This window comes from Staurois parvus, unplaced genomic scaffold (assembly GCF_062004578.1).
Source record: "Staurois parvus isolate SC_StPar_1 unplaced genomic scaffold, SC_StPar_1.0 ptg000078l, whole genome shotgun sequence".
Classification (NCBI taxonomy): Eukaryota; Metazoa; Chordata; class Amphibia; order Anura; family Ranidae; genus Staurois; species Staurois parvus.
The window spans coordinates 3,758,101-3,902,279 of record NW_028317874.1 but is presented as its reverse complement, the minus strand read 5'-3'; the positions used below and the strand labels follow the sequence as shown (position 1 = coordinate 3,902,279).

Below are 144,179 nucleotides of genomic sequence, written 5' to 3'. Positions count from 1 at the left end.
ACCGTCCTCAAAGTAAAAGTTGCCTTCCAGTTAGGGGTACCATTTTACATGAAAGACTTATTTCGCCTAGTATGAGGTTTGTCATTTTCATCCCCGACAGTATGTCATGGGTGCACATTTTGAGCTATTCTCCAGTCTTGTGGGGATGTCTCTAGCCTTTTAAGTACCATCAAGGGGCAGAACTCAGTCTTAGCCATTTTGTTTCAAAGACCTATAACGCCCCACTTCTTGGTGATAGCTTTTGTACAGGGTGTCACATGGGTTGTTCCATCTTTATTGGCTTGTCTATTTTGCACACTTCTCCTTTTGAGCCTCTCTGAGACTACCTTGTCACTTGCAATTACAGCTTGCAGGGTGTTAGGATTAGCTGTGCTATAATGCAAGGAAACTTTGATGGTCCTTAACAAGGATAAGGTGGTATTGAGGCCCTTTTTTACCTAAGGTGTTGGTTTTATTTTTGTTTGTGTTTTTTTTGTTTTTTATTCCTTCTGGATCAGTTTATTGTGTTGTCCCAATCCTAAGGAGAAGTGCATTCATTCTTCATTCTGAAGTTTACAGTTTTGACAGTCTGAGTCTCTGTTCTACCTGAGGATCCACCTTTCCTAGTTAATACTCATTCCAGCGGGACTGTCACTACTGCCTGAGCTATTAAGCATCAAGCTCCTGTGCAAATTTTGTAAGGCTGCTACCTGCTCTTCTCTTCATAAGTTTACTAACTTCTTCTAGATGTTCTCACTTCTGCGAATGCCAGTTTTTGCAAAAGGTAGGCGGCTTTGCATTAGGGTTCTCCCCTATTCTGCTCTGGGTGTGCAGGCCTTAGTGTTGAGTTATCCACCCCTCATGGTCAGTGTACTGTGATGTAAAATTTCTTACCTGTAAAATTCTTTTCTTGAAGTACATCACAGGACAAAAGGGATCCCTCCCTCTTTGTATCTTCATAGCTGGCAGCATAACCCAAGTAACCCTGAATATGAAGTACCCTGTAATGTGATCCAAGAAAAGGATTTTAAAAGGGTGTACTTGACTTTGTGGGTGGAAAAAAATGTTTTTTCGTTTTAGGTCAGGATAGGTAAAAAATTCACTACATCTCACTAGCATTGGACATGAGTTAATTTTAGTGCCCTAACAATGCAGCCTAGGATTGCATATGCAGTGTGTTTTAAGCTGATCTCCGGGTAAATTAAAAAAAATTCAGTTTATTAAATTGTACAGAAGCCTAGTATAACAACTCTTTACCCAGCTTAACTGAATTTTGCGTTAGTGTTTTAGGAAGTTTGACATTTTTCTTCAGCTTTGAGTTTGGAAAAAGTCTAACAACGTTTTGCTTGCTTTTTCTGGAGGAGTGTCCAATCAAGATTATTGTTTTACATAGATTGTAGCCTGGAATGTGTCTGAGTGCTGGGCTCTAAATATGACTTTCCAGACATTGGGTTTGATTTATTAAAACTTGAGTGCAAAATCTGGTGCATCTGTGCATGATAGCCAGTCAGCTTCTAACTTCAGCTTGCTCAATTGAGCTTTGACAAAAAAACATGGAACCTGATTGGTTTCTATGCAAAGCTGCACCAGATTATGTACTCTCCAGTTTTAGTAAATCAACCCAATTGTGGTCTGCTATGTTAGCCATGAAGCATTTTTCAGGTTCAGAGCAATGTTATTGACTCAGTGCTTGCCCTGTCTCTGAAAACACATTCTGTTGAGTAGGCCAATCAAATTGAGCGTTGAGAGCTAGCTTGCTGAATGTGTTTAAAGGTTCCTACTCTTGCTAGTTTTACTGTGAGAAGATTAGTGCCAAAATTACTTGTGAGCTAATATGATGAAAATCAAAAAATGTGTAATCTACTACCAAAAATAAATTATATATATATAAAAATAATTAATATATGTGAAAAACAGGTTTGCTAGCACCCTACACCAACTCATTAATAGTGTTATTAATTCTAAATATTCAAACCATATTGCAGTGCTCCCTTACTAAATAAATGATGTACTAAAAATTATAAATTAGTGTACCAAAAAGTATTTTTGAATTTATAAATCCTACACTTGTGATTACAAATCCACAAATGCTCTATATGATTAACCTAAATATAAACAAGTATATTAGTGACTTAAAAAAATCATCCAATCCCATAACCAAAAAACGATATCACATCAACCAGTGTCCAAAATAATATTTAAATAGTTCTTCAATGTTAATATAAGGATCTGTTCCAACACATAAGACGGCTTCAGGATAATATTTCCTCTATTATGCCCTCACCTCATTATTTGCCTACTTAATATAGGCTGAAAATAGCTGTTTGTCCTATAAGAACAGATGAAAAGACTGCTACTCCTGAAATCCTTCCCAGATGGTTCCACACTGCAATTTTGCTGATTTTCCACCTGATATCTCTCCAGTGTGTAAACCACACACTGGAGAGATATCAGGTGGTATAAAGATGAATGGATGGATGGATTTACCCTTCTCACCTCCAGGGGTCTATTCCACCTTGTATCCCCTCCAAGTCTCCACATACATGATACCAAAAGAAAAGCAGAAGGTAGTGCTTTATCCTTTAAACACCTTTTAACATAGCCAGTAATCCCACTCACATGTTTCACAAATAAAAAGCGCCTTATCAAATTTTGTATGTGCCCAGCACAAATCTCGTACTCGCCGTGACAAGCCGATTAAGCGTGATGACGTCAGAGCCCCTCCCCTATGCGTTACGCCACCAATCACGTGGCTTCATCAGGGGGGAAAAGAGTAGGCCGTCCATGTACACGGTGACCTTGTTTTGGGCTGCCTACATCCATACATATGTCTTAATAAGGGTTCAAGGGTTAGGATGAAAAAGAATCCTGAAAGGGGACAGCCCTGATGGGTATCATTGGCTAGTGTGGAGTCCAAGGATAGGGTCTCATTGGCCCTAAATGCCTTGACTAAGTCATAAAGAGAGTAGACCAACTTTAATATGTTGTCTGCGATAGCCACATATTTGTTTTAGCTCTAAGAGTTTGTTTCAGAAATCTTCAGCTAACCCTCTTGAATACATTTGAGGCATCTGTGGAGCTGGAGTTACAGTAATGAATGAGGTTGATGGCCTTTGAGGTATTATCCTTTGCTTCCCGTCAAGGAACAAAGCTGATTTGATCTCTGTGTATTACTTGCGTCAAAACTGGGAGTAACTGCAGTGCTAGGATTGTTGCTAAAAGTTTCAAATCGGTATTGTGCAGTGAGATTGGCCTGTAACTGGCACACAGTGACGGATCCTTATCTGCTTTGGTGATCATGGTAATGTGGACAGGGGAGGTGTCCTTCAGTAAGGGATGGCCCTGAGGTATTGAATTGAATGCCTTCACAAAATGTGGGGCTACAAATTAAGATTTATAATAAAGAAGTGTGAAGCCATTTGGGCCTGGTGTCTTCCCTTGAAGCATAAACATCAGGGCTAAAGAGAATTCCTAAACCATAATTGGGTTATTGATCACCTCTCATTCTCTACCAGTCTGTGAAGCAAGGCTTTCTGAAGATAATGACAAAAAGTCCTTATTGTCTGGGGGTAAGTGGACAGGAAATCTGAGGGATTGTATATGGATGAATAAAAGATTTTAAAATTGTCCATGGTTTCCAAGAGCTTTGTGAGCCTATGACCTGAAGGAGTGACTATTTAAGTATTAAAGACTTGTGCTTGGAGATCATGGAAGGAATGCACCAGCAGCCTACGTTATTTGTTGCCAAATACATAAAGGGTGCCTGTTAAAGACTTTGGTCAAAATCAGTCAGTTGACCCATTCACAAAGAACCTGTAACTTGGCCACTAGCCTAATCGATCAAGATTTTTTTTTTATGTTGAGCCTCTAGAGAACAGATTTGTGCGATCATGGAGGAATGAGCCCCTCATTAAACACATTAAAGCCATTTATTAGCAAATAGTTGTTTGGCTCCTTTTTAAATAACAGAAATCACCCAAATGGCCATGATCAAAAGTTTACATACCCTGGAATGTTTGGCCTTGGTACAAACACACAAGGGTTAAAATGCCAATTAGAGGTTAATGTCCCACATCTGTGGCTTTTTAAATTGCAATTAGTGTCAGTGTATAAATAGTCAATGAGTTTGTTAGCTCTTACGTGGAAGCACTAACTAGGGTAGATACTGAGCCACGGGGATCAGAAAAGAACTGTCAAAAGGTCTGCATAACAAGGTTATGGAACTTTACAAAGATGGAAAAACACATAAAAAGATGTCCAAAGCCTTGAATATGCCAATTAGTACTGCTAAATCACCTATTAAGAAGTGGAAAGTTCTGGGATCTCTTGATGCCAAGGTCAGGTAGACCAAGAAAGATTGCAGCCACAACAGACACTCTTTTTGCAGAGTAGCCTGTATTTTCTTGTGGTTACCTATGGGTTTCCCTTTGTACCCCGAACAATTCTTCTGGTAGTTGTGGCTGCAATCTTTCTTTGTCTACCTGACCTTGGCTTGGTATCAAGAGATCCCTGAACTTTCCACTGCTTAATAGGTGATTTAACAGTACTGATTGGCATATTCAAGGCTTTTGGACATATTATTTTTATGTCCTTTACCATCTTTATAAAGTTCCATTACCTTGTTACGCAGGACTTTTGACAGTTCTTTTCTAATTCCCATGGCTCAGTATCTAGCCTAGTTAGTGCTTCCACGTAAGAGCTAACAAACTCATTGACTATTTATACACTGACACTAATTGCAATTTAAAAAGCCATAGATATGGGACATTAACCTCCTTATTGGCATTTTAACCCGTGTGTCACCTTGTGTGTCTGTACCAAGGTCAAACATTCCAGGGTATGTAAACTTTTGATCATGGCCATTTGGGTGATTTCTGTCATTTAAAAAGGAGCCAAACAACTATTTGCTAATTGCTTCATATGATCACTATCCTTCAATAAAAGAGCATTTTTTGGCATGATCAGTTATATTTTCAATTTTCACAATTTCTGCCAAGGTATGCAAACGTTTGAGTATGTATGTGTGTGTGTAGGTGTGTGTATGTGTGTGTATATATATATATGTACATATATATTATGTGATTTTGTGCACCCTTGCTGCCCTGTAGCAGTACTTCTGCTATAGGGCAAACGGGAAGCGGTTAAGGAGTGAGCTGCCATACCCTTAACAACCATGGAGGGAATCCCTCTGACAACAGATGAGTCATGGCTGTTCAGGATGCGGCAGCCGCTGCTCTTTAAAAACCAGCTATTCACAATGAATTAAATATGTACCAAACCAATTTGAAAATCCAACTGAAAAGAATTCATTCTTTTTTTTTTTTTCTTCATTCTAACTTTTTTTCTGATTTGTTTTATTAGTCTCTATGTCCCTTCAGAAATTTAGATACATCCAAATCTTCTATAACAAAATTTTCATCTGAAAAACATATCAAAATGAAATTAATCGCATATGTCTAGTAAATCTAGGCAAAGCTAGTTAATTCAGCAAAGACATGTAAAGGTACACCATCCAGCTTGTGCTTGTGAACAGAATATAGGTGAGCATAACAACAGGTATTGCAGCAATTGACAACTTGCATAAAACAATGGCTACAGTTGTTGGGAGCGGGCATCTAGGTCTTCTGTCCTGGCAGAGGTGCTGAAGATTTGTTGCAAGAGCATCTACCTCAGATTTAAGAACTTCTTTCATCTCTGATGCCCAGACACTTAGATCGACTTTTGTGGGGAGAGGAGCTCTGGTGCCATTGTGAAGGGAAGCTCCATACTGTTTTGTCTCCTCCGTGTGTTGTGGAGGGGACTGAGGCAGTCACACTGGTGTACAACTTGGGGATGGGGAGCATCTATGTGCTGGCAGAGGGGCAACAGAGCTCCTTGGAGCTGAGGAGGTGGCGTCTTTGCACTGTTCAGTTTTAGCAGCCACTTTGGCTGGTGCCATGCCGCAGGTAGGGGTGGGAGGTGCATGTCGGGACAAAAAGATTGCAATTTAATTCTGCAGGTCTTGACAGATGAGGGATCTGGTGGAAGTTCTGGGTTTTCGCTGTGCTGTCATAAGCTAGTACCTTGGACACACCGGCAGAAATGGCGAAGAGCCGCTTGGGCTGCACGTAGTCTAGCTCAGCAGCTTTTGCTTTCCTCCATAGTCAGGACACATTTCCCCCCAAGGTATTCCTTTATGCAGAATGGAAGTATCCTAACAGGTCCTGGACCCGGCTTGAGAGTGTGTTTGGAACGGTTTCCCTCTGAGAGAGACTTTAAAGAGTGGTCTATACCAACTGTTGAACACCAGTGCCACACTTTAACAGGAAAACCAGTAGAGGACATGTTTACCTTCAAGGATTCTACTGATCAGCAATTGAAATCCCTTCTTAAATCCCAATTCTCTTTGGTGGGGAATTCTTCTTGGTTATTAGATAATTTGCCCCTTTTAGGCATTTAGTTGCAAATTTGCATCCGTTCAGATTAATCCCTTGCCTCTGGCACTCTCATCAGCTGCTCCCTCCTTGTTTCCCTGTGCTACTGCTCAGTAGTGTGCCTTTCACTGTCCCCATGGATTCCACTCACCCCCGGACCCCTTGCTCTAGTCCCTGTGCCAGCTTGGCCTCTGGAGCTGTGCTTTATTAGAATCACTTTTACCCAGAAGAATTACCTTTCCTTGGGGCATGTAAGGCTCTCTGTGTTAACTAGGGTACCACCTCTCCAGAGGGACTCGCTGACCTATTGGGCCATTTTGGACCAGCTTTGACCGACCTTCACCTGGATAGGCAATTCACTTTTTGGTATCATCCACGTTCACCTAATACTTCTGAGTGCATTGATCCTCTTTTGTTCTAGTGTCTTTTCCTGGAATCCCCCTGTTGTAGTACAAACCTTGTTAGACATTACAAATTCTAGTGAACAACATCACCCTGAAGGAATCTGGCCTCCTTAGTCCTCGGCCTTGAAAACTATCTCACCTGTAGGCAAGGGTAATCCCCATAGTTCCTTGCAGATGCGCCAATGTTGGGGGACCCTCCTCTTGCAGGCACCTCCATTACTTCTCTTCTTGGTCTGCTTCAACAATTTTCTCAGCGTTTGCAGGGCAGTTTAACATATCTGCTTCTATGGACCAGATAGTCCCTGGTGTGACTACTCAGCCTTTCTATCATGTGGCCTATCAAGGGGAATTCTATCATTATGAGACTCTCTATTGCTGGAGATGTCTTTTACAATAAGTGGTTCCCTATATATCAGGGGTATGAAACTCAATTTCGCTGCATCAGCATTATGGTTGCCCTCAAAAGGCCAATTATATCTGTCAGACTAGATGTCGAGAGAACCCCACCCCCCTTACATCCGATGTCAACAGCCCTCCCATCAGCATCAGAAGTCAAGAGTCCCCTACTCTCCCTTACATCACTGTGTACCCCTTACCTTGTGCTGCTACCAAGAAGAAGCTGGGGGCGGAGCTGTGAAGCAAAAAGTACAGGGTCTGGAGGAGGCTCAGAGGAGGATTGGCGTCAGCTGCCAGAGTCTGCCGAATGTTGAGACCAGGAAGGTGGAGACAAGTGGTGCTGCTACTGCACAGAGAGGAACAGGATCGGTAGGAGGAGTTTTGTCTTCTGCCAACTGCTAAGACAAGGTGGGGTGGAGATGAGGGAGGTGCTGCAGGACCACATAAAATTGCCTGGCTGGCCAGATTCAGCCCTTGGACCTTAAATTGAAAATTGTGCTATACATTGCAGGATCCTGCCTCAGAAAGGTGGTCTGGTATAGACACCACTGAAATGCTACTGTGTCTTTACCATCAAGAAGAAATGTGAGTCCTTCCTGCAACAGGAGAAGTAGTCTGCTTTCCGCGCTAGATGATACCATGAGACTCATTTTTGCATGCACTGTTGTCTTTCAAAGAAATCTCCTGGATAACCATTTTCTTGCAAGCTCAAGAGTCACCTCTTGTCCTTACAAGGTTTTATGTTCTAATGGATATAGTGTTTCCCTGACTATGATTTCTTAGGTTAGTTTTCTGACCAGACCATCTCTGAACACAGAGCTCTTGTCCCCTGATCTTAGGGATTCAAGGGTATAAGACTTAGGGTCTTCACATTTGGTCTTTCTACCCAGAACCTGTTTTGTGCTAGGTTCCTCCTTAGGACCTGTTCCTTTGTAGAGCTTAGACCTGTTCCTTGTTGACCTCATCATGTTGTTGATCATTTCTGACATTGTGCATGTCGCTTCTGGCTTCTTTGCAGCTAGGGGAGATCAAAAAACACACCTGGGCTGGTCCTTCTTGTGACGAAATGCAGCGCCCGACCCCTGCCCTTCTCACTAACTCGTGACAAAGGACCAGCCGATCTTGCAATGTGCTGTCACTTGCGTAACAATGCCACTCTCAGCTGCGCCCTGCACAAATATTTTCCAGTTTGCGGGACCACAATCTATGTGCCAGCAGCCTGAGAGCGATTGGCACTGGGTTAGGTTAATTACTTAATTAGCCCTTCACACTGCCACCCACTGCCTTTTTACAGAGAAGGAGGAAACTCACAAATCCTAGCAATAACACTATGTTTTTAGCATAAGCATCTGCAACATACACACTGTCACCATAGAGGGTTATTACATACAGTAGCACTCTTCACGATACAGGGATTCTTTAGTTTGCATTAAAAGCTTTAGAGACAGTTTCAACACTTTTCAAAATAGGGTTTATTACTAGAAAGGTCAAAATGGTACAATTAAAATATTTACAGAAAAACATGTTACACAGCTATAAAGAAAACAATGATGCAACAGAGAAATAAAAGAAACTAGTTAAGAAGGCAGAATACTTGCAATGTCCTTGGTTTTAGCAGAGTCCAGTTGTCCAAGCAAAAAGGTTGCCTTGGCTCTCAAGTCCGTTAAGATGTTTCTTGATTGATGTTAACCGAGAGCTGCCCTTCACCGGGCCTGTCAGTCCTTTTCTAGGATATTAAAGGGGTGTCGCCTGAGAACAACTGCCCAATCATCCAGTTTGGGGATGGGTTCTAGGAGGTCACCAATTTAATGACCAAGTCGCAGCTACAATTTCAAACTAATATTAATAACCTCCAATATGTTCAGGTGGTATTCTAGCAACTGGCAGATTAATATTCAGAATTACATTTCAAACCCAGGGATACCAAACACAGCGTACCTTTGTCACCCAGGAGGGAAGAGACTGCTTTCTCCTCTCTCCTATGTGCTAACATAGTCATATATGACCTTGTTTGGCTCGGCATGAAATGATCTCTCCAAATATAGACCTAATATTAATATGCCCAGTTCCTGTTGAATTTTATGAATTGTGACATGTGGAATAGACATTTTATGGCATGTTCTGCATTCCTAGAGCCCTAATGGCCTAACAGGTCATGTGTGATGGCTGACTGAGTTATTGTTTTACGATAGCGCAGAGGAAAGTGTCTTTGCCATGTAGACATCCTGCCAAGCCTAATTAGCGGTTTACAGCTCTGGAGCTGGCCTCTATTTGTGTTTTATTTAAGATAAGAGGCTCTTTTGAAGTTTTCTTACAACTTACAGCTACAAATTCCATTTTCAAGAGGAGGGAGGAGGGGAGAAAGGTGATTGTTCATAAGAAACAAAATGGCTGAGACTTTAACAAGATGGCTGTCACATACAGCTTCCATGTCTCTATTGTGCATAATCCTTACACTTCTCCCCTTAATCCAACAACACCCACCAGGCAGGTCCTGGACCTGTAGTTGGGACAGTAAAGCCTTGCATGCATTGCACAGGGGTAGTCACGTGCAGGGGTGGGGTCTAATTCTGGGATCACAGAAATGATCAGGTGGCTGCACAGTTGCCCAATCGCTTTCATCAGTCAATTTATGGAGGGTATGTGTAAAATTCCTCCAACTTCTGGCCATCAGCTAAGGTGATATCTGCCTCCTTAAGCTTAAAACAAATTACCCTACATGTGGCAACATAACGTGAAGGCAAATTTCAGATCAGACTAGATGATGTGAATTTATAGTGCATGACGTTTTGCAATGTAATTAAGATTACAGAAGTTTTTGGTTTTCTTTACAATTACAATGTTCTATTTATTTGCTACTTTTGAGATGTTTAGAACTTTCTATTTTAAAATGAATTTAATGTTTCACTGCTTAAAACGTCAGTAGGTGTCCGCCTGTTCCAGGATCTTTTACCTTCTCACAAGTGATACGTTTCAAGCTAACAGCAAGCGACAGTGTTGCCAAGCAGTGTGACGTCATAACCTAGATATCACTTCTGTGTCCCCTGGATGTATCGCTTCTTACCGCTATCTCTTTTCCCAGGAGAGTAAGAGCAAAAGGAAAACCTGCTTGATAGCTGATTTTCTGTGATACCCACTGCACAAAGGTACAGTAAAAACAATACTTTCTGTAACCCATACAACAATAGAGATCTGTTACACTTCTGCAAGGACAGACCGTTATATGCTTTGTATACCTGAGAGCATCATCACACAATAGTATCAGCTCCTCTTTAAAGGATAAGTTCACTTTTGTTCACCTTTTTTTCTTTTTTTTTCCCCTTAATTCCAGCTCCCCTATGTACCAATATAGCATTAATGTACTTTTGCATAAATTCAAAAGCTTTCCATTTTTTCTACACACCTTTATGTCAGTGTCCAGATAGCTGTATAAAAAAGGTTCTCCATTACGTCTGCCTTCTTTCCTGCAGAGACTTTAGGTCATGACACAGGAAGGAATTGACCAGCTGACCTCATTAGCATACACCCTGCATCATCTACCCTTCTACCTGCCACCCACTTCCAGGTGCATGACTATTAACTGAAATGCAATCAATCAGTGATCATTGTTCTCACTAAATAAACAGGCATCGATTTAAGGGAAAAAAGCTGCCCAAACCTGCCTGGCCCTATGTGAAAAGTAATCACCCCCTAAACAACAAGTGCAATCAATCGTTTGCGATAACTAGCAATGAATCTTTTACATCGCCATGAACGGAACTCTGAATAAATGATGCTGACGTGGGCAGAGCCCCGCATGACCATGTTGTTTTCAAATTGTGAAAGCCGATGTTGGGAGAAGAACCCCCACCCACTTCATAGGGAGGGGGGAGAGAGAGGAGGCAGGAGCTGGCATATTACAGGTTCCACCCTAAATATGGGTGGAACATGTAATACATACCTCTCAACTCTTTGAGATGGGAATGAGGGACATCGATTAGCAAATGTATGTAGACATAGGCCACATCCCCTGTCATGCCCCCTTAAAGGACAATTAGACAAAAATACGATTAGTTAAACCTACAAGTGCCTTTTTTTTTTTTCTTTTAACCACTACTATTCCTTTATACTGGCTTATGGAGTTTACAAATGCAACAATTTGGAAATTAGATGAAAGGTTTAGCACCATGAAACCCTTTTTGAAAGATAAATAGTGCATTTTATGTACAACTATATAGCTCAGACCAACATGAGGGACAAATGAGGAGGACAGAGGAACTTTGTTCCAAATAAGGGACAGTTTCTTGAAATCAGGGACAGTTGGGAGGTATGTATAATATGTTCCAAAGGTGAACTTAGCCTTTAACACCTGGGAATCTCCGATATGCAGGACCTAACTATAGGTACCTGGAATAAGATAACTAATTTCTAAAGTTTAAAATTGCTAATTGGTATTTACCTACCTAAAACATTATATATCTCATGTGTATACACTAGGAAACAAAGTGATGGTGGCAAAATTCTTGGTTTATTACAAAAAAAATCCCATCATTACCATGCTACCTAATACTTTAATTCTAAAGAGCTGAGCAGTCTAGTACACATGCTAATTCCCTCTCATCTATTCAAGCTCCAAGTTAACAATGAGGGTATATCTGTTTTATCCCTGGTGCCCCAGTACGACATGAACTAAATTAATTATTTGTATAGGACATCATACACAATCAGAAACACATCTGTTGACTTTGGTAAGTATGCAGGTATCCTCTTACCTGAATCTGTTGACACCCAACAACCAGTAAAAACACAAGAATGGACATGCAAAAAGCACAGCCTACCTTTTTGTTTTTGGCAGATGAAAGTTTAAAGAGATTGATCAAGTAGGCATAAATACAGTATAGACCATACAGCAATTGTATAGGCAAGCAACATTCAAAGGGTGATCAGTAATGCTGATTTTAATATTAATACTGGTGATTAGCACTGACAATTTAAAATGCGCAGTCCAGACTTTTTTTTTTTAACTCCCAGGTATGCACATCTAAGTCCCAATACTCAATCAGCTGGAAATTTGTGTGTCCCGGTGGATAAACTTTTGCTCTGCATGCTTATGCCATATAGTGGAATGCTGGAAAGATTCAAAGAGGAATTCTCTTGACTGAAGGGTTATTCCTACAAGTGAGAACAGAATGTTTTGGATCCTGAGAGGCAGACAAATGGCAAATTTATTTTTTGATGTCAACTCAGCGCCAGGTTGAATTATCTGGGGTAACAGGCCTGTTGTGACCAGCACATCAACACCTTCCAAATCCAGTAAGGTTAGGCCCAGCAGGTAGATACGGTGGCTATCCACAGTTCTAAAGAAGGCCCAATAAAACAATGATTCCAATTCCAAAAGAATTGTAACATTTCAAATTTGCATCTAAAGTTTAGATTTCAGCTTCCCTTTATATTCAATCGGCAGCTTCAAGGCTGGTAGGCATAAACCATCAGGTATCTCTCCAGATGATTGTTTTTACTTCAATATCTGCTGGCATAGAGAACAATCTCCTCTCTGAACTCAGATTACAATCTGATTGTACAATCTCCTTTTAGATGTACCAACAACTATGAAATACAAATGCCTCTCTAACTATATGGACTCTTTTAACCGATATTAAGCTACAGAAAAATAGCATTCCCAGTCAATGTTCACCCAGTTTTTTTTTTTTTTTCTTCTGTGCTTTTACTTATCATAAATTCTCCTTAGAAGTACTGGTCACATGACTGTCCCAGGTCTACTGTACTTTTCTCTGGTATTGGCCATAGGTGGGAAGTAATGACCTCTCAGGAACTGCATGTCCTTATAGGAATCTATGCTATGTGTTGGCTGTGTTGTGTTGGCACCATCAGTGTCATTACATTACCCCAGTAGTTGTTAGAACTACAAGGAAGGAAGGGAATTCATGACAGCCAGGCTGCACAGGAAGTGTACAGCAGCCCATTCATGCAAAATGGTGTCTTGGGAAGAAGAAACATTAGGCAAACAAGATGTAAAGGAGAGAAGCTACTCTCCATATCTTAAGGTAAGTTTGAAAAAAATGGGGTTCTATTTTAAGTTTTGGTGGATCTAAAGGAGTTTGTTCAAAAAGTCTACAATCATATTGTAGCCTTAAGATGGCTGTTCTTTTTTTTTTTCTTTTTTTTTTTCACTGATTTAGAGCACAGAGGGGTATAATTGAAAGTTTTCCCCTCGTCTCCTGGTCCGGCAACAATTGTAAAGTTTTGGATTTTCTGACCTGTTGACAATGGCATTGTATTGTAAAATTCAGGCTTTAGATATGCTTTAATGATGCCAGAGACAGTGCTCACAGGCTTTGATGAGCACATCTTTCAAATACCATATTTTACATTTGCCTTAAACTCAGGATGTCTGCACATTGTAGATACAGAGGTTTTCTCAGTGACTTTATGTAGTAAGAACATAAAAGTGTAACTATCTAAATTTAAAACAAAAAAAAGTTATGGCTGGAATGGAGTAAGATTAGAACCCTTTCAGATTTTACTGCTATCCAGGACTTCGTTACAAGGATATCAACCTTGGGGTCATGTGGTTGATGGCTTTACCAGCCATAAAGTGGGGAAAAAATCTACAAAAATGTTTATATTTGTTTAGGTTTGTGCACTTGTAGAAATTCTTGGATTTAAATCAAATGTGTTTCTCTATAGAATACCTACACAAGACTACAGAAATGAATACATGTATTTGTATATTTTAACTTTCAATAGGAGAGATTAGTGGGATCAAAGACAGATTTTGGATTGTCTCTGTGCCATGAAGATGTTACTCCTGTGTGCATGCACAGGAGTGACGTCATTGCGGCCCGGCCGACCAAGCAGCTGAAGAGTCAGAACCCAGAAGGAAAACAGGAAGATGATGGCAGCAACCAAGACTAATGGTGCTGGAAGAGATCACTAGCCAGGCAAGTCTGCCATAATGTGTTAATATACTTTGCATACTAGCACATTGTTTTAAAAAAAAAATCTCCTGGGGCCCAAATGCAAAATAACCCAAACATTTTTGTGGAGGTTAAATTCCACTTTTAATCTGAAGTCTTGGATAAGAAGATAATGTCTAAATACAAGAAACATGTGCTTGAATCTTGGTGTGCTTTGTGTATTTCTTCCAGATCCATTAATCCAGTGTGAAAGTGAATGCAGGAGCTTCCTGTAATAGACCGGTCACTGCTACCCTCACTGCTTGAGTAGGATGACTGGTCTTGTCTCCACCCCCATCTTGTAGCGGGAGGGGCCTCCTGAGTCTCTTTAACAGCTCTGATCTCTGCACAGTCTATGCACATTACCATGATGATTTCATCAATACGTTTACATGGTAATTACTTCATTTTGCAAAGGTATTTGGTGTTCACAAAGGGGATTTATATATTTTGTGGACATTGAAGAATACTGTATATCATACAGAGTTTTTGTTTGCCTTGATTTCAGCTTTAATAAAGCTGCTGATTGAAAAACAAGTGCTTTTTGTATATTTAATATTTTAAAAAAGTACATATTTTGTTGAAAATAAATCTTGGCAAATGTGAAAGAATGTAACAATTCCTTTTTCTGCCAATTGCTGAAATATGTACTTTTTTTTTTGTAATGCAGTTGCTGATTATTAATTTTGTTCTTAAAGTGTTATTAAATGTCCTTTTATAGTGTAGCACAGCAAGGGGCGAGAAGACTGTGGTGGTTTGTGTCATAAATAACTGTGACAATAGATGTTAAGGCTGGCTTTATGATGCAGAAGGGTGGTCTTTATCCCAGAATAGGCACACAAGAGGAAAGGTTGGGACTGTTTCTTTCCAGTCTGGGAAGACAGAAGGTTTGCATAGTTGATCAGCATGAACACGATAACTCACAGCAGGTCAGTGATGATTTGTGCTGCATTCTTATATCATTAGAGATCATGGTTATCCCTATTTGTAAGGACATGCGTGTGGACTGATTATAAATCTTACTAGGATTTGGAAACCTGTGGCTCTTAAGGCATCCTGAAATCTATAGGTTTACAAACTGAAATGTATTAATGTGGTGTGAATGTGTCATACTATGCTAAATAGAAACATTCTGGCAGTTTCTGGAATACAAATACCAGCAAAAGGTAACCTAAGGAGACTAACAACACACAAAGCAAAATCCAGTGTACTGGGAAAGTTTAACATTTCCCCCTTTTGTTCTTTGCTTATGATATAATCTATAATAAATCTTATTTACTATATTATAATAGATATAATATTAGACAATGTTGTAGTTCAGATCCTATGGAAAATGTACCTGACAAACAGCAAACACTGTTTTTGTTCACATATGACAAGAAACATTTGCATCTTCTTTTAATCCACAGCCAAACAAGTCTTTACAAGTGAATGACACAAATTAGCCTTGATAGTTATACATCTTCATAACCCTGAATAAATCAAATAGTTTCCTGGACTTTTTTTTATATTTTAACATTAAATTGATGCAGTTGCCTAACAATTTTGTATATTTTTACACAACCATTTCCTGTGTAGGTAGTTTTGACATTTTAGACACATTTGGCTGGGGAGATAAGCTTCGATTTGTATTGGTATGTAAACTTACATTTTACCCAAAGGTACAGTGCCTTGAAAAAGTATTCATAACCTTTGAAATTGTCCACTTTTTTGTCATGTTACAGCCAAAAACGTAAATGTATTTTATTGGGATTTTATGTGATAGACCAATGCAAAGTGGCACATAATTGTGAAGTGGAAGGAAAATGATAAATGGTTTTCAAAATTATTTACAAATATCTGAAAAATTTGGCAGCATTTGTATTTGGCCCCCTTTTCTCTGGTACCCCTAACTAAAATCTAGTGGAACCAATTGCCTTCAAAAGTCACCTAATTAGTAAATAGAGTTCACCTGTGTATAATTTATTCTCAGTATAAATAGAGCTGTTCTGTGAAGCCCTCAGAGGTTTGTTGGAGAACATTGGTAAACAAACAGCATCATGAAGGCCAAGAAACACACCAGACATGTCAGGGATGAAGTTTCAGAGTTTACAGCAGAGTTAGGTTAGAAAAAAAATCCCAAGCTTTGACATCTCATGGAGCACTGTTCAATCCATCATCCTAAAATGGAAAGAGCATGGCACAACTGCAAATCTACCACAAAATAGCTATCCACCTAAACTGAGAGGCAAGGAGAGCATCCAAGAGGCCCATGGTAACTCTGGAGGAGCTGCAGAGATCCACAGCTCGGGTGGGAGAATCTGTCCACAGGACAACTATTAGTCATGCACTCCACAAAACTGGTCTTTATGAAAGATGGTAAGAATAAAGCCATTGTTGAAAGAAAGCCATAAGAAGTCCCTCTTGCAGTTTGTGAGAAGCCATGTGGGGGACACGGCAAACATGTGGAAGAAGGTGCCCTGGTCAGATGAGACCAAAAAACTTTTTGGCCTAAAAGCAAAATGCTATGTGTGGTGGAAAACTAACACTGCACATCACTCTGAACATACTATCTCACTGTGAAATATGGTGTTGGAAGCATCATGTTGTGGGGATGCTTTTCTTCATCAGGGACAGGGAAGCTGGTCAGAGTTGATGGGAAGATGGATAGAGCCATATACAGGGCAATCTTAGAAAACCTGTTGGTTTGCAAAAGACTTGAGACTGGGGTGGAGGTTCACCTTCCAGCAGGATGACTCTAAACATACAGCCAGAACTACAATGGAATGGTTTAGATCAGGGGTGTCAAACTGGCGGCCCTCCAGCTGTTGCAAAACTACAAGTTCCATCATGCCTCTACCTTCGGGAGTCATGCTTGTAACTGTCAATCTTGCAATACGTCAAGGGACTTGTAATTTGGCAACAGCTGGAGGGCTGCCAGTTTGACACCTGTGGTTTAGATCAAAGCATATTCATGTGTTAAAATGGGCCAGTCAAAGTCCAGACCTAAATCCAATTGAGAATCTGTGGCAAGACTTGAAAATTGCTGTTCACAGACACGCTCCATCCAATCTGACAGAGCTTGAGCTAATTTGCAAATAAGAATGTGGTTCTACAAAGTATTGATTTCGGGGGGCTGAATACAAATGCACGCCACACTTTTCAGATATTTATTTGTAACAAATTTTGAAAGCCATTTATCATTTTACTTCTACACAATTATGTGCAACTTTGTGTTGGTCTATCACATAAAATCCCATTAAAATACATATACATTTTTGGCTGTAACATGACAAAATGTGGAAAATTTCAAGGAGTATGAATTCTTTCAAGGTACTGTACTATATCTTATTACAAGAAAAAATATGCTGAGAATATTACATAGACTTTGGTTTCTAAATCGGGGTTCCACGGAACCCTAGGGTGCTGCGAGAGGTCCCCAAGGGTTCCATTGAGATCTGTCCATCAATCTCAGGCAGCTGACAGGCAGATTGCATTCTCACTTCTGACAATCTTCTATAATTTTCCCTGCGTGCAGAGCAGCACAGGGATACAAAAGTGTCTGCACTGTTCCTAGCTGGCCTCACCTCCTTCCTGTCCATCCCAGGTGCTTGTAAGTGAATAGCATGCCAGAATCAGAACTATCACAGCCGCTTCCCTGCATCACTCTACACTTCACAGCAGCAGTTTCATTCTCATGCAATATGCCCTGCTAACCCCATATAATGTGCCCTCCTGCCCCCCCCCTTCTTCCCGTACTCAGCACTGCTAACCCCCTCTACTCTGTCCTTCTGACCCCTATTATGTGCCATGCTGATTTCTTGTGTTCTGCCTAGAGATGTAAAATTTCCAGAAATTTTGAAGCCATGTGAAAAAATGTTTTTTTTCCCGGTTTTTTTCTCCCAAAAAACAATATTTTTGAGAAAAAAAAAAAAAAATCAATGTGGAGTACTTATACAAATTTGAAAGTAATTTTGTTACACTGGGAACATGAAATGCAGTGTATATAAAAGCAATATGTTTGAAATAAAAGTACAGCTTATTCAGTAAATAAACTTGATTTTTTAAGTTGTATTTTAATGTCTTTAGGGTACCTCTGGCATGCCTGGATGTGTTTTGTCATCCTTGTAGCATTTGGAAAATAATGTATCTTCTGCTAATATTTGCAAATTACAACTTTGCCCTCAGCAGAAATTGCACTGGAAATATTTCCAAGCTCTTGATGTTGGTCTCACCATTTTGCTGAGAAAAGGAAAAGAAAAAATAATTTATTGCGCAGACTTTTTGTAAATACACTGCTCAAAATAACTAAAGGAACACTTTGAAAACACATCAGTTCTCAATGGGGAAAAATACAATGCTAGATATCTATACTGATATAGACTGGGTAATGTGTTAGGAACATAAGTATGGGCCATCGTTTGATGCAAACTAAAGTTATCAACCTACAGAGGACTGAAATCAAACAAGAGAAATATGTATTTCTGCCACTAGTGTGCACTTCAGGGGAAAGGCTCCAGTTTAGTTTGCTTCTGGTCTCCATCTTATACCTCCTACAGTTGGGTGATTGTTGGGATACAGTAGATGACAGTTTCTGTCCTCTCAGGTCTTAATTGACAGGTAAGAGGGTACATTTGCCTGACAAATTAGTTTATCCTGATAACCGTTAAATTACTCCTATTAATGTTCTCCACCATCACAGCATATTACTCAAAAAAAATTAAAGGAACACTTTTTAATCAGAGCATAGTATCAAGTCAATTAAACTCCAGGGATAGTGATCTGGTCAGTTAAGTAGCAGAGAGAGTTGTTAATCAGTTTCAGCTGCTTTGGTGTTAATAAAATTAACAACAGGTGCATTAGATGGACAACAATGAGATGACTCCCAAAGAACAGTTATTTTACAGGTGGAGGCCACTGACATTTTTTTCCCCTACTCATCTTTTCTGACTGTTTGACCCTATCCAAATGCAAAACTAAGGAAAGTGTCACTACTGGTAGCATGAGGTGATACCTGGACCCTACCGAGTTTGCACAGACAGTCCATCTCCCACAGGATGGCACATCAATACGTGCCATTGCCAGAAGGTTTGCTGTGTCTCCCAGCACAGTCTCAAGAGCATGGAGGAGATTCCAGGAGGCAGGCAGTTACTATAGAAGAGCTGGACAGGACCGTAGAAGGTCCTTAACCCATCAGCAGGACTGATGTCTGCTCCTTTGTGCAAGGAGGAACAGCCCTACAAAATGACCTCCAGCAGGCCACTGGTGTGAATTTCTCTGACCAAACAATCAGAAACAGACTTCATGAGGGTGGCCTGAGGGCCCAACATCCTCTAGTGGGCCCTGTGCTCACTGCCTGGCACCTTAGAGTGTGATTTGCATTTGCCACTGAACACCAGAATTGGCAGGTCCACCACTGGCACCCTGTGCTTTTCACAGATGAGAGCAGGTTCACCCTGAGCACATGTGACAGACGTGAAAGGGTCTGGAGAAGCCGTGGAGAACGTTATGCTGCCTGCAACATCGTTCAGCATAACCATTTAGGTGGTGGGTCAGCGATGATCTGGGGAGGCATATCCATGGAGGGACGCACAGACCTCTACAGGATAGACAATGGCACGCTGATGGCCATGAAATCCTTGGACCCTTTGTCAGACCCTATGCTGATGCAGTGGGTCTTGGGTTCCTCCTGGTTCCTCCGACAGTGCCTGGCCTTATGTGGCGACAGTATGCACACAATTTCTGGAGGATAAAGGAATTGATACCATTGAATGGCCCCCACTATCGTCTGACCTAAATCCAATAGAACACCTCTGGAATATCCGGTTTCGGTCCATCCAACGTCGCCAGGTTGTACCTCAGACTGTCCAGGAGCTCAGTGATGCCCTGGTCCAGATCTGAAAGGAAATACCCCAGGACACCATCCGCCTTCTCATTAGGTGCATACCCTGATGTTGTCAGGCATGCATACAAGCACATGGGGCCATGCAAACTACTGAGTACCATTTTGAGTTGCTGCAATGAAATTTCAGCAAATGGACTAGCTGGCTGCATAATTTTTTTTCACTTTGATTTTCAGGGTGCCTTTGAAGGGTGTTCTCTGTTTGATAATTTTCATTTCCATCAAACAATGGGGCATCCTTATGTTCCTAACACATTACCCAGTCCATATCAGTATAAATATCCAGCATGATATTTTTCCCCATTGAGATCTGATGTGTTTTCAAAGTGTTCCTTTAATTTTTTTGAACTGTGTGTGTAATAAATTAATTAATTAATAAATAAGTGTGTGTTGTATATCTATACACACTCATACATATATACAGTCTATGTACGTATATACAGTATCTCAAAAGTGAGTACACCCCTCACATTTTTGTAAATATTTTATTATCTTTTCATGTGACAACACTGAAGAAATGACACTTTGCTACAATGTAAAGTAGTGAGTGTACAGTTTGTATAACAGTGTAAATTTGCTATCCCCTCAAAATAACTCAACACACAGCCAATAATGTCTAAACCACTGGCAACAAAAGTGAGTACACCCCTAAGTGAAAATGTCCAAATTGGGCCCAATTAGCCATTTTCCCTCCCTGGTGTCATGTGATTCGTTAGTGTTACAAGGTCTCAGGTGTGAAGGGGAGCAGGTGTGTTAAATTTGGTGTTATCGCTCTCACTCTCTCATACTGGTCACTGGAAGTTCAACATGGCACCTCATGGCAAAGAACTCTCTGAGGATCTGAAAAATTGTTGCTCTACAAAAAGATGGCCTAGGCTATAAGAAGATTGCCAAGACCCTGAAACTGAGCTGCAGCACGGTGGCCAAGACCATGCAGCGGTTTAACAGGACAGGTTCCACTTAGAATAGGCCTCGCCATAGTCGAACAAAGAAGTTGAGTGCACGTGTTCAGCATCATAATCCAGAGGTTGTCTTTGGGAAATAGACGTATGAGTGCTGCCAGCATTGCTGCAGAGGTTGAAGTGGTGGGGGGGGGGGGTCAGCCTGTCAGTGCTCAGACCATAAGCCGCGCACTGCATCAAATTGGTCTGCATGGCTGTCATCCCAGAAGGAAGCCTCTTCTAAAGATGATGCACAAGAAAGTCTGCAGTTTGCTGAAGACAAGCAAACTAAGGACATGGATTACTGGAACCATGTCCTGTGGTCTAATCAGACCAAGATAAACTTATTTGGTTCAGATGGTGTCAAGCGGTGGCAACCAGGTGAGGAGTACAAAGACAAGTGTGTCTTGCCTACAGTCAAGCATGGTGGTGGGAGTGTCATAATATGGGGCTTCATGAGTGCTGCTGGCACTGGGGAGCTACAGTTCATTTAGGGAACCAGAAATGCAAGCATGAACTGTGACATACTGAAGCATAGCCTGATCCCTCGCTTCGGAGACTGGCCGCAGGGCAGTATTCCAACATAACGACCCCAAACACACCTGCAAGACGACCACTGCCTTGCTAAAGAAGCTGAGGGTAAAGGTGATGGACTGGCCAAGCATGTCTCCAGACCTAAACCCTATTGAGCATCTGTGGGGTATCCTCAAACGGAAGGTAGAGGAGGGCAAGGTCTCTAACATCCACCAGCTCTGTAATGTCGTCATGGAGGAGTGGAAGAGGACTCCAGTGGCAACCTGTGAAGCTCTGGTGAACTCCATGCCTAAGAGGGTTAAGGCAGTGCTGAAAAATAATGCTGGCCACACAAAATATTGACACTTTGGGCCCAATTTGGACATTTTCACTTAGTAGTGCACTCACTTTTGTTGCCAGTGGTTTAGAGATTAATGGCTGTGTGCAGGGGGGGACTGACCATTTGGAAACTCGGGCACTGCCCGAGGGCCTGGGGGCAGTAGGGGGCCCCATGAGAAGCCCCTGGTACCTCTTTCATAGGCTTTTTTGAGTTTGGGCAAGGACACAGGGGCCCCATGATCCCCTATTGCCCGGGGGCCCCATGAGTTGTCAGTCCGCCCCTGGCTGTGTGTTGAGTTATTTTGAGGTGACAGCAAATGTACACTGGTGTGAACAAATCAACTGTGGGAGCAATAATTAGAAAATGGAAGACATACAAGACCACTGATAATCTCCCTCGATCTGGGGCTCCACGCAAGATCTCACCCCGTTGGGTCAAAATGATCGCAAGAACAGTGAGCAAAAATCCCAGGACCACACGGGGGGACCTAGTGAATGATCAGCAGAGAGCTGGGACCAACGTAACAAAGGCTGCCATCAGTAACACACTACGCCGCCAGGGACTCAGATCCTGCAGTGCCAGACATGTCCCCCTGCTTAAGCCAGTACATGTCCGTGCCCATCTGAAGTTTGCTAGAGAGCATTTGGATGATCCAGAAGAGGATTGGGAGAATGTCGTATGGTCAGATGAAACCAAAATAGAACTGTTTGGTAGAAACACAACTCGTCGTGTTTGGAGGAGAGAGCATGCTGAGTTGCATCCAAAGAACACCATACCTACTGTGAAGCATGGGGGTAGCAACATCATGCTTTGGGGCTGTTTCTCTGCAAAGGGACCAGGACGACTGATCCATGTACAGGACAGAATGAATGGGGCCATGTATCGTGAGATTTTGAGTGCAAACCTCCTTCCATCAGCAAGGGCATTGAAGATGAAACATGACTGGGTCTTCCAACATGACAATGATCCCAAACATACCGCCCGGGCAACGAAGGAGTGGCTTCGTAAGAAGCATTTCAAGGTCCTGTAGTGGCCTAGCCAGTCTCCAGATCTCAACCCCATAGAAAACCTTTGGAGGGAGTTGAAAGTCCGTGTTGCCCAGTGACAGCCCCAAAACATCACTGCTCTAGAGGAGATCTGCATGGAGGAATGGGCCAACATATCAGCAACAGTGTGTGCCAACCTTGTGAAGACTTACAGGAAACGTTTGACCTCTGTCATTGCCAACAAAGGATATATAACAAAGTATTGAGATGAACTTTTGATATTGACCAAATACTTATTTTCCACCATAATTTGCAAATAAATTCTTTCCAAATCAGCCAATGTGATTGTCTGGCATCATAGGTAGACCTCAACTATGAGAGACAAAATTAGAAAAAAAAATCCAATTACAGGCCTCTCTCATCTTTTTAAGTGGGAGAACTTGCACAATTGGTGGCTGACTAAATACTTTTTTGCCCCACTGTATGTGTGTATATATATATATATATATACATACATACATATACACACATATACATACACACAGGCAAACGTATTGGGACACCCCTCCAAATCATTGGATTCAGGTGTTCTAATCACCTCCATGGCCACAGGTGTATAAAATCAAGCACCTAGGCATGCAGACTGCATCTACAAACATTTGTGAAAGAATGGGTTGCTCTCAGGAGCTCGGTGAATTCAAGCGTGGTACAGTGCTAGGTTGTCACCTGTGGAATAAGTCCATCTGTGAAATTTCCTTGCTACTAAATATTCCACGGTCAACTGTTAGTGGTATTGTAACAAAGTGGAAGCAACTGGGAACTACAGCAACTCAGCCATGAAAAAATGACAGAGCGGAGTTAGCGCATGCTGAAGCGCACAGTGTACAGAAGTCGCTAAATGTTTGCAGAGTCAATAGCTAAAGACGACCTCCTAACTTCATGTGGCCTTCAGATTAGCACAACAGTGCATAGAGAGCTTCATGGAATGAGTTTCCATGGCCAAGCAGCTGCATCCAAGCCTTACATCACCAAGTGCAATGCAAAGCTTTGGATGCAGTGGTGTAAAGCATGCTGCCACTGGGCTCTAGAGCAGTGGAGACGTGTTCTCTGGAGTGACAAATCATGCTTCTCTGGCAACCCAATGGACACGTCTGGGTTTGACGGTTGTCAGGAGAATGGTACTTTCCTGACTGCATGTTTGCAAGTGTAAATTTGGTGGAGGGGGGATTATGCTGTGGGGTTTGTTTTCCAGGGGTTGGGCTTGGCCTCTAAGTTCCAATGAAGGGAACTCTTCAGGTGTCAGAATACCAAGACATTTTGGACAAATTCATGCTCCCAACTTTGTGGGAACAGTTTGGGGATGGCCCTTCCTGTTCCAATATGACTGCGCACCAGTGCACAAAGCAAGGTCCATAAAGACATGGATGAACGAGTTTGGGGTGGAGGAACTTGACTGGCCTGCACAGAGTCCTGACCTCAACCCAATAGAACCCCTTTGGAATGAATTAGAGCAGAGATTGTGAGCCAGGCCTTCTCGTCCGACATCTGTGCCTGACCTCACAAATGTGCTTCACAAAAAATGGTCAAACATTCTCTTAGACACTCCTAAACCTTGTGGACAGCCTTCCCAAAAGAGTTATAGCTGGAAAGTGTGGGCCAACTCAATATTGAACCCTACGGACTAAGACTGAGATGCTTTTAAAGTTAATGTGCATGTAAAGGCAGGCATCCCAATACTTTTGGCGTGTGTGTGTGCATGCGTGCGTGTGTTGTAACGGGGTTAGCTCGGCAGCGGGTGTGTGTGACCCCCTGGATGGGTGCACAACACAAAAAGACAGGCACAGCACAACAATAGTGGAGGTGAAAACAAACAGGTGCAATTTATTTACAATATTTACAGAAAAAATTGTAAACCAAAAAGAAACATCAAAATAAATCCTGGCCAACTTGGCTACTCACTGCAACAACAGCTTTCCTTAGCTACCCACTAGGTACAGCCTGCTGCTATACCTAGTTGCTAGTACTTGGAGGCTAGCCACACAGGCTTTGGTCTCTCTGCACACAGAAAACAGGTCAGCTCCCCAGACAGTTCAGGCACAGATCTGGTTCCAGGGTGGAGCAACTCCCTAAGCACTCTGGGAAGTTTTATACAGGTGTTAATGAGCCCACTACCTTCAGCTGGGCTCATTACCTCAGTGCTGAAGGACTCAGCACTTCCCTCTAGTGGTACAAATCCCCATAAAGCCTGAACCTCGGACAAATATATCGTCCATCCAGGACGCAACCAGGTGATTTCACCTGCCTACTGTCACAATATATATATATATATATATATATATATATATACAGTCAGGTCCATAAATATTGGGACATCGACACAATTCTAACATTTTTGGCTCTATACACCACCACAATGGATTTGAAATGAAACGAACAAGATGTGCTTTAACTGCAGACTGTCAGCTTTAATTTGAGGGTATTTACATCCAAATCAGGTGAACGATGTAGGAAATACAACAGTTTGCATATGTGCCTCCCACTTGTTAAGGGACCAAAAGTAATGGGACAATTGGCTTCCCAGCTGTCCCATGGCCAGGTGCGTGTTATTCCCTCATTATCCCAATTACAATGAGCAGATAAAAGGTCCAGAGTTCATTTCAAGTGTGCTATTTGCATTTGGAATCTGTTGCTGTCAACTCTCAAGATGAGATCCAAAGAGCTGTCACTATCAGCGAAGCAAGCCATCATTAGGCTGAAAAAAAAAAACAAACCCATCAGAGAGATAGAAAAAACATTAGGCGTGGCCAAAACAACTGTTTGGAACATTCTTAAAAAGAAAGAACGCACCGGTGAGCTCAGCAACACCAAAAGACCCGGAAGACGGCGGAAAACAACTGTGGTGGATGACCGAAGAATTCTTTCCCTGGTGAAGAAAACACCCTTCACAACAGTTGGCCAGATCAAGAACACTCTCCAGGAGGTAGGTGTATGTGTGTCAAAGTCAACAATCAAAAGAAGACTTCACCAGAGTGAATTCAGAGGGTTCACCACAAGATGTAAACCATTGGTGAGCCTCAAAAACAGGAAGGCCAGATTGGAGTTTGCCAAACGACATCTAAAAAAGCCTTCACAGTTCTGGAACAACATCCTATGGATAGATGAGACCAAGATCAACTTGTACCAGAGTGATGGGAAGAGAAGAGTATGGAGAAGGAAAGGAACTGCTCATGATCCTAAGCATACCACCTCATCAGTGAAGCATGTTGGTGGTAGTGTCATGGCGTGGGCATGTATGGCTGCCAATGGAACTGGTTCTCTTGTATTTATTGATGATGTGACTGCTGACAAAAGCAGCAGGATGAATTTTGAAGTGTTTCGGGCAATATTATCTGCTCATATTCAGCCAAATGCTTCAAAACTCATTGGACGCTGCTTCACAGTGCAGATGGACAATGACCCAAAGCATACTGCAAAAGCAACCAAAGAGTTTTTTAAGGGAAAGAAGTGGAATGTTATGCAATGGCCAAGTCAGTCACCTGACCTGAATCCGATTGAGCATGCATTTCACTTGCTGAAGACAAAACTGAAGGGAAAATGCCCCAAGAACAAGCAGGAACTGAAGACAGTTGCAGTAGAGGCCTGGCAGAGCATCACCAGGGATGAAACCCAGCGTATGGTGATGTCTATGCGTTCCAGACTTCAGGCTGTAATTGACTGCAAAGGATTTGCAACCAAGTATTAAAAAGTGAAAGTTTGATTTATGATTATTATTCTGTCCCATTACTTTTGGTCCCTTAACAAGTGGGAGGCACATATGCAAACTGTTGTAATTCCTACACCGTTCACCTGATTTGGATGTAAATACCCTCAAATTAAAGCTGACAGTCTGCAGTTAAAGCACATCTTGTTCGTTTAATTTCAAATCCATTGTGGTGGTGTATAGAGCCAAAAATGTTAGAATTGTGTTGATGTCCCAATATTTATGGACCTGACTGTATATATATGTGTGTATGTATGTACATACACACACATATACACAGTACTTAATAGTTAATCAAGTTAGGTTAATTATAACTTTTTTATTCTGATCCCTATGCCCACTGCTATACAACCTTACTTAGTTTATAAAGTGCATTCCACATCAGTGCACTAAGGTAAGTATGATAAGTTTCTAATAAAAATATTAGTGTGGAAGCTGGGAGCACTATATAATCATCTTTCTTCTGAGTTTCCATTGCCCTGCTCTGGAGTGTCATGGAACTGGATTGTGAAGTATCTGGAGGATGGAGTGAAGATCGATGCTGTGGCTTATAAGAACCCCACTTAAAGGTGAAGGCACATATGACCTAATATATGTAAGGTTTATGGTAAAGGTGAGAGCAAAAGCTATAAAACACCGGGGATAAGTGAAAAAGGCTTGAAATAAGGAGTGTGAAGTTGTATACACATTGGATATCTTTACACACTGTGGTACATGTGGACAAATTGAATGCATGTGGACAGTACAGCTTTGTTTGTTTGTTTTTTTATAAGAAAGTGTGGAGCAAGATATTGATTTAATTTGGAAAAAAGTATGGCTCACGTTCAACTTGGCACACATGGACAATATCACAAAGAAAAATCAGAAAAATTCCTCATATTGCCAAAAAATTCAAAAAGTGTTCATAATGAGTAAAGGCCAACCACATAAGATGTGATCTCTTCCACCACAGGATGTCACCTGATATAAAAACACACACACACCTCTTAACGACTTTGATGGACAATTATATTATAAATAGTCAAAGTGCACTCATGGTTATCCTCCAATCCCGATCCACCAGAGAAAGTATGCCGGCATCCATGTGAAGAAGACCCATGGTAAAGTACATATTAAAAGGTGCAATCTGTTTATTTAAATGTAAAAGAAAAAAGAGGTGCTACCACTCCATGTAAAATCCAAACACAGATAGAAAAGTTAACAGGCTGATCGCTTCACAGAAAACGCTGATAGTGATGGGTGTGAAATGCATGATGACATCATGTACGCACCTCTTTTTTCTTTTATATTTAAAAAAAAAACGGCTTGAGCCTTTTAATATGTACTTCACAATGGGAGTGTTATATTTTTGATCCCACAGTTTCTTCACATGGATACTGTCTCTGGTGGATTGGGATTGAAGGATAACCATGAGCGCACTCTGACCATTTAGAATATAATGGTCCATCAAAGTCAATAAGAGGCATCTGTGTGTTTTTATATCTTGTGGAGGACACCCTGTGGTGGAAGAGATCGCATCTTGTGTGGCTGGCCTTTCTCACCAAAGGATTACTCATTATGGACACTTTTTGAATTTTATGGCAATATAAGGAATTTATCAGTTTTTTTTTGTATGCACAGGACAGTTTATGATTGATCTCTATTCACCATTTGGGGTTATGATTATATAAAGTTAATTACTTCGGTGTCATTTATGATTGGACACTTTTAACCACTTATTTTTGTGGGTTGTGTATACACACCTGTATTTATTTGTTTCGTTATATGATTTCCTATAGCCTTCCATAAGGCTATTTTAGCGCTGCTGTTTTTTGGTTTTGTTGCCGTTTCAATTGGTATCACAGTTGTTTCAGTGGCTGCGTGAGTAGTGCAAATATTAGTTTGACCTAGCACACATATTATTTCTTTATTTACAATTTGTGTTAAGAAAAGAATTGCAGTTGCACTTTTTTGGGGGGGTGAATGTACTTGGGTACACTTGGTTGATTTTGGATGTCTTTATTTGAGGCCTGTTGGCTTGATGAAATATTGCCCTCTCCTCATGTTTATTGCTTTAGGACTTCCCTAATATGAGGATGCCAAGTGTCCTGGGATGTATGATCAATAAAATGGGATTTTTGATTTACCTGTAAAATCCTTTTTATGGAGTACATTACAGGACACAGGGATCCCTCTCCTCTTCTATACTTTTCATTGCTTGCCACAAAACTGAAGCTATGCCTAGTAGGGAGAGGTTATGTCTGGGTAGGGATTGCCTGTCTTTTATTTTACCAGTGTCCAATCACCTGAAAAGGGGCAGCATAACCCCGTTGTAATGAATACGAAGATGCCCTATGTCCTGTGGTGTATTCCAAGAAAAAGATTTTACAGATAAACCAAATATCCCATGATTATTGGGTGTCCTAACACAATTGGAAACAAGGTAACAGATTTAGAAGTATCAGGGCAGATGCTAGCAACAACACTGATAAAATGTATTACTTAAGTGGATATATGTCTTTTATTTCCAGGCCAGATTATATAACTTTGCATAATAAGCATACAGGGATAATCAACAACTGATGCAAACTACAGAGAACAAAGGAATTAACAAAATCATGGAGGGAAAAAGATGCACAGATATGCAGTATCTACTATATTAAACCAGGAAAGGTAAGTGTCATTGTTTAGGATATTACTAATACTACTATTAATGCCATCATCATTTTACAAGTATATGGAAAGACCTATATTGATTTAAAAACTGTGTAGATATTATGAATATATTATAATATTGTATAAATCACACCCCCAAATGAAATTTGAAAATTTGAACGTATTGAACTAAAAACAGGTGGAACATGTAATATGTTCCAAAGGTGAACATATCCTTTAAGGAGGAATGGGCTGCCTTCAGGTGTTACCTACCCTTGTTTTATCCATTTCTATATATGCTCCAGTATACCGTCATAGACTAGAGTTAGGACTGCACTATAAAGAAGTCCTGCACGAGGCAGCATGGCTTCCACATATATTTGCAAATGTCGTTCAACTATAACTTCTGTTTTTAATGCAAATTGTTAAACTTTTTTTTTTTCTGGCTAGCTGGTAAGTCTGCTGGAAGCTACATTTTGTTTTGTTTGCGCTGTGCAAAGCCCTCCCCGTGTACACCTTACTCTAAAAAGCTACAAGGGCGTTTAAGTCAAACTGAGACTTTTGCGTTTATATAATAAAAGAACAAATTTCAAGGAGCGGAAATTGCATTTATTTTTTGGCATACTCCCCTGCTACATTTATTCACTTATCCCCACGTTTAATGCCTGGAAAGCTTCAGCATAGAAAGATTTGTCAGTATGCCTGAACCATCATAGAACAGCCTGCTTCATTTCGTTATGATTGTGTTCAGTGTCCCGTCGTTGGTGTCAGGGGGAGGAACAGTGCCCCATTCTTGGTATTGGAGGAATAGTACCTAATTGTTTATATCAGTCGGAGGTATTGTTCCCCATCATTGGTGTCAGTGGAAGGAAAAATGCCTCATAGTTTGTGCCAGTGAATGAAATGGTACCTTCTTGCTGGAGTCAGTGGGAGGAATAATACCCCTAGGGCCAGATAGAGGCAGGCAAAGGGCCGCATTTGGCCCATGGGCCACAGTTTGGAGACCACTGAATTAGACAATTAGATAAATGAGGGCCATAATGGCAAAAGGGAGCAAAGTCATAGAATAGAACAGCATATCTATCGGCCAGTTTTATCACTCTCTAGCATGGCTAGCTGGATTAAAAGGTCTTTCTATTTCATAATATAATACAAATCACAATTATGTCTCATCATGTAAAGTAATCAGTTTGCAGTTTTAAGAATACAGTGCTGACCCCATGCCCTATGGGTTAATAGACATTATTTCCCTTTTGCAGCTTATTAGACCAAGCCCAATAGGTTGGAACAGAATCAGACAGTTCAGTCTGCAAATATTTACAGGGAGCAAAAAGTACAATGAAAGGAAGCAGTGCCTTTCCTGATCCTGTGAAATCTGTGCAGTAAAACAAGAACTTTTCCAGTCTTAATCACAACATGGACAACATGGCATGATGTAATCATCATACTGTAGGTAGCTGTGTCTTTAACAACATTTCTATATGCCTAACCAATATTAATTTCTTATTAAAAGTACAGTATAGTGCATTATCTGTGAGTTCTTCTTGTAATGTTCACCTTAAATGGAATGTATAGTCCTTTTTACTTACTTTTTAGATCTACATGTAAAGAGATTAATGTGGCTAAAATAGTGGTACCAATTATGGCTTGTTCAGCCCGTCTGTTGAGCTGCACTGATCTGCATAGAATGACACAAGCTCACTGCTTTTTCCTTACACCATTTTCCTTACACCGTAACGATGCCTTGAGGTTGTGTTGTGTGCTGCAAAAAAAAGATTCCGGAAGTGTGCATAGAGCTGTGCAAGCATGGTTCACTGTATGCTCACAAAAAAACATTGCTAGTAGGCGTCTAAGACTTTTTGGGGCAGAGACATACAGGGGCTGATTTACCAAAGGCAGATTAGGTTGTTTATTTTGCAAGGGAATTTTCTTTCAGCGTAGTGAATGTAGTGCAAATTCAATTTGCAAAGCAAGCCCCATCATGTGCAAGGTTTTTTTTTTATTTTATTCTTTCTTGCATTTAATTGGTTGATGGAAAGATGCAGAACTTTACCTCATGCATTAAGCTCAGAAAAAAAAATTGCTTGCAAAAAAAACAAAAAAAAAAAAACAGCATATTTGCATTTAGCTAACCAACTCCACAAAATTTCGTCTGCAATAAAAACCTGCCTGCCAGCAATGTTTTGTACACCTGAGTTTTGTTTCACTTTAAAGGAATAGCAGAACCTTACCATCCTTTTTTGAATGCACAGGTCCAATGTTCTTGTATCATGGAATCATGGAATGTCATCATGATTAGTTTCACACAAGTGTGTTTTTTTTTTTTTTTTTTTTTAATCTGTCTTTAGATGGATGCCCAACACTCTGCCTTGCCGGTCACCATTCACTTGCTTGTCAGTAAAGGTGATTTTGCGATATTCCACCAGGCAATTGACCGACTACTGCAAAGCCTTTATGTAGATACTCCTCTCTTCTTGGTTTCAGAACAAGGTGCTCCAGTACCAAGATATGAGTATCGGAAGAGGAAATTTGAATTTCCAGGGATTTCGGTGACACTTTTCCTCCGTGAAGACCTTAATGAAGAAAGGATCTCTCTACTGAAAAGCTTTTTCCAGCTGCCACCATGGGATCATGTCAACACAGAGCTTAACCTAGGACAATCCTGTTCATTCAGTCAAAATGGCAATTTTTACTGTCTGGATGTGCATACGCCAGTTTGGGGAATAAGGCGTGTACACTATGGAACAGAGATCCTGAGAGTAACCCTGTACTGTAGTTGTGATAACTATGAGGATGCAGTCCGGCTTTATGAAACAATTCTGGGTGTGGAGGCAACCAGCCATAAGTTTGGATTCTGCTTTTTTGTTTTACGTTCTACCAAACACATATCCATACAACTGTCACTAAAGCAGCTGCCCCCTGGGGTATCTGTGCAAGTGAAAGATGCATGTGCTCTGCAGTTTACCATACATGCAATAGGACAACTCGTTCCTTTGTTGCCTTACCCCTGTGTGCCAATTAGTGACACCCGATGGCAAACCCAAGATTATGATGGCAACAGAATCTTACTTTTGGTAATTAGTTCTACCCCAGCTTTATAAACCTATATATACATTCCATTTATCTTGTGTACCCCCCTTCCCCCCAACCCAACAACTTACTACCTGGATAAATCAAAGTAGAGCCTAAGGGCTCGTTCACACTAGGCTGTTTTGCCAACGCTTGCCAAACGCCCCTATAGCGTTTGGCAAGCGTTGGTCCGGTGTTTGCGGAGCGTTTTTAACGCTCGGCAAACGCTCCGCAAACGCCGCATGCGCGGTTTAGCGGCGGTTTCTAGGCGTTTGCTGAGCGTTAATAACGCCCCACAAACGCCTATAATGCATTTGAGTGGTGTTACCGCTCCGCAAACGCCCCGCAACCGCGTCGCAACCGCACCACAAACGCCGGCCGGGCGTTTGCGGAGCGGCACCATAGACGAGAATAGGAGGCTTCAAAGCCTCCTGACTCGACCAGAGGCGTCCGTTTTGCCGCGACGCAACGCAACGCGACGCAAACGCTCCTGTTAGAACAGCACCATGTGCTGTAATGTGCAGAGTTGGCAGAGGCGTTTGGGAAGCGGTAAAAACGCTTCCCAAACGCCTCTCTGCCGCCTGCACACAAGGCTAGTGTGAACGTAGCCTAAGAGAGCACCTATTGAATGGGTTTCCAGTTTCTGTAATTGTGAGCAGTCTCCTTCTGAAGTTATTGACATCCTAGGATTCATGGGAATAGCACAGGCCAGTGCTTGTTGCTTTGACTGCAGACAAATCCAAGCTGTGGAGCTGGGGACAGTGATCTTGTAGTTGGTGAATCTTATTGATAGGCCTTTTTCATGATGATGCTCCTTTTTTGGTTCTAGAAAGCAGTAGAGGAGCCAGATGGGGAAGATCTTGCATTTAAGAAATGTAGACAAGAAGTGTTAGACAGTTTGCATGCTTTATAGCAGAGTGTCTTGATATGTGCTTGGGTGATGCACAGCTTACTAAGCCATGTGCATCTGTGTTGTAATGGTGAAAAAAAGGCAGTATTAGCTGCTTGCCCTATAGTAGAAGTACTGCTACAGGGTGGTAGGGCTGCGCAAAATCACGTGTATATATACACACATTATTTGCATTTCTGGGTAGCGGCACACGCCCCCCTACTCACGCCGCTATTGGTGGTTAGGGATGTCAATCACAGAGTCATGGCCGGCACTTGGCGAGCGTCGTGTAAAGCTGACAAGGGAGAGACTTGTGTGTACACAACACAAGCCTCTCCCCTGTCAGCATGGACATGTGGTTTTGTATCTCGCTGCACAGCAGAAAGCTACAAAATAGCATACCTCCCTTTAAAAAAAAACAAAAAAAAAAAACACATAGTAAACAGTTAATCCTTTGATCACCCAAAAGTTAATCCCTTCCTGCCCTGTGTCATTAGTACAGTGTCAGTGCCTGATGCCCGCTGCAGTCCCCGTATAAGTCGCTGATCACCGCCATATCTAGTATAAAAAAATACAAATTTCCAGTATATACATAACGCCATTTATAGATGCTATAACCTTCATGTAAACCAATTAATTTACACATATTGGGACTTTTTTTTTAGCAAATACATATAGCAGAATACATTTTTACCTAAATTTATGATGAAATTTGTGATGTAAAATTTAAATTTATGATGTAAATTTATCATGACAATTTTTTTATTGGATAGGATTTATAGCAAAAAGTCAAAAATATTGTTTGTATTTTTTCAAAATTGTCGGTCTTCTTTGTTTATAGCACAAAAAAAATGCAGAGGTGATCAAATACCACCAAAAGAAATCTCTATTTGTGGGGAAAAGGGGCATAACTTTTATTTGGGTGCAGCATTGGATGATTGTCAGTTAAAGTAACGCAGCACTGTATCAAAACAATGGCCTGGTCAGGAAGGGGGGTAAATCTTCTGGACAGCAAGTGTTTAAAGCCCAAACCAAAAATGGAATATATTGCAGCTTACCAATCATTAGATGTGGTGGTTGCATTAGTTTTTTTAGGCTTTTTTTTTTTTTGTAAAGTAGCCAAGGGGCACCTTTGGACAGCAGCATTGTTAATCTGGGGGAGGGAAGTGTTAGATGTATTTACACATTTAAATACACTAACAAACTGAAGTCCAGCTAACACTTAAGAGTTACAGAAACAGGTTTTTTTCTTTTCAGGTAAAGATTTTACATAAATAAAAGTTGACCATTGTAATCTCCCGTCAGTAGTAAATAGTTTGTCACTTCTAACTGCTACATCTGCAGGTCAGCTTGTTCTGTTGAAAAGCAAAGACTTAGTGACTGGATCACCAGGTTAAAATAAAGGAAAGAAAGTCCATAAAGTAGATGAATGAAGTCATCACATCTAAGAACTGGTAGACTGCAGTATAATAAATGTTTGCTTTTGGGCTTAATACTGCTTCAAGGTCCCCTTCAGACCTTTTGGGTCTGTCCTGGTGCATTAGCTCACGCCAGTTATCCTGCATTACATTGGGCATTCAATTTAGAATGGAATGAATTTCCCATGATCCTCGCAGAAGCTTCTCCGTGTGGGTGGCTTTATGGACATGATAGTGGGCAATGTTTTGTCCAGCTTGATGGAGGTAAATATACTGTATGTCCTATGGTATGCTGCTGGAGTTGTCTGATATGAAGTGTTGCAAGTGTCGCTGGTATCTGACACTTCCTGATGTGTCAGATACCTGCGGCTTCCTCCCACTGACCCCTATATCCATTAGTGATGTAGGGAATGCTGTGTTGTGATATAGGAGCTGGTGGAAGGAACCATAGTAAGTGGCAGGGGAGAAGATATCACCTGTGTATACAAGTAAAGAGCAGGAACAGCAGCAGCTGGATCAGCAAAACTGTGAAATGTAAGACATGGCCTGCCACAAAGGTAAGTATACATCATCCTTTTTTAAAGGTTTTTTTTGTAGTAAAATAGAACATCTTAACAAATAGGAAAATTAATGAAAAAAGATAGCTTTGAAAGGCAAAAATAATACTTCCATGGCCTGGCACTGGTGAATGGGCTACCTGAAAAACTACACACTGGTAGAATCTTCACCTTCTAATATCTCTCCAATGCCCACTGTGGCTCCGCCTGCTGACCACTGCGTTACTAGTGTGCCCCTTAGAGCTGCAAGGACACACAATAGATATACACGAAGCATTCAGTAAGTAGATTGGTTGGAGGCCTTTTATTTCAAAATATAGATTTTTTACAGAAGATTTGTCTTAAGGAAAATAAGTGGGAGGCTGTTAATGACCTTTCAACCCCTTCCTGCCCAGCCCCAGGGTCCCTTTAATGGGGTATTTATGCCTGGGGGGCAGGAAGGATTGTCCAATCACTGCTGTGATTGACTGTCGCAATGGTCACATGATCAAAAGCTGAGCCTGACGACTCCTGAACATTATTTTGGACCAAGAGCTGTCTGACAGGTGGGTTACTTTGCTGGGAGCACACAGTGAGCAAGACCTCTGCACAGAAAAGTCTGCTGCCCATGGATGCATGTGTGCAACATACAGGCATTAAAGTCCACGCTCTTTGCTGCCGTTTATATGCATTATATGGGTGAAAAGGGGATAAAGAAGTTGGTTGTCTGGCTGTTAATTTATTTCTCAAGCTTCAGTATTTGGAACAAAAATGCAGAAAGTGAATTCATAATCCCTAAACAGCATATACTCCCCATACTGAAGCCAAAAGCTTAGTATGACAAACAAGAAACTACAGGTTTTAAGAAGGAGATGCACATGGGATACCTGGGCATTTACCTAACGAGAGCCTTCATTTAATGTTATCGCCCTTATTGAGTAGCTACTAAAAAAAAAAAAAAAAAAAAATTGATATGAAGTCCAAAGTGCAATACATGTTAGTGCGCAATTAGATTTCAGTTTGTCAATTCATGGTTGTATATAAGTAATGTGATTATTGTAGAACTGTATTTCACATAATTTTTTATAAATAGGTCGCTGATAGCAACTGGGTGGCACCAGCTGATGGAACACTTGCTTTTCGACCCCAATCAATTCCTTTCACTGCTCATTCGTTGTCATTGCCTAAACCAACCAAAGGCACACAAGAAGAGAAGCAAACTGGGCTTGCAAAAGTGAAATACTTAAAATCTTGCACAGCCCTCGATCAAAAAGAAACTTGCCGCATATTCAATAGGGGCTGTAGATCTTGTCTACGACCAGATGAGACTGAGACAAATGTAGATACTGGAAACACAGTTCAGAATGTGAGACATCAGACATTCTCAATTTACAGACCATCCAGGGATTCACCGAATATTCCAGTTTGTGAACACAAACTCTGCTTTGCTGCAGGTTTCAAACATGCTAAATATTTAGCCTCAGTAGAAGGGGACTCTAAATTCCCTCCGGCTGTCACACAGAACAATGGAGTTTACATCAGCAACAAGATACTTCACTCGAGGAGATCTCATGGATGCCATAGCAATGGCAAGCAGCTTAGAGAGGAATTTTTTATTTGATATTAGCTAGCTGTGTTATCCATCTTACGCTGCAGAAGTGAAAGCCTTTAACAACAGAAATATTTACTTTTGAACATTTTGTTAAAAGGATTAGTAAGTACACATGTTAATGGAAAAAATTGCTTTAAATGGTCCATTAAAAGGTTGTGTATGTCTTTTATTGCGTTTAATGCATTCAAATGTATTGTAGGTTTATTAGCTAAGGCAATGCAAGGGGGTATGATGATGGTCACCATACAGGAACCCATAGGAACCATATACATGTACAGTATTACTAAATTATTTGTTCGATAATCTCAACATTTTATGAGAATAATGTTTGAATGGAGGTGAATATATCTCTTAATCATACAATACAGGACACAAGCTTTGTATTCAAAGACCTTGTGTTATAGGTTTGCACCTTCAGGTGATTAGACACGGGCAAGGCCTTGCTGGGCATCCCACTTTGTGGGGTTTATTTACTAAAGCTGCAGAGTGCAAAATCAGGCTCACTTCTGTACAGAAACCAAATTAGCTTCCAGGTTTTATTGCCAAAGCTTCATTGAATAAGCCGAGTTTAGAAGCTGATTGGTTTCTATGCAGAAGTGAGCCTGATCTCTAGTTTTAATAAATCAACCCCTGCGAGTCCTCAGTAGTATCACAAGGTGATGGACCTCCTATTCTTCATGGAGAAATCACTAAACCCAATTTATTATTTTTCTTCCAATTTTTCAATCAACTCTGCACTGTCTTCGTATCACACGTACATCATCAGAAGGGATAAGGGCTCTTATCCCTTCTGATGATGTACGTGTGATACGAAACGCGCAGCAAGGAGGAGCCCCTGTTAGCCGTGACATCAAGCCGCCGGATCAAGGAGGTCCGGCGGCCACCCACCTATACCAGCTGGTCAGTGTGTATTTCATTATATCCTTTGTGCACAAGGATTGATTTTATTACGATACTCATGTAAAGTGTTTTTGTTCTAATCTTCTAATCTTCAATAAATTAATTCAATATTTGACCTAAATACTACACTATGGGTACTCCTTTCTGCTCTATATCGAGCACTTAACTCCCCAGGACCACAAGGTGATTATCCCAGGGCCCAGAGTCCTATTCAGCTGATCCCGTTTGGAGCAAGGTCTACTGTTGTGGACCCCCAGATGCAGCACCCTCATCACGGAGTCATCCATTCCGAGCTTCTTTCCATCCACAGCTGGAGGGACCTTTGGTGTATATGACACAAATGCGCAATTAAATTGTGCCTCTGGTGAGTGTGCAATTTACTCATTTTTTGCACAACGCCGGACTATATCTATCACGGGGATCTTATCAAGCTATTCTCAATTCATCCGTGGCTTTTTCACCACTAGATATTCACTGGACTATCATTTCATTCTATTGTGCATTTATACTGTGCATTTATATAGTGAAGTGAAGGTGTGTGTTATACGCCATTACTGCATTTTTTGCATTTTTTTTGTTGGGAATTTTATACACATTTCATGTGGTCTATACAATTTGATGAATTCTAAAAAACTTTGCACAATTTGTTCTATATATATATTGGTGCAGTTATATATATAGTTTTTAGCGCTGCACTATTTACGTTTAAGTTCTTTATCTGTCAAAACCGTCTGGCTTAGATTAAAAATGCCATTATTGTTCAGGTTCTCATTTCTTTGGGTCTGTAAGTCCTCTTTCCCCCTCGTTTTCCTCTACTCTTATATTTCTTATTCGCTATTGGCTTCCTCCTAAAAAATGTGTATCTGGATCAGTGCAGCACTGATAAAAACTTGGGGGTTGTACCTGAACCTGTATGCATGGTGGGTAATGCTGCTTAGAGCACTGGATCCTGTGTTAGGAGCTTACCTTTGCACTTTATGCAATGCTTGTAGTTAGCTACTGGATCCTATACAGGATACAGGTCCAGAACCGTGTTCCATCACTATGGAACCCAAACTCTGAAGACCCCTTTAGAGGTATGCCCACTGTGACTGGTCAAGTATGGACCCTATAGAGGGACTAGTGGCATAAGCAAGGTAAGACAAGGTTTCCCTGTTTACTAGACTGCCCCATTGCAAGTATAAAGCATAATACTTCTGTTACTTGCATTATATTTATATGTATACTCCTAATATTAGTTTCTAGAGAACAATCCATCTGGAAACTGGGAATGTGTTTAAAACGTATTCCACTTACACAGTGTAAACTTTTCAAACTTGGTGCCAAAGCTCCACCATTCGGAGCTTAGTCTCTGGTGGATGACCAGGTGTTACATCACACAAGTCACACAGTGTAAAACCACTTCTGGCTAGAGCCTTTATAAGGTGCTCATGCACCTCCTTCCACCCTTTTGCCATAAGGACTTCAATACAGGGTGGTCTACACCAGGTTGCTGTGTACTCCCTCACAGACATATATACTCCTATTTCTGCACCACATATCATTGAGTACAGTGGAATACCCTCATGGATGGCAATTGCAGAAAACAGGTGCAACAGAACTGCAGCAAAAGCCCCTGCTAACATACACAGAGTATAGATGCTTCCCTTGTACCAGAGCAACACCCTATTTTAACATCTGTCTGTCTGAATCTAGCTCTGTATCAGCCTACCTGACTAAGGCAGATTTTTCTACAACTATGGCACATTTTCTTGAAAAATGAAAGACTTTAATACAGCCATTGTTGTCCAGAACTCAAAAGTTTAAAGCTAGACATTCTTTCACCCAGGGCAAAGACTCAGATCCCACCCACCCCTTCCCGTAGAGGATGGTGTCTGTTTGTTTTTTAATGTATTGCAATTTTAACACACACACACTGTACAGGAGAAATATTTGGAGATCCCTAGTGCATAGGGTGATCAAAGGGACCCCACTCCCATCCAGGAATACTGACCCCCCTCCAGCAGAAGACCCCCAGCTAGGAGGACTGCAGAGGGTACCCCTATCCAGGAATACAGAAAGTTCCTCTCTCTCCCCCTCCAGATAAAAAAGACCTTCAAGCTAGGAGAACTGCAGGGTTGATAAATGAGACCACATCCAGGAGTAAAGGAATTCCCCTCCATCCCCAGTCAGATAAAGAAGACCCCTAGCTAGGAGGACTGAAGAATGGTGATAAAAGGGGACCCCCGTCCAGGAATACAGGACCTCCTCTCCCCTCCAGTTAAATATGACCCCAGCTAGAAAGACTACAGGGGGGTGATTAGAGAGGACCCCCCATCCAAGAACTTCAATCCCTCATCCCTCCAGTTAAAGAAGATCTCCCCAGAGGAATATAAGAGGGTGATAGGAGAGGGCCCCCATCCAGCCAATGGCTGCAGGTGCTGATCAGTGTGTTCTGGCAGGGTTTTTTTTCCTTTGTCAGAACACAATAGCTCAGTGGGAAGATCGCTGTACTAACATTGCATAATTAGTACAACGAGCGCTTCGTTGTTTTTTGTTCAGCTCACTGGATTGAAAGAAAAAACAACTGCATATGTGTACCAGACTTTAGGTACAAATGTCTAGTACCTCTTCCAGCCTGTAACTGGTCAGGAAAAGGAGATGCAACACACTGAAAAGCTCTTCTATGTCAGTCTGCTTTCTCTTCCTATCAACATGTCCCTTTTTAGCACATCAGCACTGCAACACAACTGATTTGCTCTTTGTACTGCTTCTCCCTCTTCCAGTCTTATTGTACAGGAACTGCAAGAGGCTGGCTTCTATTAAAATTCAGGTAATTACATATAAAAATATGTTTAATTATGTATTTTATTTATTACAGGTACTTATATAGCGCCATCAATTTACGCAGCGCTTTACATATATATTGTACATTTACATCACTCCCTAACCCTCAAGGGGTGTACAATCTAAAGTCCCTAACTTACATTCATACATACACATACTAGGGTGAGTTTAGACAGGATCCAATTAATCAACCAGCATGTCTTTGGAGTGTGGGAGGAAAATGGAGTACCTGGAGGAAACCCACGCAGGCACAGGGAGAACATGCAAACTCCAAGCAAGTGGTGCCATGGTTGGGATTTGAACCAGCGACCCCAGTGCTGTCAGGCAGAAGTGCTAACCATTTAGCCACTGTACTGCCCATGAATACAGCCAGTGGTGGAGCAGGGGAGGGGAAAGAGCCCATGACAATGGCTGGTAAAGCCTGGAGCATTGATGTAACCCATAGGCTTATTATGGCCCATTGCTGATGCTCCTTCCTCTCCCCTGTAGCCACCGCTGGACGTTCCCTGAACTCCATATATGTGTAATTGTTATTTTTAGTGACTATAGATGGCCATAGAAGGCTTGAATTTTGTAGGCCTAAATTCAAGCTGTGGTACACTGTCAGCACCACCTGGCTTGTCAAGTCAATTTCAAAATTGATTGAGCCATGTGCAAAGTCAGCAGATGAATTGTGACTGTACCTTGTCAAATGCAGTCCATGTTTGGGTGTTCAGGCTACTGAAATACAAATCTGCCAGTGGAGATTCCTTCATCCATCCCTCCTACCTCCACTCCTAACTCAAACGCATTGACTCCTGCTGTTTTCCTCCTGGGTAAATGCATCTCTCCTACCTCCACTCCTAACTCAAAATCGCTTTCACTCCTGTTATATTCAGAACAAATGGTGTATTTATATTTGTGTGTATGTTGAGCAGTCCTCACCTCCAGTTGCACCCAGTTTACGACTGTAGCCTGGTTCCTAAGAGACATCCCCCATTATTCATGTGAGCCTTATCAGCTTCTAATTGGGGTGGAGTTGAATGCTCATTTGAGCATCTCCCTATAAATTTAGATCAGCTCATGGGGGGAGATCTCTGATGGGGGGCACAGTCTCTGATGGAGTGCGGCTTCGAAAGAGTGCGAAGCAGTTGAACTTAAGCAGCAGAGATACACAACAGCAAGAAACTCTACTGCATGCTGGACAGACTGCAAGCAAACACCCTGGGAAACATCTCTTACATGCCTGAGTCCCACTCTGTGTACCTTTATATAATACACTCCTCTTCATATTACTATCCTCTGTTCCCAAATCTCATTTCTTTACCCCTCTGCTCCACCCCAAAACTTGCACATCTCCCCCTCATTGCTATCATCTCCCTACTACTGCTCTCATCACCCCCCAAAATGCCTCTTCTACTCCTCCTTCTCATTTTCCTCTCCTCCATTCCCAAAATCCATTCACTATATCCCTCTGCTCCTCCTAAACATTTGTATATTGTGTCCTCACTGCTTCCTTCGCCCCTCTATGGCACCCACCACCTCCTCCTATTATTCCACTCTCCCACTGACCCGAACACCTCCACTAGGAGTTCCTCACGCTCCTGCACATCCCGCTCCCATGCCACCTTTCTCACCCTTCTCCTCCTCCTAGCCGCGGGAGACATCTCCCCGAATCCTGGCCCTCCACCACCTCCCTTACCCGCACAACACCCTCCCGCCTCCATGTCCTCCCGCAACCTAGTATCTGTCCCCCTGCTCCCTAAAATCTCCCCCCCGTTTTCATGTGCACTCCTGAACGCCCGATCGGTGTGCAACAAGCTTATCGCCATCCACAACCTCTTTGTTTCCCGCTCCCTCAACCTCCTGGCGATCACGGAAACCTGGATCCAGCCCACTGACTCTACCTCCCCTGCTGCACTCTCCTATGGAGGTCTCACCTGGACCCACTCACCCAGACCTAACGGTCGTAAAGGTGGTGGGGTTGGTCTGCTCCTGTCACCGCAGAGCACCTTCCGAGTCCTCCCACACCCCCCCTCCCTATCCTTCTCCTCCTTCGAGGCCCACTGCGTCCGACTATTCTCCCCAACCCCCCTGAAGATTGCTGTGATATACCGGCCTCCTGGATCCATACCCCGCTTCCTGGATGACTTCTCCTCCTGGCTACCCTTCTTCCTCTCCTCTGAGCTACCCACCATCATTCTTGGGGATTTCAACATCCCTGTCAACCTTGACAACCCGGACACAGCCCGTCTCCTCCACTTAACCTCCTCCTTTGCACTTGCACAGTGCATACAATCCACCACCCACTCCGACGGGAATATCCTTGATCTTATCTTCTCCAACCGCTGCGCTCCCCACAACCTCATTATCACCACCTTCCCTCTCTCTGACCACAACCTGATCACCTTCTCTATCTCCTCGTCCTCCAATGCCTACCCCTCCAAATGTCACACTACTACCAGCCGTAACCTCCGCAACCTTAACCCTGCCCCCCTCCACTCTGCAGCTGATCAACTCCACAACTGCATCCTCCCCCTGTCCTGCCCCGACTTGGCTATGACTGCCTACAACAACGCGCTGTCAGCAGCCCTTGACTCACTAGCGCCTTTAACCACACGCAACATCAGACTCCGACCGCTCCAGCCCTGGCAGACTGATCACACCAAGACCCTCAAACGACGCAGTCGTGCCCTGGAGCGACTATGGCGCAAAACAAAATCCCAACAAGCTTTCACCTGCTACAAATCTGCCTTCCGCACCTACACCTCCTCCCTCCACGCAGCCAAACAAGCCTACTTCCTGACCCTCATCAAGGCCCTCTCCTCCAATCCTCGCCGACTCTTCTCCACCTTCAACTCTCTACTCTCTCCACCCCCACCTCCACCCAGCACCTCACTCACCGCCCTTGAGATTGCCAATCACTTCAAAAACAAGATTGACACAATTCGCAAGGACATTGCCGCAACTCACACGCCCTCTCAACCCGTCCCCTCTCACACAGCTACCCCCTCATCCCCCCTCCCCCTCGACATTACCCGCAGGGACTTCGTCACTGCTCAAACTCCCTCCAACCCCGTTCCCCCTCACTCAGCTACCCCCTCATCACCCCTCTCCCACAGCCCCACCACTGCTCTGACCTCCACTCCCACCCCACCCTACATTCCTCATACTGAAGCTCCCCCAACACTCCACACCTTTGACCTTACTACCATCGAGGAAGTCTCCAAGATCCTCTCTGATGCCCGCCTCACCACCTGCCCCCTCGACCCTATACCCTCACAATTCCTACGACCTCCCTCCCCCTCCATCCTACGCTCCCTCACCCACATCTTTAATCTCTCCCTCTCCTCCGGCACTTTCCCCTCCCCACTGAAGCATGCACACATCACCCCCATACTTAAAAAGCCCTCCCTGGACCCCAATGACCCGAACAACCTCAAACCCATCTCCCTGCTCCCACTTACATCTAAACTCCTCGAGCGCCTCGTCTACACCCGCCTATGCTCTCACCTCAACAACAACAACCTCCTCGATCCCCTACAGTCTGGCTTCCGTCCCCTACACTCCACCGAAACCGCCTTACTCAAACTCTCCAACGACTTTCTAACCGCCAAAGCTAATGGCCACTATTCAGTGCTCCTACTCCTTGACCTCTCTGCGGCCTTCGACACAGTTGACCACCCCCTCCTCCTCAAAATACTACACTCCCTCGGCCTCAGAGATTCTGCTCTCTCCTGGCTCTCATCCTACCCGTCACAACGCTCTTTCAGCGTTACCTATAATGCTACCACCTCCCCCTCACTCCCCCTCTCTGTTGGGGTCCCTCAAGGCTCTGTCCTTGGGCCCCTTCTCTTCTCCATCTACACCTCCTCCCTTGGCCAACTCATACACTCTCACGGCTTCAACTACCACCTCTATGCCGACGACACACAAATCTATCTCTCAACCCCCCACCTCACCCCCTCGGTCTCTGCCCAAATCACACACCTACTGAGCGACATATCAGATTGGATGTCGCTCCACTTCCTTAAACTGAATCTCTCCAAAACCGAGCTCCTTGTCTTCTCCCCAGCCCGAACCCCACCCCCCATTGACTTCTACATCACATCCAACAACGCCAATATCAAACCCGCTCTGCAGGCCAGAGTACTTGGTGTCATTCTGGACTCCAACCTATCCTTCCAGCCCCAAGTCAAATCTTTAACAAACTCGTGCAGACTCCACCTCCGCAACATCGCCAAAATCCGCACGTTCCTAACCCCAGAAACCACTAAAGAGCTCATCCACTCCCTCATCATATCACGACTCGACTACTGCAACTCCCTCCTCACTGGCCTGCCTCGCCGCTGGCTATCCCCGCTTCAGTCCATCCTGAATACGGCTGCCAGACTCATTCACCTTTCCAACAGCTCCATTTCCGCCACCCCCCTCTGCCAATCCCTCCACTGGCTTCCGATTGCGCAACGGATCAAATTTAAAATCCTAACACTGACGTACAAAGCTGTCCACCATACTGCCCCGAACTACATCACTGACCTAATATCCAAGTACCGCCCAACACGCACACTCCGCTCCTCATAAGACCTCCTTCTCTCTAGTTCCCTGGTCTCCTCCTCCCATGCCTGCCTCCAGGACTTCTCCAGGGTGTCACCCATCCTCTGGAACTCCCTTCCCCAACCCATCAGATTATCACCTACTCTCCTCTCCTTTAGGCATACCCTGAAAACCCATCTCTTCAGGGAAGCCTACCTCACCCCCTGCTAACTTGCCGACCTCCTCCACTCTTCCTACCACTCCATCCCCCACAGCTATCTCCTCCTGTACCACTATCCTGTCCCTTCTAGATTGTAAGCTCGAAAGAGCAGGGCCCTCGATCCCCTCATGTTTTGCATTGTATTGGTATTGTTCTGTCACATGTTCTGTCCCCCTTTGTAATGTACAGCGCTGAGTGAACTATTGGCGCTTTATAAATACTGTATTATAATAATAATAATAATAATCCACATTGTTTAGCATGGATGGGGTAATCCGTTGATCTCTTGTTCAGCCCTTGGTCTGAACAAGAGAAAATCAAGCTGTGCATGATCAACATTAGTTATGAAGCCATTGGATCAGAAGGACCTCCCAACTTTATGGGATGAGAAAGAGGAATACCTATTAGCAAAAATGATGTAGGTAAAGCACATGCTCTGGCCATATAGTGTTTCCACCTCATCCCTTTAAAACCGAACACATTAATTACACAGGTTCTGTGGCTGATTAAGGTGGTAATTAAAATCCCTTAGTGCCTTTTTTGCGTTAAATTACCCTCAGAACCTGTGTAATTAATAAGTGTTTGCTTTTAAAGGGATGAGGTGGCAACACTACCGCACCCACCCCCATTATACAGAGAAAAAACAATTGATTAAACTCACAAGTGCTTTTTTTTATCCACTACTATTCCTTTATACAGGTTTTTGAAATTTGCAAATGCAACTGTTTAGAAACTGGATGAAAGGTTTAACCCTTTAAAATACTTTTTGATAGATAAATAGTGAATTTTATACATAGGTATACGTATCAGAGAACAATGAGGGACATGGGAAAAGGAGGGAGGGACTTTGTTCCAAAAGAGGGACAGTCCCTCCAAATCAGAGACAGTTGGGAGCTATGATAGATAATGATCACCTGCGCTTAGGACACACCAATCAATAGTACACACTCAATATTAAACAAAAACTGAGCAGCTGCTCCTATAAAAAGGTACGACCTTATTATTATTATTATACAGTATTTATAAAGCGCCAATAGTTCGCTCAGCACTGTACATTACAAAGGGGGACAGAACATGTGACAGAACAATACCAATACAATGCAAAACATGAGTGGATTGAGGGCCCTGCTCTTTGGAGCTTACAATCTAGGAGGGAGGAGATAGTGGCACAGGAGGAGATAGCTGTGGGGGATGGAGTGGTAGGAAGAGTGGAGGAGGTCGGCCAAGTTAGCAGGGGGTGGGGTAGGCTTCCCTGAAGATATGGGTTTTCAAGGTGCGCCTAAAGGAGAGGAGAGTAGGTGATAATCTGATGGGTTGGGGCAGGGAGTTCCAGAGGATGGGTGACACCCTGGAGAAGTCCTGGAGGTGGGCATGGGAGGAGGAGACCAGGGAACTAGAGAGAAGTAGGTCTTGTGAGGAGCGGAGTGTGCATTATAATGTCATTATGTCAACATAATACACAAAATAGCAAGAGTGCTGCCTCAATGTATGTTATATTACATGAGAAACATGCTATAATAATGAACACATAACAATAAACAGTGAAATAAAGTCCTAAATGTGAAATCAAGTGAACAAAAATCCCTTTCACATCCAGAAGGTGATAAATGCTCTGTGCTCCCCGCCTGTGTGCCCCCCTCACTCACCAACTTTAATGGACTCTTATGGTGAAATAAGAGTCTCACGCTTTTGGTGGGGCATAGGAAGTCATGCTGGAGCTTGTAGTCCTCCTAATTAAATGTTGCTTGTGATTCCCAGTGATTCAAATGTAGAGTCAATAGATATATACATGTAAGGAACTTTGTGGAATACTAGCAACCTACTATTGTACACATGGAGATTCATGCCTATTGTATCTGGAAATGTGAGTGCAATACCAGTGTGTTTGCTTTTACGAATAAACGGAATTACTCTATTTTGGATGCCTCTCTCCATTCCTCACATGTATATATCTATCGGCTCTACATTTGAATCACTGGGATGACCAGCAACATTTAATCAGGAGGACTACAAGCTCCAGCATGACTTCCTATGCCCCACCAAAAGTGTGAAAGACTCTTATTTCACCATAAGAATCCATTAAAGTTGGTGAGTGAGGAGGCACACAGGCGGGGAGCACAGAGCACTTATCACCTTTTGGATGTGAAAGGGATTTTTGTTCACTTGATTTCACATTTAGGATTTTATTTCACTATTTATTGTTATGTGTTTATTATTGAAGCATGCTTTTCATGTCATATAACATACATTGAGGCAGCACTCCTGCTATTTTGTGTATTATGTTAGGAGCTATGGTGTCAGTGTTCTGTATTGTGTCCGATAAGTTCCTAAACAGGCAGCCCAGACTGCTAGGAGAACTGAAACCTAGCAGATGGAAGGAAAGTCAGCTGATAAAAGGTCATGTGACCAGCCTTTGAACACCACTGAGGACAATGGCTCGTGCACAGCTGCTTGTCTTGCTGTGTTTGGGGGTGTCTCTTTGCAGCAGTTTTACTAATGGAAGGTTTAGCAGAAGACCCTCTGAAGTCCCAGTGACGGTGCAGGATCACTGGTTTGAGCAGAGGTTGGATCACTTCAATGGAGCTGACACCAGAATCTGGAAACAGGCAAGTCTGTGAAGAGTAGACAAGTATTCTTGCCGAGTAACAGCTACTAAAGCTGATTTGGATAAACCAGGATTCTGATTTGTTCCCTTTCTTTTGAAATTGGTCCTACACAAGCTTGCAGTGATTTTGTTTGTTCTCATTTAATATTAATCAGGCAAACAGGAAAGGGAGTAAAGTGTGATACCTAGGGCAGTCAGATGGATCCTTTTATTTCAGTTTGGCTGCAGTAAAGTGAAATCTGAAGGCTCAACATCTGCGTTGGTATGTGTTTTAATGTAGTGTTAGCAACACGACATGTCTGATGCATGTTTTCAATGTGTTTTTTTTTTTTTTCTTATGTAGAGTGAATAGGGTTAACAGCCATTGATCAAGATTTCTTAATACCTGCACCAATGCATCAAAATGAATGCCATTTGATGCTCTACTATTGACCACCATGCTCCTCCTAATACACTAAGACGCAAAGAAAAACGGACATGGCATATTTTTTAGCACACTGCAGCAATGGGATTGGCACTCACTTTTTTTTTAATATGGGAAAGTTAGGCACATACATTTTCACGTATTGTAACCCCTGTGTTAGAATGGAACAGTGTAAATGGTCCCTTAGGGCAGATTTACATGTATGCATTGTGGGAACGCACATGTTACTGCAAAATACTTTAAATGCATTGAGCAATGCGTAAATTGATAGAGCTATATAAGTACCTGTAACAAATAAATGTATTCTGGTGCCATTCATTTTAAATAGCATCCCAACATACTAAAGCGATGCATATATGTTACAACGTGCCGCAACAAACCAGAGTGCATTGTGCTGCGTTGCAGCAAACATTTTGTGTTGCCCACATTTTGGGACGCTTTGGTGTGTCGGAAAACGATTGATTTAATTGAGCTGCCATGTTAAAAGCATGACATAATGCACATTAATTCACTGCATGAGTTTATATAGGTCCTTAATATTTGTTATGGATTATTGTACTTTTTTTATTATCTGTCTAAATGAGCCCAACATGTTTGTGCTTTGACCGGGGAAGAAAAAAACTGCAAACATTCGTTCAGCTAGAAGAAACATAGAATAGAAGAGAGACGGATGAAAAAAGACCAAGTAGTCCATCGAGTCTGCCTCCTTTGTTTAAATTAAATTACGTATTTATTTTAACTTTTTAAAACTTTTTTACTGTTGGCTGACTTACTACTTCTGCTGAAAGTTTATTTCAAGCATCAACTACTCCTATTGAAAATCCTGCCACCCTGAACGATATTCACCCCCTTGATATATTTAATTGGTTCAATTATGTTTCTCCTTTCCCTGCTTGCCTCCAGACTGTATAAATTAAAAGATAAATTCACCTTAAAAAAAGTAAATGCATATTTTTTTTGCAGGAGATATATATTTTTATTATTATTATTTATTTTTTCTTTAACAGGAGCCTGGAATGTAGGCTCTTGCACACTGTCTGTGTATATGTCTGCTTGTACAAGCCGGCAGCTACACAATGACCAAAAGAATCAATTAACTACCTAGAAAGCTCAACAGCGCCCTGGGAGATTATTGAAAAGTACAAACCATCAGCGGCAAAGGCCATGGATACTTGTAGCTCATTCATTCACAGAACTCTGTGCATGAATAAAGTGGCCATGAGGGTTGAGCCCTGCACAGCTGTGGTCTTTTCAAATAGTTACAGCGGGCGCGGGGAGAAGATCCCAGGCCTGCTGCCCCCAGGAGAGGGGAGCGGCTGCAGGAGCGGAAACATGTTACATGTTCCACCCTAAAAACAGGTGGAACATGCAACATGTTCCCAAAGGTGAACTTATCCTTTTAAGATAACCTATTGTCATGTAAAATACACAGCAATATTTGTCTGTAAAAATAAATGCTGCTCCTGTTAACAGAGCACTAAGTATAGCTAAAAAAACTAAAAAAAAACAGCAACCCATCAGAAATCCTTTTCAGTGATCTCACTTTGAAACATTAAAATGTGATTGCTGTGAGTAACGTTGGACACAATTGAATTTTAAGATCATTTCTGTCATCTCCAAAACCAATGGATGAATACAACCTATACCCAACAGTCTCTATCAATATTGTCACTGTCTTGACAGTCCAGTGTAAAAGAATTATACCCATTTGGGGCTACACTAAAGAGGCAAGAATCAAAGACTTCTAGGTCAGAAGCTAGTGAGAAAAGGGAAGGAAGTGTCAGATAGCATGACAGCATGTGTGCCACTTGCTGTTGTTGAACAAGCTATTTTAGACACGTTGGTAGATGCTGTCTGCAGAGAGAATAGAAGGATATCTCCTCATCCTCCCAATCTTTGGGAGTCCTCTACGTGTGTATAGCAGCCTTGTACATTCTGCACATTAGGACTGTCAGCAGCATCCTTTACAAGGCAAGTGTCCCTTCCACAGTTGCTGGAGTGTAATGGAAAAATGTTCCCAAATTACCCCCATGCCCAACATCTTATAACCAGCTTGGCAAAACTAACATTGCAGCTGGCAAGAATGCAAGATAGGGCAAGCTATTGGAGGTGGTAGTAGTGCCATGTGTCTTGTCCAGTAGTAACAGCGCTGTCATCTGTACCCTTTATTCCTCACTGGCCTCTACCTCCTTTTCCACATCCTTCCCCCTCTACATCTAGTCCTCCCAGTCTTCCACCTTGTTCTCCCTATAGTATTTCTCCCTCCCATTCCCCCTTCACCTCCTCCCTCTACTCTTTCTACCCTTCCTCCTCCACTGCTATTATTTATTATGTTATTTATTACAGGTACTTATATAGTGCCATCAATTTACGCAGCGCTTTACATATATATTGTACATTCACATCAATCCTTAACCCTCAAGGAGCGTAAATTCAAAAGTCCCTAACTCACATTCATACATACACATACTAGGACCAATTTAGACAGGAGCCAATTAACCTACCAGCATGTCTTTGGAGTGTGGGAGGAAGCTGGAGTACCGGGAGGAAACCCACACAGTCACAGGGAGAACATGCAAACTCCAGGCAGGTGGTGCTGCGGTTGGGATTCGAACCAATGACCCTAGTGCTGCCAGGTGGAAGTGCTAACCATTTAGCCACTGTGCTGCCCTATAAGGCAGGGATTAGTGACACAATATCTTGTGTTCTTACTGGAGCCAGCCAGAGATGGTTCAATTCCCGCTGAACTGGCTAAAAATCGAACCATGTATGGGCAGGCTGAATGTACCTAAGTTGATCAATCAGCCTGACAGAATTTATATGTGATTATCTCTAGCAGCTGTTCTAGCCGCTAGCAATAATCCCGGTCTTCTCCTGGTGTGGAGGGATTCCCCTGTCAACACTGTCTGTGTTAATGGGGGGTTCCAGCACATTTCTTGAAGTAGGGTCCACTTTGAAAAGCCTATTTTTATTCTAATAGCCTTCACAAAAATAACAGATGGTGATACAGATATAAAGGTCCTTGTTTACACACTTTGCGATATAGGGTGACAAAGCTCTGCCTCGACTATCACAATTTCATGGCTATAATATTATTTATCACTGTGCTGATGCACATTGTCCAAGTATAATCCAATGACTTCAACTTTTTAAAAAAAAAATGTGAAAAGAGAATAACTGCAGCCAGCAAAAATTGGGAAATATGCCTGCTGAAAAAACACATGCAGTCTGTGTGGCTCTTCACCTAATATAATGGAAGGTGTCCACTGCACACATACAGTAGCACAGACCTAGTTATTTGGTACTGTGAATGTGAGATAATAACAATAGGACAGAGATGTGTCTGTCACTAGGATTCAGATCAAGAAGTTATGGCCAGCTACAGGTAAATGGCCAGAACACATGAACAATTACCGCCCCCTTCTATTACTTTCTCTTCTTCTAGTCTAGATAAAATACAATATTGCTGCTCCTGTATGTGGACGTGTTGCATTAGCTCCTCTTTTTTTCATCTCCTTGCTTCTGGAGTTGCTCATCCAGCCTCTCAGAGACAGGAAGTGCTAATTCATAATTATACATAAAATTGTAATATTGGCAGCTTTCAGTAGAGGACAGCAGATGCCTACACCCGTAGCAATGTAATACATGTGGACAGGATACAAAGAGGCTGTAGGAGATGTAACAAAGGATGAAAAAAGGTAAAAGCTCTTCCCACCCCCAAATTCTCCAAGATATGCTGCATTTTGCTACCTTTATGACATTCAGTAAGGGTTGACAATTACTTTAAAGGAGACGTATGGGGATAATAAAGAATACAAACATACATACTCACCTCAGCGTCACAGCAGTTTGATGACGTAGCTGTCCAACGTCGGCTCGAAAACTGAGAACTAAGCGATACGTCTTCGGTGGACAAGGCGTTCCCTAGAACGGCACCGTGTATAATCATTCAGTCAGGGGGTGTAGGCTGTTCATGCGTTAATAGGTGATAGGTATTGGTGGTTTTGAAATGACTCCAACAAGCCCATGTTTTCCTGAATCTCTCGGTATGTTCTTTTGCATGTATTGAGCGCCAGTGGACTGGGATACATTGTTTTGCCGCGTTTACCATGTGCATGGCGAGTGATTTACAGTATGTCCTAAATGGAAATGTGGAGTGGTGGAGCAAGAATTGTGCGGGGGGAGAGGTCTAGGGAGTACGTAGTTACTTGCGTGATTATGGATTGGATTTTCCCCCAGAAAGGCTTTAGCAATGGGCAGTCCCACCAGATATGCAAGAGTGCACTGATGACATCTCCAACACGAATTTGAAATGCTGTGTGCACCGACACCGACCACCCGTGTCCTGAACTGTGCCCGCTGCACGCACCAACCACCCGTGTCCTGAACTGTGCCCACGGCGCGCACCGACCACCCGTGTCCTGAACTGTCCCCGCGGCGCGCACCGACCACCCGTGTTCTGAACTGTCCCCGCGGCGCGCACCGACCACCCGTGTTCTGAACTGTCCCCGCGGCTCGCACCGACCACCCGTGTTCTGAACTGTCCCCGCGGCGCGCACCGACCACCCGTGCTGAGGCCAGACTCCACAGCTAGAGTCCCGTTGAGTCCCCGAGACCCCTGCCCAGGGGTAGATTGCCGCCTGTTGCCCGAGGTCCCTGCCCAGTGGTAGGTTGCCGCCTGTTGCTTGAGACCCCTGCCCAGGGGTAGATTGCCGCCTGTTGCCCGAGGCCCCTGCCCAGGGGTAGATTGCCTGCCTGTTGCCCGACACCCCTGCTCAAGTAGGTTGCCCGAGTCTCCAATCCGCTGTCCAGTCACGGAGGGAGCTCGGCTGAGGCCCCAAGCCTAGGGGGGAGATTGCCTGCCTGTCGCCAAAGACCCCCCCGTGCCTGGAATCATCCCTGGTTTGCGCACACATCACCCTCCCTGCCATTTCCCCATTGAGTGTCTGTCCTTTTGTTGCTTCAATAAAGCTTTGTGTGTTCTCCATCTTCTCTGTGTGCTCTGTCCTGCCTGCGCTTCTGTTACACTCCCCCCACTGACACCAACGATGGGGCACTATTCCTCCCCCCCACTGACACCAACGATGGGGCACTATTCCTCCCCCCCACTGACACCAACGATGGGGCACTATTCCTCCCCCCCACTGACACCAACGATGGGGCACTATTCCTCCCCCCCACTGACCCCAACGATGGGGCACTATTCCTCCCCCCCACTGACCCCAACGATGGGGCACTATTCCTCCCCCCCACTGACCCCAACGATGGGGCACTATTCCTCCCCCCCACTGACCCCAACGATGGGGCACTATTCCTCCCCCCCACTGACCCCAACGATGGGGCACTATTCCTCCCCCCCACTGACCCCAACGATGGGGCACTATTCCTCCCCCCCACTGACACCAACGATGGGGCACTATTCCTCCCCCCCACTGACACCAACGATGGGGCACTATTCCTCCCCCCCACTGACACCAACGATGGGGCACTATTCCTCCCCCCCACTGACACCAACGATGGGGCACTATTCCTCCCCCCCACTGACACCAACGATGGGGCACTATTCCTCCCCCCCACTGACACCAACGATGGGGCACTATTCCTCCCCCCCACTGACACCAACGATGGGGCACTATTCCTCCCCCCCACTGACACCAACGATGGGGCACTATTCCTCCCCCCCACTGACACCAACGATGGGGCACTATTCCTCCCCCCCACTGACACCAACGATGGGGCACTATTCCTCCCCCCCACTGACACCAACGATGGGGCACTATTCCTCCCCCCCACTGACACCAACGATGGGGCACTATTCCTCCCCCCCACTGACACCAACGATGGGGCACTATTCCTCCCCCCCACTGACACCAACGATGGGGCACTATTCCTCCCCCCCACTGACACCAACGATGGGGCACTATTCCTCCCCCCCACTGACACCAACGATGGGGCACTATTCCTCCCCCCCACTGACACCAACGATGGGGCACTATTCCTCCCCCCACTGACACCAACGATGGGGCACGTTTCTTCCCACTGACACCAATGATGGGGCACTATTTCACTCCATAAGACACTCTTGGGGGGAAAATGTCTGTGCATCTTATGGAGCGGCCAGCCCAGTATTCCCGCCGCCATCTCTGGTCATCTCCTGTACTGTGTCCGCATTTGTTCATAGGTGTTAAGTAGGTGAATGCTAGATCCTCTGTAAGGTGTTTTTTGGTTTGTTTGATTTTTTTTTTTTTCATTATTATATTGTGGCCTGTGTTGCTGTTGCAGGTTTTCACTTCTTGTCCAGTAAAATGTTGTCCCTAGTACAGACAATAAGGGGAAATCTCCTTAATAGAGCCCCAGATAGCAGTAAAACCTGATATAATTTTTGCCCATTCCATCCAAAACTTAAAAAAAAAAAACTTTTGAATATAGATACACTTTTTTTAAGACAATGGGGTTCATATCATTCACCACTGATATACGGCTGCATAAAGTCACCAACGATATAATAAAATGGCTTGATCCATGGCCTTTGATATTCTGGGAATGCTCTTCTCCCTAAAACAATCCATAGATTATACTATTTTCTGTCGGAGACAGCAGTAGTGGTAGCAAAAGAGAAGGCCTATGCCTACACTTCTGCTAGCTCCCTCTTCAGATTGGACTGGCCAAGCTGCACTCCACCTTCCTTGACTCCCAAGCACTCTCTCTTTAGCTCTGGCCCACCATCACTGACTGTTTTCTGCTTTGACTGTGAGTTTACGGGTGGGCATTCAACCCAGCCAGACTGTTGTGACCATTTACAAGTCCCTCAATACATTGCTTTTTGTTAATCCTGGTCTTGGTGTCATTACTGCCGCCTCACCATGTTGCACCTACCCCACAAGGGCTATTGTGTTCTCCCTGTGGGGAGCCTTCCCAGCCAGCAGAACACAACGATTCCTGCTGGTGGCTATAAATGCCAGCAGTGATCTCATGAAAAAAATCCGACCTGCCAGATGTATCGATTTCAGTACAACCAGCCTGCCCAGAGATGGATTGAAACCTGTGTGGTCCCTGCTGACCCAGCTGAGATTTGATCCATCTATAGCTGGCTTTAGAAGCCAATGTAGTTTCCCTCAGCTTTAGACTAAATGTGGTTGATATCATTCTCCTGCCGCAATTTGAACAAAAGCTTTGTGCACGTTATTGATAAGTGAGGCAGTACTATCCAGAGCAACAGGGGTAGCTCTGTCTGTGGACTGCAGGAGAGCTATAATTAGTTGTAAATTGATTAATGTACCTATATCAGCATGCCACTGTTATTTCAGATGTGGGCTGGTGTATTCTTTAATTGCTTTTTGTATAAAGATTTTTTTAAACCTGTCTGCAAGCTTCAGTTACAGATTATATGATTCTAAAGGCTTTCACTCTGGGAAACCGACTTTTGACAACTAACAACTCTTGAATGTCTATCTGCTTATAGCTTTTGAATGTCCATTTTAATGATTGTACACACCTGGTCCATTTGCTGTAGCCCCTGTGTGGCCAATTCCTTTATATCTTTTTGAAAATTAATAAAAAGAATTGAACATACAAAATCTTAAATCAATATTCTGGCTACATTTATTGGAGATATACAGTGCCTTGTAAAAGTATTCATACCCCTTGAAACTTTCCACATTTTGTCATGTTACAACCAAAAACATAAATGTATTTTATTGGAATTTTATGTGATAGACCAACACAAAGTGGCACATAATTGTGAAGTGAAAGGAAAATGATAAATGGTTTTCAATTTTTTTTTTACAAATATCTGAAAAGTGTGGCGTGCATTTGTATTCAGCCCCCTTTACTCTGATACCCCTAACTACAATCTAGTGGAACCAATTGCCTTCAGAAGTCACCTAATTACTAAATAGAATCCACCTGTGTGTAATTTAATCTCACTATAAATACAGCTGTTCTGTGAAACCCTCAGAAGTTTTTTTTAGAGACCTCTAGTAAACAAACCGCATCATGAAGACCAAGGAACACACCAGACAGGTCAGGGGATAAAGTTGTGTAGAAGTTTAAAGCAGGGTTAGGTTATATAAAAATATCCCAAGCTTTGAACATCTCAGCACTGTTCAATCTATCATCCGAAAATGGAAAGAGTATGGTGCACCTGCAAACCTACCAAGACATGGCCGTCCACCTAAATTGACTGGCCGGGCAAGGAGAGAATTAAGCGAGAAGCCATGTGGGGGACACAGCAAACATGTGGAAGAAGGTGCTCTGGTCAGCTGTGACCAAAATTGAACTTTTTGGCCTAAAAGCAAAACACTATGTGTGGCGGCAAACTAACACTGCACATCACCCTGAACACATAATCTCCACTGTGAAACATGGTGGTGGCAGCATCATGTTGTGGGGATGCTTTTTCTTCAGTAGGGACAGGGAAGCTGGTCAGAGTTGATGCGAAGATGGATGGAGCCAAATACAGGGCAATCTTAGAAGAAACCCTTTTAATGTCTGCAAAAGACTTGAGACTGGGGCAGAGGTTCACCAACAGGACAACAACCCTAAACATACAGCCAGAGCTACAATAGAATGGTTTAGATCAAAGCATATTTATGTGTTAAAATGGCCCAGTCAAAGTCCAGACCTAAATCCAACTGATAATCTGCGGCAAGACATGAAAATTGCCATTCACAGCAAAGTTTGAAATGATTTATCATTTTCCTTCCAATTATATTTTTTCCACAATGATGTGCCACTTTCTGTTGGTCTATCACATAAAATCCAAATAAAATACGCTTATGTTTTTGATTGTAAACATGACAAAATGTGGAAAATTTCAGAGGCTATGAATATTTATTCAAAGCACTGTATACTAAAACTGAAGCCCAGAATCTGGAGCAGCTGTACATAGTAACCAACCAACTTCTAACTTCAACTTATTCATTTTAACTTTGAAAATGAAAACTAGAAGCAGATTGGTTACCATGCATAGCTGTTGCAGATTCTGTCCCAGTCTTAATAAATTCCCCCCATTGTATAGTGTGCTTACGTGTAAAGGGTGTTCTGATGAAAAATGTTAAACCTGCTGCCATTTTTCTTCCTAGAGATATTATGTGAATGACTCTTTCACTAGTGACGATGGCCCCGTTTTCTTGATGATTGGAGGTGAAGGAACTGCCAATCCAGCTTGGATGACTCAAGGAACATGGATGACATATGCCGAGAAAATGCGAGCCCTTTGTTTTTTGCTGGAGCACAGATTTTATGGAAAAAGTCACCCCACAGAGTAAGAATTGCATACAACGCCAACTATATTTACAGTCTGTAGACCCCGGTCACACTGGATGCGAATTGGCATGTAATTTGCATGCCATGCGACTTGCAAATTGCAGCCTATTGCCCACATTTAGAGCGGTCATATCGGTGCAGTTCGGACTTGGTCGGATCTGCACTGATTTCTAAAGTAGTGCATGGACTACTTTTGGTGTGATTTGCATAGACATCTGTATCATATGTCTTGCAAATCGTACCTGAAATCGGCATGTCATCCGACTTTGAAATCATGCGACTTCACTGTAAGTCGCACGATTTGAAAGTATGGTTTGATGGAACCGGGGTGTTATAATCAGAAAGTCAGCCAGTAAATATTGCCTTGTCACTGCCATCCTGTTTCTCTGTATCCCTGACCGTGGGTGGGTTTTGCCTGTCATTCATGTGCTGGGTACTAGAAATGTTATCTATATTACAGCAACAACACATTAATCTTGTATTGATTTTCCCTGTTGGATTGTAACATACCTCTTCCTTCCATGCATGCTCCCAATGCAGTTAGTGCCATTATCCCATGTACACAGGCCACAGAAGTGAGATACCTAGCCACTAAGGCAGGCCATTGACAAGTAAAAAAAACAGACTGTTCTGTTGAATGAAAAACAATGTTGTTCGTTTTTTCATATGATTGTGTCATTGTTTCAAAATTCGCCCTGCTAAAACAACAGTTTTTTTTCTTCATCTGCAGAAGATGGCATAAGGTGTCAATTCATTTTCATTATAATGCAAGCACATTTTGGATATTCCCCTCTGCATCCAAACACATTTGTTCGTTCATGTTGCCTGCTCTTCATACATGGTTACTGTTGAGTATGAAAGAACTTTCTTGACCGTGAACATTCTTTCCTTCCGGGTTATACTTTCCTAGCTCGTGCATTTAATTTAAATTTACCCCATCAGCAATTAGAAATTCATGAATTTAAAAACTCAATCCAACATGTTCAATGTCACTTTTTGGTTGCATCACAAAAATCGCGTGTCGCAGTGGACACACTAGTGATGCGAAAACCGAATAATCTGTCTATTGACAAGAATTTTTGTTTGGTTTTCTATTTGCCTATGGCCTGCCTAACATAATTAGGCAAAGATCGTGTGTAGTGGCACATGTTGTTAAGAATGAATTCCCAAGACTTGTAATGGAAAAGCATCAGCTTATGGTATGTGAGTACAAGGCAAATTAATACTACATATAGTATTCCCCTTAAAAAAGTAGGCTTTTGTTTTGAGGGGTGACATTTTGGGGATTTTTGTTTTTTGTTTGCAGCACTCTCCTGTTTTGTTCAAAAGACAAAAAGTAAAAAAAAAGGTGCAAGAACAGTGTGCACCTAAACCACCTCATATCATATCCCTTACATTCACCAGGTAGGCCTGTTATCCCTGTTCAAAACTGTCCTGCTGCTGGCCAACCATACACTGCTGTATTGTCTGCACTGCAGTATCTTAATTCTTGTAAAACCTTAGCCTGTGACTTTTTTTTTTTTCTCTAGTACATTTTGTCCTATTCTCCCACTTTAACCACCTCCCCCCCCCCCCCCCATATAAGTAACTGATGGACAGGCGATGATTCTCTCATTCTGGGACATATGACATCCTTCTGCTCTAACCGCACATGCGCACCCCGGGGGTGTGCGTGGCGATTGGTGGTGCGCCCTATCCCTGGGACACAGTGGATCAACAATCAGCAGCAAGAGCCGATGACGTTGGCTCGGTCATGTGATCAGCTGTGTCCAATCACAGCTGATCGCATGTAAATAAGGAAATGCCGGTTATTGGCATTCCTCTCCTCACAAACTGTCACAATGACAGCTTGTGAGGAGAGGAGAGCTGGTAATCGACATTCCTCAGAAGGGACATGTACACTGATCATCAGGGCACTGATGATCAGTGCTCTGATGATCAGTGTAGCCCCATCAATGCCACTTGTCAGTGCCCATCAATGCCACCTGCCAGTGCTACATCAATACCACATATCAGTGCCCATCTGAGCTGCCTTTCAGTGCTGTCTATCAATGCTGCCAATCTGTGCCACCTAACAGTGCCAGTCAGTGCTGCCTATCAGTGCCATATGAATGCTGCCTTTCAGTGCCCATCAGTGATGCCTGTCAATTCCCATCAGTGCCACCTACCAGTGCCTCCTCATCAGTGCAGTCTCAGTTCCTATCAGTGCAGCCTCATTAGCGCACATCAGTGAAGGAGAAAAATCACTTATTTACAAAATTTTAGAACAGAAACTAAGAAAAAACATTGTTTTCCCAAAATTTTCTGTTTTTTGGTTTGTTTAGCAAAAAATAAAAAACCCAGAGGTGATTAAATACCACCAAAACAAAGCTATATCTGTCTCAAAAAATGATAAAAATTTCATATGGGTACAGTGTTGCATGACTGCACAATTGTCGCTCAAAGTGCGACAGCACTGAAAGCTGAAAATTGGCCTGGCAGGAAAAAGGTGAAAGTGCACGGTAGACAAGTGGTTAAAATGTCTTGATGCTGGCACGTTTTACAGTTTCTTAACACATAATTTCAGGTATGGACTTGTAGCATAGCTACATACAATATAGGTACGCATATGCCATACCTGTGGGACTGCTGTGGAAGCTGGAAATCACATTGATCACCACTGTCTTCTGGGTCCTGTGCTGAGCAGCTGTATAGTAACTACAGGAGGATGCCCACTTAGCACAGGTGCCATTCACAGTATGCCTTGCATTTTTCTCAGCGAATGCAAGGTGATCTCTAGATGAATGAGGTGGAGAGGCAGGGAGGTGACATCACCATCTCCACCTAGTCCAATCAGAAATCGACTTGTATTCACTGAGAAAAATGTAAGTCTTTCTGTAAGTGTCGCCCCGACCCCCTGTGTTCACTATGCAACAGGGCAGTCACACGGCAATGGACCTGGAGGACCGCAAACATCGCTCTACTACAATGATTTCCATTAGCCACGGGGATCCCAGAGATATGGTGTGTATATATACACTTACAACTGGACCAATGTAAATCTGCTATAGAATCCATACCTGGAATTCATTTTTAATTCTTCATTTAAGTTTGATAGAAACTGGCCAACAACAGGAGAGTTTTGCTTTAGTAAGAACAGGGACCGCCAGTGAACTACTAGACAATTTCTATCGGCCATAAAAGTGGGCCTATTACTGTGTAATGTATATGCATGTGTTGCAATGTAGCTTTAACTACCTGGGGAAAAAACTGTTTTGTTTTTCTTTTTTTTCAAAGTGAATAGAATTGGGTTCTGCTGTTGCTGTATGTCAGCCAACCTAATTGTAAAAGATAATTCCACACCCAAATAAGGACTGCCAGTGTATGCGGTCACTGAGACTGTCCTTAAAAAAAAATGATACTATTCTTTAACACCATGTACAGCCCTTGATGCTACATGAAAAGACCCTCTTCCCACTGTACAGTATTTTTAGAATTAGTTTTTACATTAGTACATGTCCCCTATGGTAGGGCCCAGCTTTCCATACATTTTTTTTCTAACAGTATTTTTCCTGAATGGCCAGAAGAATGTAACAACAAGATTCCAGTCCCCTTTGACTTAAAGGGATTCACCTTAGGTTCAGGTTTAGCGACTCTTGAACAAGATTCACCGAACCCTTGGCGGATCAATCCTGGGAAGATTCGTCCATCAGTAATTTGAGGTAATAAATGCTTACACCTAAATAAAAATGTATACATGTAACATAAAAATTGGATTGGACACTATGCGGTTGATTTACTAAAGGTAAATAAGCTGTGCGCTCCAAGTGTAGTTGGTTTAGATCTGAGTGGAAGCTCTGAAATCAGGCAAAGCTCTGCTTTCTTTCATTTAATCATGTGCAAGCAAAAATGCTGTGTTTTTTGTTTTTTATTATTATTTTCCTTGCATGTTCCCCTCAGATCTAGAGCACCTGCACTTGCAGTGCACAGCCTATTTACCTTTAGTAAATCAACCCATATGTCTACTTGATGATGATGCTTTAAAGTGGTTGTAAACTCTTACATATACCAACTGAAGTGGCTAGCCTAAGGTGATACATGGAGATGAAACAAATTCTCCTACATAGGTGGTACCTGTTTATCTGCAGCCCTCTTCCCCTTACAGCCATTCAAAGTACAGAATTTACAACATTTCTCAGCTTCAGAAGTCAGGGATCTCGTGTTACATACTGCACAGTATATAAGCTTAGTGAGTGGAAGAAAAGGTCACACCCCCTCTACACAGTCTCATAAGGAAACATGCGCAGTTGAGGCTGTCGATCTCCTGCTGTGTGCTGGAAGGGGTGCAGGGCCATCTTCTGGGATCACGGTTTTGGCAAAGACTGCCAGAAGAACTCATGCAGATAGCAGAGGGATGACAGAGCAGATGATAATCACACTAGATGATTTGGGTTGAGGCAAGTACATACTATAGAAGGATATGCTTTGTTAATTTTTCATTTCAGGGAGTTACAACCACCTTAAACTACTTTTTCTGCTAGTCATATTCACCTTTTCTTCTTGTAGGAATATGAGTGTGGATAATCTTCGCTATCTAAGTAGTCAGCAAGCTTTGGCAGACCTTGCCCACTTTCAGGTAGTGATGACTGAAAAACTTGGATTAGGTAACAGAAAATGGATTGTATTTGGTGGATCATATCCTGGGTGTCTTGCGGCATGGTACAGATTAAAGTTTCCTCACTTGGCCTATGCAGCTGTAGCCAGCAGTGCCCCTGTACAAGCTGTGCTGAATTTTTCTGGTAAGAAATTAAACTTTTCACTTTGTGTTTTATTATCATGAACTGAACCCTGAAGCATGTCCTGGGGGTGAGGTGGGGTGCTGAGATGAGATGGATGGTGCCAGCAATATGCAAGCATATAGAAATCTTCACCAGTACACCACGTGTACAAATACGTTTTTCAGAAAGAAGATCTCACAATCCTTTTTTCTTTTTCCTTTTTTTTTCTGATTTTATCATGATTTGCTACTCCCAGGTGAACACAATCATCGATACTTGGAAACTAATAGCAATCCGGGTGTCATTCTATAGCTCAGGTCAGAAAGTTAAAAGTTTGCCACATTATAGCAGAAAACCGAAAGACCTATTTCCTACATATTATTATTATTATTATTATTATTTTTTTTTTTTTCTTCAGTCCAAATGCAGATGGCATTTATTCCCAGCCAGCACTGTAAATTCAGGTTGAGTATTTTTCAGGGAAAAACTAAAGCATTTACAACTAAACTGGTAAATACATAGATAAAATACTGTATATGTAGAAAATAGTTTTCAGTTTTTCTCTGCCCACTCTAGTAAACATCAAAGTGCAGTTCTTTTCTGACTGTAAGTGCACCCCAGCTTGCAGAACATGCACTCCTGCTTGAAGGCAGTTTTAACTTTTTAGCTGGTGTACCACAATTCGGTATAAACATACATTTCAGACAGTGACAGTAGGTGAAATAAAATAACAAATGTCACAATTTCTGAAGCTGCATCATAGTACTGCTCAATAGTACTTTTCAATATTATCTAGTTATGAAAGCAGAAAGTTTGGAATTTATTGGCTAACTAAATAATTTGAAAATGATAAGCTTTTAAAACATATGAGGACACTTTATGGTTAAAAAGCTTGCACTTTCAGTCTATTAAGAAAGTCAGTTAAAGTGTTACTAAACCCACAACAGTAAAATCAGTCTGTATATGCAGTAAAGCATGCTTGTTATACTCACTGTGGAACCTAAGGGGTTAATGCTCCGCATTGTGTAAAAATGCTGTTTGATCCTGACTTCTCTGATCCTTCCCTTCTTCCAGAGTCCCCCTCTTATACCTGATAAGACATAGTGTGTGAAGACACTCTGCACATGCTCAGTTTGATGTGTATTGCTAGAGGTTTTTTATTTCTTTGGCCCTGTGCAACCCAAAGGGTTAATCATCTGCATTATGTAAAGGTCGTTTGATCCCATCTTTTCTGATCCTCCCTTTCTTCCAGTGTCTCCCTCTTATCTCCTGATAAGACATATTGTGTGGAGACACTGCACATGCTCAGTTTGATGTGTATTGCTAGAGAGGTTTTTTATTTCTTTGGCCCTGTGCTGATCACATGCACTCTCCCATCAGCACTGTCCAGACAGAGGTCAGGGGTTCTGCATCCTCCTAAAGCAGATATAAAACTCCTCCTACAAGCTTTAACCAGTGCTCTGCTGGACACTGATAGAAGTCACAAGACTGCTCTAACTACTGATGGCAAAAGGTATTTAGCAGTTTATATTTACTAAAATAATTGCAGTTCTGTGTACTGTGGAAGACTGGATATAGTGAATGCAGGATCCTGTGTTTAGTAACACTTTAATGTTGTACTGTTTGAAGAAATATCCAGGGGCTGAGCCCCTGTTGGATACATTTTCCAACCTCTCACAGGGACAGGAAGGGGAGGGTAATTCTTCCGACAGGGACACAGAGAGCAGTAAAGACCTGACCGTCCTTATCCTTCCTCACTGTATACAAAATCAACTTATTTTGGCTGGTGTTAACTTTCCATCATTGATTTGTAGAATATCTTGATGTGGTGCAGTCATCATTGGCCAGGAACTACTCTGATTGCCCCAAGACCATTAAACTGGCTGCAGATTCATTGTTAGAGTTGCTGGCGTATAAAGAAAACTACAAGAAAATCACACGTGATTTCAAGTAAGTGCCTTTTTTGCAATTTAGGTTGTTACTCTCATTGTTTGGATAACCTGTGAACAAACCATTTTGGATCTGTCAGTTACAAAAGGGTAAGAAAACTGACCTTTTAAAATAGTCTCATGCTTTTAAATGCCAGGCACTCAAAGTTTAAGGGTGCATTCACACCTTCGAATGTACCCTGCCTATGATTAGATGGGAGAACCCCAGAGAGGGGGTCCCACTTTTAAAAGCAACCAAATAGTGGCCACTGACATGTAATCTCTTCTGCTGTGATCACATGTGAGTAATCGGCCCTGCCTGCATTCAGGGTGGATACTTTGCATGTGATTGCCGTATGAGAGATTACATGTGAGTGGCCACAATTTGCTACAAGAGCTGGCAGCCTCCCATTGCTTTCAGTAGTGTTGCCTCTCATAGCTAACCACAGGAACCATGGCTCTGGTCCTAGCATCTAATCGGAGGCAGGGTACAGGTTAAAGTCCAGCACCGAAGCATCTTGGATTAAAAATAAATAAAAGTTATTTTACTCTATCAAGACATAAAATAATAAATTCCTTCAGCTAGATTGGCGCGTTTGATCCTCTTCTTAATTGGCCCCAGTCATAGCAAGAGGCAGGGTGCATGTGCAAATTGTGGAACCTTGTTCTTGAAGACCCCTTAGAGCACAGGTGTCAAACTGGTGGCCCTCCAGCTGTTGCCAAACTACAAGTCCCATAAGGCATTGCAAGATTGACAGTTACAAGCATGACTCCCAAAGGCAGAGGTGTGATGGGACTTGTAGTTTCACAACAGCTGGAGGGCTGCCAGTGTGACACCCCTGCCTTAGAGGGTATGCCCACTGGAAACCTGCCTGGCACTTTTCTAGGCTGTGTGCATATTGGACCGCAGGGCTCTAGACCATTGCTGCAGTAAGTAAGGACCTTGCTCTTTAGGGGAGCCTGGTATGCTTTCAAATAACTACTGCAGTTGCAATTAACATTGGAGCTCTGGTTGCAATTTTTTATGGTCACTGGATGTTGCATTTGAGTGCACTAAAAATAATTTTCCTGTAAGGAGTTGAAAAACTGTTGCGGTAATATCATGTGACTTAAAAAAAAAAAATCTACCACCATTTTATTCTCTAAGGTCCCTGCTTTCAAAAAATGTTTGGGGGTTTCAACTAATCTTCAGACCTAAAATGTGCATTTTAATTTGTTTGAAAAAAAAAACGCCCACGAAAACAGGCTTGGGAGCAAACTGTTAGTAAAGTCTGCTTTGCGATTTTTTTTTTTTTTTTTTTTTTTTTTTTTTTTTTTTCCTACAGGTAAGCTTACTTGTAGGTAAAACTAATATCTCCTAAATGTGCACCGTTTCGGAGATGTTTGCTGGCATACCTGTGCCATTCCTTCAGAGCACTGTGCTGTGTCCCTTGACTCCCATGCGTAGGAGTGACATCATCGTGGCTCAGCCAGTCAGATGGCCAGAGCTCGCGAACCTGGAAGGAAGATGGAAGCCTTGTCATCGGTGACAGTGCACCACTGAAGGGCTTTGTTCTGAGGTAACTATTTCGTAATATGCTAGTATGTGATGCATACTAGCACATTATAACATTGCCTTGCAGGGGATATTTTTTTGTAATCTGCATTTACTACCTCTTTAAACAAAGCATTCACCCATGTACAATCACTCTCTACAAACCTTGTAACACTTGATCTTGTTAAATTGAAGGCAGTGTAAAAGCCAATCACACCATGAAACATCATGGAATAGCAATGACAATCAAATACATAAAAACTATAACAATGGCAAATAAAGCAATCATGTACTGTAGGTGTATTATTACCATGTGTCTTATGAGTGTTTTTGTTTTCCCTTCCAAAGCCTGTGTAAACCACTGGAAATCAACTCAAAAATGGACTTGGCCTTTTTCCTTGATAGCATAGCTGAATACATTATGGATGTTGTTCAGTATAACAATGACAACCGAGAGTTTGAGGTAAGAGGTTCATTAGACAGCTCTGTAGTTAATCAAGAGATCATAATATTTGACAAAACATTTAGTAATAAAAATGCAATATATAAATAATGTATTTTACCTTTTACTTTTGTAACACATGTACTGTTTGGAAAGAGAGAATATTTGGGCCTGTAGCAGAAAACAAAGCCTGCCCAAAGCAGTGCAGATCAGACAACCAATCCAAAGGTGACTATTCTCCAACCAGTGATGTGATTACAAACTGCTGATACCTGCTGATTTTGTAACTTTCAGCAGCTCACCAATTTATGTCTAGTCTTGTTAAGTTTTTGTATTTGTATGAGTCGTGGTATGTTGTTAATCAGAGGTCACATGTTTGGACTTGTTAAGTGATCTTCTAAAGCATACCTAAACCCAAGAACAAAACCGTTATATATTGCAGCTTACCAGTCCTTAGCTTTAGCATTAGCTTTATTTTTGCCTGAAGTTTCTGTCAGTAACATATTTCCTGTCCTAGGGCAACCATAATAGCTCATTGTACTGTATCTTTAGAGGAGATGTGTTGTCAATCTAGGAAATATAGTGTTTTAGGCCTACAGAACAGCTCTCCTCTTATTTCAAGAATCTAGATGGACATGTTCTGTAGTCTGCAGAAGTACATATCAACAGGACTAATAACAGTGCAGCAAAGGCAGAGTGGATTTTTGGCAGGATTAATAAGTGTGTTTTTGTATTTATCAAACCGATCTAACAGCTCTTTCAATGCTATTAATTACAGGCTAAAAAATGGAGCAAACAAGAAATTTATTGTTGGGGTTTATACATGGCAGATTACATTGCAACTATCAAATCAAATTTTCTCGCTGATCACAACACTGTTTTTTCCTTAGAGGGTAATACTATTGTGGTGTTTGCTATAATTTAAAGCTGGCATGTCAAACTTGATTTTGTTGTGTGCCACATCTGCATTATGGTTGCCCTCAAAGGGCCAGTTGTATCTGTAATACTAGATGTCCAAACAATCCCCCCCCCCTCCCCCCCTTACATCAAATGTCAAGAGCCTCCCCACCATCAAAGTCAAGAGTCCCCCACCCTTCCTTACATCACAGTGCACCCCCTTACCTTGTGCTTCTGCCAGGAAGAAGCTGAGGGCAGAGCTGGGAAGCGGAAAGTGCAGAGTCTGGAGGAGGATCAGAGGAGAGCTGGAGTTAGCTGTCTGGGTCTGCTGAATGCTGAGAACAGGGGAGGCTGAGATGAGGGGGTGCTGTGGCTGCACAGAGAGGCACAGGATGTGGCAAAGGAGTTCTGTCTTCTCTTCCTCGGAATGTGGGGACAGAGACGAGGGGGGGTGCTGCAACTGCAGGAGAGGTTCAAGGGCCACATGAAATGGCCTGGGGGCCTGATTCGGCCCACCAGCCTTGTGTTTGACACATGTGATGTAAAGTGTCCATAAAATGGACTGAAAAACACTAATCACTGCATATCAGTTTTGAGATAATTTTAGAAATGGATTTATTGCTGATTTGCAATTAATAGAAAGTCAACATGCAGTAACTGGACTGTAGAATGAAGACGACTTGGCCTCAATTCACACTGATGTGACCCTATTGTTGTGCAACTTCTAGTGCAACTTGCTTGCAACTTTCATGCAACATTAGAGTCACAGAACTCAAATGGCATTGAAGTTGCATCAAAGTAGTGCAGGAACCTTTTTACAAGTTGCAACTGCAACTTGAGTTTTATTGATTGGAATGGCCTCCAATTAATGTGCTTTCACTTGTCATGTGCTCTGTGTGTTACAAGTCGCATGCCAAGTTGCACAAGTGTTAACCAGGGCTTATAAAGAATCATGGAGTACTATTCTATTTTTATTATTTTAAATGTAAACATTCTGCGACCCAAGTGTGGCCTTGGATTTTACAGAGTTCCCTACAAAATGTTAGCACAGTTCTCCCTATACCATCAGTGTCAGTTGAGTCTTGCTTGTGCTGCCTGCTACCTTTACTATGGAAGCTGACACTTGAAATATCACAGGCATAGACACTCTCCCCAATCATCCCTGTAGTTTTACATTTTTACATTCTTCCCCTTGCCTGTAATGGACAGTTCATTATATTTAATCTCAAATTGGTAGCATATAGTATGCATTATTCTTGGTGAGCATTGCTTGATCAGAAGAGGAGCAATTTTTTGGCGAGACTGCGTCTTGTTTAACTCATTGGATTGCAAGCTTCTCCAGTAGCTAGTAGCTTTAAAAAAAAAAACAAAAAACTGAGCAGATTAGAAGATACAGAGGTCCTACTTGAAAGTTGTTTTAGAGGGATATTACTAGAAATGTGATTATGGTATGTGTTTATCATAATTCTGAATAAATGATAAAAAAAAGAGGGAAAATCTGGCTCTATGAACCTCCTACAGGTAGGTTTTCTGCACAGTCACACAGAAGACTACCTATGCTGTGAAAAGGATTACAGGATTAAAACATTAAAAGAAACATATGGATGTTACCATTACCAACCTATTATGCCCACTGCTCTAGCTACTATATTTTGAATCACTATACAGAGCAGGCATACTGACTTTATTTTCAGCATACTAGTTCCAGGTCAATGATTCGGAAGGTAATGAATATAGGGACAACCAGCTGCCAGCATTTACAGAAGGTGGTCAGCAATGGCAGCTGGAGCAATGCTTTCAGAATTGGCTTTCTCATCACACATGAGGATTGCATTTTCCATTGCTACCACTAGATGTCCTCTGCATTCCGTTAAGAAAGTTACTTCTGAATGTCTGTTATGCTGATTTAAACTTTTCAATATGAATCTTTTTTTTTTTTTAAAGCATAGCTTGAGCTCAAAACTTAAATGCAAAATGAAAGGCTACTAACCGTGGGCTCCAGTGTGTTTGCCTAGGTGCTAGTGATGGTCATGCTACCTTCCCATAGCCTCCTGAGGACCCCAGACCTTAATGTGTATGTAAACCCTCACCTTGTAAAACAAATCATTCAGTTTAAAATAGAAATGAAAGGCAAAATGTGTGTGTGTACCATTTTTTTTTTTATTTTTTTTTTGTGTGATCATATACCCTCTGTTCTCAGCTGTATAAGGAGGGAGGAAAAACAACAGAACACTGGTGTTCCCAGTGAATAGCTGTGTGGGGTAAGGAATGGGGGTGTGATCATTGGAGGAGAGCCATCTGAGTTCTCAGAACAGCTAGAAAACTGACTAGTGTGGTCAATTTTCAATAGGAAAGCAGAGGGACTGGCAGGAACACCAGAGATTTCACCTAAAGGAAGCAATACAAAGATAACCGGATACTTTTTCTTGCAAGTTCATGGTACAGAAGGTACATATCAGGAATATGAAATGTTGGGTTTACATATTCTTCAAAGTGGTAGTAAACTTCTTCCAAACCAAAAAAAAAAAAATCCCCTTCCCCATCGCATATAATTACAGTATGTAAAATGAAGCCCTCCAGCAGCACACTGTCACCGCTGACAGAGCTTCCATCTTCACCCGGTCCTTTTTCCAGGTTTGTAGGTTCCAGCGGCTTGAATGGCTGAGCCACAATGACATCACTCCTGCACAGGAGTCTCGGGGCCAGGGGTGGACTGACAACTCATAGGGCCCCTGGGCAATAGGGGATCATGGGACCCCTGTGTCCTTGCCCAAACTCAAAAAAGCCTATGAAAAAGTTACCAGGGGCATCTCATAGGGCCTGCTACTGACCCTGGGCCCTCGGGCAGTGCCCGAGTTTCCAAATGGTCAGTCCACCCCTGCTCGGGGCACAACACAGTCCTCTGAAAGAATGGCATTGATATGCCATTCCTTCAGAGCGCATGCTACAGCTCAAAAAACAAAAAAAAGAAGAATACAGGTAAGCTTTATCATAAATAACGCTCCCCAACACCCTATTAATATGCTTAGATCAAGATGTTATAGATGTACAGATCGTAAATATGCTCAAGTACAAAACAAATTTAAAGTGCAAACCAAACAAAGTGCTGTATGCAAAACAACCCCTATAAGACTGTTTATATATGTCAAACCAATATCAGCATATTCTGATAAATATGACAAATCCTAAATTACCCCCCCATCATAAAACCTAGAACATACATGTGCCAATTTGTGCAAAAATATAGCATTAGTGTGCACAAATATATGTGCAAAATCAATATATTTTTATCTTACTAGTCCATAACAAATTGTGATACAAGAAAACAAGTCCTTCAATTCATATATTTATTTTATATATTTTTGATTCTTGTGTTTCCAAAGAATCACCACCACACCGTGCTTATCCACCACCAAATTGAATAAACTCACCAAAGCTCCAGGCTGTTCAAATTATAAACCAGCTACTGGGCAATGATCTGCAGAGATGTCAATGACTCCTATAACCTTTTAGCTGGACATTCCTCATTCATATACATGGAATGCCATAATGTAAAACCATTTAAAATGCTTTATTCTATTTTAAAAGATCCACATCACACTCACATTTCTCAGTGTCATCACCGACACTAGTATGAACAGCATATATGAAAAATGGGTAGACTCCGGTCACTGTAATTGCCAAAAGCTCACCCGTAATACGTGGTGACATCATCTCCGAAAGCCCTAGGAGCAGAAGGGTCTTCTATGAACATAAGGAGAACAAAATGGTATGTGTCAAAAGTGACCTCAGAATAAAAACATAGGTGCAACTAAAAACTCCCACATATCAAGCTAAGGTGCTCTGTGTTTTCACATTAATTTCAGGTGTGAATGAGCCCACTGACGTCATTCAGACAACATTTTCTATCCCACACTAGGGAAATAGAAGATGTAATCTAGATGTTCCTATATTAGGTTGCTTTACATTACATAGTTACAGTGCCTTGAAAAAGTATTCTTACCCCTTGAAATTTTGTCATGTTACAACTATGAACGTAAGTGTATTTTATTGGGATTTTAAGTAATAGACCAACACAAAGTGGCACATAATTTTGAAGTGGAAGGAAAATGATAAATAGTTTTCAAAATATGTTACAAATATCTGAAAAGTGTGGTGTGCATTTTTATTAAGCCCCCTTTACTCGGATACCCCTAACTAAAATCTAGTGGAATAAATAGAAACCTTGTGCCAAAGAAATAAACAATAAATCAAAATAAATGCTGCTGGTCTGTGACGACACCTTGTGGGAGGGTGAAACATGTTGACGTAACTTCCGGTTCTGACTTTGAACGTGTGACATCATATCCGGTGAGTGGAGCACACGCTAATGCGGCATTCCGCGGGCATCTGTGGGCAAAACAATTTGAATTGTACAATTTTGCCAGTTCTTCACTGCCAATGCTGATCAACTGTGTCTGCCTAGTTGGAAATGTCAGAAGGGCTATTGGAACATGTTTAAAGGAGTCCTGATCTATTTAAAAATAAGGCTTAAAACTCAGTTTTAAAATGTGATTGCATTTGGAGCATCACTTGATTATTAAAAGTTTTTATACAGTGTTACGCTATTTTGGTATCCTTTCTTTTGCATTTTTCTTCCATCCATCCATGAGCAAGAGTTCGGGGGAAATCAAGGAGGAATCATTAGCGGCAGCTTGGGAGTTTTCTATCCATACAAACTGGTCAAAATCCATTGAATCACCTTTTATTAGTCATACAAGCTGGTCCCATATCCATCGAATTACCCTTATCTGTCCATCCATGGGTGAGAGCTTGGAAGAAGTTAAGGAGGGATCATCATCGGTGGTTTGGGAGGCATGCGAATTCATGGAAGTTGGTTTTTAGGCCACCTTATGTGCGTGTACTATAAGGAAGGTTTTTTTCTTAATTTTTTTTTGATCCTCATACAGTATTATACTATTGGCATTTTCTTTTATATTTTATATCGCCCTATGTGGAAACATCTGGGAAGGAAAGTCAGTAAGAAATCATTTAAGGGAGAAACAACATCTGAGGATACCACACTCCACCTCCAAGCCTGTTTTTGTCTCTTAAAGCTATATTAGCTTGAGAATTCACAGTATTTGGTGAGTGTGGAACAAATGATTTTTCACTGATGTGAGCATGCTGGAAAATGTATGAAGTTTATGTTTAGAGTTATATTTTTTTTGTCACAAATTTTTGGGACACTGGACTTTTAATTTGGGACTTTTGCTTGTTGGGCTTTTATATATTTTTTCAAATTTTTTATTATTTGTATTATTTGCGCTGTGACACTTTATGAGTAAAATCTAGTGGAACCAATTGTCTTCAGAACTCATCTAATAAGTAAATAGAGTCCACCTGTGTGTAACTGAATCTCAGTAGAAAAACAACTATTCTGTGAAGCGCTCGGAGGTTTGTTAGAGGACATTGGTGAACAAACCGCATCATGAAGGCCAAGAAACACACCAGACAGGTCAGGGATAATGTTTTGGAGAAGTTTAAAGCAGGGTTAGGTTATAAAAAAAAAAAATATACCAAGCTTTGAACATCTCACAGAGCACTGTTCAATCCATCATCTGAAAATGGAAAGAGTATGGCGCAACTGCAAACCTACCAAGACTTAGCTGTCCACCTAAACTGATGGGTAGAGACATACCCAAAAAGACTTGCAGCTGTTGAAAACCGTTTATCATTTTCCTTCCGTTTCACAATTATGTGCCACTTTGTGTTCGTGTATCACATAAAGTTCCAATAAAATACATTTTACGTTTTTGGTTGTAACATGATAAAGTGTGGAAAATTTCAAGGGGTATGAATACTTTTTTCAAGGCACTGTACATAGTCAAGTTGAAAAAAGTCCATCTAGTTCAACTAACAGAGGGAAAATTAGGGAGTCTTTTTTTCCACTTTTTCACAGCTCTTACTGTGAAGACGCCTTTTTGTATGGGCAGGTTAAATCTCTATCCCTCCAGACATATAGTGCTCCCTTGTCCTCTGTAATGACCTGAATGTGAATAACTCTACACAAAGTTCACTATATGGGCAACTTAGAGTGAAGGAAATAAGTATTTAATTCCCTGCTGATTTTTAATGTTTGCCCACAAACAAAGAAATGATCAGTCTATAAATCAAATGGTAGGTGTATTGTAATTGTAATGAGAGACAGAATAGCAACAAAAAAATCAAAAGAAATGAATGTCTAACAAATGATGCACTGATTTGCATGTTCATGAGGGAAATAAGTATTTGATCCCCTATCATTCAGCAGGATTTCTGGCTACCAGATGTCTTTCATACAGGTAACAAGCTGAGATTAGAAGCAGTCTCTTAAAGGGAGTGCTGCTAATCTCATTTTGTTACCTGTATAAAAGACACCTGTCCACAGGAGCAATCAAATAATCAGATTCCAAACTCTCCACCATGGCAAAGACCAAAGAGCTGTCCAAGGATGTCAGGGACAAGATTGTAGACCTACACAAGGCTGGACTGGGCTACCAAATTATTGCCACACAGCTTGGTGAGAAGGTGACAACAGTTGGTGCAATCATTCGCAAATGGAAGAAACACAAAACAACTGTCAGTCTCCCTAGGTCTGGTGCACCATGCAAGATCTCACCTCGTGGAGTGTCAATGATCATGAGAACAGCGAGGAATCATCCCAGAACTACACGTGAGGATCTTGTCAAGGATCTCCAGGCAGCTGGGACCACAGTCACCAAGAAAACAATTGGTAACACACTACGCCGGCAAGGATTGAAATCCTGCAGTGCCCGCAAGGTCCCTCTGCTCAAGAAAGCACATGTCCAGGCCGTCTGAAGTTTGCCACTGAACATCTGAATGATGCAGAGGAGGACTGGTTGAATGTGTTGTGGTCAGATGAGACCAAAATCGAGCTCTTTGGCATAAACTCAATTTGCCATTGTTATGATCCGCCAGGTGGTGCCTCAGGCTGCCAACTGACAGACCTACTCAGAGCGTGGGGTCTAAGCCCGGGCTGTGCTTTCACCAGGGCCCCTGATGGTGGGGATGGACTTGAAACAGTCCTGGGCCAGGTCACGACCTCCGAGCAGGCCCACCAGTGGCTGAGGAGACCTCCGGGGACAGGTACCGGGAGAGCCAGATGTGAAGGGAATGGCGGCCCCAGCAGGGTAGTAACGGATCGTGGACCCGTGAGGGTAAGCGAGGTACAGAATCGGTGGGCAAAGAGTAGTCGGGTCACACGCAGGATCAGCAGGGTAAGTCAGTCCGTAGAATGGTCAGGGCAATCTGGGTCAAACACAGGAGCAGGCAGAATAGTCAGGACAATCCGGGTCAATCACAGGAGCAGGCAGCGTAGTCAGGGCAATCCGGGTCAATCACAGGGGCAGGCAGCGTAGTCAGGGTCAATCAGGGTCACTAGACGGGTGCAGGAACTCAGAATCACCGAAAGACCTTGCGGCAATCTGTGACAGTGCAGGGCATCTTTAAATAGTGCGCCCTGCACTGTCATTGGCCGGCTAGGACACGCCCCCGGCTGTCATTGGACGCCTGAGGCGCGCCCGCGGCTCCTACTGCACATGCGCGGCATCCTGTCAGCCGCGGCTCGCCGGGACCTAGTGCCTGTGTCCCGGCGTGATCTGCCGCCAATGCGCATGCGCGGGGGACGGCGCCGCGATCCGGGACTACGGAGCCGCAATCCCTGACAGCCATGTTTGGAGTAGGAGGAATGCTGCCTATGACCCCAAGAACACCATCCCAACTGTCAAACATGGTGGTGGATACATTCTGCTTTGGGGGTGTTTTTCTGCTAAGGGGACAGGACAACTGTACCGCTTCAAAGGGACGATGGATGGGGCATTGTACCGTCAAATCTTGGGTGAGAACCTTCTTCCCTCAGCCAGGGCATTGAAAATGGGTCGTGGATGGGTGTTCCAGCATGACAATGACCCAAAACACATGGCCAAGGCAACAAAGGAGTGGCTCAAGAAGAAACACATTAAGGTCCTGGAGTGGCCTAGCCAGTCTCCAGACCTTAATCCAATTGAAAATCTGTGGAGGGAGCTGAAAGTTCGAGTTACCAAACGTCAGCCACCAAACCTTAATGACTTGGAGAGGATCTGCCAAGAGGAGTGGGCCAAAATCCCTCCTGAGATGTGTGCAAACCTGGTGGCCAACTGCAGGAAACGTCTGACCTCTGTGATTGCCAACAAGGGATTTGCCACTAAGTACTAAATCATGTTTTGTGAAGGGGATCAAATACTTATTTCCCTCATGAACATGCAAATCAGTGCATTTTGTTAGACATGCATTTTTTTTTAATTTATTGGTGCTATTCTGTCTCTCAGTGTTACAATACACCTACCATTCCATTTTTAGACTGATCTGCTGGCTTGCTTTGGAACTGTATTAACATTCAATAATTTTTTCAAATGGGTGCGTGTCCTTCGAGGTCCCTAGTGGTTGAGGGAGCGATGAAACAAAATGTCCTAATTGTCCATATCGCCACTCATCTAATGTAAAAAATAAATGTTTTCTCTTTAACTCTTGGTATGTGTGTAACTCCCCTTTGTGCAAAATATCCTTCAAACATGCATTTTTATCTTTAATCCATTTGCCAGAAATTGTATCCTTCCCAGGAGGAAAGTGCTCCATACTCACTAAAGGAGTCAAACCGGAGTTATATTTCCATCCTTTCTGCTTATAAATTCCATCCCACACACTTAACACTATTTTTGTTAAACTAGTATTCTCATCTAATGTACAAAATTTATGTGGTATCCATACAATCTTCCCTAACTGTGCTTTGCTTAGTGTTCCTTCCATATTTACCCAACCCTTACCTTGTGAATTAAATGTCCAATCTACTATTTGTGATAACACCGCTAAGTAAAACTTCCTAAAGTTAGGCAACCCCAGTCCCCCATTCCTTTTTACCTTACACAATACATCATAACTGGTTCTTGGTTTCTTTTTTGCCCATATAAACCTGAGTATTAGCTTCTTTATTACCCCGAAGAAGGACCGTGGCAAATTTATTGGGAGCATGTGAAACATATAAAGAATCTTTGGGACTATCGCCATCTTTACCAAACTTATACCATATATACAAGAAGTTCCTCCTTTTTTAAAGTCTCCCCAACTCACTCTTTATTTCATTAATTAAGGGGATAAAATTTGCCTGGTATATGCTTTTCATTGAAGAGGTTAATTTTTATTCCCAGATAATCTATTTCCTTTTCCTTCCACGTAAATGGAAATTCTTTTTGAAGACTCAATTCCTCTTGCTTTGGAATGTTAAAATTTTAAGATCTGACTTTTGCGTTATTCTAGGATTTACTATATAAAATAACATATCATCTGCGTATGCTGCTGCCTTATGCTCCACTTCCCCTACCTTTATTCCCACTGTATCTACACACTGTCTTACCCTTGCCAAGACAGGCTCCATTGACAGTACAAATAACAATGGAGATAGTGGGCATCCCTGTCTGGTACTGTTATGCATTTTAAAAGCCTGGGAGACCTTGACCACTGCTGTCGGTCCATTGTAAAACCCTCTTATCCACTTCAGCATTTTGGGCCCTAATCCTAAAATCTCTAACGAATCGAACATGAATCCCCAGTTGACCCTGTCAAAAGCTTTCTCGGCATCTATCGATAGAAATATTGTCAGCAGTTTCTCTCTCTACTCTTTTTGTAAGAGGAATAGTGATCTCAGACCATTGTCCCGCCCCTCTCTTCTCTGAATAAATCCTACCTGACCCAGGTGTATCCACTCTGGCATCAACTCCTTCAATCTAGTTATCAACATCTTGGCAAACAATTTTGTATCCACGTGTAATAAAGATATGGGTCTGTAGCACACTGTGAGCTATCCTTGCCTTCTTTGAGTATAATGGTTATATGTGCTTGCAATGATTCCTCCCTCATTTGCATCCATTCTCCTACTGCATTCATATAGCCACACATTTTGGGGATCAAAAGATCTCAAATTTCTTTAAATAACCCTGTCAGGAATGGACTTGCCAATAATGGTGGGACTCACCTGCCTTGTGGGCTGCAGTACCAGGGCTGACCAGCGGGTGCTCTCAGCAATCAGAGACTCAACCCTGCAGTCAGCCAAAACACCTGAGGCTGATTGCAGGTGTATTTTAAGGGATGGCCAGACCTGCAGTCTGTGCCTTGGTGTGTGTTTTTCCATGTGCCCCTGTATCTTGTTACCTGCATTCCTGTTCCTATCTGACTGATTTGTTGCCGACCCTGCCTGATCCGGACCTCTGCTGACTTCTCCTGTTTGATCCCTGGCTTGTGACCCCGACCATTCTCTGCCTGACCCCCTGTACCTACCTGCCCGTTAGTTGCTGTACCCGGCTCGTGACCTGACTACTCTCTGCCTGCTCCTCCTGTTCCTACTTGCCTGATTGTTATTGACCCGGCCTGCCTGACTACGCTTGCATTGTATGTATTGTTATCTGTGGGTGGTTTGGTTTGGTTCGTTTGCACTGTTATGTTTTAGTATTGCACTGCGTTTATGTATTGTTAGTATTAATAAATTATATTGTTTATAACTTATCTGAAGCCTGCGTTTCCATGCGTCAGTTCACATACCTCTGGTCATACCCGGAGCCCTGACAAACCCACCGTATATCCATCCGGACCAGGGCTCTTTCCTGAGGTGATCACATCATAAAACCTACTATAATATTCTTGAAACCTGTTAGCGATATCAGTGGTGGAATATACCAATTCTCCTTTACCAGTTTGAATCTTATTTATAAAGTTTTTGGATTTCTTTTCCTTTAGCCTCCTCATTAAAAGTTTTCAGGTCTCTTTTGATACCCTATTAAATATCTTTCTCAACTCCTGTTCTGTATGATCTTTTAGTTCTTCTCTTTTAAGGATTATCTTCTGGTATATGTCCAAACCTCTCTAATTTTTTTATGTAACTGTTCTAACTTATAGTTCTTCTGTCAGCGCCGCCCCCCCCCCCCTGTTTCATTTTTTTTTTTTTGGCCCCTATTGCGGTCAATATTCCCCTGATATATGCCTTATGGGCCTCCCACACCATGGCTACGGAGACCTCCTTGGTCTCATTAAACTCAAAACATTGCTTAATTTCCTGTCTTATCTTTCCTTCTATTTTAGGATCGTGTATAAGCATCTCATTTAGTCTTCAAGTAATTATTTTATCCTGCTCCATTCCAGCCCAAAGTGTTATGACAGGAGCATGATCAGAGATAGACATGACCGCTATTTTAGAGCTAATCCGCAACTCCAGTTGTCTATGTTCATTCAAAATATAATCCAGTCTTGAGTACGTTCCCTGTACTGGAGAGAAGAAGGTGTAGTCTCTTTCTCTTGGATCTTTTACTCACCAAGAGTCCGTCAACTGACCTTTGATGTAGCAATTTCTTCAATGATTTTAATTTCCTACCACCTTCTCTCGACGTACCAGGTGAGGCATGCAAATTCGGATCTAGACACAAATTAAAATCTCCTGCCACAACCAGATTACCCTTTTTATATTCAGAGATTTTTCTTAACGTACCCCCCAGGAATGTTAATGGATTTTTATTTGGACAATAGATGTTAACTAATGTATATTCAGTTCCCTGTAGTCTTCCCTTCAAGAATAAAAAACGACCCTCTGGGTCCACCAGTCACCCCTCCGGTGTGAAGCTAATATTTTTTGAAAACCCAATTGCTACCCCTTTAGCCCTTTTAATTGGGGAATCAATATAATACCATGTTGGATTGTACTTCAAATATAGTTTCACATTTTTATCAAGTTATATGTGTCGCTTGTAGAAACTCTACATCTGTAGAATGTTGATACATCTCACTGAGTATCTTATGTTTGTTTTTGTTTTTTTGGTTTTTTTTTATCGGGGAGTTTAATCCTTTTACATTATAAATCATGAACTTATTCAATCCCATTTCTGATATTCTTTCTCTATCTTATCTGCTTGCCCAACCCAAGACAGGACCTCCCCCCGCCACCATCCTCCCCCCACTCCCCACACCCCTTGAACCTTTGTGGCCTACGTATTGCCCTGGAATCTGTCGTGGATATTTTCCACTGATTCCTAATTTGCGGTGAGACTCAGAACATGCACGTCCCCTCCAATCCCTAGTTCGTAACATTAGTTAGATTGGAGTTTGACAGCATGTCCGACCTCCGGGCTGCCCGCCTAAGCAAATTTTTCTTTTACCCCTCCAACCCTCCCGACCATTGTCACACCTAGGCCGGAATGGACCAAGGGCAGGGAATTCAAGGCATAACCAGGAGAGGGCCGGGTGGCGTCAGAGAGAGAGAAAAGAAAAGGAGGGGAGGCCAAAGGCAGGAATGGAGCCCCAGCCCCAAGACAATAGCTGGGGGCTACCCTCCCACCCCGCCACCTCCCCCACTCTCCGATCTTCCATACTGTGTCCTCAACTTATACTTATACTGTTCCATAGTCTGTCTCTGTTTGCATAATGGTGAAATCGGACTATTATGTCTCTGGGTCTATCCCCTGGTATTCTTAAAGGCCTTTTAATCCTGTGTGGTATCTCAATTTGGAAGTTTTCTGATACTGGTCTACCCATTATTTGGTTACACACTCTCTTTATTTTCTCCTCCAGATCTTCTGCCTGATCTTCTGGTAGGCCCTGAATCCTTAAGTTCTTTCTTATATCGCGTTTCTCCTGGTCCTCTAACTTCTATATGAGAGCTTTCTCTGTTCCATGCGCATCTCCTCTGCCTGAGTTTCCAATTTGTTGATTAATTGGGTATGTCTCTTCTACCTCTTCCACTCTAGTATTCGACCCAGGTCATTACGTAATATCCTCAACTCATTTTTCAGGCAAATCTCCATTGTTGCAAACATTTCCGCCATGTCGATTTTTGTAGGTATTTGTGATATGTTCCCTGTTGTTCCATAACACTCTGTTCCATGATACTTTCCACACTTATCGATTTGCTAGTCAGGTTTTTATCTTGGGACCCTGCTGACAGTCTGGGATAGTCTCCACCGAACTTTCTGAGACTTTCTTGTTGTTTTTCCTGGATTCGCTTCTCTGGGCTTTTCTCTTGAAGAAGCATATAGTTTTTAATTGTAGTGACCTTCACATTCAACTGGGGGGTTTTCATGCCCCCTTCTTTTTAGTTCATTTGCCCCTCATTCCTATTTCAACTCTCTGGTTACTTGTCTTGGTATCTCAGGCTTTCACCACATTCAGTAATCACCATAGTGATTTCTCTATTATAATGCAATAGAATCACCCACTCCACCCCCCAGGGAAAGCCCCTTTACTTCAACTTTTCGTGATTTCTGCCAAGTTTAATGCATTTAAATATGATTTATCCCATAAGCAACGGATATAACAACTGACTGAAAGTCCTGCCGTTACCAACGGCCACTCACCATCACCCTCTGAGCCGACCATTCAGGACCGATCGATCTCCATTCGCCTCTAAACTCCTGTCAAGGCCATCACATTAAGCTCTCTGGAACACCTGTGGGCGGGACTTCTCGTACCTTGCAAGTGGTCTGGGGGGGCCTCTAGAATTCTTGTTTTTGGTGGGGGGTGTCCTTCCTGAGCTTGATATGATTTTCGTCCATAGAGTATCTCTGCTGTCCTGGACCTTTAAGATTTCCCACTTGTCAGGGAGCTCCTCTGTCACCTGGGTTACCCAGGTCTCCTCCTCCTGCTCCCGAACCGCCAGAATCCCAGGGCTCCCCACAGTCACTGCCCACAGATCCTCTGGCCGCTTCGAGGACCCGGCACCAGGAAGGTCCTCCGTCCCCGCCGGCTACCACCTAGGCTTTCCAACCGCTTACTCACCCCTCCAGCGAGTACAGGGTAATCGAGGCAGCGAGGAGAAAGCTTAATTCCGCATGGCGGGAGCCCGGAGCACACGCTGCTCATGGCACCATGATCAGGCCCCTCCTCCCGCATAGTTACATTTCTCAACCTTAAACCTCATTTGCCACATAGTTACCCAATTAAATAGTGAATTGAGGTTGACTTGTAAATTGGAGACATCCTGTAAGGATGTTATTTCACTGCATAGCTTAGTGTCATCTGTAAACATAGAAATTGTACTTTTTTATCCCATAATAAAAAAAAAAAAAAAAATATATATATATATATATATATATATATATATATATATATATATATATATTATAATTTTAGAATATATAATGTAAATGTTAAAAAGTAGGGGTCTCAACACTGGGGTACACCACTAATTTTTAATTTTTAACTATTTTTTAATCCATTTTTAAAAATATAGGCACCACATTGGTCTTGCGCCAATCCAATGGTACAATGCCAGTCCATAAAGAGTCTCAAAAAATTTGAAATAATGGCTTAGAAATAAGAGCTCAGCTCTTTGAGGATCCAAAGGTATAAGGCATCTGGGACAGGTGCATCTCAGTGCAAGAGCCATTGTGGAACATTTTGGGCTATGTCACTACTGTCCCTGTTAAACACTTGAGCCTTCCCATTTTCTATTGTATACACAAAGCTGAAGAAGGTAATTAGTACATTTATCTCTCTCTCTTTCTCTGGGATATTGATCTGGTCAGTTAAGTAACAGAGGGGGTTGTTATTCAGTTTGAGCTGCTTTGGTGTTAATGAAATTAACAACAGGTGCACTAGATGGGCAACAATGAGACGACCCACAAAACAGTAATGGTTTTACAGGTGGAGGCCTCTGATATGTTCTTCCTACTCCATCTTTTCTGACTGCTTTTCACTAGTTTTGCTTTTGGCTAGGGTCAGTGTCACTACTAGTAGCATGAGGTGATACCTGGACCCTACAGAGGTTGCACAGGCAGTCCAACTCCTCCAGGACGGCACATCAATATGTGCCATTGCCAGAAGGTTTGCTGTGTCTCCCAGTACAGTCTCAAGAACATGGAATATATTCCAGGAGACAGTTAGTTACTCTAGGAGAGCTGGACAGGACTGTAGAGGGTCCTTAACCCATCAGCAGGACTGGTATCTGCTCCTTTTGTGCAAGGAGGAACAGGATGAGCACTGCCAGAGTCCAAACAATCAGAAACAGACTTCATGAGGGTGGCCTGAGGGCCCAACGTCCTCTAGTGGGCCCTGTGCTCACTGACCGGCACCATAGAGCTCGATTGGTATTTGCCATTGAACACCAGAATTTGCAGGTCCGCCACTGGCGCCCTGTGCTTTTCACAGATGAGAGCAGGTTCATCCTGAACACACGTGACAGACGTAAAAGAGTCTGGAGAGCCCTGGAGAACGTTATGCTGCCTGTAACATCATTCAGCATGACCATTTTGGTGGTGGGTCAGTGCTGGTATGGGGAGACATATCCATGGAGGGACGCACAGATCTCTACAGGCTAGACAATGGCACCCTGACTGCCATTAGGTATCGGGATGAAATCCTTGGGCCCATTGTCAGACCCTACGCTGGTGCACTGGGTCCTGAGTTCCTCCTGGTGCATGACAATGCATGGCCTCATGCAGTGCAAGTATGCAGGCAGTTCCTGGACAATGAAGGAATTGATACTATTGAATGGCCCCCCCACACTCGCCTGACCTAAGTCCAATAGAATACCTCTGGGATATCATGTTTTGGTCCTTCCGCTGTAGCCAGGTTGCACCTCAGACTGTCTAGGAGCTCAGTGATGCCCTTGTCCAGATCTGGTAGGAAATACACCAGGGCACCATCCGTCGTCTCATTAGGAGCATGGCCCGATGTAGTCAGGCATGCATTCAAGCACATGAGGGTCATATAAACTACTGAGTACCATTTTGAGTTGCTGCAATGAAATTTCAGCAAAATAGACTAGCCTGCTGCATCATTTTTTCACTTTGATTTTTTGGATGTGTTTGAATTCAGTTCTCTGTAGGTTGATAACTTTCATTTCCATCAAATGATAGGTCATCCTTCCGTTCCTAACACATTACCCAGTCCATATCAGTATAGATATCCAGCATGAAATGTTTTCCCTATTGAGATCTGATGTGTTTTCAAAGTGTTCCTTTAATTTTTTGAGCAGTGTATGTATATCCACTGTACAAATGTCCTAGGCAGGTGTGAAAAATTACACTGCTTTCAGAAATAGAAGTGTTCATAGTTTGTTTGTTTTTGTTTTTTTTAATCAATTCACAAAATGAAAAGTAAACATACAGAAGAGAAACCCATATCAAATCCTTATTCGGTGTGCTCACCCATTGCCTTAAAACCTAGGTACACTTGCACACAGTTTTTGAAGGAACTCTGCAGGTAGATTGTTCCAAACATCTTGGAGAACTAACCACATTCTGTTCTGTGGACGTAGGCCGCCTCAATCCATCTGTCTTTTCATGTATTCTCAAACAAACAAAGGAATTCCCAGTACACTTGCCAGCCAGCCTGCAAAACAAACAATTTGGCACTGTCTAACAGTTTCCGTTAAAAACTGAGGGTTTTGTTTGCACACATTTGCAAATACATGTATAAACTGCAATCCCGCATCAAGAATCCTCTGTATACTGCTGACCTAACTGTAAAATTTCCAGAGCCTCCACAATGGGAGCACATTTATCAATGGATAGGTTAAAGGCAGGTGTGCCTGGAGAAGCCCCCTTCCTTAAAGGTACAGGGACGCACATGATGCCCAGCTATAGCAAAATGACAGCAAAGGCATCCAGTGTGTCACTGCATCCAATTCGGCCAACTGTACATGTAATCCCAGACAGACTTGATGATGTTGACATGAGGGCTCTGTGGGGGCCAAGCCATCACTTCCAGGACTCCTTGTTCTTCTTTACGCTGAAGATAGTTCTTAATAACATTGGTTGTATGTTTGGGGTCTGTGTCCTGCTGCAGAACACATTTGGGGCCAATCACACACCTCCCTGATGGTATGGCATGATGGATAAGTATCTGCCTGTATGTTTCAGCAATCAGGACATAATTGATCCTGACTAAATATCCAACTCCATTTGCATAAATGCAGCCCCAAACTTACAAGGAACCTAGATCATGCTTCACTGTTGCCTATAGGCACTCATTATTGTACCACTCTTCAGCCCTTTACAAACAAACTGCCTTTTGCTGCTGCTAAATATTTAAAATTTTGACTCATTAGTCCAGAGCATCTGCTGCCATTTTTCTGTACCCCAGTTATTTATATTTTATGTGCATAGGACATGGAAACCTAGCTAAATGACGAGAAAGTCAGTCACCCTAGAGAAAGTCACGTGACGAAACTCATCGGGGAGGAGCTTTGGATGATGTCATGACGCAACGCGGAGTTGAAGATCACTACAGAGTCAGTGCACACTGATTGCAATATGGAGGATACATTGCTGTCCAGGCCAGTAAGCATAGCGTCATCGGTGGTGGATGTTATTCCTTATATTGGAAGGTTGCCAATATCTGAGTGCACACTGCTGTAGGCAGATACAACTGACTCTTCACAGCACAGTTTCCTCAGATTGCCAAGCTATTATAACCAAAAGTGGTATACACCAGATGTGGTGAGGCACCATTTGCATGTGAGTGTGCATTTGTATGATTTTTGATATGAAAATGTTATAAAGCTTTACGCATGTGGAGTTTTTTTATTGATGAGGTGAATTGGTGGTGAGATCTAACATCCCGAACGAGGTGGGAATTATAACTGATAATCCATCAAGTGATCTTCAGAGTCCATTGTGGGACCACAAGTGCAGTCAGACCAAAATATAGTATTATGTGAGGTCACACTGCTGGAGATGAGCAGACATCTGGTGAAGGATGCACATTTGTGTTTTGAAGCACTTGGTGATTATAGAAGGAAAACAGTGTCACTAAGAAGAAAACACATATGCATATTTTTTGGATATATATATTTTTTTACATTTTCTTTTGGACCTATTTTTTGTTTTTTTTAATTATATAAATATTTTTATTATTTTTTGTATTTTTATCACATTTGGTCTTCGCTAGAGTTTCCACTTGTAGCGCTGCATTGGTTCACTTTAATTGACTCAACTATGCATGAAATCCTAGAAACGGGTGCAGAAAAATTGCAGCAGGTGCTCTGGACTGATGAGTCAAAATTTGAAATATTTGGCTGTAGCAAAAGGCAGTTTGTTCGTGCATGGCTGGAGAAAAGTGCAGTAGAAGTGGTTTCATAGGCAGAAATAGAAGTGTTTCCAAAGGTGCTCTGGATGAAAGCTAAGAAAGAAGCAGTTACCTTGCAGAGCACCTACACTAACAAACTAAATTACAGTCCCTGGATAATTAAAAATCCCATTGACGCATATATAAAATGAGGATAACCTCAATGAAAACTGCAAAATCTCAAGAGGAAAATTAGGGGTCTTTGTGTTCCTGCTATGGGAAGGAATGTATTTGTTTGTGAGATGTTAGAATGAGAATGTTGAATATGACGTCTTTATTTCTCTGGAGTGCAACAGAAGGAAAAACTTTATTGACGGGAACATCTGTATGTAATCACACATTTGAGATAGTTGCTTGTTAGTTGTATAATAGACAAGATAATTGTTCTGAGTATGAGGAACCATGGATCATGCTTTCCTATTTAAACCAAGGTAGCAATGCACAACTTGTCAGAGAATAGAAGTCAATATTGTATTATCTGTTGTAAGTATTTCCACTTTCCCTTTGTCTACAGTTTTTTAAAATGGCTAAAAGAAAACAGAGGGACTCAATGTGTAAAATTTACTTATTGACCAGCTGAGTAATTTTGGGAAGAAATTACAAAACCCAGAGCAAACCAAAAACTGTTTTTCTCTTTACTCAAAACTCTACTCTGAAGCCCCTCACATATGTGACACCCTTGCATTTTTTTTAAAATCCTGCTACTACAGTAGCAGGGCAAAAGATCAGTCCAAGCTGCAGGCAAAAAAACATGGTCGATTTAATAAGCAGAGGTCGGTGCAGGTAGAAGGCAGAAACATGGTGGATAAACAAGGCAGACGGCAGGCAGAGGTATAGTCCATAAACAGGCCAGGGTCAGTGCAGGTGGAAGGCAGAAACATGGTGGATAAACAATGCAGACGGCAGGCAGAGGCATAGTCCATAAACAGGCCAGGGTCAGTGCAGGTGGAAGGCAGAAACGTGGTGATAAACAATGCAGGCAGAGGCATAGTCCATAAACAGGACAGGGTCAGTGCAGGTGGAAGGCAGAAACGTTGTGGATAAACAATGCATATGGCAGGCAGAGACATAGTCCATAAACAGGCCAGGGTCAGTGCAGGTGGAAGGCAGAAACGTGGTGATAAACAGGCCAGGGTGAGTGCAGGTGGAAGGCAGAAACGTGGTGATAAACAATGCAGGCAGAGGCATAGTCCATAAACAGGACAGGGTCCGTGCAGGTGGAAGGCAGAAACGTGGTGGATAAACAATGCAGGCAGAGGCATAGTCCATAAACAGGCCAGGGTGAGTGCAGGTGGAAGGCAGAAACATGGTGATAAACAATGCATACGGCAGGCAGAGGCATAATCCATAAACAGGACAGGGTCAGTGCAGGTGGAAGGCAGAAACGTGGTGATAAACAATGCATACGGCAGGCAGAGGCATAGTCCATAAACAGGACAGGGTCAGTGCAGGTGGAAGGCAGAAACGTGGTGGATAAACAATGCAGACGGCAGGCAGAGGCATAGTCAATAAACAGGCCAGGGTCAGTTAAGGTGGAAGGCAGTGGCATGGTTGATTGAGGCAGCAGGCAAATGATCAGCAGAGATACTGAAAACAGGGAACTGGCAGGCTGTTAGAAATATGAGCTAATATTTTAGTGATGTGTGAAAATGTTGGAAACAGTCTTCAATGCATAGGCACAGTTGAGAGGGACATTGGGGACAATGAAAACTGGTGTCTTTTCTAACGACCCCATCTTTTTTGGTGTCTCTGACCTTCTGCTGGTGAAATACTCTCAGGGAAATGGCGCTTATGAAGTCTGCTCACAGAACCAGAGCAAATGTTTTGTGGGAGGGATTCTTGCTAGTAGATAAGGGACGTGACAATTTCTTCAATAAATTTGAGGAAGGTGGTGGGTCTTTCTGTGGAATTGGTGTAGGTAACATATGCATTATAAATGGCCAAATTAATAAGATAAATTGCAACTTTTTATACCAGAAAAGGGACCTTCTTGTTGCTAAATAGGGCTGTAGCATCTGATCGTTATAATCTTGGATGCATGCAGGCTTTTGAATGGGACTGTCTTCCAGGTATTTCCAGGTGTCATTGTGGATGGTGGGCAGGACGTAAACATCTCTGTATCCCAGTGTTGAGACCCCTACTTTTGAACATATTTCTAATATTCTATATATTCTAAATTCTATATATATATATATATATATATATATAGAGTATGGGATTAAAAGTAACATTTCAGTGTTTGTAGATGACACCAAGCTAAACAGTGGAATAATGTCCTTACAGGATATTTCTAACTTACAAGCCAACCTCAATGCACTATTTAATTGGGTAACTATGTGGCAAATGAGTTTTAATGTTGATAAATGTAAAATTATGCACTTGGAGGTTAGGAATATACATGCATCATACATACTAGGGGGGTACAACTGGGGGAATCAATGGTGAAGGATCTGGGTGTTGTGGTAGATCGTAAGCTTAAAGTGTTACTAAACCCAGGACCCTGCATTCATTATATCTGGTCTCCCACAGTACACAGAACATGGAAATGCAATTATTTTAGTAAATATAAACTGCTAAAATACCCTTTTTCTCATCAAAGGTTAGAGCAGTCTTGTGATTTCTATCAGTGTTCAGCAGAGCACTTGTTAAAGCTTGTAGGAGTTTTTAATCTCCCCTGATTGTCCTATGAGGATGCATAACCCCTGACCCTTTGTCTGCACAGCGCTGAATGGCCCTGTGCTGATCAAACACACCCTCCCAAGGAAAAAAACTCTAGCAATACACACCAAACTAAGCATGTGCAGCTTGCCCCCAAAGGTCTGTTCTATCAGCAGATGGATTGGGGACAGTAGAAAAAGGGGAAGATCAGAGAATACAGGATCAAACTGCCTTTTTATACAATGCAGAGGATTAACCCCAAAGGGGCCACAGTGAGTATAACGAGCATGCTTTACTGCACATACAGACTGATTTTACTGTTGTGGGTTTAGTAACACTTTAATAATGACATGCAATGACAAGCTGTGGTTTCCAAAGGGAGCAAAATCCTTTCTTGTAGTAAGAGAGGTATGGACTGCAGAAAAAAGAGAGATGATATAAAACCCCTGTACAAATCTTTAGTAAGACCTCTGGAATATGCAGTTCAGTTTTGGGCACCAATTGAGAAAGTGTAGAGAAGGGCAACCAAACTGATACGAGGCATGGAGGAGCTCAGCTATGAGGAAAGATTAGAGGAACTGAATTTATTCTCTCTTGAGAAGAGGAAATTAAGGGGGGATATGATCAACATATATAAATACATCAGTGGTTCATATAGTGAACTCAGTGTAGAGTTATTCACTTTTAAGGTCATCACAAAGGACAAGGGGGCACTCTTCAAGTCTGGAGGAAAAGAGATTTAATCTCCAAATATGGAAAGGATTCTTCACAGTAAGAGCTGTGAAAATGTGGAACAGACTCCCTCAAGAGCTGGTTCTGGCCAGCTCAGTTGATTGTTTGTTTTAAAATAGGCCCAGATTCTGTCCTAAACAGGGCGGACTGACCATTTGGGAACTCTGGCACTGCCCGAGGGCCTGGGGTCAGTAGGGGGCCCCATGAGATGCCCCTGGTACCTTTTCATAGGCTTTTTTGAATGTGGTTTGAGTTTGGGCAAGGGCACAGGGACCCCATGATCCCCTGTTGCCCAGGGGCCCCATGAGTTGTCAGTCCACCCCTGGTCCTAAATGTACACAAGATAACTAGATACTAATGTTTATTGGTAAAGATGATCCAGGGAATATCCAATTTGCCTCTCGGGGGATCAGGAAGGAATTTTTCCCCTGCTGGAGCAAATTTGAATCAAGCTTTATTTGGGGCTTTTTGCCTTCCTCTGGATCAACTGTGTGTATAGGATTGTGTATAAAGGATTGTATAATTTTTTTTCCCCTTTTTTATTAGTTGAACTATATGGACTTGTGTCTTTTTTTTTTTTTCAACCAGACTAACTATGTAACTAATTTATAGCCCACAGCATTTGAAGTCCTTAAAATACAACAAAATCTTAAAAGAAAAAAACTCTATGCTCACCCAGGCGCCTACTTAACTTTTCCTAACAATGGTATCCTCCTGTGTTTACAGCCTCATTGCTGATATCTCCTCCTGCATGGGCACAGAAATCTCCTATAGACTTTACGTTTTAGAAGAACTCATGGCCTGTTCACACCAGATTGTGGTTGGGGAAACCTATCTTCCATACGCTTTTCCCACATCGCTTTCCAAGTGCACAGTACCATTCGATCTAGGTGCAGAGAGTTTTTAAAAGTATTGCATGCACGGTTTTCAGTGCATTCCAGTGCAATTTTAGCTCATTCAAGGGAAAGGGCTGAAAATCACATTACATGGAATTGCACAGAAACACTGTGCGTGTTCCTGTGCGATTCTGGTGTGAACTGTCGCCTACTGTACAGGCCAGGAAAGCACAGGAGAAGATCAAAGCAGCAATGCTGTAAACACCTGGCACCTATAGGGACCTGAGGTGGGTGTCTTAAGATTTGATAGGGGAGCTGGGGGGGGGGGGGGGGTAGACTTGTGTTTTGTGTTTTTTTTTCCTTTTACTTGGTCAAGTTTGAACCAATATAAGTTTTAAATATTCCACACCTGTGGGAAGGCTGTGGAAGCAGAGAATATCTGTAGTAGTTGGCACTATTACACTATTACAGTAATCACCGCGGTTTTCTTGGCCCTGTGACGAATGGCTTCTTGTCTGTATTGTGTAGATGGGGGGGGGGGGGTGCTCGCTTAGCACCCCTGCTGTTCACAGGATGACTTTCAATTAAATATTCCCTGATTGTGAAGTTGTCGTCCATTTCTCCACCAGGATAACTAGGTTTGGTTCAAGACTGGTTTGGCAAACTTTATTGAAGTTCAGGTGCTGAGTATTCACCCCACTGTAGCCAATGAGGGCTGAATGTTAAAACCAGTAATGGGTATTTTTTAGGCAAATGGGAAAGGAATTGGATGATGCCATGGGGACTATTCACTGCACTGGAAAACAATGAAAACATAAAAAAAAATATTTTGGCCAGGAGCAGCTATTTTATTAATGCTTTTAAAGTGGTTGTAAACTTCCAGGGGACTACATGTAATTTCTGTCTGCTTCTACACTCCTCTGCTGACTGCATAAGTAACTCTTAACAAGTTTTAATGATACCAAGAGGTAAAAAGATGACAGGGGAGGAAGCATCAGCATACAACCTGTGATTGACAGCCTCAGCTCTGTTCCTGTGTGCTGTGTGAAGGGGGTTCTCCTCACTGAGATCTGTAACTTCAGCTCCCCCTCAATGATTTCTGAAAGCTCAAACAAGCTTTATACATTCTCCACTTTGAGCAGAAAAAAGAATACTGCAGATAAACAGGTACAACTTATGTAGGAGGATTTGTTTCATATCTATGTATCAGCTGAGGCTAGTCACTTCATTGGGTATATGTAAGGGTTTACATCCATTTTAAGTGAAACATTCAAAATATTAAATTCGTTAAAATAACATGCCTGAAAGATGCTCTTAACCTGCCTGTGAAGTGGCACATCTGTACAATTGTATACTTTCTACAGCAAAACTTACAATTACAGAGAATAAAAATGCAATTTAACTTGCCAGTAAATGACAGCTCCCAGCTGATTATCATGTACAGTGGATATAAAAAGTCTACACAACCCTGTTAAAATGTCAGGTTTCTGTGAAGTAAAAACATTAGACAAAGATAAATCATTTCAGAACTGTTTCCACCTTTAATGTGACCTATAAACTGTACAACTCAATTGAAAAACAAACTGAAATCTTTTTTTGGGGGGACGTAAACATAAAAAGCTAACATAATGTGGGATGTAGCTGTGTTCAGAATTAAGCAATCACATTCAAAATCATGTTAGATAGGATTCAGTACACACCTGCCATCATTTAAAGTGCCTCTGATTAGCCCCAAATAAAGTTCAGCTATTCTAGTAGGTCCTTCCTGACATTTTCTTAGCCGCATCCTACAGCAAAAGCCATGGTCCGCAGAGAGCTTCCAAAGCATCAGAGGGATCTCATTGTTAAAAGGTATCAGTCAGGAAATGGGTACAAAAGAATTTCCAAGGCATTAGATATACCATAGAACACAGTGTAGACAGTCATCATCAAGTAGAGAAAATATGGTGCAACAGTGACTTTACCAAGAACTGGACGTCCCTCCAAAATTGCTGAAAAGACGAGAAGAAAACTGGTCTGGGAGGCTGCAAAGAGGCCTACAGAAACATTAAAGGAAGTACAGGAATATCTGTCAAGTACTGGCTGTGTGGTACATGTGACAACAATCTCCCGTATTCTTCATATGTCTGGGCTATGGGGTAGAGTGGCAAGACGGAAGCCTTTTCTTACAAAGAAAAACATCCAAGCCTGGCTACATTTTGCACAAACACATCTGAAGTCTCCCAAAAGCATGTGGGAAAATGGTGTTATGGTCTGATGAAACCAAGATTGAACTTTTTGGCCATAATTTCAAAAGATATGTTTTTGGCACAAAAACAACACTGAACATCACCAAAAGGACACCATACCCACAGTGAAGCATGTGGATGCAGCATCATGCTTTGGGGCTGCTTTTCTTCAGCTGGAACTGGGGCCTTCATCAAGGTAGAGGGAATTATGAACAGTTCCAAATACCAGTCAATATTGGCACAAAACCTTCAGGGGAAGAGGAACTTCATCTTTCTGCATGACAATGATCCAAAGCATACATCCAAATCAACAAAGCAATGGCTTCACCAGAAGAAGATTGAAGTTTTGGAATGGCCCAGCCAGAGCCCAGACCTGAATCTGACCGAAAATCTGTGGGGTGATCTGAAGAGGGCTGTGCGCAGGAGATGCCCTCGCAATCTGACAGATTTGGAGTGTTTTTGCAAGGAAGAGTGGGCAAATATTGCCAAGTCAAGATGTGCCATACTGATAGACTCATACCCAAAAAGACTGAGTGCTGGGATCCCATCAAAAGGTGCTTCAACAAAGAATTAGTGTAAAGGTGTGCACACTTATGCAACCATATTATTTTAGTCTTTTATTTTTACTTCCCTCCACCTAAAAGATTTCAGTTTGTTGTTCAACTGAGTTGTCGAGTTTATAGGTCACATTAAAGGTGGGAAAAGTTCTGAAATTATTTATCTTTGTCTCCTTTTTTTACATCACAGAGACCTGATATTTTAACAGGGGTGTGTAGACTTGTTATACCCACTGTATGACTGCCAAGGGAGACCCAAAGCAAATAAAAAAATTAGTGTGGGGTCCCCAGAAATTGACTGACTGAAAGAAAATATATACTAAATCACTATGTGAAATCTAGCACTATTTTCCAGATAATATGCATGTTTTATTTGAAAAGGAAATTAATAGTATCTTTTCAGCTAGGCTGTCCTTCTTTTTTTTTTTTTTTTTTTCTTTTTTTTACTATGTGACTTCCTTGTATTACAAATCGTTCATTCTCCGATTGCAACATTAAGGAGTGTTAGGTTTCCTAAGCTTCTGGAACTCTTTCCAAGCTCCTCTGACTTTTAAATTGATCATATGTTTGATGTTCGCATTTCTTATTTCCAGACAGAACATTGTGGTTTTCTGTTCCTTCCAACAGTTTATCCTAGCATAAAATGAAATGTTTTTTCCCATGTTAAGGAGGAGAAAAGCCAAATTTGTACTGTTTGTGTTTGTGTTGGATTGAATGGTGTGTTCAATGACATGAAGCCTCTTAAAATCTGCATGGGTGGAAGATTAAGGTCTTTAGTTTATAAAATCTGATCTGCTCTTAACCATCCAACATTGTCTGTGAAATGTTGTGAAACTTCCCTAATCTCAATGAAATCTAGGTTAAAAGTGGATGAATTAAGTAGTATAATATTTAGGTCACTCATGGGATCAACATTATCATAATATTTAACATTTCATTTTCATAAAACAACTTGTGTTCTTTCCCAGAAGACCGGGTAATTAGTTGTTCATCATGGTGTTGTAACAAAATTTGTTTCTACAGTGTTATATTTTCTTCATATATTTTCTATTACATTGATATCGGCAGGAAAGAAAGCAAGAGAAACTTTCTCCTCTATGTAGCGGCGGGTGTAAACAGACGTGTTTGTTTACACCAGCTTACATCTTGTCAGGAGCCGCCGCGGGATGTGGCTCAGCGCAGGCGCAGTATGCCGATTCGCACTGACGTGCGGGCACTAGGTCCTGGGCGGCTGCGACAACGGCGGAACTCGCGCATGTGCACTCAGGACCGCGGGCACGCCCCTGGAATGGCCAGTACCTACGGACAAAAAGGGCGTGCAACGCTTCATTGGGTTCGCTTACTTCTACAGGAAGTTCATTAAAAACTTCTCGGGTCTTGTATCTCCCATTACCCAGCTTACCAAGCAGGGGGTCCATTTCCGGTGGACACCCGAGGTTCAAGCCGCATTTGAGGCCCTTAAGGAACTATTTACTACAGCCCCTATTCTCAGCCACCCAGATTCCTCTCTGCCATACATTTTGGAAGTCGATGCCTCTGAGAACGCAGTGGGGGCAATCCTGTCCCAGAGGAAGGGTACCAAGGAGCTGATGCACCCCGTGGCGTTCTTTTCATGGAAGCTTACATTGGCAGAAAGGAATTATGACATAGGGGACCGGGAGCTCTTGGCTATCAAGACAGCGCTGGTAGAATGGAGGTATCTGCTAGAGGGGGCTACGCACCCCATCTTGATATTCACAGATCACAAAAACCTAGAGTACTTGAGGACAGCCAAGTGCCTGAGACCACGCCAAGCCAGATGGGCACTTTTTTTCTCCAGATTCGTGTTTCATATCACGTATAGACCTGTGTCCAAGAACACGAAGCCCGACGCCCTTTCGCGCATGTTCGAGGATCCGGAAGAAGACCCGAAACCAGATACTATCCTGTCCTCGGGAAACTTCCTTGCCCTCCAAACTGAGCTCCAGGTTACAGACTGCATCCATTGGAATGCCATACCCACCCGGGGTCTCTCTACAGAGCAAGGAGGGTCTTCTTTGGAAAGAAGGACAGATCGCGGTACCCGAGGAGGCCCGTACCTTAGTCCTGGGATACTGCCATGACCATCCACTGGCAGGTCATTTTGGAATCGCTAAGACTCAAGAATTGCTCCAGCGCACATTCTGGTGGCCAAGCATGATCAAAGATTGTGAACGATATGTAAAAACTTGTGCCACTTGTCAAAGGAAAAAACCCCCCAGAAGGAAGGCCTGGGATTTACTACGACCATTGCCCATAGCGGACCGACCGTGGCAGATGATTTCTATGGATTTTATAGTGGAACTCCCACCTTCACAAGACCACTCAGCAATCTTTGTAATTATAGATCGCCTGTCGAAAATGGCCCATTTCTTACCATTGAGAGGCACGCCCTCGGCTCTGGAAACCGCACAAATTTTTATAAAGGAAGTAGTAAGGCTTCATGGGATCCCAGAAGACATTGTCTCAGACTGGGGGGTTCAGTTTATGTCGAAGTTCTGGAAGGCATTATGCGAGGTCTTAGGAATCAGACTGTCATTCTCGTCCGCATACCACCCTCAGACAAAAGGGCAAACGGAAAGGACGAACCAGACGTTGGAACAGTACCTAAGATGCTATACGTCTTTTCTCCAGGACGATTGGCTGGCGCTCCTGCCACTAGCCGAATTTGCATACAATAACGCAAGTCATTCTGCTACGGGGCAATCCCCATTTTTTTCAAATTACGGGTTTCAGCCCACGTTTTTGCCGGGCCTAATTTCAGAAAGCTCAGTTCCTGCTACACAGGATATGCTGGATTTTTTTTCCGCTAACAACAAGATGCTACAAGAAGCAATTGCGAAGGCCCAGGAAGACAGTAAAAGGGTGTTCGACAAAAGAAGAAGAGGCAAACTGATCCTGCAACCAGGGGATCAGGTCTGGTTAGCGATGACAAATTTGAAGATGTCATGCCCTTCTAAGAAACTGGGACCGAAGTTTGTAGGACCATTCCAGGTGAAACGGAAAATCAATGAAGTGGCATATGAACTCACACTTCCGGAAACTTTTAAGATTCACCCAGTCTTCCACGTGTTGCTACTAAAGCCAGCAACGCCAGATCCTTTCCCGGATCGGAGGTCCAGACCCCCGGAAGCGGTAACCATTGATGAAAAAGAGGAATTTGAGGTGGATGCAATCTTGGATTGCAGGAAGAGAGGTGGCCAGACACAGTTCCTGATTAAATGGAAGGGTTATGGTCCTGAGGCGAACTCATGGGAACCAGCCCAAAATGTTCATGCCCCCAGACTTGTCCGGGAGTTTTATCGCAACCACCCATGGAGGAGAGATCAGTTGGACACCTGTAGATTGCCCGTGGGGGAGGCAATGTCAGGAGCCACCATGGCGTGTGGCTCGGCGCAGTGGCTGACACTGGTTGCCGTATGGTCTTATCTGCCTTTTTCTGCTCCTGTTATCTGTTAATTGATTGTTGCCGACCCTGCTTGATCCTGACCCTGCTGCCTTCTCCTGCCCTGACCCCTGGCTTGTCTGACCTCTCTTTGGATACCCCCATTGGATCTGACCTCCTGTTACTGACCCGGCGAGTGACCCGACTATTCTGTGTCTGCTGCCTTGTACCGCGCTGTCCCCACGGTTACCGACCCAGCCTGTCTGACCACGCTTCTGCTCAGCCATCCATCCGTCCTGCACGGACCCATCCACCTCTTCACGTCAGGCTCTTCTCCAGAATATACCTCTGGCGTATCCCTCTACCACGGGTGGGTGTACTCAGGGGCCGCGACCTGGTCTCTGTCTGCTCCAAGTCCATCCCCACCATCAGGGGTCCTGGGGAATCCTATTCCGTGGGTTGCTAGAGGTACTGCCAGGCGGTGCATTACACATCCCATCCAGTTTGTTAAAAACAGACAGATGGGGGATCTATTCCCCTCTGTCTGTGCGGGGTTGGATGGCAGTCGGCTGTAAATAAACGTGCAGTCCATTTACATACAATTGCCCATAGAGGAGAACAAGCTGTGTCTGTGTCCGCTCTGCATAAACTGAGCAGACATGGACCAGTCATCCCCCTGATCAGTGGGGGATTAGCGGACAGATCCCTCTAGCAACCAATAGTTTTGACAGTAAAGAGGGAAAGGGGTATGATACAAGGGGTGCCAACATCCCTAAAAGATACAATGGGGAAGTTCTCTTGTTGGTGGGACTTTAACGGCACAATTCTCTTATACGATAAACTGAACAATTCAAAAGTCCCTTTTATGTTGTATACAAACGACAATATGTCATCAAGTGAGGGAAAAAAAATTTATGTCAGTGATGGCGTAATCGCATGCTCACTTGACAGATCTTTATCAAATGCAAATGAATTTTCAAACGTTTTTCTAGTCATCTATGGTCACCTTGAGACATGTTGGGAGACGACCTTGACTGCCCCTGCCTAGATACAGTGAGGAAGTGTGTGTAGCAATCTAGGCATGGGAAGTATGCTATTTTAAGGATTATCAGGTGGAAATAAAGAAAGATTAGCCGAAAAATAAAACTAATGCATCCAACTTATCTAAGGACTGGTAAGCTACAATATATTATTTTTTTTCCTTATTGGGTTTAGATTGACACTGAAAATCTAGCACGTTTTAAAATTTTCATGTGTGCTTAGGTGCTTGGCTTTGTTACAGCAGCTACGTGCGTGAATCAAATGCTGTATGGCAAATTATTTTGATTAGTGCATTGAACACTTTTGTTACATGTGAGCAGTTAAGTCTAAAAGACTTTTAGCAGTTGGTTGTGTGCACATTTTAGTGGACAGAAGCTGCTTGTATAGGGCAGGTTGGGACTAAAGCTAGCGATGTATGGCTCAAATTAGCTGTTGTATCAGCTAGACCAAGAACTGTGAGAAGCCCATTTGGAACCATATAGCTCCACAAAAGTTGACTGAAAAAACTGAAGAAATTTCATGGAAAAATATTGGCTGAACAGGGGCTGCATATGATCAAATGTAGTCACTGTTCGAACCCAGACAGCCAAAGGTGCTGCGGCAGCCTGAACACAATAGCCATAGCTATGGTAAGTCCAACAGATCTTGGATGGATGGATGTTTTGAAGCAGAATAATTCCAAGCACTGACATGTTATGCACAGTTACATTGGTCCAGCTTGGTCCCTACTTGCTTCTGGGTCCCTTGCTAAGTGCCCACCCTGATGCATTGTGAACACAGGAGGTTGGCTGCTCAGCACTGCTGAGCTTTACATATTCTAAATGAAAGCAATTAATTCCCTGATTAAATGAGGTGGGGAGCGTTAAATCACTGCCCTGCCTCTTATCCTTGTCCAATCAGAGAATGCTTTGCTTTCATTCAGAAAATGCAAATCATTATCTGAATGGCACCCATGCCATGCTGAGTAGTCACCCTCCTGTATATGCAAAGCAGGAGAGCAGCTACCTGGAGAAAGATTAGGAAGCAAGTGGAGATCCCTGATGTAGTGATGTCTGTTTCAGTGATTTCCATCTTCCGGCATTAGCCAGGTGTGTCATATACTGTATATAGTTACATTAGTCCTAGTTGGACTGGAGTAACTATGTATAACATCCCGATGCCTGGAATTATTCTTTAAACTCGGCTATTCATTTTTCAGACTGAAAATTCACTAGGATCCCATGCACAAGCTTATTATTGCCCAAAAACCTTGTTTTTTGATTGACATTTCTAGGTTCTCACAAGCAGGTACAGCCAATTCTAAGTTATCAAGAAATTTCACTCTATGGGGTTTACTTACTAAAGCTGGAGAGTGCAAAGTCAGGCTCACTTCTGCATAGGAACCAGCTTCCAGGTTTTATTGCCAAATCTTAATTGAACAAGCTGAAGTTACAAGCTGATTGGCTACCATGCACAGCTACAACATATTCTGAGTGCCTCAATTTTAATAAATTTCCCTCTATAAGTGAACGTCTGGGCCACTGGAAGACTCAAATTATAGTGTGATGATATAAGCAAACTATATACACGATTATAATGGTTGGCACCAAAAATGGGCAGCACAGTGGCTAAATGGTTAGCACTTCCGCCTGGCAGTACTAGGGTCATTGGTTCGAATCCCAGCCACAGCACCTCCTGCCTGGAATTTGCATGTTCTCCCTGTGCCTGCGTGGGTTTTCTCCAGGTAATCCGGTTGCTCCAAAGACCTGCTGGTAGGTGAATTGGCTCCTGCCTAAATTGGCCCTAGTATGTGTATGTATGAATGTGAGTTAGGGACCTTAGATTGTATGCCCCTTGAGGGTTAGGGACTGATGTGAATGTACAATATACAGTCAGGTCCATAAATATTGGGACATCGACACAATTCTAACATTTTTGGCTCTATACACCACCACAATGGATTTGAAATGAAACGAACAAGATGTGCTTTAACTGCAGACTGTCAGCTTTAATTTGAGGGTATTTACATCCAAATCAGGTGAACGGTGTAGGAATTACAACAGTTTGCATATGTGCCTCCCACTTATTAAGGGACCAAAAGTAATGGGACAATTGGCTTCTCAGCTGTTCCATGGCCAGGTGTGTTATTCCCTCATTATCCCAATTACAATGGGCAGATAAAAGGTCCAGAGTTAATTTCAAGTGTGCTATTTGCATTTGGAATCTGTTGCTGTCAACTCTCAAGATGAGATCCAAAGAGCTGTCACTATCAGTGAAGCAAGCTATCATTAGGCTGAAAAAACAAAACAAACCCACCAGAGAGATAGCAAAAACATTAGGCGTGGCCAAAACAACTGTTTGGAACATTCTTAAAAAGAACGAACGCACCGGTGAGCTCAGCAACACCGAAAGACCACGGAAAATAACTGTGGTGGATGACTGAAGAATTCTTTCCCTGGTGAAGAAAAACACCCTTCACAACAGTTGGCCAGATCAAGAACACTCTCCAGGAGGTAGGTGTATGTGTGTCAAAGTCAACAATCAAGAGAACACTTCACCAGAGTGAATACAGAGCGTTCACCACAAGATGTAAACCATTGGTGAGCCTCAAAAACAGGAAGGCCAGATTAGAGTTTGCCAAACGACATCTAAAAAAGCCTTCACAGTTCTGGAACAACATCCTATGGACAGATGAAACCAATTCAACTTGTACCAGAGTGATGGGAAGAGAAGAGTATGGAGAAGGAAAGGAACTGCTCATGATCCTAAGCATACCACCTCATCAGTGAAGCATGGTGGTAGTAGTGTCATGGCGTGGGCATGTATGGCTGCCAATGGAACTGGTTCTCTTGAATTTATTGATGATGTGACTGCTGACAAAAGCAGCAGGATGAATTCTGAAGTGTTTCGGGCAATATTATCTGCTCATATTCAGCCAAATGCTTCACAACTCATTGGACGCCGCTTCACAGTGCAGATGGACAATGACCCAAAGCATACTGCAAAAGCAACCAAAGAGTTTTTTAAGGGAAAGAAGTGGAATGTTATGCAATGGCTAAGTCAATCACCTTATCTGAATCCCTTTGAGCATGCATTTCACTTGCTGAAGACAAAACTGAAGGGAAAATGCCCCAAGAACAAGCAGGAACTGAAGATAGTTGCAGGAGAGGCCTGGCAGAGCATCACCAGGGATGAAACCCAGCATCTGGTGATGTCTATGTGTTCCAGACTTCAGGCTGTAATTGACCGCAAATGATTTGCAACCAAGTATTAAAAAGTGAAAGTTTGATTTATGATTAATATTTTGTCCCATTACTTTTGGTCCCTTAATAAGTGGGAGGCACATATGCAAACTGTTGCAATTCCTACACCGTTCACCTGATTTTTATGTAAATACACTCAAATTAAAGCTGACAGTCTGCAGTTAAAGCGCATCTTGTTCATTTCATTTCAAATCCATTGTGGTGGTGTATAGAGCCAAAAATGTTAGAATTGTGTCGATGTCCCAATATTTATGGACCTGACTGTATATGAAAAGCGCTGCGTAAATTGACAACGCTATATAAGTACCTGAAATAAATAAATAAAAAATCAGGCCACACACAGCCCATTCTGTGCAGTTTAATGGCCTGTTTGGATGATAGAGCAAAGGTTTGGTAATGCAGAAAGATTACCAAGAGAGCAATAAGACATTAGAGGCCTAAAGTACTCCTTTACACAATTTTTTTTAAAAACTTGTTAGAATATAGCTTTTCGGTGGGACTGATACTTCCCTTTTTCAACATTACTACTGGTTGGCACAGTTGCAGACCACAGTGTGGTGTCTTGCAGGTTTTCAGGCCATACAGACTCTTTACTGTCTGTTGTTATTGTTTTAGCTATATGCTCATCTAGGGCCACCCATACTGTACCGTTAGCTAGATACACTGAAACAGTCCTTTAAAACCAGGGGTTCTATATATAGAAAAAAAAAATCTCTTGTGGTTTTCCACCCTTTTCTGCAGAAACCTGTCCTGTTTTTTGTAGCCAACAGATAGGGGAGAGGAACAGCAGGAGACAACTACAGTGCAACCGTGAGATGTCTGGTAATGTTATCCTTATACAGTCAGGTCCATAAATATTGGGACATCAACACAATTCTAACATTTTTGGCTCTATACACCACCACAATGGATTTGAAATGAAACAAACAAGATCTGCTTTAACTGCTGACTGTCAGCTTTAATTTGAGGGTATTTACATCCAAATCAGGTGAACGGTGTAGGAATTACAACAATTTGCATCTGTTTTTTATTGATTCTCTGCTTCTATCTATTCTATAATAAAACTCTTTGTAAAATAATTGATTATTGATTTGATTGTTTTAGCACTGGAAAGGACAATGTGTTTAAAACAAACACATACATATCAAAAGGATTCTTTACATCACGCTAATCTCATTGTTCATTTAAAAGAAGTAAAGAGTATACATTCTCTTTTTAACCCTGGATGATATACAGTCAGGTCCATAAATATTGGGACATTGACACAATTCTAACAAAATGTTCCCGCAATGGGATATCATGAGAGGAGCGCAGAGTTTCAAAGGTGAGTATTCGAGTGGGAGATAGCATCGAATGTACATCATGGAAGCCATTTGCTTGCCACCAAGCAAACTGTCCAGGATTATCATGACCTGGGGGGAATAATGGGTTATGTAGCAAACATAGCAGCGGTAGGTGGGCAGAGATGAGGCCAGCGGAATATTTAATAGAATCCCAAAAAACGAAGCATCAGCGTCGGACTAAGGGATGAAGGTCGATGAGTAGAAGGAAGCCAGGGCAAAGAAGAGAGTGCTATCAGGTGGGAGTCCATCAAGTCTATAGAAGCCCACAAGGGAAAGTGGTGAGATGCATGGAGATGGGCTAAGGGGGCAATACTGGCCGCCAGATAGTAAGACTGAAGATTTGGGAAATATAACCCACCCGCAGTCTTACGAGCAAATAAAATTTGTTTACTAATTCTGGGTCGAGAAGAACTCCAAATGAAAGACAGGAGTTTTCGCTGATGAATATGCAATATATGCGAGGGAACAGGGACGGGTAAAACTCGAAACACATACAATAATTTGGGAAGATAAGTCATACGGATCGCATTGATTCTACTGAACCACGAAAGCTGATAGTGAGACCAGGAGGACAACAGCTCTGTCAGTTCATTAAAGACGGCGGGGAAATTAGCCCGGTAAAGTCTTTCATAAGTCGGGGTGAGCTTAATTCCTAAATATGGCAAGGCCGAGAGAAAAGGGAACAAATGTTTCAGAGTAGCCAAAAGTGATGGTGAGAGGGTAATTGACATAGCCTTAGATTTGGCAGGGTTGACATGGAGGCCTGAGAGAACTGCAAAGGAATCCAAAACCGCAAGTAAATTCGGCAAAGTAACCCCCGGGTTTGTGACCGACAACAATATATCGTCAGCGAACAGAGATAACTTATGCTGAGAACCAGCTACATCTATTCCCTTAATATCAGGATGCATACGAATGGCTTCTGCCAAAGGTTCCAAAGCCAAGATAAATAGTATGGGAGAAAGTGGGCACCCTTGTCTAGTTCCCCTGCCAATCGAGAATGTTCAGGACTCAAAACCATAATATTTGAGTTTTGCTTGAGGGGACGTATATAGTGAAGAGATCCAACGTAAGAACGAGGGACCAAAGCCAAAATGGTGAAGGACTGACATGAGATAAGTCCAGGACAAAGTGTCAAAGGCCTTGTTGACATCTAGTGATAGGAGCATCATATCAATTTTGCGAACATGAGCCAAATGTTGTAGCTGTAAAATGCGTCTGATGGCTAAATCAATAATCAATTCAATCAACACAGAGAGCATGTACTTGCTGAATGCAGATCTGGCTAAAAAAAAAAGTTTGTTGGACTTGTGTAGAGAGTCAACTGCTTCTCCACAGAGAAAGTAAGGGTCCTTCTATGTAGCATGGGACAGGCTTTTCTAAAGAAAATGAACTGTGAGAATTTGCACATATTTTTTGTTTTGATGAACCTGGAATGTATGTAGTGGATTTAAACTTCAGGTGGGCTCTAACAATTGTTGGTAAGCTCTCAGCCACACAGAGTAAATTGCTTTCAAAAAGTCAACCAACTCATAGACTTGTAATGTAAGAAGCAGTAAAGCCCAACCATTGTGTAGCTTTGCAATGTATGTACAATGTATGTAATGAGCAAGTATGGTTTCCTTTATGTACATTATTATTTCTCTACTATATTTGTTATGATAAAAATCAAAGTGTATATGCCAATAGCAACAAATCTGAACCTATCTTGCTGATATGACTGTGATTAAGTGACCCCTGATTTCAGTTGGTTGCTGAACTTTTTCATTGCTCTTTATATTGCTTTATTGAATAAACCTGTAAATGATAAAATAAATGTTTTTCTTTATGCCTTTTTTCCCTTTTTTTCTTTTCTTAGGGTGTGAAAACCACCAATATCACCATTCGGGATGTGTGTGACATTATGGCTAATGAGTCATGGGGCTCACCATATGACAGATATGCTGCAGTAATTCACACCATTATAAAAGCTGCACAGGAGAAATGTGTTGAAGCAAGTTATCTGTCATACATTCAAGACATGAGGGACTGCCATTGGGAAGGAGCTGCCTCTACTGGAGGTGAGGAGTTATTCCTGGACTCCTTTAGATCAGTGATACCTTTTTATATCATGCATCATTAATGCATCCCTGTAGTTGATATGAATTCACATGCTGTACTCATTTGATAAAACACATACATCTTGTTCAGACAGGAAAACAGCACTTTTTTGGCAAAGTTTTCAAAGCATTGTAGTAGCCACCACTTTAAGGTCTCACGCACACGGGGTGTGCATGAGATTTCAACAATTTGTATGGGCTGAAGGCATAGGTGCACTGTCCAGCTCTGACAGGCTGAAAACAGCTTAGGCTGGACAGGACTGGATGGTGCGCCAAGTGGTACTAACCCTTAGGGCAGTATGTATGTTAGCAGGTGCAGTTAGCTAGTCTGCCACTAGGTGGCTCTGTTCCTAATATAATCTGGTATAGCGAAAGTGGTAATTGGTTGCTAGGCCCCTTTTAGAGGAAACCTTCCTCTTGTGATGTAATGAGTGATGGTAATGCCCACATAAATACCAGGATGGGAGAAGCCTAGTAAGTTGGGGCATTGGAGCCAAACACCCCAGAGCTTTTCAAGTGTAGTCAGTTACTGCCAAGAGACCTTAACAGGTGATTTAGTTCAACACCCAGAAGGACCAGATGTAGTCATCCTGACTTTTATGGTCTGCTATGTACTGTGAGTGGGATGCAAAAGGCCTTTTAGGCTAGGCCATAGTCCTCTGATGTGAATATTAGTACACCTGGGAACTGGGAACAAGTGTGTCATCAACGAGTGTGCCAGACTGGGCAGAGCTATAAAAAAGCACCTTGATTAGACTAAAGGGAAAGGGAAATGGCTTACAAATTATGTGCTGGTTTTCTGCACCCAGATGACAACTACAGAATGCTGCTTAGTATGCCTGTGTGATTTTAGAAGTCACGGTCATCTTTGAAAGCTACAGTAAAATGCAAGAAAATATATTCCATGTGTAGACATTCCTTTATTCCTAAATATTCAAGCCTATGGCCTGGGATGTTGTGAATGGGCCTGAGGCTAGACGTTGGACACAATATGGTGAAGGGATTAATCTACCAACAGGTGGGTAGCTGTCCTCTGCAAGAAGAAGTAGGGTGGGAACACTATCGATTTGGCACTAACGCACTACCAATCATACTCTTCCTTACATGCGCCCAAGGATGAATGCAAGCAATGCAGACTTTTTGCAGTCGGGCATTTCTTTCAGTGGGAATACTGAGTTCAACATCAGTACCACTCGTTTTACAGGACTTACTACTATTCTCTTTTCATTGCAAGGTATCTAAATTACCAACTAAGCTCCTTTTTCTGTCTGCTAGAGAAAAATGTTTTGGTTGGCCATTGTTACAGAGGATGTGTAGTGTGGGTGGCCATGGCATTACTGTTGTTTTATCTATTTAGTGGAGATGCTTTTATTGGTAGGAAATATTCATTCCCTTACAATATGTTTGTTTTTTCTTCTTCTTTTATACTTTATTTTGATAGCTAGTAACAACTAAAAAATAATTCTGTTTTGGAACTATCAATTAACTTTTGGGGCCAGTTCACAGACTAAAAAGCGAATCAGCACTGTGGTAAAGACCTATAAATGAAAGATACTGCTGGGGAGCTGGCACCATAAGGCAGAAGATCATATCTTTTCTATCTTTACTAATAAGACAGAAGATCATATCTTTTCATATGGTCGCTCAGCCCTGTGCAGTAGTTTGCTTAAGCTGGCTGTAGATGGATTTATTTATTATTTATTACAGGTACTTGTATAGCACCTTCAATTTACGCAGCGCTTTACATATATATTGTACATTCACATTAGTCCCTATCCCTCAAGGGGCGTATAATCTAAGGTCCCTAACTCACATTCATACACATACTAGGGGCAATTTAGACAGGAGCCAATTAATCTACCAGCATGTCTTTGGAGTGTGGGTGGAAACCGGAGTACCCAGAGGAAACCCACGCAGGGACAGGGAGAACATGCAAACTCCAGGCAGGTGGTGCCGTGGTTGGGATTCGAACCCATGACCCTAGTACTGCCCGGCGGAAGTGCTAACCATTTAGCCACTGTGCTGCCCATATGATGGATAGAATTTAAAACGAAAATTCTTATGAAAAGTCTCAGGAAAATTCTAACAAAAATTTCTCAGGACATTTGAATGGCATTTGAAAGATTTTGTTTGCTTGTAACATTTGATTTTGAAATGAATGGACTTTACAGACTTAAATCCACATACACTGTAAGAAATGCATTCATATGAGACCAATTTCCACCCTCCTCCTGTAAATTTTCTTGTCACAGTGGTCAAAAATAAACACTGCGTTGACCCCCCTAATGATTAGAAAAGCGAACAAACTTTCTTAGAACGTTCTTTTCCTAAGAATGTTTTTTGAAATTCCACCCATCTATGGCCAGCTTTACTTAAATGTTTACATGTGGTGTGACAAACCTGGATCAAACCAGTCATTTGTCAAACCAGCTTGACAAATGACTGGTCAACCTCACACATGCGCGGTCACTAATACGTGACACTGATACGCTTAGCCTCACCCTGCACAATGATTTTCCAGCTTGCAGGACCACAATCTAAGTGTCAACAGACTGAGAGCGACTGTGACTGGATTTAGTTAACCAGATCCTTTCGTCCCTCTGGGTATACGTCATATGACGTCCTCCCAGGCACACTGTTTGTGCATGGCTCCGGGGGCACGCAGCATAGTGATCGGTGGTGAGTGAATCACAGATCAGGGTAAAGAGCCAAGGATGTGTCCAATCACATTTGATTACATGTAAACAAATGCCGATTATTGGCATTTCCTTTTCTCAGTGCTGTCACTGTCTGAGGAAAGGAAAGCCGATGACCGGCTTTCCTGTGACAGAGGATATTTACACTGATAATCAGTGCCATGATAGTCAATACAGCCTCATCAGTGCCAATAGTGTCCACCAGTGCAGCATATCAGTGTCCTTCAGTGCAACAGATCGATACCCATCAGTGCCACCTTATCAGTGAAGCCTCATCGATGCCCATCAGTGCAGCCTCATCAGTTCCCATCAGAGCAGCTTCATCAGCCTCGTCAGCGCACATCAGTGAAGTAGAAAATGTTATTTGCTAATTTTTATAACAGAAAAAAGGTGGTTTTTGTTTTCAAAATTTTTGTTTTTTTTTTGTTTAGCAAAAAAAAAAAAAACCCCAGTAGAGATTAAATACCACCAAAATAAAGCTCTATCTGTCTGAAAATGATAACATTTTATTTAGGTACAGTGTTTCATGACTGTGCAATTGTCATTTAAAATGCGACAGCGTTGGAGGCTGAACATTGGCCTCGGCAGGAAGGGGGTGAGAGTGCCCAGTATTGAAGCGGTTAACTAAGCAATTAACCCAGCCACCAGATAGCTTTGGGCCTATCAACCCTTTACAAAAATAGCAATGACAATTTTGAATCTAAATTAAAGGTTGGTACACAGGCACCACAGACATGTATATCCAGAGATTTACCATGTAGCAGAGCTCTTCAAGAGATAGCGATCTTTAAGTTTGTGTTAGGGCATTAGAGACACTTTTAACACTTTTTAAAATATTGGTTAATAATGAAAAGGTAAAAATGGTGCAAATAAAATATTTACAGGAAAAGGGTATTACAAAGAAACAAATAGACAACAATTCAACATAAAAATAAAAAGGAGTTGAGGGTGAGAATACTTAATGTCCAAATCAAGAAGCAAGATGGCTCTCATACGCCTTAACATTTTTTTCTTGGTGTGATGTTAATATGAGAGCTGTCAACTGTGGTTGAAGTCCTCTTTTCTGGAACTTAAGAGGGTGTTGACAGAAATGACTTGACCAATCATCCAGTCTACAGTGTGGCTGCTGAGATATCACTGTGGTTATTATTATTATTATACAGTATTTATAAAGCGCCAATAGTTCACTCAGCGCTGTACATTACAGAGGGTTATGGCCATGTCCAAGATACAGTTTTCTATAGGTATTAATATCTTTGAATACCGTCATGTTACAGTCTGTTAACTTGAATATTATTGTCCAGCATTACATTTCCTTTGGAATGGATATAAATATGACAGGTTTCAGATGTCTACATTACCTAGGAGGGATAATGCGTCTTGTTGGCTCTCCATCTTGTTTAAGGGGTGTTTGTGCTTAAAACAATACTATTTAATTGATGGAGATAAATATGGCCTTATTCTGGCTGTACGATTATTATTTAATGAGTTATGAAATACCCTGAAGTTACTGATTCTTCCAAGACAGAAATGTGTATTGCTAGAGATGTCAGCTAAGGTATTTATGATGGGGTGAGATGTGGCAGTTATCTGTTTTTGTTTTTCTGGGCTGCTCAAGTTTGCGAATTTGACAGTTTTATGAGGGCTTCTAGATTGAAGTGTGGATTCAGCTAATAGACTTGAGAGGGTCTGCATCTGTCCTCTCAAGGATCTGCTACAAAGGTTCTGGCATCAGATAACCGTTTGTGTATTGTATGAACTGAAGGAGGAGGGAGGGAGAAGGTCACTGCGGCTATGTCTTCTTATGACAAAAATGCATGGGTAACCTGGGACCCAAACAACATGGTTGCTGCATACAGCTTTCCATGTGCCCAATTTGTGTGACCATTACACATGGTATCCCCATACTCAGGAGGAGTAGCAGAATGTGTTTTGGGGTTTAATTCTAAGTATGCCTATGCTGTGTGTTATAAATATATTTCAATACAATATTGTATAAACCAAGACATTTTATTTTTTCCTGCATTTTCCAGAAACTTCCAGATTTTCCAGACTCACTGCATGCAGGCAACCCATAGAAAAAGAATAGGTATTCATCCGCTATATATATTTGCACAAGCAAATTTGACAGTAATGCAGGGATGGGTGCATAGACCTGGACGCAGAACCTATGCATTTGGGTCTGTGCCCCCCTTCCTGCATACCTGTCAAACTCAACTCTGCAGGTATGTTCGTACAGCCAGTGCATATCCATGTACCTTCTATGAGCTGCCTTAACACAGCTCAGTGATGATAAAAAAATTAAACTGCTCTGGCCCTTGCACAGGGTGGAATGAGCTGGTGAATCAGCCCTTATGGTCAGAGTGTGCATAGTAAAACTATTTTATGTATAGTATGCGTCGCCACCTCTCACTTAACAAAGCTTGGCCCAGGCAATGTGATAGGACACCACACACTGATGCTGATGTAAATGTTCACATATCTGTAAGTTGGGATTTTTCAACTGGGGTGAAAAGGGTTCTGACATGGCTTTAAAGACTCTTAAGTGTTAAGGAGTATGCAGAATGCATAGAACACAGGACAGCACTGGATTTCTGGCATGATCAACAGGTTTTTTTTTTGCATTGTTCCACAATCAAGCAGATAAAACACTTTAAATTATATATTTACCAGACCAAAATTAAACAAATAAGAGAAGTTCATTGTTAGGGATTTAACACACTTTAACAATTAATTATATAATTATATTCTAAACATACCCTGTATTTCTCTGAGTACTTTTCAAACCTCCATCTCAATTTCAATTTTCTATTGTATTTTTATTTCTTTTTTTGTTAATATCTAAACTGTACAACCCTCAAATAATATATAGGCAGCTGGTGTTGAGGAGCTGAATCTGCTAGCTCTGTACATGTTTTTCCACATATAATATGCCAGTGCTTCTAAGCCTGGAAGATGCCCTTTGTCAAGGTGAAATAAATAAGAGAATTTGCTTCTAGAAACTGAATCTGAGATTTTGGAGTCAGCACTGTAAGTTTTAATGCAAAAGTATCATTTCATGCCACCCTTCTCCATACCTAATTTGGAATATTTATGGAACACCCTCCAGTGTAGATAGGTGTTTTTTTTTTTGTTTTTTTTTGTTATAGTTAGATAGAAGCCTGGGTGTCAGTCAGCAAGGTTTCTTCATGTTAATGCTGGAGGGCTCTAGAGGTCAATTCTCTGATACCTCCCCCTGTTCTAGAGGCTTGGAGAGGTTTCTAGAAGCCAGAGGAGGGGGTGAGGAGGAGCTAACCTGCATTGATTCTGGCCAATCCCCAGGCAGGAGGCCTGGCATGGTGGCTAGGTCTGTCCTTAAATATGACAAAGCCTGGTCAGCAGGGGAGTTGGGTGGAGGATGGAGTGAAGACGTATTCCTGGTGTAGAGCCTGGGAGGTGGCCCCAGACAAAGGGGGGTCTCCCTACGGACAGGGAGCTGGAAAGAGGGACTTCCACTGTTCCACAATCTACGAGGAAGGACAGTTTGTCAGCAGAGTAAGAAGCCAGCACAGCATAATGCCTGAAAGCAGATTCACCTTTACAGCTACAGGAACAGGGCAGAGTGAGTACGTCTACACCCCCTGGGCCTACAGTGGAGAAGGTGCTGCATTTTTTTGTGTTTTCAGAATACCTTGCCTTGGGATAGTCTCATGACAGCCAGATGGATGAGGAGATTTTTATCTGGAGTCTGAAGAGGTTATTTTAAGGGGACCAAGTGCTCCTAGTAAAGACTGTATGTAGACTGCTTCCAAAGACAAGAACTGCTCCCGAAGGAGTAGAGAGTCCAGGATTTATTTTTTGTGCTTTTTGCTGAATCTTTGCCTTTTTGTACATACTGTAGGAAGTTGCCCTCAAAATTGTTTCAGTTCCATTGGGCATCCCATATACCCCTGGACTTCATCCAAAATATTAACCCTTAATAAAACAACAAAGAAAACAAACTTATGGACTGTTTGCTGACTTTGGATGCAAAAGTGGAAAATGCATGTTGCCTGGCTGTACAGAGCTTAAGGGAGAACCCAAAACTTAGCAGAGCTCAAGAGGGTAGTTCTACAGGTGTATTATCTCCAACACCTCTGATCCTAACTGCTTATGTAATGCCACTGGTGTTTTATACAGGAACTAACACATAATCTCTTAGATTATAAGCTCCAAGGAGCAGGGCCCTCCTAACCCTCTTGATTTGAACTGTATTGTTGCTGTATTGTCTCCCGTTATATTGTAAAGCGCTGAGCAAACTGTTGGCACTATATAAATCCTGTATAATAATAATAATAAACACTTTCTATAATGATGCTGCATTACAGATAGAATGTGTATCTCTAGGCCAAAAAGTTTTTTTTGTACTTCCCGCATAATTTGTTTCTTGGAATTGAGTAAGGGACGCAGGATTCATGAATAATTGGGTGATTATACGAGAGGATTTGGACACTGGAAAACATAACAAAAAGCTGTGAACCCCCCCCAGTATGTCCTAGTTTGTAGAAAAGCATTGCTATGAGTAGGCTCACAGGCTTGGAGGGGGGTGGCACCTGTGTTCCTTATTAAACTCCAGTGAATGGATTTTACATGAAATACAAAAATACTTTTTTCTTTTTGATTGAGGGACACAGGATTCAGAGACATTGAAGTTGTCTAAAGCAGTCCAACTGAGAAGTGGGCAACAGTAACCAAATACTAACAAGCCCAGGGAAATGGGGGCAGCCTGCAGCTCAAGGAGCAGCCTGAAGGACCAAAAGCTAGCGTCAGATGGGCCTTAACATCTACTAAATAAAACTTAGAAAACATTGCTAGTAAAACAGGTAAATGTTTCCCAGTAGTGAAAAGACATCCATGCTCATAGGACACTACCACATAGCTGAGTTATCCTGGAAGTGGGGGTGGGTGGTTATATTAGACCCATCACTGTGTTTGTTTGTTTTGTTTTTTTTTTTGCTTTCTTTGGTTCTTTTTTGCTAGTGTGCAAATCCTCCTGTAGGCATCAGTATTATACAATGTGTCTCTTAATCCGGTGTCCATGAATGAAATAATGAAAATAAATGTATTTCATTGTCCTAATTTTTCTCCGTCCACTCGTGCTTAGGTTTCCATGACCCACTTTGCTCTTCATTAGAACATATGCACAGTTGTGTTTATTTGTACATGAGAAATCAAACCTTGAGAAGTTCTCTCTCTGGCTTCAACTTCCAGCTGTGTGCTACTGCTTCCATCACATCCTACTGATTTGCCTGCCTATAACATGAGCCTCCATGTGTTTGTCATTACCAGTGTTATTTCAGTTGTGGTAAAAGGAAGTGATATGTGCCAAAAATATACTATAAAGAAAAGTTCTCAGACATCCAATTGTTACATTATTACATATGTTGCCACACTCAAAGTTACATGACTGAGAAAAAAAGAATATACTTTTTCCTTAAAACTTCAGTATTTATAACTCAATTTTTCAAACGTGGGGTTGTTTTCAGTAAATATGTGGCTGTAAAATAAACTAAGAGGCTGATTTAAGAGCGACTAAACAAAAATTGAAGAAGCTGTAGTAATTTGATTAATTGCTAATATTCCACAATCTGTGTGTATGTGTTCCCATAGTTATAGACAAAGATATTAGACTTTAAGGGCCCATTCACAGATTATGTGTTGAACTGCATTGGACAGCTTTGCTCCAGTGTTATGTCTCCCTACTTATTTCCTCCATTCTCCAGCCTAAGATGCCAGAGCCCTTCATTGGCTGTTTTTGGCTAAATTGCCAACTAAGCTTCTTATTTCTTTCTGCAGAAGAAATTGTTTTGGTTGGCCATTGTTACAGCGGATGTGTAGTGTGGGTGGCTATGGCCTTTTGGCAGTTGTTTTATCTATTAAGTAAATATGCTGTTATTGGTAGAAAACATTCATTCTCTTACATGATGTTTTGGGGTTTTTTTTCCTTCTTCCTTTTTATAGTTTATTTTGTTATTTTGCTAGCTAGCAACAACTCCCAAATAGAATTATTCTTTATCAATTAACTTTTGGAGCCAGTTCACAGTCTAAAGTGAACCTGCACTGTGGTAAAGACCTAAAGTAGCCTGAAGATCATATTCATATAGGTGCTCAGTCCTGTGCAGTGGCCAGAGCAGTTTGCTTAAAGTGGTTCTAAAGCCTTAATGTTTTTGCATTATAGTGTTATGCATTATACAAAAAGTCTTTAAAAAAATTCATATTCTTAAAATGTTTCAAATGTTCTGAGAATTTGGTTTCCTTTTAACATTTAATGTTGGAATGAAAGGACTTTACTGAATGAAAACCACATACACTGTTAGAAACTCCATCAAATGTTTTTGTCACTGCAGTTGAAAACAAATGCTGTATTGACCCACTAATGATTAGAAAAATGAACTTTTTTAGAACAATTTTTTCCCAAGAATTTTCATGCAAAATTCTATCTATCTATAGCCATCTTTGCCTAGATGTGTAATTTATGTCGCTTGAAAGCCCAAAGGTGCTCCTTGGATTTTAGGCCTTTCTATACAGCTAGGCTCTGAAAAGTCACACACATGATATCCCCATACTCAGAAGGAGTAGCAGAATGTGTTTGGGGTGTAATTCTAAGTATGTGTATGCTATCATCTGATCTTTTGTATCTGAACCTGCCTGCTGTGAGCAATCTCTCCTCTGTGACTTAATATAGACCCAACATTCTTTCCTACAAGTTATAATTGTGCTCAAAAGTTTGCATACCCTTGGAGAATTGGTAATCTACAGTATGTACCTTTTTTTAGAGAAAACATGAGTGAGCAGGCAAAACACATTTTTTTTTTTCTTAAGGGATTTGTATTCAACTGTAGGTCATAACGGAATGGCACAATCATAAAACAAAACATGCGACAAGTAAATGAAATGACCCCTGTTTAAAAGTATGCATGCCCTTAGTTCCTAATACTGTGTATTGCCCCCTTTAGCATCAATTACAGCATGCAATCTTTTGTAATAGTTGTCTATGAGGCCCCAAATTCTTGCAGGTGGTATAGCTGCCCAATCATCTTCGCAACATGCCTCCAGGTCATGCAAAGTCTTTGGTGGTCTTGTATGAACCACGTTTGAGACCTCCCCAGACTGGTGCGATGATAGTAAAGTTAGGAGACTGTGATGGTTACTCCAGAACCTTCACCTTTTTCTGCTGTAACCACTGGAGGGTCAACCTGGCCTTATGCTTAGGGTCGTTGTAATGCTGGAAAGTCCAAAAGCATCCCATGCACAGCTTTCATGCAGAAGAATGCAAATTGTTTGCCAGTATTTTTTGACAACATGCTGCATTCATCTTGCCATAAATTTTCACAAGATTCCCTATGCCTTTAGAGCTTACACCCCCCCCCCCCCCAAACAGTGAGCCACCACCAAGCTTCACAGTGGGGATGGTATCCTTGTTGCTATAGGTCTTGTTGACCCCTCTCCAAACATAATTATGGTTGTGACAATAAAGCTGGATTTTGGTCTCATCACTCGAGATTACAGTGTGCCAGAAGCTGGGAGGTCTTTTAAAATGTAAGTGTTTTATCTTCCCAGTATGTGCTTGTTTACAATTTACAGAAAACTAAATACTTTTATGGTCACCGCTACCCAAATTATATATGAAAATTTGTATTAAAAGTACCATTGCTTGAGATTAATGGGTAAAAAAGAGCATAAATGCTAGTAGGAGTTTCCATAAACATTACTATAAAATTTGTCTGGTAATAAGTTTATACGTGTCACCATTTTACTGTTCCAGCAGAGCCATTACACAGATTAATTTTGGGATTTTCCCCAATTATTTTTCCCTTTTTTATTAACACTTCCCTAGCCCTTGCAGCCCTCTTTTTCTACATAAGGAGCTTCTATCTCTTTATTAGCACCGGGGATGGGGGGGGACTGTAAAGAAAAACTCCAATAAATAACTTTGCAGCATGCACATCAACATGTAATTCCACCCACATGCCCCAGTACCATTACACGCTCCATCATCAAGTTCCTTTTTCAAACTCCCTTTTTTAGATGACTTCTCACATAGAGACAGATGCCACTACCTTTTCAGCAATAATAAATGATAGTGCTGTTTGCGCACCAAAGCTTCCAACTCTCTTATTTTTCTTGGCAGACTTCTGGCGTTGGTGAACAAACACTTTAATCTATTGTTGCACAATGCACTTGTATTACCATGTCTTTTTGTAGTGCAAATAGTACTGTATTTGTCAATGTTTATTCGTAACATGGGAATCTCCTTACCACTTGCCAAAGTCCCAACATAGACTAAGACAGCTGGATCATGCCCAGTCCGCCCCAGTAATTTGGCAACCTGGTCCACAGGATAAGGTAAAAATGTCAATCCCAGTGTTTTACTTCAACATTTGCAGTATGTTTCCTCATTTATTATAATAAAGCAACTACTACTTCAAATTTTTGTTTAGTGAAGGGATGAGATGATGTAAATTTATGATTAATGGAGACCTACATGCTGTATCAGGCATAATAGGCATAGAATTTATTGAGACTGATGGTTAATACATCTAGCATTCCTTCTGGATGGCAATGGGTCAGATGTAATGGCACAGGGAGACACTTTTCTGTACTCCCTACACAAAGCATAAACAAAACAAGCTCATTCCCAGAGATGCAGTTCTATTCTCTAAATCATATTTGTATGTAGCACTACCCCCTTATGAATAGCTAGAAATTTGGGTCCCCCTATGGTCCTGCACAGGCAACACGCATTTCCTTCCAGCCTTGCACTTCAGAGACAGTAAACAGTCCTTGAGCTTGTTTTTTGTGGATTTTATTAAGCGATTTGAATGGGGATGAGGGGTACCTGGGAGGCCCAAGGAACTGTTAAAGTGTTACTAAACCCAGGACCCTGCATTCACTGTATTTGGTCTCCCACAGTACACAGAACATGCAAATGCAATTATTTTAGTAAATATAAACTGCCCTAACTTATCAGCAGTTAGGGCAGTCTTGTGACTTCAGCTTAGCACTGGTTAAAGCTTGTAGGAAGAGTTTTCTTTCTGCTCTAGGAGGATGCAAAACCCCTGGCCTTTGTCTGGGCAGTGCTAATTGGTCCTGTACTGATCACATTCACTCTCCCAAGAAAAAAAAAAACCTCTCTAAATTTGCACACTAAACTGAGCATGCGCTTAAGGGCTATGGGTTCAGTCTGTCTTATCAGCATGGACATTTGAATAAGAGGAGGGGCACAGAAGTCAGGATCAAACAGCCTTTTTACACAATGCAGAGGATTAACCCCTTAGGTTCCACAGTGAGTATAACAAGCATGCTTTACTGCATATACAGACTGAATTTACTGTTGTGGGTTTAGTAACACTTTAAACTGAGGACAACTTTCTGGAATTATGTACAGGTGCACAGAAGGGTTTCTCTTCATTGGAGAGCTCTCCAGCCTCTCCTAGTGTACTACCCTAAACCAAAGATAGGTCTCCTCTGTCCAGCTGTCTAGAGGAATCCCTGAACAAGGGGATTTAGAACCTGCTGTTTTGAAAACAGTCCATCTGGGGCTAGTCAGGTTTACCACCCAAATTTCTTCTCCCCTACTCCAGTCCAGGGGGTGTGGAAGTACCCACTGTCCCTCTGCTGTAGGCCGGTAGCTGCTTTCAGGCCTTCTGCTGGGCTGACTCCTTACTTGGCTCCAATGATGGTCCTCACTCAGGGAGCCAGTGAAATTCAGCTTTCCCTCTTTCAGGTCCTTCTTGGAGACCGGCCCCTTTCCTTGGCCACCTCCCAGGCTCTTCACTGCAGCTCCTGCTCTCACATGTTTCACCCAAACTTTCCTGCTATTGAGATGGCTCAGTCAGTCTTAAGGGCTGTCCTGACCCCATGCCAAGCCTCCTGCTTGGGGATTGGCCAGGATCACCTAAGAGGGTAGAGCAGCACCTCCTCACCCCTGACCACTGAGTTCTAGAGACTTCACCAAGTCTCTAGATCAGGGGGAGGTATCAGTGAGCTAATCTGCAGAGCCTCTCAGCTCTGACCCAATGTTGACCACTTCTGACTATTTCTACCGGCTGCTATTTAGCCTCCTAACTAAACAAAATGATTAACTAGCTCCCCCTAGCTAACTAGGAGGGTGCTACATGTATAACCTATATACTGCTGTGATAACAATCTTTTACCTATCTGAAAGGGTTTAACCCTCTGACAAGTTTCTGGGGTCTATATTTATTATCCCATACTTCCATATACTACATATATATCTTATGCATCTCAACATTGTATCTTGGACTGAATCCGTTTATGGAGACAATTTGTACTGCTACTTTTTGTTTTTATTTTGCCCTCTCTTTTGCATCCTTTTTTTTTTTTTCCTGTTTTTTTGTTATTGTATTTTGGCCTATGTTTTTCAGGCCTACCTGTAAATTTATAAAATTAAACTCTTTCAATAAAAGAATATCTGATATAAGCAAAATTGGCTAATGGCCTCTGAATTGTCAGAGAAGTAAAATCAATAATTATATTACCAAACAGTGCAACGTAAATGTGATACTAGAATCATAGGCAATATAAATATGTTTTATTTGTCAACTTTTTTTTCTAGGCAGACAATGGATGTACCAAACCTGTACAGAATTTGGATATTTCCAGTCTTCAGATTCCACTTCACAGCCATTCTCTGGTTTTCCATTAAGGTAAACTGTATACCCTTCATATCACTGTATCCCTTGTGAGCTGCTATATGCTGTAATACAAGTGCCCAATTTGTCACCAATCTAAAAAAGTAGATGCTCAAACATCAGTACTGTGTTCAAGAGGCCTTATTATTTTTTTTTTAATGTACTTTCAGGTACTTCTTTTGTGCGTATTCATGCACATATTTGTGCACATGTGCATGTATTTGCGTGCATATGTGCTTTTGTGCATTTGCAGGAACAATATAGTCTTAGGGAAAATCCATTAATATTTATGCTCATATGCGCATATTTGCGTGCCTGCGGCGTAAATTACTGACCAAAAATGCAGATTTTCCTAACTTTGTAAATAATGGGCTACATTTTACCTCAGTAAAAAAACACTGTACTGAGTGTTTTCATCCCGCAGTGTGCAAGAGGCCTAATAGTGTTATAATAAAGCTGTGTGTAGTGCTGTACACCAAATTGCTAAATCTGAGTGCACAACAAGAAAAGAAAATGAACAAAACAACATGGACAAAAAAGATAAACCATCAGCTAAGCACTATGAATGGCTCTCATACATATCAGACACTAGGTAACAAACTATATACCCTTGTCACTGGGTTTGTTTGTCCTAGTAGAGGAGCCCCTAAATAATATGATCCATTCTTCACTAAGAGTTACGATTATGATCATGAAGAGATTGGAAGAAAAGGTAACCTATGCAGATGACACTGTACTTTGCTGACATTATATAGCCTCATCCTAACAAGCTGTGCTATAATGTTTTGATGCCTTTCAGGATGTTTTGGGCTTTGGCACCATTTGAAATTAGTCTTTAATTTTCCTGATCAGGCCAGAAGCATAGGCTGCATGTATATTATATCTCACCTAAGTGGGTTTGACAGTTCAAATATTTGTGAGTGGTAATCTCTTCTGATGTATCCCTTTACCTGGATCTTAATCTCAGACAAGTTGTTATATTATTTTCACATTGGTGTGCTTCATCGAATTCTCTGCCATTTATTATTAGTTGAGTAAATATCAAGAGTCTTTTTGCTGGATTCAGGAATATTCCCATCAGGATGACACAGGGATTCTTTTGCTAAATATAATTTTTGTCTATTTATCTGAGCAGGAAAGATCCTATGTCTTACACTGACATTAGTACTTCCCTCTGGGTGGTGGGATAGACCCTCTTTAGCCATTTGCTGCCCACCCTATGGCCGAATGGCGGCCGGCAAATGTCATCAGCGTTCCGGGTAGACGCCATATGGCGTCCTCCCGCACATGCACAGATTGCGCTCCTGCAGAGCCGCGCGATCTGTCACCAGCTGTGTACCTTGGACACGGCCGATGACAGATCTGAGTATTGGCCCCCGTTGCAGGTACCATGTGACCTGCTGTGACCAATCACAGCAGGTCACATGACAGTTGTACACAATGGATGGCTTCATTCATGCCATCCATTGTATACTAGTGTCTAGTTGTGAATGGTCACAGCTAATCACACGCACATGTCATGTGATTAGCTGTGGCCAAATCACAGCTAAGCACAAAAAAAAAACAAAAAAAAAAAACCTTGAATGTCATTCAGGTAAATGCTTGCTTATAGCAAAGTAATTCTTTGCTATAAGCAAATTGTGTAAAAAAAAAAAAAAAAAATACTGATCACTTCCCCAAAGTAGTACAATGTTACTTTGGTAACATTGTACTACTTTGGTCATAGTGAAATATGAAAAAAAATCTTAAAAAAAGAAATGTAATAAAAAATAATTAAAAAAATATATATATATATTATTTTTTTCATACTGTCACCAGTCAGTGTCCCTGATCACCGCCATGCCAGTTATATGATGACGCTGTACTGCACTGGTGACAATATGTAAAAAAAAAAAAAAGTGAAACAAATTTTTATAATTTTTTCATTTTCCGAAAAATTATGACAAAAAAATACAACTTCAAAAAACTCGTCATGCCTCTTATGAAGTACGTAGGACTGTCTACTTTGCAAAAAGGGGTCATTTGGGGGATATCTGTACTGTTCTGACATTCTTGGATCTCAAGAAATTAGATTGGCTGTCAGTACTTCAGGTTTGATCAATATTCAGATCTATACCATACTTTGTGAACTTTATAACTTTCCTACAAACTAAAAAATACATCCTAATTTGGGTTATTTTCACCAAAGACATGTAGCAGAATACATTTTGGCCTAAATTTATGAAGAACAATTATTTATTTGCAAACTTTTATAACAGAAACAAAGAAAAACGTGTTTTTTTTTCTCAAAATTTTTGGTCTTTTTTTGGTAATTTTAAATTTAATTTAAAAATAAAAACCCCGGCAGTGATTAAATACCACCAAAAGAAAGCTCTAGTTGTGTGAAGAAAATGATAAAATTTTAGTTTGGGTACAATGTTGTATGACCGCGCAATTGTCATTTAAAGTGTGAGAGCGCTGAAACCTGAAAACTGGCCTGGGCAGGAAGGTGTAAAATTGCCCAGTATTGAATTGGTTAACTTCCAAGCTTATTATTGGGCAGCCATGAGAGCTATTTTATGGTGGTGGTTTACTTCTAATCCTGGATGGTTTTTGACGCCCCTTTTTGGGGCTCCCATGCTGCTTCAAGTAACTAATACTTAGGATACCTGCCTCTGCACCAACCTTTTTATACCTCCAATTTTCGACACCCTAAAATGTAGTTTGGAAGCATTTATTAATTCCATACTCCATATGGAGCAATCCAAACCTAAGCTCTCTGCAATCCCTGATCTGTAGATATGAACCAACTGTGGTAGCAACATCATTGGATACATTGTTCACAAGGCAAGAATGATAGTTCTATTTGACACAAAAGATAATTGCCTAAATCTAGACCAGTGGTGGGCAACCTTTTTTTTCAACTGAGCCAAATCTCGCCAAAACCATGATTGAAATTTATTTTGAGAGCCACATTTTTAAAACTGAAAATACATCTCCCATATAGTAATTCATCCCCCATAGTAATTCATCCCCCATATAGTAATTCATCCCCCATCGTAATTCATCCCCCATAGTAATTCATCCCCCATATAGTAATTCATCCCCCATAGTAATTCATCCCCCATATAGTAATTCATCCCCCATATAGTAATTCATCCCCCATAGTAATTCATCCCCCATATAGTAATTCATCCCCCATAGTAATTCATCCCCCATATAGTAATTCATCCCCCATAGCAATTCATCCCCCATATAGTAATTCATCCCCCATATAGTAATTCATCCCCCGTATAGTATTTCATCCCTCGTATAGTATTTCATCCCCCGTATAGTATTTCATCCCCCATATAGTATTTCATCCCTCATATAGTATTTCATCCCCCATATAGTATTTCATCCCTCATATAGTATTTCATCCCTCATATAGTATTTCATCCCCCCATATAGTATTTCATCCCTCATATAGTAATTCATCCCTCATATAGTATTTCATCCCTCATATAGTATTTCATCCCCCCATATAGTATTTCATCCCTCATATAGTATTTCATCCCTCATATAGTATTTCATCCCCCCATATAGTAATTCATCCCTCATATAGTATTTCATCCCTCATATAGTATTTCATCCCCCCATATAGTATTTCATCCCTCATATAGTAATTCATCCCTCATATAGTATTTCATCCCTCATATAGTATTTCATCCCCCCATATAGTATTTCATCCCTCATATAGTATTTCATCCCTCATATAGTATTTCATCCCCCCATATAGTAATTCATCCCTCATATAGTATTTCATCCCTCATATAGTATTTCATCCCCCCATATAGTAATTCATCCCTCATATAGTATTTCATCCCTCATATAGTATTTCATCCCCCCATATAGTAATTCATCCCTCATATAGTATTTCATCCCTCATATAGTATTTCATCCCTCATATAGTAATTCATCCCTCATATAGTATTTCATCCCTCATATAGTATTTCATCCCTCATATAGTATTTCATCCCCCCATATAGTAATTCATCCCTCATATAGTATTTCATCCCTCATATAGTATTTCATCCCCCCATATAGTATTTCATCCCTCATATAGTATTTCATCCCTCATATAGTAATTCATCCCTCATATAGTATTTCATCCCTCATATAGTATTTCATCCCCCACAGTACTATTCCCCCCCCCCTTCTAGTAAGCCAAGTCCCCCGTGTCAATTCACTTACCTTTTGCGTTCCTCTCGCTGTCTTCCCGTGCCGTTCGGGTCTTCAGGGCGGACTGTGAGAGGAGCCTAGCTCCCCTCCCCTCACGTTCGGCACGCTGCCCCGCCTACACACATCCTGACAGCCACATCCGCGGGCCGGATTGAAAGGTCCGCGCGGACTTTTGGGGCGGCCAACCGAGAGGAAGCAGGGGAGCGGCCGACCGAGAGGAGGGAGGGGAGCAGGCGCCCGGCACACAGAAGAGCCGCATTAGAATGGGTAAAGAGCCGCATGTGGCTCGCGAGCCGCGGCTTGCCGACCACTGATCTAGACCATGGTTTTCTAAATCACTATCCAACAGTTTTACAACCCCCTCCATGACTGTCACCCCCAAGTCTATAGCTCTTTCTCTGTCTTATCTCAGGAACTTTGCTAGTTTAATTACCATTGCTGTGTACGTTTTGCTTGTATGTTTGTTTTTCCCTTGGAGATTGTCCTATTTTAACATTCTTCTTTAACTGTGTGCATTAGTACTGCTTGGACCTTGAAGAAGGGGTTACACCCTAAAAATGTGTCCTGAAAACTTTTACGTACAAATAAAAAAGTCACACTGACTGCACTCAATTTCTACAATCACCTCTTCACAAAGCAATTACCTTAACTTTTGGGAAGCTAAAAAACTTTTCAACATTGTATTATATGTATTCCTTTTTTGTTATTCGCAAATCCACAACAAAGCGAATAATAAATTTCCTGCAAATTATACCATTATCATTAGGGTAGAAGCCCTAATCCACAAAATACTACCCCAGCTATAATTACTTAGCTGCATGCTACTTATTTGTCTGTGTCTACTTGATAACTGAAGGATTGCAAAAACTGAGTAATAGTTGTCCCAAATGTCAAGCATTAATCTACATATGTTTTGGGACTATCCTAAAATATAGCCCTTTTTAAAGTGTAATATTAGACACATTTTAATAAATGATTGGAGAAACATTTTCTCTAACATTGGAGAATATGGAAATTATCCACCATAGGAAACTGCTGGGAAAATAGTTTATTGTTTTATGCAAGATGCAGAATGTTAATTCATTGGATTCAGTTTGATAGCTCAAGTGTCAGAAACAATTGAGTACTGTCCGTGATACTTTTTTTATTTGCACTAACATACAATTTTGAGGACAAGCTTTCAGGGAGTGTCCCCTTCTTCAAGGTCCAAGCAGTACTATTACAAATCACAAAGTTTTAGCAGAACTGCTTGGACCTTGAAGAAGGGGACACTCCCCAAAAGCTTGTCCTCAAAATTGTATGTTAGTGTAAATAAAAAATGTATCACGGACAGTACTCAATTGTTTCTGTCGCAAATGCACTAATACAGCTACAATCACCTCAAGCATAGCTCAAGTGTGAATGATTGGTTGACATCTATTAACCAGTTGTGTACTTTGGACATCCTACACATACCCAAAAACCTTCATTGAAATACACAGAACATGTGCAGTACACCCTTTCTTACTGCCCTGCTGCTGCCCCTCCCCCCCCCTTTCCCCATCAGCTCGAAATTCCCAGCTGTCAAAATGAGAACTATGAATTGTTTTTTTGAAAAACAGCAGCTGTGGTAGCTGCTGCTGTCAAAAAATGGAGGTCTCACACAGTGTTTATAAATAATGTTCAGACAGTAAGTAACATGGTTACTTTTGAATTCACTCTGCTTCATTCATCTGCAGATCAAAGGGTTGAGTTTCAATTTGTTTATAATATCAGGTAAAGCCAACTGACAAGTTAAAGTTTTTTTAAAATAAAAAATTGTTTCTAGTTTACTCCTTATTTTAGTTTACCCTAATAAGCTCCAATTAACTAATTTTCCTCCTTTGTTCACAATTTTCCCTGTAGATTTTGTATTTCTACTTTTTAACCACTTTCCAGCTGTCCTATAGCAGAAATACTGCTACAGGGCAGCAGGGGTGCACAAAATTGTGTGTGTGTGTGTATATGCATGTGTGTAATGTATGTGTGTGTGTATGTGTATATGTATACTTATATATGTGTATATTTATATGTATGTATATATATATATATATATATATATATATATATGTGTGTGTGTGTGTGATCTTGAATTTCTGGGTAGGGGGCGTGCACGAGCCACGCGTGCCAAACCCGCACCATCATTCATGGCCTCGGCTGTCAATCACCAGGTCCCATTCAGTGATAACTTGCTGGTACCCGGTGATCGCCGAGTATTACGGACGGGGGAGAGAAGTGTATGTAAACAATACAGTCCTCTCCCCTGTTAGCTCCAGCACACTGCTTTGTATGGCTCTGCATAGCAGAGCCACACAAAGTAGTGTGCTTACAGTGTAAAAGCACAGACACAGCCTCATAGTAAAACGCACACAGTTAACGCTTTGATCGCCCTTCCTGCCCAGTGCCATTAGTACAGTGTCAGTGCTTTTTGTTAGCACTGATCAATACATGTCAGTGACACTAAGTCAGTTCTCCTCAGTGTCAGAATGCCCGCCACAGTCCCGCAGTCTTGCTATAAGTCGCTGATCGCCGCCATTACTAGTAAAAAAAAAAAAAAGAAAGAAAAAAATTCCAGTATCTATGCCGTCATTTGTAAATGCTATAACTTTCACGTAAACCAATTAATTTACACATATTGGGATTTTTTTTAGCAAAGACATGTAGCAGAATACATTTTGGCCTAAATTTATGATGAAATTTTATTTTTTTAAACTTTTTATTGGACATGTTTAATAGCAAAAATTCAAAAATATATTTATTTTCTCAAAATTGTTGGTCTTTTTTTGTTCATAGCACAAAAAATAAAAAATGCACAGGTGATCACATGCCACCAAAAGCAAAATCTATTTATGGGGAAAAAGGATGTAAATTTATTTTGGGTGCAGGGTTGCATGACTGCGTAATTGTCAGTTAAAATAACGCAGCGTCGGAATGCAAAAAATGGCCTGGTCAGGAAGGGGTGGTAAATCCTCTGGAAGTGGTTAACTAATAATATTTAACTTTTTACATTTTATTTTCTTGGTGTTGCATTATAAAAAAAAAAAAAAAAATTTGGGGAAAGCCTTTATTTCATTGTAATTAATTTTACAGTACCAGAATCACATTAGAATGACATTAGTGTAATTTTAAACAGGACAAATTATAGAATAAAATGTATACTTTTTATCTATAGTAACAATATTTTTTAATAACAATGATCAGCAGTAAAAGTTGCCTTTTTTAGGTTTTGTCATATTCTTCCTGTGTCTATGCATTGCATAAAAGCCTTGTGTGTCCTAAGAATTGTATTACTTTATCTTAAATACAGGAAAAGTTATTGCTAAATAAACTGGCTCATTTGCAGAAAAGAAGAAAAATTGCTGTGGTCTGTACAGATTTGAGAACTGTAGTTGTAAATAAATGTGTTCTCTACAGTCTCCTATGCATTAGCTGAGACTGCCCCAAAAATGTAACCAGAATTGGACAACATGGTTGGGATTGGGTTGTGTGAATATTGTATTTTGTTTTTATTCCTTCCTATCTCTTTTTCATACAGTATATTATTGTTGTGCTGTTCATTGCGACCCTGCAATAAAACTAAATGATACATTTTACATATGAAAATAAACATTAAAATGTAGGTGTAGCCAAAAGGTTTTTTTTTTTCTTCCAGATTTTAGAGTGGGAAAGGGTTATCTATTATCCCGGGCCATTAAAAAGATTTTTGTCTCATTTTCTGTCCGGTGATAACAGTTTTAACGGACAGAAAAATTAGGTATTCTACAACAAGGCCATAGTATTAAAAAACTGAAAAGGGCTCTAGCCTTTCTCTAGTCTACTAAAAAAACACGTTTCCTTTTTTTTCTGTCTCTTTTCTGTTGCCATTAGCTGTTTGGTGAAATTGTTATCACCATGCAGAAAGTGAAGGAATGAAAATCCCTCTAAAGACCCCCCCCCCTTTTCTGATAGCAGTAAAAACCAAACAGGCATTCTTAACCTTCCACACTCTAACTAAAAATTTAAAAAAAATGGTGGGTCACTTTACAATGGAATCAACAGCACATGGTCATGGTGGGATTTTATAAGTTAAAGCTGAACTTTAGACAGATATGAAATACACATTTAATGCAGCTATGCATTCATGAATAAATCTTTAATTTTATCACATCTTCAATAATTTATCACATCTGCATTCAAATGTCATGATGACAAACAAGCTGACAGGAGTAGTGTTCTGTCCTTGTTACGTTTCCATGTGTAACTCAACATGCAGCTAAACCCTCCTATTCTGCAACAGGCCAGACTAAATGTAATCTTAAAGCATTTTTCTCAACAAAAACAGGGTGTATGTATTTCTTATCTTTTTACATAATAGTTTCACTTAATATATGAAATCTACAAACACAATGAAATTATTAGGCTGTAAATGGCAATAAGTCCATGCACGTCAGCAATGTTGCATTTAGGGGATGCACATTTTAGTCCACAACATGTGTTGCAGATGGTATTTTATTAGGCTAAACAGTCTCTAGTTTCTGTAAAACAGTACATCTATTTTGGGCTCCATCTAGTGGCCAAATGTAATACTGTAGGAAGGACAACACTGAATTTCCCAGCTAGAGGCAGAACTAGGAGTGGACAGGGAGATGATCTCATCAGTTTCTTGCTGTCTCTGTTTTGTTCAATCAACAGGCTTGAGACAGACAGTTGACACCACTGTATTCCTAACTGTAACCTAAAGAAAGATATTCACCTGGCTGTACTTTGTGAATGTAAATCAGAATCAACCTAGGAGAAGTAGTGAAACTTGTGGAAGTGATTTTGTTTATATAGGGTGACCTACTATTTGTGTGTGCAAAGAGCATATTAAAGGTTAATTGACTACTTTTTTTTTTTCTTCTGATCTTTGTATGGAATCAAAACACGAGTCTTATTGTTCATTGATGTCACCATATTCAGAACGATTAGAAAATCAGAAAGGATGGCATTTGCTGTTTTGTATGTGTGATTATCCAGGGATATTTGATAGTTTATCTTTGTTCGGTAGTGGCTATGTTATACTGACATAATTTGCAATCTCTTGTACAATAATTACTGTTACATCTATATACAATGCTATATGTTTAAGACCACTAGACTCTTAGGAACCATTGTGATTTATATTTCATAGTGCAAGAGTTTCTGATCAAGTCCTGCATGTAGAAAAAATTGAGAATGTGTATCGGATTGGAGTATATAGTACTGCAAAGTCTGAAAAAGTACAGATCACCTAAAATGATTATGCTACATTCACATACAGTGATTTAGGCCAGTGTGAATTGCAGCAGCAGGAACCTTCTGATTTCTGCTGCTGCTGTGAGCAGCTTGGTGCAGCCATCAGCCCTGTTCACCATAATGACAAGTCCCCATCAGCCGCAGCTATATGCAGATGTCCGCAGCTGTGAATGTAGCCTTACTTTTCAGAAGAGAACAAGGGTTAACCTGCTTTCTCTAAAGCACAAAATCCTACTGTCTAAGATATGGATCATACAGGGTGCATTTCTAAGCCTGAACTCTGGAAGCTGTGCTTAGTAAGGCAAGCATATGTTAAAGTACTAGTCACAAATAGGCCTCCTGCAGCTGAACGCTTTCCCATTACTGACTTACCATTCCTTGTTCTACAACATGTCTCTAAGTGGAGTACACCACCCTTTGTAAAGGAGCAGGGCTTTGCTTACTTATTTCAGAGCTGCCCACTAATGACTGATGATCTGATTAAAAAAATATACTTAAAGTGTTTCTATGGTCCAAATCACATTGAATTTCAGCTATTTCTAGCCCCTATTAATCTGAATGATCTTGCAAAGCGCACTTTCCCTTGCAGTCTTTAGTAAATGAACACTCAACTCAATCTCATCCACTACTAATTTATTTCTGAAAAAAAAACTTTGTATCTATATCTTCTTGTGTCATCTCTTCAGAAAAGGTAAAAGATGATGTTGGATTGGTTTTTGGATTCAAGACCATATTTAAAGTGTTACTAAACCCACAACAGTAAAATCAGTCTGTAAATGCAGTAAAGCATGCTTGTTATACTCACTGTGGAACCTAAGGGGGTAATCCTCCACACTGTGTAAAAAGGCTCTTTGATCCTGTCTTCTCTGATTCTCCCCTTCTTCTACTGTCCCCAATCCATCTGCTGACAGTACGAAGCTCTAGGAGTCGCTTTGCACATGCTTAGTTTAATGTGTACAGCTAGAGAGTTTTTATTAGTTTGGAAGAGTGCATGTGATCAGCACAGGGCCAATCAGCACTGTCCAAACAGAGGGTAAAGGGTTATGCAGCCTCATAGGACAGTCAGAGCAGAACGAAAACGCCTCCTTTATGCTTTAACCAGTGATCTGCTGGACACATCACCACAGAGAATCACGCTTTTGGTCTATAAATGCAGAGAATCCAGCATACTCCTTAATGCGGCTGACCATAAGAGGAGTGCTATGGTGACAAGACAAATGGTGCCATCATCATATGTGTCCAAAAGATTTAATAGCATCAGCACGCCATGTTCAAAATTGCAGTCAAGTTATTTATTCGTCACCCACAATAAGTGACTTTTGAAGCCACTAAGAGATTCTTACTCAGAACCTACTTATGGGTGATGAATAAATGTCTTTTCTACAGTATTGAACATGGTGTGCTGGTAATATCGAATCTTTGATCATGTTGCAGGAAGTCACTATGGCAACTGCCTATGGCTTTGGCAGTCTGCCCTTTTAAACAGATACTTGCTTGCAACCTTTTTATTTGGGACCTTGGCCATTTTGCGTCAGTCATTTTAAGATGACATACCCATGAAGAGTTTTTGTTTTTATTCTACAAAGCAAATGCACAAGTATTTGAATGTGTACATAAAATATGTTGTGTTCTTCTGTTTTTGCAGCTACCACATCCAGCAGTGTGCTGATATTTATGGCTCAGAATTCAATTTATCAATGATTAGTGCTGCCGTTCAGCAAACAAATGAAAATTATGGTGGCCTTAATATTCACAGCAGTAGAATAGTATTTCCAAATGGATTGATCGACCCTTGGCATGCGCTAGGAATTACCAGGAGCCCAAGCCCTGATGTTGTGGCTATCCCAATGCAAGGTAATTTTTATGAAGAACATTATAGAGATGTTGTAATAACTACCATTAATCATATAAATGTTTATAGTTTGTAAAATGTACAATATTTTTGTATGTATCCCTCCTGAATTGTCTGGGCCCGTGTGAGTAGACTAATCTTGTTGTAGCTAGCCTTGTCTGAAATTCTGACTTAACAGTATGTATTTTTCATCTATGACATTCAATCTCTAGCCATAGCTGGTCAGATTTATTACAATGGCACACATAAGGATCAACTTTTTGAAATCATAAGTCTTGTCCTGTCTACTAGTCACTGTTTCAAACGCAAAATATTCTTGCTTTGCTAGTAAAATAATGAAACCGTGCCCTGACACTTAGTGGAGATTTATTGATTTGATTTCAAAGTAAATTCCCAGTATATATCTTCTGTATCTATTTGTGCATTACTTACCTCCTTTTTGGCTAGAAAAAAATTTTCATTTTCAGATAGGAAAAGCAATAGCGGTTCATCTGTTTAAGCCATGTTGATTATACTTCTCTGCACCCTTTGTCTTCTGTAGTAGCTGTTGAACATGATATCAGATTTGAATATTTTTGGCAAGTCAGGAGCAGTATAGTCTGTGATAGGACTACACAGAAAGTTTGAAGGATCTTGACAAAAGGCAGTAGTTACATTTGAAAGTGTTAATAGGGAGTGTTAGGGCTCATGTACATGGGGCGTTTGGAAAACTCCTCTGAACAGTGGACACTAACTGCTAGAAAACGTAGGTCAAAAAACGTCAGTTTAGCCGCGTTTGCATACCGCATTTATGTACATTTGCGTTTAGAAGCGTTTTTAAAAGATAACCTCAGGAGAGCTTCCCAAATGCCCGGAATACACTGAAAAATAGTAAAAAATTAACTATTTCAGGCATTTTGAGAGGAAAAGAGAGCGCAAAAGCAGAGAGAGCAGTATGTGTTAAGATGACCTGTCTTTTCTAGTTGTATTCACTATGGATCCCATCACGAGCATAATGCAGCACGTTCTACCATTTTTTCCTTCACGTGAAACCTGGAACTGACTGCACTGGTGTACCGGGTCCATTTGAATACATGGAAAACACTATCCATGCATTTCTGATGATGAAAAAAGGCTCTGGACAGCATCTGGACATGGAGCAGTTAAAAAACACTTCTAAGCGCAAACGCTTTTAAACGCGGTTAACTGCGTTTACAAGCATTTACACATATTTACAAGCATTTGGCATTTGAATCACCAGTAAAATCTACTCCTGAATGCAAGTTTGGTGCATTCAAAAAAAGACTGTAAACTCAACTGCCTGTAAATGACTGTAAATGACTATGTGTACATGGACACATAGGAAAACATTAGGGAGAGTTCAGGGGCTGCTGAAAAAAACACTCAACAGCTCCTGAATGTCAGTTTAGGAGCTGCAGTGTACTGGAGCCCTAAATAGAAAAGCGGATGGAAAGCTGATCATTTTGGTAAGGAGCTGCTCCTAAATTACTAGGTACAGGCCAGCTGATATATTCAGCTATGCTCATGGTATACCTCATTTTTATGGACCAGGAAGCTAGTGGCAATCACTGAGTTGGGGATTGGGCAGGTATGTCACATACATACTTATATCAGTCCAAGCTGGACTAATGCTAACTATGGGGACAATGGAGTACTGTCCTTGATACTTTTTTTTTATTTGCACGAACATTCAATTTTTCAGGACAAGCTTTCAGGGTGTATCCCCTTCTTCAAAGTCCAAGCAGTACTAATGCACAAAGTTTTAGCAGAGTGTTACTAAGACAATCTTTGAGGAAAGAAAGGAAAAAAAACAAAAGTCTTATCTAAACTCCAGTTTTAATTATTATACTTGTGCATGCTTACTGATTATAGATTAAAGTGGTATTAAACCAAAAATGTAATATACTGCAGCTTACCGGTCATTAGATGTGGTGGCTGCATTAACCATTTCCCATCCTCCCATAGTCTATTATTGATGGACAGGAAGAAGTGCCAATGTGGGCTAACTACCTGTACATCAACCTGTCAGGCTGCTTGTACACTCACAGACCTTGCCCAGTGTCCCTGATCACTGCCCCTAGAAAAAAAAACAATAAAAAGTGCAGTTAGCCCCTGTAGCCTGTCCCCGTGTCACCAGTGCTCACAATGACTACACCATACCAATGTTCTGATCACCTCTATACCAGCATCCTGATCAGCACCATACCAACATACTGATCACTGCCATATGCTATACCAGCAGTGCCCTAATCACCACCATACACCATACCAGGATCCTAATCACTGCCATACCAACGTACTGATCACTGCCATATGCTATACCAGCAGTGCCCTGATCACCGCCATACACCATAACAGCATCCTGATCACCACCACGCCATACTAGCATCCTGTTCACCGCCATACCAGCATCCTGTTCACCGCTATACGCCATACCAGCGTCCTGTTCACCACCATATACCATACCAGCATCCTGATCACTGTCATACGCCATACTAGCATCCTGGTCACAGCCATACCCCATACCAGTGTCCTGATCACTGCCATATCCCATACCAGCATCTTGATCACTGCCATATCCCATACCAGCATTCTGATCACCACCATATCCCATGCCATTGTACTGATCACCAACATACACCATACCAGCATCCTGATCACCAGTGGAAGGACCCCCTCCCTTTCTGCCGCTGCCTTTACTGGGCTCTTCTGAGCAAGTGTCATGATCACTGCCATATTCCATACCAGCATCCTGATCACTGCCATATCCCATACCAGCATTCTGATCACCACCATATCCCATGCCATTGTCCTGATCACCAACATACACCATACCAGCATCCTGATCACCAGCGGAAGGACCCCCTCCCCTTCTGCCGCTGCCTTTACTGGGCTCTTCTGAGCGATAAGGGAGCTCTGATGTTGTTCTTCCCACCATGTGATATCAGAAAACTTGTTGCTTCCAGTTTTGGTTCTTTGTTTATCTGGCTGTTACTAACTTGTGTTTGATTGGCTGCATTGGAGGCCAGAGGTGAGGTCTTGGGTCGAAGAGAACCTATCATGGCCCACGCTGTCGTAAGGGATGTTTTTCATAATTTGTGATGGCAATTAGGTTGATACAAAAATTAGAGACAGTGTACAAATTGTTTTTTAAAAAAAATAAATAAATACAATAAAAAAAAAAAAAAAATTAAAACGCCCCATCCGCCTGTGCACAAATGCGAAAACGTGTGCCGGTTTCATACATATATGTAAATGGTGATCGCACCACATATGCGATGCATCACCGTGAACGTCAGAGTGAGAGCAATAATTCTAACTCCAGTCCTCCTGTGTAACCCTAAACTGGTAACCTGTAAAGGCAATTAAAGTATTGCCTATGGGGATTTTTAGGTACCTTAGTTTGGCACCATTCCATGGGCTGATGCTATTTTAAGGTATGCCATGTTTTGCATCTTTTTTACTTGGCATAACATCATCTTTTATAGTTCACAAGACATTGGGTATTACATTGTGTTTTTGTGCATTAAAATTCATTAAAGTGTATTTTTTCAAAACAATTTGCCTTTGGAGAAATAAGGCAACACCCATTTTATTCTCTAGGGCCTCTACTTAAAAAATATTTAATGTCTGGAGGTTCTAAGTAGTTTTCTAGCAAAAAATTGTTTTTTCATGTAGGAGAGGAATGTAAGAATTAGCCCGAACTGGAAATGGTTAAGGTGCTGCTTGGATGTCGATCCCCTCTGTGTGGCTAAGCTTTGAAAATGTCTTGCATATGTGATATTCCCTTACTCATGAGGAGTAGTAGAATGTATTTTAGGGTGTAATTTTAAGTATGTCCATGCTATGCGTGATAAATGTCTTATTAAATTGACAACTTTATGTAAAAAAATATGTATATATATTTAAATTTTTTTCCAACATTTTCGAAAATCGTGGAGAAAAAAATGAAGTCTTTGAAAGACTTCCCGTGCCTCTTAAAAATACCTTAGGGTATTTAATCTCAAAATGGGGTCATTTTGTTGGTGTTTCTTCTGTCCATGTGCTCCAGGGGCTCCAAAAATGTGATAGTTAGGAAATAAGATGTGTAATTTTATGCCCCTATAAAGCCTGAAGGTGCTCTTTGGATTTTGGGCCTCTCTGTGTGCGTAACCTGTGAAAACATCTCACACATGGTATTGCCACACAGGAGAAATAGAAGAATGTATTGTGTGATGTATTTCCAAGTACAGAGACTTAAATAAGTATTCATACCCCTTTACAATTAAAAACATAAATGTATTTTATCTGGATTTTATGTCATAGACCAACACAAAGTGGCACATAATTGTAAAGTGGAAGGAAAATGATAAATGGTTTTCAACATTTTTACAAATACATATCTGAAAAGTGTGGCATGCATTTGTATGCAGGGGAAGTTTTAAAGTAGGGTTAGGTTATAAAAACAAATATCCCAAGCTTTGAACATCTCATGGAGCACTTTTAAATCCATCATCTGAAAAATGGAAAGAGTATGTCACAACTGCAAACCTACCAAGACAAGGCTGTCCAACTAAACTGACAGGCTGGGCAAGGAGCGCATTAATCAGAGAAGCAGCTAAGAGGCCCATGGTGACTCTGGAGGAGCTGCAGAAATCCACAGCTCAGGTGGGAGAATCTGTCTAGAGGACAACTTTTAGTCGTGCACTCCACAAATCTGGCCTTTGTGGAAGAGTGGCAAGAAGAAAGCCATTGTTGAAAGAAAGCCAGAAGAAGTCCCGTTTGCAGTTTGCGAGAAGCCATGTGGGGGACACAGCAAACGTGGAAAAAGGTGCTCTGGTCAGATGAGATCAAAATTGAACTTTTTTGGCCTAAAAGCAAATTGCTTTGTGTGGCGGGAAACAGACACTGCACATCACCCTAAACACACCGTCCCCACCGTGAAACATGGTGGTGGCAGCATCATGTTGTGGGGATAATTTTCTTCAGCAAAGACAATCTTAGATAAAAATCTTGTTAGTCTGCAAAAGACTTGAGACTGGGGCAGAGGTTCACCTTCCAGCAGGACAATGACTCTAAACATACAGCTAGAGCTACAATGGAATGGTTTAGATCAAAGCATATTCATGTGTTAGAATGGCCCAGTCAAAGTCCAGATCTGAATTCAATTGAGAATCTGTGGCAAGACTTGAAAATTGCTGTTCACAGACTCTCTCCATCCAATCTGACAGCTTGAGCTATTTTGCAAAGAAGAATGGGCAAACATTTCACTCTCTAGATGTGCAAATTTGGTAGAGACATACTCAAAAGGACTTGCAGCTGTAATTGCTGCGAACGGTGGTTCTACAAAGCATTGACTCAAGGGGGCTGAATAAAAATGCACAAAATACTATTCGGATATTTATTTGTAACACATTTTGAAAACCATTTATAATTTTCCTTCCACTTCACAATTATATGCCACTTTGTTTTGATCTATCACATAAAATCCCAATAAAGTACATTTATGTTTTTGGTTGTAACATGACAAAATGCGGAACATTTCAAGGGGTAGGAATACTTTTTCAAGGCACTGTATGTCCATGCTGTTTGTTATTCTTCAATAATATTAATTTTATTAATTGACAACTTTGGGTAAAAAATAAATAAAAAAATAAAAATGTAATTTTCTTTCCTACATCCAAAAACCTGTGGCAAAAAATACATTTAAAATGGGATCACTTTGTGGGTGCCTCCACTGTCCTGGTGCTCCAGGACCTCCAAAATGTGATAGGTAGTCAGAAAATTAGATGAGTAATTTATGTCCCTGGAACACCTGAAGGTGCTCCTTGTATTTTGGACCCTTCTGTGCATCTAGGCTGTGAACAACTCTCACACATGTAGTATTCCCATACTCAGGAGGCATAGCAGAATGTATTTAGGCTGTAACTACAAGTATGCCTATGCTGTGGGTGAGAAATAGCTTGTTAAAATGACAACTTTGTGAAAAAAAAACCACAATTTATTTAATTTCTACATTTTCCAGAAAACTGTAACAAAAACTACAACTTCAAAAAACTCAACATGCCTCTTACTAAATACCTTGGACTGTCTACTTTCTAAAAATGGGTAATTTGGGGGATATTTGTACTGTCCTGGCATTTTAGGGTCTCAAGAAATGATGAGCAGTTAGTACTGATCAATTTTAAAATATACTGTATGTATCATCATTTGTAGACTCTATAACCTTCGCAAAGACTAAATAATGTACACTGTTTTAGGTTATTTTTACTAAAAGTAGCAGAATACATTTTGCTCTAATTTTTTGCTGAGATTATTTATTTACAAAATTGAATAACAAAAACTAAAAAAAAAGAAACAACTGGTGTTGTGTTTTTTTTTTTTTTTGTCAAAAGTTTTAATATTTTCTCAATTATATGGCAAAAAACAAAATATCAAGTGGTGATTAAACACCACCAAAAGAAAGCTCTGTCTCAAAAAATTATAAAAATTTCATTTGGGTGCAGTGTTTCATGCCTGAGTAATTGTCGGTCAAAATGCGAGAGTGCTAAAGCTGAAAATCGACCTGGACTGCAAGGGCGTGAAAGTGACTGGACTTGAAGTTGTTAATTTTCTTTTTTTTTTTTTTTTATTTAAACTTTTTCCCCTCTGTTTTCACCTGGTGATTTGGCCAGTACCACCCCTCCTATATTAGATCACCCCCACTCTGGATGATGGAGCACAGGGGGTAGATTTGGACAACAGCATTGCCAGTCTAGGGGGAGGGGAGTATTAGATGTACTTTCAGATTTAGGTACACTAGCAAATTTGAAGCCAAACACCAGCTAACACTTTATAAGCAGTTACAGCAAACATTTTTTTTCCTTTTGGGATAAAGGTTTTACATAAATAAAAGCTGATCATTGTAGCCAGCCCTGCCAGTGCTAAAAATGATTTGTCTCATCCCTGTAACTGCAAAAGAGCTTGTTCTTTTGAAAAACAACAGACTTATTGGCCAGATCTCAGATGAAAATAGAAGAAAGAAAGCCGAAAAAAGAAAATTAATGCAGCCATCACATCTAAGAATTGGTAGTCTGAAATATAATAAATATTTGCTTTTGGGTTTAAAGTGATACTAAAGTCTTGTTTTTGTTTTTTTTAACCGCTTCCCATCCGTCCTGTAGCAGAAATACTGCTACAGAGCGGCACGGATGCACAAAATCACGTGTGTGTATATATACGTGATTTTGCATTTCCGGGTAGGGCGCGCGCTGTCAATCACCGGTTCTCGGTCAGTGATTACTTGCCAGCGCCCGGTGATTACCGAGGATCTCCAACGGGGAGGAGAACTGTTTGTAAACAAAACAGTTCTCCCAGTCAGCTTGTGCACACTGCTTTGCATGGCACTGATCACTGTACTGGTGTCACAGGGGTTGTCAGTGACAACAATTTAGTTCCCCCCAGTGTCAGAATGTCTGCCGCAGTCCCGCTGTAAGTCGCTGATCACCGCCATTACTAGTAAAAATAAAAAAATTATTCCAGTATATATACCACCATTTGTAAAACCTATAACTTTCATGTAAATCAATTAATTTACTTGAATTGGGATTTTTTTTTATAGCAAAGACATGTAGCAGAATACATTTTGGCCTAAATTTATGACGATTTTTTAAATTTTTTTACTGGACCTGTTTAATAGCAAAAAGTCAAAAATATTGTTTTTTTTTTTCTCAAAATTGTCAGTAATTTTTTTTTATAACGCAGAAAGGTAAAAAACCTTGAGCCTTTAGAACCACTTTAATGTAGTTGTAAACCCTTACATATACCCAGTGAAGTGGCTGTCCTCAGGTGATACACAGAGATGAAACTATTCCTCCTACATAAGTTGTACCTGTCTCTCTACAGCAGTTTGTCACCTACATCCATTCAAAGTGCAGAACTTACACAGGATCTCTCAGCACTGATAAGGGAGCAGGGAGCTGAAGTTAAGCCTGGTACACACCATCAGTTTTTTTTTTTGCTCCGCCCCCTGGGTAAAAGACTGAAGAGCTCTGGAGGAGCTTGCTGTACGAACTATCCAATGTAGCACAGCAATCTTCCCGCTGAGCTATTGTGTTTTGACAGGGGGACTGTCCTCCAACCAGAACACACCGGTCAGCACTCACAGCCATTTTCTGCTAGCATTAATCATATGACATTTGGATGCCAGTTTGATAGAAGCTAGTTTCTGTCGGACAGGCATGTGTAACCACGGGCTGAATGTCGGCAGGTTTCTATTGAACCCACTGATATTCGGCCTGTGGGTGTGGGGCTTAACACTTAGTGAGAAGAGCTCTGAGAACTGATTGGAGCCTATTCACTCAGCACACAGGGACAGAGCTGAGGCTGTCAATCAAAAGCTGTGCCCTCCCTTCACACTTCTCTTGGTATCGGGAAAACGTATCAGGAGTGACTTGTGCTGATAGCAGAGGAACGAGCCAGTGGACAGAAATGACACTTAGTGCTCTAGATTGAGACAAGCACACACTTTAAAGGCATATGTTTTTTTCATCTTTCTGAGGTTTTCGACCACTTTAATACTGTTTTGCCAACTGCCTGACCTCACAGTCTGATTATATAAGGCTGATGAGGCAACAACTGTCAGAACTCTATCCTCAAGACTCAAGCTGAAGAGTAAGCTTCAGACAAGGAAAGTAAAGCTAAATAAAAAGGCAAATATAAAGCTATTGCTAGAATACTTTTAAGACTGCATATTATTATTTCATTCAATTTTTTTGCCTTACTCTGGATCAACTGTGGGTGTAGGATTAACTTTTTTTTTTTTTTTTTTAATGGTTGAACTGGATGGACTTTTGTCTTTTTTTTCAGCCAGACTAACTATGTAACTAGTTATAAGCTCTAAGAACACTGATATATAGTTAAAATGAAATGCCAGACAAACCTTTTTTTTTTTTTCACTTGGGGTGGTAAAGATTCAGAACACCTATCTGGTGTTTTTGCGGTCTCTGCTCCCGATGGTGATATTTAATTGTACTTTTGTCCCAGTTAACCCTCTGAAAGTGATTCTTCTCAACCTGAACATAGGAAAAATAAAATATTTGGAATGAGTTTGTTTATTTATGGTAAACCGTGTAAATACCAGGCACTTTCACCCCCTTCCTACCCAGGCCAATTTTCAGCTTTTAGCGCTGTCACACTTTGAATGACAATTGCCGTTATGCAACACTGTACCCATATTACATTTTTGTCAGTTTTTTTTCACACAGATAGAGCTTTCTTCTGGTGGTATTTAATCACCACTGGGTTTTTTATTCTTTGCTAAAGAAAAAACACTGAATATTGTGGGAGAAAAAAAACACATTTTTGTTTGTTTCTGTTATAAAATTTTGCAAATAAATAGCCTTTCTTAATAAATTTAGGCCAAGATGTATTCTGCTACATTTCTATGATGAAATTAACCCAAATCAGTGTTTATTATTTAGTCTGTAGGAAAGTTATAGAGTCCACAAACTATGGGGTATAGATCTGAAAATGTATCAATCCTGATGTACTGATGGCCTATCTCATTTCTCATTGGCTCAAAAATGCCAGGATAGTACAAATATCCCCCAAATGAGCCCATTTTGGAAAGTAGACAGTTCAAAATATTTAGTAAGAGGCTATGAAGTTGTAACTCTTTTGCAACAATTTTTTAGAAAATGAAGAAATTTTAAAAAATAGTTTGCAACCCAAAAAAATTTGTAATACTGTATTTACATTTTTTCATTTTTTCATTTTTTTGTAAGATTTTCTTTTTTTTAATGGACTGTAATTAGAGTAATAGACTAGTGTTACCATAGTAACACTGTGCTACTTCGGGAAAGTGATCAAGATCTTTTTTTTGTACACACTGATTGCTTATACCAGTGAATTTCGCTGTTGTCAGCAACCATTTTTACTGAATTAAATTGATTTTTTCAGTATTTACTATTGTTGTTAACTGAAATTGGCCACAGGTACAGATGGGCTGTGATTGACCTGTCTATACCATGTGATCACTGTGACCAATCAGAGATCAACACAGTACACAATAGATGGCATGAATGAACACCATCCATTGTGTACAATTGTCATGTGATCTGCTGTGATTGGTCACATATGGTGTCACCAGCAGGCAGTACACTGATCGGTCATCGGTCCACTGGACACAGCAAGTGACAGATTGCACTGCAGTGCGACTTGTGGGGTGTTCCAGGGAGGAAGTCATATGATGTCCACCTGAAACAACAAGTGTTTAGCCCAGCCACCATTTGACAATAGACTGGGCGGGAACTGGTTAAACATGTCCTTTACGGTGAAAGGAAAAACATATTGTCCTCTATAAATCTCCTTTAGCCAAATCAACTTAACTTGATAGGCAGTCTGAAAAGTCACATGTGTAAGGCCTCATTCACACTGGGACTACTGCATTTAGCTTTCTTAAACACAGGGGAGGTCATCTGGGAAGTATAAACCGCTTTATATCTCCCAGATCACTTTTTTCCTGCGTTTTATATGTTCTGCTTTGAAGCATGTTTAGCCATGTTCGAGCATGTTTACATGGCTTTAGCTGCATTTAGAGTGGCTGATTGGGTCCTGGATGCATAAAATTATATTTTCTCCAAATAAGGCAGAACTGACCACACCTAAATGTAGATAAACAGATGGGACCATTGAAAAAGCATTACATGCATTCATTGGATTTAGAAATGTCCTCTAAATGCATATAAATGCAGTCGACCGTGCCAATGTGAATAAGACCATAAAGTAGACCTGTCATCAATCCACAAGGTGAATGTTGGCCATTCGCTCCTCCTGCTGTCAGTAAAATCCAGTGAGGAGGGAGTGGAGCTGAGTCACACTGTGTGTCTATGGATGCACACATCCCAGCTTGTGAGTGCATCTGCACAAGTGTCCCCACAGCAGCCGGCTTGCTATGGAGATCACTCGGAGAAGAAGAAGAGCATAGCGTGTCAACAGGAGACCCCAGAAGAGGAGGTAAGTGACCACTTTGTATAATGTCATTGCACAGTGCAGGTAAGTATAAAATGTATGTTATTTTAAGAAAAAAAAACTGCCTTTACAGTCACTTTAAGGCCTCATTCACACATTATTGTTATTATTATACAGTATTTATATAGCGCCATATATAGGTATAGGTTTGCTCAGCTCATTATATGTACATGTTTTTTGTGCATTTTTTGTGAACAGCCTAGGGCAGCCCAGTCCCTTGAATGGGCTACCCGACGTTTGACAGATGTGCAAAAGTAGCTCCTGCACTTATTTTTTTGCAGTGAGCCACGCATGTTTTAGAAACATGCATTTTGGCTCCAGACAAAATGTTGTGCATCTTTGATAAAGAATTAATGGCACCATAAGTTCAATGCCCATTTTTTGCGCATTCCAAGAATGCCAAGGTGTGAACGGGGGCCTAAGGTTGGAGGTGTGCACATCATGGTTGAAGAGGAAACAATTCTGCTATGACCAGACTGTACTTTGAATCATGGAACTGTTTATAAACATTTCATATAGAAAGTTTATGTAGGAGGTAGTTTTTTTTTATTAGAGTGTTAGTTTTTTTAATGACTTTTGCTTGTATATAGAGTGTTGCTAGCTTTATTTCATACCTTGCATGCCAGCAAAAACTGGGAGGTCACTGAAGTTATATTTACAATTGATATCTCAGACTGGTAACATTTTATAGAAAAACTTCATCCACTTCCCTACCAGGGAAGTCTGGTGAATTTTAGACAGCCAAATTACATGCATCTTTGGATACTATGTGAGGAATGTTAAAACATCTGAATTATAAGCACATTTTTTATCACCCAGCAGCCATGTTGAATCAACAGGATGATCAAGTCATTGTTATGATTCTATCATGCATTAGAATAATAGGCACCTTTGTTCAGACATGAGTGTTTTATTACTCAATTTGTACTGGACTTTTGTACTATAAATGCATGAAAGAAGTCCTTTTAAATGTTCAAACAAAATGTTCCCCTTTTCATGTGATGGACAACTGTTCTGTTGAGGTCACATAACAAAAGAAAGCCTCATAGTATTTGTCAATTATATCAGTATTTTTCTTTTATGTATTCAGATTTGAATTAACAAAATGTTGACTTAATCTATGAATAATTTGCTGTGATTGGTGCCTCAAAAATCAGAATACATAGTAGATCTTGTTTCCAGGTCTTGGACTGATAAGTAAATGGTTCTAATCATGGTTTTGGACCATAAATAGCTGATAATAGAAGTAGGGTCACTTATTATTGTCTGGCTTTTATTGCTTTAGATGCTGCTCACTGTGCAGATATGTATCCTGCCCGGACTGAAGAGCCTGCCGTGTTACCAGCTGCAAGAAAACAGATATATGAGCTGCTTACAAAATGGCTACAATTATAAACACTGTATACAATCTAGCAACTTATGGATGCTGCTTTTGTTTCCTACCCACACAGTATTCAAAATAAGGTTTATTAACCTATAAAGATTTTGTAAATTATGTGATTGTTTTCCAGTTGTTGCTAAACTACAACTTCCATCATGGCCTTGAATGCATCAGCATACTGCAAATTGTAATTAAAAAACAGCTGCAGAGCACGAATTATTCTCCATAATAAAATGGGTTGTATCACATAAATGTAATTCTATGAAGGTTACATGTACCCTGCAGATGGCTTTCAACATATTTGGATGATTTTAGTGTCAACATGACCACACAGCATGTGACAATACTTGGCTTTTTATAAAAATCTTTTTGTTCTTGGTCCTGGCTTTGATTTTTTCTTTTTTTTGGTTAGGCTGGTAATAAACTGTATTTATTTTTTCTAAATGTCTTGTGTATTTTTACATACTCTCTGCTTGTATGTTTCAGTAATCTGTGTTGTTTTTATCCCTTTTTCCTATTTAGACAGAGACATACAGGTGAATCTCGAAAAATTTGAATATTGTGCAAAAGTTAATTTATTTCAGTAATGCAACTTAAAAGGTGAAACTAATATATGAGATAGACTCATTACATGCAAAGCAAGATAGTTCAAGCCGTGATTTGTCATAATTGTGATGACTCTGGCTTACAGCTCATGAAAACCCCAAATCCACAAGCTCAGAAAATTAGAATATTACATGCAATCAATAAAACAAGGATTGTACTTAGAACAATATCGGACTTCTGAAAAGTAGAAGCATGCATATGTACTCAGTACTTGGTTTGGGCCCCTTTTACAGCAATTAATGCCTCAATGCGGCGTGGCATGGAAGCCATCAGCCTGTGGCACTGCTGAAGTGTTATGGAAGACCAGGATGCTTCAATAGCGGCCTTCAGCTCTTCTGCATTGTTCAGTCTCATGTCTCTCATCTTTCTCTTGGCAATGCCACATAGATTCTCTATGGGGTTAAGGTCAGGTGAGTTTGCTGGCCAATCAAGCACAGTAATCCCACGGTCATTGAACCAGGTTTTGGTGCTTTTGGCAGTGTGGGCAGGTGCCAAGTCCTACTGGAAAATGAAGTCAGCATCCCCATAAAGCTCGTCTGCGGAAGGAAGCATGAAGTATTCCAAAATCTCCTGGTAGACGGCTGCGTTGACCCTGGACTTAATGAAGCACAGTGGACCAACACCAGCAGATCACATGGCTCCCCAAATCAACACAGACTGTGGAAACTTCACACTGGACTTCAAGCATCTTGCAGTGTGTGCCTCTCCATTCTTCCTCCATACTCTGGGTCCTTGGTTTCCAAATGAGATGCAAAAGTTGCTGTCATCAGAACAGAGGACTTTGGACCATTGAGCAACAGACCAGGTCTGTTTTTCTTTAGCCCAGGTAAGATGCTTCTGACGTTGTTTGTTGTTCAGGAGCGGCTTGACAAGAGGTATACAACATATGAAGCCCATGTCCAGGATCCATCTGTGTGTGGTGGCTCTTGATGCACTGACTCCAGCCTCAGTCCACTCCTTGTGAAAGTCCCCAACACTTTTGAATGTCCTTTTCCTGACAATCCTCTCCAGGCTGCAGTCATCCCTGCTGCTTGTGCATCTTATTCTTCCACACTTTTCCCTTCCACATAACTTTCTATTAATGTGCTTTGATACAGCACTTTGGGAACATCCAACTTCTTTTGCAATTACCTTTTGAGGCTTTCCCTCCTTATGGAGGGTGTCAATGATGGTTTTCTGCACAACTGTCAGGTCAGCAGTCTTTCCCATGATTGTGATTCCTACTGAACTGGACTGAGAGACCATTTAAGGGCTCAGGAACCCTTTGCAGGTGTTATGGCTTAATTAGCTGATTAGAGTGGGACATTTTGAGCCGAGAATATTGCACCTTTTCACAATATTCTAATTTTCTGAGATTGTGGATCTGGGGTTTTCATGAGCTGTAAGCCATAATCATCACAATTATGACAAATCACGGCTTGAACTATCTTGCTTTGCATGTAATGAATCTATCTCATATATTAGTTTCACCTTTTAAGTTGCATTACTGAAATAAATTAACTTTTGCACGATATTCAAATTTTTTGAGTTTCACCTGTATATGTAAAACTCTGCAATGACAAAATGTGAACTACAAACTTTAGTGCTGCAAGTACAATATACCTATTTATTTATTTCAGTTACTTATATAGCGCCATCAATTTATGCAATGCTTTACATATATATTGTACATTCACATCAGTCCCTAACCCTCAAGGGGTGTACAATCTAAGGTCCCTAACTCCCATTAATACATACACATACTAGGGCCAATTTAGACAGGAGCCAATTAACCTACCAGCTTGTCTTTGGAGTGTGGGAGAATCCCACGCAGACACATACTAGATATGTGCAATTCATTTCATTTTGATTCGACTGTCGAATCCAACATCCAAATCTCCAAATGGACACAAAAACAATAGGCAAAGAAATGCATTAATTAATTTCCTTCTAATTTTTTTTTGGATTCTTTCATTCAGATGACTATCACGGAAAATGATTTTTGTCACGGACAGGTTTTATTTTGTCATGGACCACCAGCAGCGGCAGTTGGCGTATCTAGTACTGCAGTTTGTTAATTATATTCTGCCCCCTCGCTCCCTTCGATCCTCTACCCATCCTCCCTCTCCCTGGAACTGCCAATCGGTGAGAGACAGGAAGTCATGTGGCTGTTTCTCCCATGCTGATTGGTTGTTACTGTGAGGGGTAGTGGCCAGCCCAGGGGTGATAGCGCTAGCCCGCCTTAGCCTCCTCCTCCTCGCGTGCAAGGCAGAGGAAGCTGCTGCAGAGCAGACTCAGGACGCACACCTGGACCACCAATGATGGACACACTGTCAGAGCGGCTGCAGATTGGCCAGATGCCGCTCAATAGTGTAGCAGAGGTGAGTTGTGTGAGAAATAGGTGTGTGTGCGTGTGTGTGGGGGGGGGGGGCAGAGTTTGTGTGTATGGGGGTGTGTATACAGAGTTTGTGTGGGGGGGTGGGGGTGGGGGCAGTATAATAGAGCATACTGTGATATTTATGGTGGAGCATGCTGTGATATTTATGGTGGAGCATACTGTACTCTGACCATCCCTTGTCCCATGTCTGCAGTCTCTGACCAACTCCTGTACTACTCCTGCAGGCTCTGACCCTCCCCTGTACTAACAGCAGTAACCTCTAGCAACCAATCAATGAGAGGTCATGTGCTGTAACCTCTAGCAACCAGTCACTGTGGACCAATTCTTTATGTTTATACAGTTGTGTCCAAAATTATTCAACCCCCAATGCTGTAAAGGGGTTTAGGGACTATAGTGTACATTTGGAATTGTATTCAGAATCAAATCCTACAAGGACGTTGTAACTACCCAAATGCAACTAAAATGACATCAATTGTTTATGTAATACAGTAGTAAATGGTTCTTATGTGGTTTCTTCATTGCCACAATTATTCAACCCCTTAAAGACTACCACTCTGAAGAACAGAGGTTCATACAGGTGCTTTCCATCAGGTATTGAAAACACCTGTGGATGTCACCGAGCAGCAATCAAGCATAATAAGCACCAATTAGGCAGCTTTAAAATGACTGTGATACTCAGCTCCTTCTAGACATTTACTGGTGTGGTTACAAACATGGTGAAGGCAAGAGAATGGTCCAGGAAGACAAGAGAAGAGGTGATTTCTCTTCACAGGAAGGGCAATGGCTATAAGAAGATTGCAAAGATGTTAAACATACCAAGAGACACCTTA

At 41.5% G+C, this 144,179-nt stretch overlaps 2 protein-coding genes across 2 annotated transcripts; both read left to right on the top strand.

Annotated features, from left to right (window-relative positions):
• The first annotated feature begins 14,998 nt into the window (after window positions 1–14,998).
• Window positions 14,999–36,896, top strand: FAM124B (family with sequence similarity 124 member B). Its single transcript, XM_089669505.1, has 4 exons — window positions 14,999–15,077; window positions 29,080–29,221; window positions 31,552–32,277; window positions 36,209–36,896. The coding sequence occupies exons 3-4, from the start codon at window positions 31,552–31,554 to the stop codon at window positions 36,734–36,736; spliced, it is 1,254 nt and encodes a 417-aa protein (XP_089525631.1). The 5' UTR covers window positions 14,999–15,077; window positions 29,080–29,221; the 3' UTR covers window positions 36,737–36,896.
• A 10,699-nt stretch (window positions 36,897–47,595) lies between these two features.
• On the top strand, window positions 47,596–140,810 carry LOC149469230 (putative serine protease K12H4.7). Its single transcript, XM_089669504.1, has 9 exons — window positions 47,596–47,794; window positions 57,301–57,482; window positions 62,030–62,262; window positions 64,056–64,191; window positions 66,052–66,166; window positions 103,064–103,265; window positions 116,598–116,688; window positions 127,790–127,998; window positions 140,271–140,810. The coding sequence occupies exons 1-9, from the start codon at window positions 47,621–47,623 to the stop codon at window positions 140,378–140,380; spliced, it is 1,452 nt and encodes a 483-aa protein (XP_089525630.1). The 5' UTR covers window positions 47,596–47,620; the 3' UTR covers window positions 140,381–140,810.
• The last annotated feature ends 3,369 nt before the right edge of the window (window positions 140,811–144,179 follow it).

Excerpts from the sequence above, each read along its gene's own strand:
- FAM124B (XM_089669505.1), top strand. The coding sequence starts at position 31,552 with ATGGATGCCCAACACTCTGCCTTGCCGGTCACCATTCACTTGCTTGTC. Across the intron at positions 32,278-36,208 it reads GCAACAGAATCTTACTTTTG|GTCGCTGATAGCAACTGGGT; the intron begins GTAATTAGTTCT and ends TTTTATAAATAG.
- LOC149469230 (XM_089669504.1), top strand. The coding sequence starts at position 47,621 with ATGGCTCGTGCACAGCTGCTTGTCTTGCTGTGTTTGGGGGTGTCTCTT. Across the intron at positions 64,192-66,051 it reads AAAATCACACGTGATTTCAA|CCTGTGTAAACCACTGGAAA; the intron begins GTAAGTGCCTTT and ends TCCCTTCCAAAG. Across the intron at positions 116,689-127,789 it reads TTCTCTGGTTTTCCATTAAG|CTACCACATCCAGCAGTGTG; the intron begins GTAAACTGTATA and ends CTGTTTTTGCAG.